Source organism: Anopheles marshallii, chromosome 3, assembly GCF_943734725.1.
Source record: "Anopheles marshallii chromosome 3, idAnoMarsDA_429_01, whole genome shotgun sequence".
In the NCBI taxonomy this organism is placed as follows: Eukaryota; Metazoa; Arthropoda; class Insecta; order Diptera; family Culicidae; genus Anopheles; species Anopheles marshallii.
This window is the reverse complement of record NC_071327.1, coordinates 13,229,535-13,370,996: the sequence shown is the minus strand read 5'-3', so window position 1 is coordinate 13,370,996 and position 141,462 is coordinate 13,229,535. Positions and strand designations below refer to the sequence as shown.

The following is a 141,462-nucleotide window of genomic DNA, read 5'->3' as shown; positions in this document are numbered from 1 at the left end:
GTATCTTCGACGTGAGTGCTTTTTGCTTGGTGATTTGATGAATTGAGCCTTTTTTTGAAGCAAGATTAAATTATTGATCTAATGTACATTAATGAATTGAAAGCATTACCCAATAGGGCTAGTAACAATTTAGATAACAGCTTTACATATGTTTGAAGCTATGAAATAATGGAACGCCATGGAAACTTTGAGATCTGAATTAGTTTGTCAGTTTCTTTGTAATACTAAATTAAGTTTTTGTTGTCGTATAGCCCGTTAAATGCAAACTATGTTCTGCATACATATAAAAAAAATACAAATATATTTTAAAAAAATGCCTAAAAGTATGCAATCTGCATATCATAATGTGACTATGTACATTCCAACACGAGCCTGTTGCAACATAATTATTCGAAACCCATTCAAAAGTAAACGAATGTTGCGGAATTTATTCCGTATGCTTTCATTCATGTTATTTTGATGGTTTAAAACATGCGTAATGACATAAATCGGAATGAATTCTACGACATTGTAATGACACAAGTGAATTCCGCAAATGATCATTTGTCGGATTGAATTTAGTAAAAAAAAACCCCTTATGTCATTCTTTCCAGTTGATTTGAAACTCATGCCCGTGTGTAAAGTATGCAATATGGAATAAAATTCGCTTCAGCGAATATTATCCAGTGACACGATAAACAATTTAACCTCATGTAAAATGCTTCGTTGCTTCACATCTACGGCTAAAAAAAATGAAAGCTTCCCTCTTCCTTGTCCACTCAGCAACAGACATTTCGTGCGTTAGCTTTCGAACGCATCCAAACCGATTGCACCATTGATACAAATTTAATTGATTTTCATTTTCGCTTTGACACATTCAAGTCACTGAAGCGCTCACTGGTATGGTTCAACAAATAATGGGTGGGGGGGGAAAACGACAAAACACCACCAATGGAGATGAAAACTCCAACAAAGTAGTATCATGCCGTGCACCGACAGGAAGCTACTTGACGTCCGAAATGGCTCCCAGCTCCCCCGGCCAGTTGCAATCCTGTGTTAATAATTAATTTGCGATTTTTTGACATCCCAGCACTGGCCGATACTGCACACCCCGCCACGTTTCGGGAAGTGGTTGCCCCACGCAAATGTCTGCCAAAAACCGAATACCACCGAAAACCGGAATAAGGGGTGTATTAATGTTTTATTGAGATTAATTGAATTCGCCCAGCTTGATTTGATTATGCAGTCGTTTGGTGGGGTGGGGGTGGGAGCGGGTGGTGTTGTGGACTGCCGGCGATGGTTTGATGGTTTGACGTTTTCTTCGGAGTACCACTGACACTTCGGCCGAAACCGTCAGCACCATTACCGATATTATTTCGCAACCGGTACGAATGAGAATCGGTCGACTAGCTGGCACGGCACGTCGAATGGTCGAATTTGTGCTGACTTGTCCATATTTGTGCAATACGGATCGGTCGGTTCATAGCGGAACGACCGGTACGGTTTCTGCCCGCTCTCAGCCGCATTGCAAACCAATGGTGACGAAGGATAGTGGTTGGATTTTAACTGTCACTTTCAATTTCTTGACAGCACGCTAGAATAATCGAGCGTCCGGCAGTAAAAAAGGGGTTTGGTACGAAACGTGGCATCAATTATTCCTGGAGCAGTGCAAAATTTCAACTGACAAAGCGTCGGGCTGGGGTGGAAATGTTGATGGGGAGGGGAGGGCTTTATTTATGTCAATCAGTGTTTTCCGACAACCCCCAGTCCGCCTTGTGAACGGTCCGGAAATGGAAGGTTTCTTCACTAAAATTTCCAACCAATTGTTGAAGTCAGTCAACCGTGCACGTTTTGATATTAATGTATTCGGACCATATGCTTCGCGGCTGTCTTGCTGGAGGTGAGATTGCAGATTGTGGCGATAAAATAAAACTGCAATGAACGCGGAGTCTACGTTGCAACGGGGATATTAAAATCGACAGCTTAGAGTGCAGGGTTACGTGGTACTCTCCCGGGGGGGAGAAGAACGAGCCGGACATTCGTATCCATTATTACATCTCACCCACGGTAGAATAGTCCGACCGATTATGAAAAGCTTGTTGCTCGAAAATTATTGAAAGCATAGACACCATTCGCTGTGTTCGGTGGGTTTTTGTTTCAAGCCAGCGCCGTTATCGTGTCACGTAGAATATTAATTGAATTTACCACGCCTAACGCACATGCCGGGAGCACTTGCACCCGGGCGGCCAACGCCGGTTAGTGGCGGGATACATTGTGTCGACCGTTGACAACCGGTGACATACACAAAGGGATCGACCACATTCGTCACTCGACACTGTTCGATTGGTTTCGTGTCGGCAATGCTTGCGAATACGCAGCCCCCTACGCGCGATGCACCCATCTGTTGTTCGGTGTGCTGCAAATAATTGAAATATCTATTTCGGTGCGCCACGGTTGATGCGCTACTGTCTGCGATTGTAGAAATAGCACCAATCGCAAAATAATAATAATAGAAAAAAAAATCGAACCACCGCTCGGTGGGAAATTGTTCAAGTCCCAGCATTCGCTATCCGATGTATCGATCGCGTTGCATGATCGTGGCATAGTTCTTTCCCCCTAGTCTACCACAATGTTGTTTCAATTTCCTTCGTTTGGATGCGTATCGCGCTATGAATAGCTGATGGTTTGGTCGCGGGTGTTGGTGCATGTCCATGACACACGCAGCTAGCTATGCATTTCCTATTTGTTTATGTTGATTAAATTATGATAACACAGACAAAGGTCCGGGAATTGTATGGTGTGTTTGCTGGATGCGTTGAGAACAGCATGTGTATCCTTCAGATATGTACAAATTTTCAATACTTTTACCAACTTTAAACAACTAACTTTGAAAATGTATTTGAAATGCTGCATCTGATATGTTCCACGTACGATAAACTATTCCATCTGGGGAAATCATCTCTACCGGGCCTACCACAATGCGATCCAAACCGGCGCGATCGGCGTACCGGTAGCAACCGTACGGGACTGTCCTTTCGTCCGGGGTCATCCCTAAAACACAAGTTCCCAAATCGATTAGACCACCAAAATGAAACGGCGTCACGATGTTCATTTGCGATACGGTGGTCTGTGAGTTTCTGATGATCCAACCCACACCCGCTTAGAGCGCTAGTCGAACGTGCTAGTAGTTGTCCCGGACATTAGTTTTTCCGGGCACCGACCGGCACGGGGTGGTGTCGCGCCACCGTTGGATGCCGAGACCCGATCGGTATCGTCGGACCTGCCCGCAAAGGTACGCAACACTAACGAACGAACTTTGAAGCAATAGCTGAATGGGATTTTCCCGACCAAACACAAAAAAACAGGGAACGTAAACTAAACGGACAAACTTAAATGGCGGTGGCGTATGCAATGAAGGACCTTGTGCATTGATTACCTTCCAGTGTTTTTTTTTTTTTGGTGCTCCTCTGATACCTTTTTCGCCAGTGCAGGCGGAATGCTTTGTTAAAGGTATGAGATATGAGCCGCATTTTAAGCGGATATTTGTTTGGTACAAAAAACTATCTGATGTTCCGCGTGTGTTCTTGGATATCCTGGGAAGATTTAATGTATCTCCCGTTGCTATATAAATTTCGATTCGTCTAATGGAGCTTATACGTTTTTTTGAAACTTTAATAGTACTTCTATGTAGCATAATAAATTGATGTTGCAAATGAAAGTCTTCTAATTGCTGGATACATAGCGAAGTATCAAATTACTGAAACAAATTCTTTAAATTTCGAAAAGGTTCGCAAACATTCCGCACCGTCTGAGAATGTTGATTGCTCTGCGGGATAAAAAGCGTTTTTTTTGTATTTATTTTGGCTTGGTTCTGGGGAAATTCTTGCTAGGAGATATTTCTCTGCTAGAAGCACCTGTGTGTGTGTTTTTTTTTTGCTTGTTCCTTAAACCGGGATACACCAATTCACCACCGAACGATTAAATTGAGCATTCCTTCGTTTCGTCTTCGAAAAAAACCGGTGCAGTCCCACAAACGTAATCCCATTAGCTAACTGATGCATTTGGAAAATTACTCACTTGTTGGATCTTGCCGCGATTTATCTTACACCACTCGCAGGGATGGAAGAAGTTAGTACCTGATTCAATTAGGGCAAGAACCTTCTTTACCGTGCTCTGCTTTTTTTTGCTCAGGTGCACATCCATCGGTTACTTCCAAAGTATCCAAGTGATCTTGGTAGCTTTTGTGGTAGGAGCTTAATTGATCTACGGATTAGCAGGAGAGGACATCTTTTATAGCTCCGGAGGACGTTCTTCTTACCGAACGGTCTTTAGCTCCACGAAGGAATCGTTTTTTTTTTATTTGGGGCGGAGTTCCCAAATGAGGTTTGAGAACCAATTTCCGATTGATAAATCTTCTCTGCCCATCCAAAGACCGGATGTGTCGATGCAGGAATCCTTTCTTCGCTATCTTTCCTTGGCGCGTGTGTTTGGGGTGTACGTATACTTCCTACCGGAAGGCGTCGTGATTACACCGTACAGATCATCATCGATCGGAAGCAGCAGACAAGTGTCTACAGTGTAAGCACCAAGGTGCACTCGCACACATAAATTGCGTCAACCGGAACCGCAACCCGTAACCCGGATCTTCATAAAGATTCGCATACGATAGCAAACGGAAGCCGGCCGACAATATTAATTTTATGGTATCCGTTTTAAGCGTTTTATCGGCCGATTTCTTGCCTACCGCATTGTCTTACCGCGCGCCGGTGTGTGGAAACCGGATCGGACGGGAAGAAAGTTCACATGTGATGAATCACTTTACCTTTCCACTCCGGTGATGGAAGCCACCGGAGTCATGGAGTCACTGCCACGGCAAGGTACGGCCCGCACCGACACCTGGTGGGGCTGATATTAAATTTAAATCCAATTGAGCGACGCACAATCCCCGTTCCGGTTTTTGGGGCATGCGGGTGCCCGAAGATTGATACGTTCAGGCACGGAGCAACCGCCATTTGCGCCCCCGGGATGAGCGAGCGTACACCTAGGCGCTACCGTATTTCATCTGAAATCGAGCGGAAGATTGTTGATTGGCATTGGGTTGATGTTGATGGCTTTGGGATTCACAGCCGGAACAGACACGATTGAAATGAACATTGTCGGATCGAATGAAATTGGTGTGCGGGCGAGATTGTAGGCCAGCAAAAATTATTGTTTCACAGGCTGAAAAACCCAATCGATTTTGGTGCGGGGAGGGAACAAAGCAAATTGCAATTTGGAAAATAGTTTTCAATAACGATTCAGCTTGGTAAGCTTATTTCAATTTGTGCTGGTAAGACCCAGTTGTGGTAGTCTACTGTGAGCTGTTTCATCTGAAGTCTGCCTGATTTTCTGCTCATTAACATCATTGAATTAATCACTTATAGTTTTATTTTAATACAAATAAGGACAAACTGAATGTATGCTAATTGTTGCTTAATTGTTGAACAAAAATCCGCTTTGTTAGTGGTTGATATTTATTCATCTTTTATTTAAATTTCACCAAAGCTTTCACCAAAAAAATCGTATAAAACAGACGGTTTTTAAATTTTGTCTTGCAATTAAATATTTAACAACCCCCTGCCAAACGACCCTGCCATTAAAATGACAAATTGTTTCGTTTTCCTTTCATCAGCCAGAAACTTGGTGGTGCACCATTGAGGGTGTGGTAAATATTTCCTCAAAGCAAAATAACATAAGCCACCGAACGGCATTGGACACAGCGTCCTAACATCTTGCAACTGACGGAGTGGTCGAACGTGATATCAAAGAAACTTCCGAACCATCCCACCACGCCCGTTACATTGATCATAAATCAGCTCTACCACCTACACCGAGCGCGTGTTAATATTGGAATTTCTCACCAATAGCATTCCACCGGCTTCGATAAAATCGACCCACTGTGGATGAGATTTTATTTTTGCCAACCCGTTCCTCGCGAGCGCTCCGAAGCAAAATGGCAATGCGCGTTGGGTGGAAAGTGTTGCGTTCGGGAGGCGTTGAGATGCACGGGGAAAAACGTCGTTAGGAAATATACATAAATTGTGTCACCAGCAGTGGTGTCCACTAACAGCCTTGGTATGGTTGTAACCATTTAACAGGACGACCGTAAGGGCCAACATGGTCGACATAATGCCGTGCAAAAGTGTGATTTGTTTCAAATGCAACTCCCGCTCTGATGATCGCGAGTGGCAAAAAAAAACCCAGCAGAGTGAAAAGCAAAATGGAGGACATTTACAAAAACGAAACCAGAAAAAAACCCCCAAACCAAACCACGATAACTCACATATTAAATTTTTCCAACACATGCGTGCGCCCGTACCGTGCTGATTTAATTTTGAAAGCAAAACGAACTGGCTGGTTTTGTACAGTGGCAAAATATAAACAGTGCTTATACCCACTCACAACGACACGCAAACCGATCATCCAATTTAGATGACGGAATCGGGTCCCCGAAATCGTGTGTGCGTCAGACGAGGCGAATTTTTTGACGCACTCAAAACCTCACCCACCTGCCCCGCAGGGTTAAAAGGATGGTACCGCAGGGCGGTTGAAGTGACCAGTGTTTTCACATGGAAAAACCCCCCTCCCTTCGGATTTAGTTCCACCGAACTGGTGGTGGTGGAGCAAAAAAAAACCGTTCATATAGAAACATAAACCTCTTCCATCGCTTCGGTCCGTCCGCCATCGGTATGAGTTTGATGAAGCTGACATGTGGCACACGCGAGTAAACAAATAACCATAGCACGTAGCATAGCAGCACACCGCTCCAACCTAGACCGGTGGAGGAAACCTTGTGGTGGACGGTTCTGGAATTCGGTGTGACCGAATAGAAGTAGTAGAGAAGGACAAGCTATTCGGGACTTTTTTTTTTGCCTCCCTGTATCTCTCTCTCTCCCTCCCTCTGTGCTGCACTGTTGGGTGTCAGTTTCATTTAAAATTCGCTTCTCCAAACTTATCCCCTTCGTGCCGAGGCAATCAGCAGAAACAGATGGTGACAACAGACACCCGTCCCCGGGATGAGATTGGAAAGGACACGAAGATGAAAAGGGTATGAGAAGGCAAAAAAAAAACATTTGCCAAATAAAATTGTAAACACAAACTATACGACCGATTCACAACTGCAATGCGAACTGCTCGTTGCGAAGCCATAAAACGGCCAAATAAACTTCCATCTCTCGCTGGAACATGGATGTTGTTCGTACCTTCCCGCCCGTTGAACGCATTTGTACGAACAGATAGTTTTCCGAATTCGTTCTTTTCTTTTTTTTGTTGTTATCTTTCTCATCCGTCATTCGGTTGGTTGTGTTGTGGGGGAAGTTGCTGTTTCGCAGCTTTTAGCCCAGCCTGCACTGCACTTGCCACCACCTAAGCAACCCTTACCGCGGCCGGGCGCGATGAATAGAAATGCAATTGCATACGAAAACAAGATCATGGCTTGACGATTTTGGCAAATTAATTAAATTTCACTATGAAGCTCGTGAAAAGTACATCCTCCACTATCAGATAACGATTGCTTTGGGGAGTTTCTTTTTTTTGTTGGCGCTGTGTCTGGAACGGGTTAATTTGTGAAAGGAATAACGAAACGAACCTAGGGGTGGAATAATTGTTGATTGAAATGTGAAGAAATAGTCTTTTTTTAGTAACATTCCCATGTACTTTTATTGTGTATTTTGTAAATGCTTTTGTGCTTGCAAAGCATGGTTTTTATGAAAATAAATTTGTAGCGATTAATTATGTTGCTTTTTTCGCTCGGCCCAATTTTTTCTATAATTTAAATGTTAGAATATTTGTTTTTCATCATCATTATCCAAAATTATAGAAGGGTGTATTTTATTAATTTTAAATTTTATTATCTCCAGACTAACCAAACCATTTTCCTCCCAAGAATGACCTTTTAGCTGCATTGCGCCTGAAAGTATACCATCATTATGAAAAGCATCACTTTTAACGTTCTGCCGTGCTTTAAAGGTAATTTTTTACAGTGTAAATTACTCGATACTGGTTTTTCTTTACTTTGCAATTACTTAAATATTTAAAACACCATCCAATGAACAAACATGAAATAATTGTTTTATACATGTTGTCAAAACTCACTTTTTTTACATTACCGCTTTGTTTGAATGATGCATTTATTTTTTTATTGTTTTGTTTTTCAAAGGGTCATGTCATTTTCCAGCCGTTTCGGATAGCCCCAAGGTCTGGCAAATCGCTTTGCTAGTAATCTTTATTTGCATCCCCGATTTGCATAATTGATCGCCATCGCATCGATTCGAGCACGTGGCACCGTTCGTCGATAGCCTTGAAATAAAACAAAAAAAAAAAATGGGGAAAATGTTGCGTTTTGTAGCGAATCAATCAACATGAGCGGTTCGCGAGCATATAAATCCATCAGCGCAAACAAAGTCGTACGGTTTCATCAGCTTCCGACACAAAGCAAACGGTAGCTTCGGCACATTTTAATGAGCAAAACATGACACTTTAAGCTGACGGCTGTCAGCGTTTTGTTTTGAATTATTGTGTTAAACCTGGCGGGAACTGTATAGGACAACGGGCTTACTGAGTCAGCCGTAAGCGGGAGTGGTTGTCAATCGTTTGGATCAAATTGAACTCGATGAAATATTGACCTTCATCGTGGTGAAACGTTCTTTCCGTTGATAACATCATTTTTCATTTTCATTTTCTTCTGCAAGTTTTATATATATACAGCGCGAAAAAACTCTCCATCAAATCGCTTTTCCTTTCATCGATCGGTTCTGGAACTGTCTCTGTCCGACGAAAGCAATAAGCGTATAAAAAATCGATTTAAATGCCGCTTCCGAGACGGATGAAAATGCGGCATCCACGCGAATGTTTACATTTTGTCAATGCAATAAATATTAATGATGTTGATGAACCCCGCAGATTGAACTGTCTGTACTGGCGCGGCATGATTTCGGGGACGGTCGGGAAATCATCACAATTGATCGAAGTCCGATAATAGCCGCCCAAACTGGCAGTCGATGTAACAAAAGTGAAAGCGGGAAAGTGTTTGTTTCCTTTTTTTCGGGCGCCATACAGACCGTTTTCCACGCGAGTATGCGATGGAAAATGGTGGAAAAATCTGTTGAGAGCTAATTAAAATTTTCCACTCCGATTAAAACGTTGCGACCGTTGTGCCGGTGGCCAGACAGCGCGGGACGTGACATCTGTTCTACCGAAAAAAAAAAACAAATAGACCCGACTGCTGCCGTGGAAAACTCGTCATCACATAGCGACCGAACCTTGGACGCGTATTTTGCGTAACGGTCGTTTCTCGTTCCAAAATTCTTCTATCAGATCACCGGAATATCATCAGCAGAAGTCGCTAAACGAAGCAGTGAACATTTCTTATTCCAACTTTCTTACTAGGCCGTACGTTTGCCACACCACGAAAACACGGAACCAAAACCATCAACACCGCCACCACGTCATACATTTCGATTCCCAACCGCTTCAAGTGCGGGGACCATGGGTTTTCACCGATGATTTATCACCACCATCGGTGTAACGACGTTGGACGTTGCGCGATACACTTGCGTGTGTAGTGGTCCTCCGGTGTCGACGGTGGTGACGCTGTGACGGAGTGCTTTATTTATCATTTCACCTCAACCACTGGATTTTCCGCTTCCTTCCGGCAGTCAGGGGGAAAGCGAATGTGGCCTTTCCAGCTGGGAGGCCGGAAGAGCGTAGGGCACAATAAATGGGAGATGGAAACAGATAAAGATAGATCGTTTGTAGCGACAGATCGTTTGCGCAATAAACCACACGCGCACAGACACACTCGCACACTGTCGTATGGCGTGCACGCGGAGGGTGCGTAAACAATTTATATTTTAATTACCTTTAAGAAGATTATTGCAGTGAAAAAAAACAAACAAACTAAAACGTTTCCCGTGTGATTCAGCGATGTTAGATTCAAATTTCAATTCCAGAGACTTGGTACTTGTTGGTGAGGTTTTTAAAAATCTCTATGGTGCTTGTGTCATTTTTAAACAAATATCATATCTTTGAGATGTTTTAAAGTATAAAATATTTTGCATTGCGAGCATCAATGAAAGGATTACTGGTAAATGAGGTTGGAACATAATTACTTATCATTATTTTAATGATTAAGGTAATGAAGACAACCGGAAAAGAGGATCGGTTGTCCTAAAATAAATTTATATAACACAGCTGTTATGCACAACACACTGATTTTATAAAGCCTGTCGTCAAGAAAAGCGCCCTGAAGTATGCAATCCGCAGGGCAAAACGCTTATATCTGAGCGATTTTAGTTGCGTAAGCCATGCCTACAATTGCATTATTAAAATCAAACTAATTATGCTTAAAACCCTGGTCTTTAATGGCATATATTGTACCTCCAATATATTTCATATATTCCACCATACAAAAATAATAGTTCCCCGTAATTCGTGCAACCCTCAATTTCTTACTGCTACGCACAAAAATCCCTTGTTCACTAGGATTTGACACTTACAGCAGATTATCATGCATCCCACTGTGCCCACTTTAACGCAACAGCTAACTCAAACAATGTGACCCGCCCCAGAACGTGACGCTACCTTCCTCAAGTGATAACAAAATCCTATCAAAAACAAATTCCCACCCTCACGCCAGATTCTTGCAAAACACACGGCGGACACGCTCTTGCCACTTGAAAATCACCAAATACGAAAGTAAAATATTGACTCTACCGGACATTTCCCGCGGCGCACATCCCACGCCAGTGTTTTGTTTTGTGTTTTTTAGCCGGACGCGTCGTAGCGCGAGGGAAAGGACGGATTTGCATTATCAACTTGAGGCAAACTTTCCAACAATCAAATCTCGTCCCCGTTCGACCCACCGCTTGCGAACGATTGTTCCGGACACCTGATTAGGAAAGTGTTTCGTTTCATCGTTTTTTCGTTCAGCTGTTGTTTACCACTGGTTCCGTCGCACTCACGCCCCAGTCCGGCAGTGCCTGTCAGCAGCCAGTGCTGGTGATGATGGAACGTCTCGTCCATGATGCCCTCGGGCAAATCGCTTTTCAATTCTAATAGCGATCCTAAACACACACACTGCGTAGCCAGACGACAAAGAGGTTCGGACTTTAAGAGGAAATGTCCTTTCCGGGGGACCCCTTAAAGCGAGAATTCCTGCTGATGGAGTGTGTTGTGTAGTGGGGATTGTTTTACCTTCCAAGTAGCAGTTGCCTCAAGAAGCGTGCTTGCATAATGAAATATCCAAACACTCACTGTCCCAAGGAAAAATGTGTTTTTTTTTAGTTCTCCACTCCAGTCTGTACTTCAAAAAACACCCTCTCGTTAACAGGGCACGATTCATGGTACGATAAACTACGGGCCCTCACCCTCACGCTTAGCGTTCGTCGAACGCCACCAAGAGATATGCGTACACGAGTGAAGAAAAACAATTGTCTCTAATTAAGCATGCTACACTAAGTTATGCTTTTCGTTGCAAGCTTATTGTCAAAAACCTTGCCCTCTGGAGAAGAATTATCACACACACACACACACAGACACAGTCGAATAAACTCAAAGGCATGCAAAAAATGCCGTTTGACTTCCGGACACGAGGTGGTGAAACTTCATCTAGGGTTAGGAGTCTGCCGTGTTTCTGTTTGCGTATACACAGTACGCAATGATAAAGTTCGGCCTGTAGACAAACAAAACAGAAACGGAGCGAAAAGGGCTCTCATTCAGCTCGGCAACCATCACACTCGCCATACTTGCAGCTTGTGAGCAGAACGTCCTCCATCACCGTATCATAACGCCCCTCTGCCGCCATGACCTCTTTTTCTTAGGGGCGAGCGTTTTTTTCCCTCCTTCTTATTTCGCCTATGTTTGCAACATATTCAAATACACATCCTCCAGTGGCGGTGTGTTGGATGTGGATGGAAGTTGCAAACATTCACCAACCCCCGCCCGGGGACACTCGCCGACGACTTTAATCAAGAGCATCATCATCAACATCTATCTCCCGGCACCGTTTAGATTTCCACCGCACCCGTGTGCCATTCCTTGCCCATCGCGTGTGACAGGTTTGGTCGTAGATATTGGCGGGGAGGTGGTGGCAAGAATTTTCAATTAATTTTCCAAACTTCCACACCCGCAGTCGCACCTCAGTCGGAAGGGGCACACATTCGCCACATAAATACAAGCGCATTCGCAAAGATTCGTCGGCATTTGTTCGGTGCAAACAAATATTTATTAATATTCTTTACGACTTGCCGGCACCGTACGCGACACAACCGAGACGCGTAGGGAGGGGGGGGAGGCCCGAAAAATTCGCCTCACATACCAACCTAAACCTATTTCCCACCTTCGCCCGCGCCAAGGTCGCTACGGCCCGGTGACGAACGTGTGTTTACCAAGCGCAATGCCAGATCACCCCAGCTGGGCGGACCTTCTTCAGCGAATTGTATGGGCTCGTGGCACTGGATCAACATAATTCACACAAAATTCCTTTCAGCTGGAGACGAGTGCGGTGCTATCTGGGTGCAAACACGCGAGAAAATAAGCACCAAACCTTCAGCGTCACTGCTGCTTGCAAAAATCATTTCATACGTAATGAAGAAGTTTGCTGCATTCCATACACAGGCACACAATAAAATGGGTCAAATGTGCAAATTCTTTAGCCAGCGTTGAAGTTGGTTTTTCATTTCATTTCACTATGAACTATGTTGTATGACAGTTTTTTTGTTAAATAAACAAAACTTCGTTCAATCATCATTTCCACCAAGTGTTTTACAAGACGCTACCTCATTGACCTAACACATTTAGGGCACTCCGTCACAATTTTCCACATCCCGTAACGATACCCAAAGAAAAAAAAATGCCACAAATGTCGGCGTCTAATAAATGTTGGTCGCGCAAAGGTCCTGGCAATTTCAAATCTATCACGCGCACGCAATTTGTCTCATGCAGCTGGACCAGCATCGAATCGTGCCGCACTAACTATCACCTAATTTTCACCAAGCCAAAACTTAATTTCTCTCCCGCCAAATTCCGTCCCCCTTGGGTAGGTAAAGCGAAGGTGCAATGATTACACACAGGGCCTGGCTAGAAACTCACGTTTCTTCGTGTGCATCCCGGGTGTACGGTTCAGCCGCAACGACACATTGTTGCACATTCCGCGTTCGACGGACCCCGGGAGGACACTCCAAACATGCTTCATAATTTCTCACTGTCACTCCGGAGACATCGCTATCGGTGGTGATCGCAATCGGTGCAACACACATGCAACATGCCGTCGTTCATCATATGGTCGCCGCCGGGACGCACGTAAGCTCGCACGAAGCTCCGAACTGTACGCTGATCACGGATGCTGCTCACCGTCAAACTACTGCGGTGGGAAAGATGGAAAACTGTGGAACCGTGCCGGGAAGAGGTCACCTGTGACTGAGTACCACTTGCCCGGCTGCTGCGGTGCCTGTGGCACCACTAGCTGTGCCGTTGGAAATCATAAATCTTTCTCGTTCGCTTCTGGCTGCTTTTCTTACGGACAGACGTTTTATTTGCGCGGGAAATGCGTCCACCGGTGTGGTGCTATTGCTTACAGGAGCAAGAATCCACCATGGGTTGACACGTTGTCATCAGCTCTAGTGATGATGTGTGTGTGTGTGGGTTCTGAGATGCGATACCAAGTGGTTTTTCTTCTATTTGTTTGCATAAGGTTTTACAATGGTTTCACCCGGTACAGCACGGACTATGTGTGAACAAGAAGCAATAGAACCACTGCCATACGGTGCTCAGTGACAGCAAAGTGCAAGATTCCTCAAGTGAAAATGATAACGTATCTTATTGTCGCCTTCTACCCATCGTACTTCGTCCCTCTTGCACCAAATTATGAACCGTGAGAAGTGTATAAAAGATAAATTATATAGTAAAAATCATACCGCTTCGTGTTTGAGATTTAAATTCACTGTTTGTTCGTCGCGTACGTGAGCCATCGTTCGTGTTCAGCAGAGAGTTGCATGCTGCAAACAAACAGGCGAAGAAGAAAAAAACATTGCATCTCCAGCTGGTTTTAATTCACCACAGCACCTTTTGCCAGCACAACAAAGCAAAGTGGGAACACTGGATTGAAGACTCTTCTGTTCGGTTCTACGTTCTACGAGGACGGTGCCGAGTGCATCTTTCTACTGGTGGTTTCTTGTTTGGTAAGCAGACACGTCAGATGCTTGATTGTGGCTGCAGATATCTCGAGGGTGTTTTTGTTTGGATTTGATTTAACTTAATGGTTTCATCTGGTGCTGCATCTGGCGTTGAATCTCTGCCAGCTAGAAAACCTTTTTGTAGGCTCGGTGAAGTTCAGTGCATCAATGGTAGTAGAGCATTTCATAAAAAAGCGCCTAAAGTTATGCAACCCGCATCGCAAGATCACACTGTAAGGCTATTCTGTCAAACGTTTCAATAGGTTGTTAACAGTAGCATCAATTTTTCACTGAAAACCAACCAGCTTTAATCACTTTAACATGTTCTTACTGCAAAACAGTGGAAAAATAACGACAAAACACTCCCATGACCTTAAACGCTGCTAAATCTGCCTCGCCTTTGGAGTGTGTGACAGGAACCTTGTCCGTCGTCTGTCGCCTGTCAGATTATGTAACATATGCACGATCCTCTCGTACACAGGCATCGGAACCTTCATCCCGTCCATTACCCCGCCCATCCGGTCCGGCGTTTCCTGCGATGGTGCTTATCATCTGCTTGGAGGTGATTAATCTTTCTGCTTTTGCGGCACTGAAAAACATAAAAATACCCCACCGGTTCCACCATCCGGCGAATCGGCTCAATCGCCCACCATCAAGCGACCGGATATTACATACGAGCACTCGTACAAAATCCCTTTTCCGATCGACCTACATCATCTATCCCACTTCTCGCTGGTGATGGAGGATGGCCACCAGCAATCCATCCGCTTACAGCCTTGATACACCCGTCCAGCATGCCGGACGGTGTCTTTTATTTCCGAACTCACTCATTAAAAGCAATTATCAACTTTTTCCATCGCACTTTTCCGACACTTTGCTTCGACGCGAACGAGCTGCTACAAAGGTTGTGTTGTTCTATTTATCTTGCTCGCTGCTTTACTGCTACTTTTACCGCACAAACCATCGCCGGTGCCGTGCACGAGGCGGACCATTTATTGAAAGCTATTTTAATCACGATGCCCCGTAATTGTGGGCAAGCGGCAAGGAAGATGGTGGTGTGTTATTTTATCTGTGTCACTGGTCGCACATTTACCGGTCGCTTTTAGGGCCCGCCGTGCGAAAGTGCACTAAACCCTCTATTTATGATTCCCTCATCTAGCGTTTTACATGCACGCGCCCATGCACACACACCAAATGGGACACAATTTAAGCTTATAAACCTGTTACGAATGCACCCAACCCCGACAAGGCCCATAAGCGATGGGGTCGCAGTCCAGTTCCAGGGACGATAAAGCACACCGAACTGCATCATGCCCCATCATCGGTTCCTTCGTCCTGATCGCATCCGGAGAGGATCGATTTGAGTTGCTTTTGGTGTTTTTTTGTTTACAACCTCAACTCCACAGCGCCATGATCATCGGGATGTAGGAAGCAAATAAATAAAGTGCAAAAAGGACTGACCAAAAAAAAAACACACCCCATTGCATTCGATTGACGGGGATGACATAGCCGCACGGGCAGAAGCGCACCCGATGAGACGCAGCTAGAGGCTGTTGTTGCTGTTTAACCATCGATTGGTTCTCTCAGCTCCTTTCACACGCTGTTCGTTACATATCGGGGCACGCAAACGTGCACTGCCGGTGCACCGAGAGGATAACGAGAAAATCGTCCATTCGTTGCCACCGGTTTTCATCCTTCCTAGTTTCGAGCTGATGCGTTCCTGATAAACCTTCAGGAACCCCCGTGGTGGGGTGGCGAAAAGGTACCTCGGCTTACCGCGGAGGCAGCAGTACCACCGCCAAGACCCCGATATGATGATAAATGGTGGTAATAATTGGAAAATAAATGAGCTTTCCATTATGCTGGCCTGCGGGAGCGGCAACAAATTGGAATTATCCAATTGGAAGTTAATTTCAACCTCTCGCGAAATGAAAAAAAAAAACCATTCCGAACCCCAACTAACAAGCAGAAGGATCTGGTTTGTACGTGGCATCGGAATGATTGGAACCATACTTTTGGGTAGCGGTATTTGTTGCCGCGTTCTGATCCGGCTGTTCGGCGTGTTTGTGTGTGACGAAAAAACAGAAGAGTTTAATGATTTCCTCTCAACTTCGAAAAACGGTCAATACATTTTAAAGAAATTTTCTACATTTGCTCATGGGGAAATTACAGTCAGCAAAAAAACCTGTGCATGTTAAACGTTTTAAAATGCTCCTTTTTTGCGAATTAATTCAGATCGAATTCCCAACCTACATTCCTGTTGCAACACCAGAGGAAAATATAATTATTTTAAATCCAGCACCCCTTGCTCGTCATCCACCCGGCTCAAAAACACCCCAGAAGAATCCATTCGGGTTGCACACGTAATGAACTCACCATTTCCCACTTGTGCCACTCACAGGTGCATTCCACTGTGTGTGCTTCTTTTTAAATGGTGGAGTGTATATGTTCATCCACGTTAATACACCTGATGGAGCGGTCGAGAGCTCAATCGCGTAACCGCGTCCCTTTTATACGCGGTGGTGAAACAAAAATTAACCCACCTCATGGGTAGGTATGTTTGAATTGTGATAGTTTTTCAATTAACCTACAATGCAGGTGGGTTCAAACGGGCTGCAAACCACCTTCCCATCAGCACCACCACCGCCACAACCACCGACGCTTCATCGAGGTTACGACAAATCACCGGAAATGAGTAAACGTCGGCCAAAGCAAGAAGGATCACTGATGAGGTTTTGTCTTTCCCTTGTTTTTTTTTTAGTAGATGAACTTGTTAGATCCACCTCGGTTGGCGCCACTGGCCGATGAAAGACGGAAGCATAATGAATTCTTTTATGTACCCAATAAGGGCCTCTGTCGGTCGAAGCGCCCCATTTCAGAGCCTTGCTGTTCGGTGCTTTTCCACCACTACTACAGATGCTTCGGGCCACGGGAGAGTAAAGAATCCGTCAAATGTGCACATAAAAAAGGGGCCAGCCAACCACCCGCTGATCTTAGCGCTGTTGCGGCACGGCACGGCATTCGTTGTTGCGCTTGGAAGCGCGCCCTAACCTAAGCGCCCTTGACGACGATAGCTTCCGTGAATGGGGAAACCGGGGGCCTTGCCGGAGAGCCGGTGTAGAAATAAAACGCTAGAAAACAATCCACGACGCACGAGGTGCTTCTTGAGCTGCTCGTAAATCATGGCCGCGCGTACCCGGTTCGGGGACGGGGAGCGTCGTAGTTAAGCCAAAGGTTCGTCGTCTACGATGTTGCCACGGCCGTTGTACAACAAGTAGCAGCGCACAACCAAGACAGAAGGGCAACCAGCAGCGAAGAGGCATAAAATAAAAGCACTACCGTCTGAAACAGCCTGCAAATGCCCTCTTCACTTGCGCATTGTTTTCCACGAGCTGGTTCGGGGGAGGGGGGTTGGAGAAAACTGCAATTCAAGTATTTTCCGCTTTTAAAGCTGCTTCATGCACTTGGGCGCTTGGTTTATTGAACAAGGTACTCTATTGCTGTGTTGCCTGTTTTGTAAGTTAGATTCTCCTTATTGCAGCATTCTTTCTCATCAATCGATCAATCCTGTGCGTAACAATCACAAACGGATTGCTGAGTTTTTAATCATTTCCATGAGCTACTGGGCGTCTCCATCGATCGTACACTTTCGAACCCCGGGACACATCCATTCCGTTCCGATCTGGTTGGAATACAAAGCACTTTTTATTTGCTTGTTGCATCTCAACACAGCACAGTGGATTAACACAATTTCATCCAGAAGCATTTACGTTTTCAATGTCCACCGTCTATTGCTCTATTGACGATGACGGCAAAGGGACATTCTTATAGGGTTTTTTTTGTTATTCCCTTGTTGTCGAACAGTACATCGGTGCACTTTCTTGCTGGTGCAACGGGGTTTTTTTCCCACGTTCACTAGTTTGTAAAACCGTCCCGAAGCACGGAACTCGAACCGTGTCCATTTGCCGTTGTCCACACACAACTACCTTCCATGGCAGCTTTTCGCCTTTAAGCTCGTTCTCTTCTGCTGTTCTGTGTGGATGTATTCCGATCCGATGCAATGCACTCACTTCCTGACATCCGTACATCGACCGCATAGAGAATTGCAATGAGCTTTGTAGATTGTTTTTTTTTTCTTTTTATCATCGTTTGCTTTGCTTATTTGTTTCCACACGGAAACGATCTGCAGCACAGATAAAGGAGTGGGACAGCGTGCAGTACGCCTAACCTATCTGGTTCAGCACTAACAACAAACCAGCTGATGATAATGCTGATGATGTTGTTGATGATGGTACAGAGATTCTCGCATTTTTTTCCCACTCTTTCTCTTTCTCCTCGGCAGAGTGTCGCTAATCCGGGTGTCTACCACCCATGCCAGCCCACGCTCTTTGGGTGAAGGTGCTGCATCGAACCTCGGCGCCTGGGTTGGGATCAGACTGAGCGATGCACTCTATAAATCCTCAAACCATGGGTGGAATATATTTCTTATGTTGTTTCTCGTGACACTCGACAATTTACGATAATTGCCAGCGAACGCGATAGCACCGCATCCCCAAGGTGGAAAGGTTGTGTAAGGAGACATGAATAGGAAATGGGTACTTATGCAGCCCGCGTTACCAGCGCGGGGCAGGTTGAGCGTGGGGGGGAAGGTGGAAAGTTGTTGGAATGCCAACCGAATGTCCTGTTGCTGATGTGAAAGAAGCAATAACAACACTACAATACACATTCCACAGCAAGCGCTCTGCCTGCCAAACACCGCCGCGTTACAATAATCCTTGCTTAATAAAGAATAAAAAAGCTTCCCCGGAGCAGGAAGCGACATACTTGTGAACAATATGAAAAAAAGGGACACTAAGGAAGTGTGTCCCACCAGGTACTTGAGCCACGATGTGTTTGTATGTGTGTGAGGAGGAAAAAACTAAAGCAAGGAAGGTCAGATTACGGTCAGGAAACCTAACAACAAACACACCGTGGCACGTCGCACGTACCATTCGATTAACCCCTCCACGATGGTCCGGCAGGCAACGCGACAACGTTGGCCAAACACGAAATATTGCCATCCATTTTACTCGAGTAACATTTTTATCATGTGGTACATAAATTTTCCTTCCTGTTGAAATTTCAAACCAACCCATTCGGTTGCCCGCGCCAGCCAGGAAAAGTTACAGCCGAAACCGTCGTGCGCTATCGGCGCCTTCCGTTCAGATACATGCGGTCCGTTCCGGTGCCCGCGTGGGCGAGATGAACAGCGTAAAACAAATGGGAAAGCGTGGACGAAATGGGTGAATATATTGACTATTCTTCATTCGCGCTAGCGGTCCGTCGCCGATGATAGGTTTCAATCGGCGAAGATGTCGAGAGTATTTAAAATATGATAGAATGTTGAGGTACATTTGCAGCTGATGGAAAGTATGTTACAAAAATATAATTTATTTATTAATTTTACTTATCCATGAACTCGACATTTTGCGTAGTGCAAAACCAATAATATAAAATGTGGAAAAATTATGATTAGGTGAGCAAATAAGTTTCAACAGTTTTCCAAGCAATTTTAGATTTATTTTTCATGTTTCACTAATGTAAACGCTTATGTCGTTGCTTGATATGTCACTCTCAGCATCGCGGCAGGAGTTTTGCCAAAAGAAACAGAACCGAGAACCTCTAGTGGTTCTTTGTAAAGAAATTTCGAACTGCGTTCGCAAAAAAAACAACTCTATATCTGAACCCTGAAGGAAGCTTGGACTCTAACTTTATATGTTCATATGAGCAAGAACTGAACTAGTTAGCTAAAAATAACCGTAATTCACTAATTTAACTAATTAATTTTCACTTAATTAATAAAAGAATTACACATACGACGTTTAAGTATTCGATCACATCGGTGAAACAGAATTTGTCGGTTTTCTCATATTGCGTCCTTTTTAAGTTTTGATAACAAGAATACATCAATACAAGTGGTAGTGTGTATTAGGCCTTCCTTTGCGAACTGTTGTAAGTTGATTTATGACGTTTTAAATATGTCAAAATTACGTCCATTCGTTTCAAAACGGCCGAAACTTACTTGCGGACCTCATTTTCAAATTTCCCAAAAACAAACCACAATTTTCAAATAACTCAAAAAGTACTTCAAACTGTATCTTCACATAATTGAAGAGTATACTGTGATAAAATTTATTTTAATACCCAAAAGCATTCCAGAAATAGTCAATTATTTAAAAGTGAACTTTCCGTATGTTTCGTAGCTGAACTCTATCGCTGAAGCTACAAATTTCCAGCGAAACGTGACTCTTGCCACTGCTTCGCAAGCTTATCCGGCTGGAACCGGGGGTCGAGGAATTGTGTAACCAAAGTGACCCAACCACAAGGATATTAACCGGGTTCGAAGAAAACACTCCAGTCCCACGCGAAACGGTGGGAAGCGAACTAGTTTTCCGGTAGAATTTTAAATTATTAACCACCCAACGCTGTCACCTACAGTGAATTCATCATATTTAAATGAATTCCGGCCCACCCTAGTTGCTGTACGACCTTCCCTTACATACATTTAAGCGCTGCATTGAACCGGGCCGCCCGTTCGGTTGTGTGCTGGTTGCACAGCAGGATTTTTTTTTGGCTCGGGATTTATTTTTTTTTTTTGCCATTCAACCGATCGGAAAAAGTTTCCGGTGATGCTTTTCTTTTGCCCTCGCCGCTCGCCTTCTTGGCACTGTGTTGCATTTAGCATGCTCGAGTGTTGAGTTGTGTTTTATGAGAATTCTACCCCACCCGACCGATGTTCGTTTTGGTCAACCCCGCTCATAATCATCCTGCTGAGAAGCGGTGAACCCTTTTGTGCAGGCAGAAGAATTTTCTGCCTGGTCGGGTAGCGCCTGCATGGCAAAGGCCAGTTGTCCATTATGTAAAACCACAATGGTGCGGCGGCGGTGTGCACTTTTGTGCACCGCATTGTCACGCAGGAAGCACGAAACTCGCCAACTTTGGATGTCACGGGGAAACAAAACATAATAACGTCACACGAGCAGTGTGCACAAAACCATCCCCAAACCAACGGTCGGCGCAAACGGCCGGTCGGTGGAATAGAGCAGTAAACTCGCAAATATGAAACCCGAGCTCCGGAAGAAAGTGTTTGAAAAGAAGGCGGACTTTTCCGTGGGTTTATTGTTTTTTTTTCTTCTGTTCTGTTATTTGGTCTATATTTTTATTTTCGCTCAACGCTGTATTGTTCCCGCATGGTGTATCAACACTGCGAAAGGAAATCATCTAAAATGGTAACGATGCACAGGGTTTTTTTTCGGGTCGGGGACACATCGCGCAAGGTACTTCCATTCACGGGCCCACACAGGATGGTCGGACAGGATGGGACAAAATGGAATATCCTTTTTCGGGATGCTTCCTGCACTCGACGACGTTCCTGCTATCCAGCAAGGGAGTGGAGCGTATCTGCAAGACCATTTCCCGCGTTTCACTTCCGGGTGGAGCACAATGGCGTACTCAACTTTCACCCTTGAAGAAGGAGCCCGTGTGTCGCCGCGCGAAGGGTAATAAGCTTTCCCCTTCTGTCCCCTCCCCTTTTGCTGGACACGTGGAAAACAGGTATTTATTTGTCTCGAGCAGTTTCACCCGATGCACATGTATGCAACAACAAACGGGGGATAAAAACGCTACGAGTTGCCATCCGGCAACAACAATCGTCTTTTTGGCATTAGAGTTTTCCACCCACCCAGCAGGTGATTTCGGTAGTTTTCTTTCTGGAAGCGGCGGCGAATCTCGAACCCAGCGAACCTCCTTTACTCCGGTCCCTCCCGTTACTGCAGCTTTACTTCTGGCTGGAAGTTTCCCTCCGGTGGGATTGCAGATATGGCCACCTTCGAGCTACTTTCCGAAGCTGCAATCTTAGCCAGTTCTTGCTCGGGTGGGGTTTGTTTTTTTGTTCGTTCGACGAACCAGACACAACCTGGCACAATGAAGTCCAAAAACATTGGAACCAACGTTCGGGTTTTGGTAATAAGGCTCGGATCTCGGCAGCTCAACCCAACACTTTCGCAGTGAAGTTGTGTGGGGTTTTTTTTTTTTTTTTTGTCGCCGCTCAGCGTTATTCTCCAAGGAGGAGGACCAGAAATTTATCGCTCTTTTGTGGTTGGTGGTTTTTACGGCCGCAGTATGGCGTTTTCGAACCAAAGCGACAAAACTCTGGCGCAGCACACGAAATTTCAGGCACTCCGTAATTTGCTGTTGGAGGGGTTTTTCTACGGGGGAGTTGGAAAACGTCGAGCAACCGTTCGGGGAAAACGGGAAAAACTACACCAAAGGAACAGATTTTCCGTTTAACTTTCCTTTGGCTACACGGAGCAACTTCTTCTTCCTCCATACACGCACATACACACACACATACGGCAACACCTGTCACCCGGTGCAGGTGTGACGATGCATACAGATGCATGTACAGTTTCCATTTTTCCCGAAAAGCTTTGCTCCAAGAAACCTCACAACAAAGGTGCTTTGCTGGCTGTCATTGAAACAAGTTTTTGTTGCGTAGAAGAAAAAAATATTTCCAGGATTTTAACGCAAACAACACACCGTTACTGAATGAAATGTTGTTGCACTTTGAAGGAAAAAAAATTACTTCCAAGTCCTTCGATGCGGTCACAAACTTACTTCCACCTGCAACAGATTGCGTTATGTCGCTCGTTACGCTCTAAACTTCTTACAATTATTGTCTCAACCATCATTAACGTTTTGCACTCCCCGACAGTGACCCTTTACCGTGTCCACCTTGCGGGTCACAAAAAGCGCCTTTTGCACACTGCTTTTAGCAAACAATTACTCAAAACATTAAACCAGGGCGTGAAAGTGTTAAACAACTCTTCCGGGAAATGGAACCTTCAGAGTGCAGGGTTTTTTGTGTGCCTTGGACCACCCTCTAAAACCGTGGAATAAAAAGTGCACCCACCCCCGAAACGGAACTTTCAACGACGAGCAGCTTGTTGTAAAGATTTGCACCATTCTAAACAACGCGCTGTTGAGAAAACCACGTTTATCCACCTCGTTGAACGTGTTGGAAAGTTTGGGTTAGTTTGTTTTACCCTTTTTTTGTGTTCCTTCAAATGTTCCCTTTTTTCCACAGATTTCATCGATGAAGCTGAAACAGCAACAGCTGGCCAGGCTGGCCGGAAGGACGAGGATCGGTCTATAAATATTTCCCAGAACCCCAACGAACGAGGAGGATGAAGTTTTTGGTTAGAATCAATTTCCCCCCTGTAATTTGGCTTCGAAGGAGATCCGTCCGGTAGTCTATGCGCAATGGTACCAACAATCGGATGGTTTCCTTTATTTTCCACCCAATCACCAACGGGAGCGTTAAGCTTGATGGAGACGCCCAGCTAGGCGTAAACGAACCATACAATCTGTCACCCAGTTAACGCTGAACTGGGCGCATGGAGAGAGGTTAAAAATTTGAAGATGAGAGTGATAAATTGGGATACGGAAAAGCAAAACAAAAATACCAACCGAGGGACACGAATGAGTTTTCCGAGGAACTTGTCAGTTGTTGCGATTACTTGGGAGATTTTCCACTTCAGTGTGTATAACAGGATAGAGCTAGATCTAGGTTTCAAATAACGTCCTTTTTATGTGTTATATATCTGGCTTAAAGATCAAAACTTTAAAATAATATTGTGCAATATTGCTAGAAGTAGCGTCACCGAGACTGTGAGCACCAATCCCAACAGCTCCTACCGACAGTAACCCCCTCTTGGAAGCTCGCGTTTGGAAGCCGCACTCCAACGGAGATGAATCAACAGGAAAAAGTTGTTATTTATTTACATCATTTCACGGTGTGTTTGTCACCCGACGTTGCAGTGAGAAGTTAAAGCTGGTATCGCTTACGCGCACTTTATCTTCCCGCTCAAATCAACCGTTTGTCGCCGCCGCCGCCGCTTGCCGGAAGCGGTTGCTCTTAACCGTCCCTTGAAAAACCGTGCTTCTTCCCAGTAAGCTTCTTGAGCCGGTTTCAGTGTCTCTTGCCAGCAGCAAGCACCAAGTAATGGTACATCTACCTTTCTCACCAAAACGAGCCCTTCATCGCCAGCTTCTTGACGGGTTGTACCCGTTGGCATGAAGACATTCGTCTTCATTTCGGGTGCCAAAACCGAAACAAACCACATGCTGCTGTGTTGGGCTGGAATTTAAAATCAACCTTCCCTGCATGCACTGCACGGCCAAGCGACCAACCGTAAGCTACCCACTGATGTTGCTGTGGTTGCTGAAGCAACTCACGTGAAGTGTAATGCCCTCAGGAGGACGAGGCAAGGGATGTGAAACGCGCCCATCTTGCGTACCGAAAGGCCCACTTGTGTGATGCTGGCCTGTTTTACAACAGCATGCGTGGTGACCTTTTTTTTTGCTTTACTCGTCCACATCGAGTACGTACTTTTCCCAGCGATGTGAAGCTGTTGGATGTGCTGTTAGATAAATATTTTGAATTTTTAATTACATTCCACTGTATCAGCTTACGAAAGGATGTGTGATACAGGTTTAATACGAAGTATGCTTTCTTTAACCCTACGATGCTACAGCTAACTTTAATGGAATATTTATTTTAAAGATGGCAGCTATAAGCACCTCCCTGTTGGCGTTTTTCTTATCACACGCTCGTGACTATTTTAGCAATAACTACACGGTGTCTTGTCTGTGCATGAACACCTTAATTTAACAAACGTAAACAGAAGTGATAAAAATATAAATAGCTTGGCGAACCTCACTTCACCCTTGCGCCGTCGAGCATTATCGAATGTAACAAGTAATAATTTACACCCGAGCCATTTACATCCCATTTAATGGTTGCATGGTTTACCAATACCTTCGCGCGGCAAGCTACACAGCTTGTACTACCTACCAGCACTAGCACTAAACATGAATCGCCTTTTTACGAACCCCGGCACCAACCATGTTTAATGTATCGTAAAAAAAAAACTACAACTTCTCGTTTCATTATTGTTGTCGTTGCCTAACCGCCCAGCATCGTAATGATGCTGGAAATATGAAGGCAAACCATAAAGAATGCCGAGGCTGAAGTTTATATTTATATCACGTTTCTGCCGCACTAGCAGGCAAAACTTTTGGCTTAGCGGTTAAATGGGCTGAAACGCTGTTTGACATACCTGACATAACTTGGGTTCATTAGTGTTAATCATGTTTATACTACCCGCGGCTTTTGTTTTATAGATTTTCGGTGGTTCGAAACAGGGCGGTGAGTGGTTTGGCATTCCGGTTTGGATTCAATTCATAGTTTGTCTGGCTTTTCCTATATAAAAACCAGAAATTACATAAAAATGTTACCTGTCACCCAAGGATAGGTCTTGGTTTACAACTTATGGCTTCTCTTGACAACATCCCAGTTTATAGCAAGGACGCACTTTGTTCAAAATGTGACATAAAATAAAGTAGTTACAAGATTTGTACCAAGCGGAGGTTGTTTTAAGCTGATATTATCATCAGTTTACGATGAATGAAAGCGTTCTTCGCAAAAATTGAAAAGGATAGAAAAACGCCTAAATGTATGCAATGGGTATAACAAAATTACGTTTTGGAAATATTTTTTGAGCTTTTTATCATTTAAATCAATATTCTTGATTTGTACAATACTTTTTAAGAATCGAATTGTATTTCAATCCACAAAAAAAAACTCATCCATTCCAATATTTAATCGGAAAGCTTCTTGAAAATCGTTCAACTAAATACACCAATTTTTCTTGTCTATCTTCAGGTTTGTACGGCCCACGGCAAGGAACGCTGTAAGTATCAATCAATAGAATGAAATAGTCGAAACACCTTCAAGAAAAACGATTTGGCTGCTATTTAATGGACGAATTAGGCTCGTTTTCTTCGTTGCATACCAATGAGCAACGGAAAAATCGAAGCAACGCTGCGACTCGAAACGGGGCCAAAACACTTGTACCGCAAAAAGAAAACATCTTCCGCGTAGAAACGGCGAAGATAAAGGAGAACCGAAGAAAGGTGTTTTTTTTTTATTTGGGTGGTGGGTTAGCTTTCGCGTGCCGATTGCAAATGGCACGTTTTCAATTAATATCCAATCGATACGATCGATGGTTGGCGAACCGGCTTCGGGCTGGCAAGAAACAAATACCCGTCGAGGAAATATCCATAGCAACCGTAGATTATAGCCGTCTGGCTTCTCGGCGTATGTATGTGCAGTAAGTGACCCGAAATAAAACATCAAACCTTGCCCCTTTAAGGAGCTTCCCGAGAAGGTACATCGTTTATGTGTGGCAAGCATAGGATTGCTCCACTGCAAAAGTCCTTCGGAAGACAAAAATCAATCGATATTCAAGAGGATTGTATCGTGGAAAGTTTATTCAGGGAATGTTCCGCCTATGTCAATGACCCACAGCACTGACCATGCTGGTAGGAAAAGGAACCTCTTCTCCTTAAGGACAATTTTTATTCAAGACACCGCATCCCAACTCTCCTCCACCGCAGCCCTACAAATGCAAACGGAAGCATCATTTCACTTCATAAGCCATAAGAAGTCGGGCCCAGCATAAGCATACGTCCGTATCGAACGAATTTTAAAGCCGTGGGGGAAAATCTGAATCGGAGCAGGAAATTAAATTTCTGCTATATCAATTCAGCTCGCACCCAGGACATTGCCTGGGCTACGTTCGACGAATCAAATGAAGCGATAGAGAAAAGCGCGCGCGAAGGGTGCCACAGTTATGGCAACGCATTCAATTCGACAAGGGTTTTCTTCCCTCCGGAGGGTTTAGATGATGGCCCACCCAGTCGGGAGGCGTGGAAAAATATTATTGCACAAAAATCGACCACCCTCCTCACTGCCTAGATCGGATTTTGTGTGTGTGTGTGTGTGTGTGCGGGAATGGTTAAAGCAGTCGCCTTTGGTGGGCTTATTAAAATGAACGGACGTGCCTTCGCTGTTTGTGTCCGATCCACCCTTCAGGGTGTAAGTTTCCTTTAAATTTGTAGCCCTCAAGCGAACCAGCCAACCTAATGGCAACTATGGGACTAACTTAGGGCTCATAATCGTTGCCTAAGATACTTTTTTTGTTAACTGGACTGGCGGTACTGGATAACAAATGGAACAGCTGCACGTGGGCAGAAGCGGAATGTTACGCTTCAAAGTCGAGAAACTAAATCCCATCCGAATGGAGGGAATTTACGAGCTGACAGAACACTTGGTCCCGTTGATTAGACGAATCCTTATCGAATCGAATTATTCAGTGGAAGGAAAACCACATCCGAGGGTAATTTATTTTAAAATTAGATTTATTCGATACGCTTCAATTGATTCCGTGAAGAAAATATTTTAGAAGAATATTTTTCACCCCAAAACACCCTCTGGAGATGATACCAATAAATTGCAACATAATCACCGTTTCTTCAGCTCCTTCCTTCCAAACAAAACAATAACCCCTTGGGTGGGGGGGGGGGGGTAAAAACACACAAACAGGAAACAACTTACATCAGATAAGCTGTGCTGACAAATAACACTTGCGGCCACACATTTCTTCGCGCACCCTTTTACGTTGGTTGGTGGCACCTTTTGATGTGAAAGCACCAAACACCAAATCAACAGACCGAAAACAAAAAAAATCACGCACACCTAAACGCTGCAAATGCTTATCCGCATACGATCCAGGTGAGTGTGTTGTTTTACAAAGCACCAACGACACAATTCAATCACACATTTAACCACCGCTTATCAAACATTCGACGACACTCGTGGCTGGTTGGGGTGTTGGAACATTTTTCATCCGGATTACATTAACATTTTTAGCAGAGCTAACCTTTTGTGCCAACTTTCCTGCACAAATCAACACACTTACACACGAATGCACACTGCTTGCAATAGAAAAAGAAACGGACCCTTCAAGATTGTAGGGAAATGCACACCTCGCGCTCACACCACACTGCACTGTTGTGCGATCAGATCAGCAAGACAGCTTTGATTAATTTCTGCTGGTTAACCACAACAAACGAGCCCGTGTGTGTGCTATGCACCCACCTTATGCTGTAGCGTCTAACGACCTGCGTTTATGCAACCTGCTCAAATCCCCCGCACGTATTTGCACTCGCTCCAGTGTGTACGTTTTGCTGGCTGCACTTTAATTACACCGGCACAACCGTTCTCGTTCTAAACGACCATCGCGTTTTGCCTTCCCTTGAAATGCACCGGGAGTTTTTAAACACAACAGCCCCGGACGCAACTGCTGGGTGCGACACACGTTTTCTTTCCTTTCACCAGCAACGAAACACTCGCTGCTAATGCACGCAATGTGGTGTGATGCTTCATTCACCAGGTGCGTATGTGCCCGGGCGTTTCGTCCGCGTTTGGGTAATTCAATTCGCTAACCCTTTTGAATGGAAAAGGAACTTTTCATCTTCAACTGCGACCAGAACGGCGGACGTTTTGCTTGTTACCGTTGGAGAATAATACACACGCGCGCGCGCTTATTTTGTGTATATCAGCCGTATGGGACGAATTTTCCGTACCGCGACCACACGACGGACTCGCGGCGGCGATAGTAAAATATGTGGCGACGCGCACGACCGGATACCCACTGCAAGACTGAAGAGAACGCGAGCGGAAGATTGATAATTTCGTCCGATTTTTCATCACCGCCGCGGTTCGGTTCGGTTTCGTCGTCCTGTCCGTTTGATGCTCGCACGAGTGAATTTTCCCCGCATTTAGTGTTTAGTCGTACACGGGAGGGCTAGGGGTTGGGGGCAGGGTTGGTGTGGTAGTGAGTGGCAATGTGAAGGCGCAAATCCGATGGACGCGCGCCAGCATCAGAAACGAGCGAGTGAGAGAGAAAGAGAGAGAGAGACCCTCGTAATTACGGGGTTTCGGAAGGCGGCTCTCTCTCTCTCTGGTTCCGGGTTTTTCTTTTTCCGGGAAAAACAAACGAGAGAGAGATCGAACGCCGTGGTGAGCAACCGCAAGCTCACTCACTCACCAACCAACCACTCACAAGGTGCACGAACGGAACGCACTTGCTCTGCCGTTTGCTTAAAGGTGGGCTTGTTGTCTGCTCGCAGGCTCACCTTTCCCTTTCGGGGGTTTTCCCGACCCATCCCGAACTGATATCTCTATATATATATATGTTATCGCGACGTGCAACTTGTCGTTCACTTTCTAGCAATTACTGTTGCACTTGGATTTTCTCCCACCTTCCCGACCGATTAACGTGATTTTTACGTACAGAACCGCACCAGGGAAAGGAAAATCCGGTCCTTTTTCCACCTCAGTAACGCAACGCGAACCATCCGGAACCGAACCGGCCGTCATCCGTACGGGTTAGAAATTTCCTCGACTCTGACCATTCGGTTCGTGTGTGGTGCCTTCGAAAGGCTGCACGGCGAAGGCTCGCTATGAAAGTATTTTCCACAAGGAGCACTCACTCTCCCCCGGAAAAGGATCACGTTAGTACTCTCTCTCGCTTTCTTGTCTTTAAAGTACGCACACTTATACACACCCATACACACACAAACCAATAACAGTGTGTTTTGTTGATGTTCAGGATACGTTTTTTTTCCAGCGCCCTCACCGTAGCACGGCCGTCAAAACGTCAAACGGTGGCCACCGCTGGAGGTATTGTTTTCCCGGCGGTGCGCGTGCGTGAAAATCGTGCCTTGCCGTAAATGTCACTTGGAGGGTTTTTGCTTTGCGTTTTCCCACTTTGCCGGGTGCACTCCAGTGCTCGACTGCTCGAATCCTTGCGCCAGCCGTGCTGCATTGGTGAGCCCACCTAACAAGCTTATTAATTCCACCGCGTAACGGTTGGGATGTGTGATAGTTTTTCCTTTTTTTCGCAATACAGAAATCAGAGGAATAAGTTCAAAAGGAGCAAAAATGGAAAAAAACAGAAAACTCCATTTTCTACTCACTCTCATCTGGTCAAAACTAAAGCCCGAAATAAAAAAAAATCAAATAACAAAGCTTCAAAACTCTGTGTACGAACATGCGGTGCAAAGTTTTTCCACCGTTGCTCGGTGTGAAGTTTTCCCTCCAAAGCTAAAACTCCCTGCGACGGTCCTTGCGCTGGGCGCCTTTTTTCGAGGCTAACCGATTGAAATGTCGACAAAGTAATCTCGCGTACAACACGCATCATTAAAAAGTAATTCATCACCGAATACTTCTCGGCCGCGAGCGAGCAATGCAGCAAGGGGTAAAATGACAAACTTTCCAACCCGGAAAACCCCCGGAACCGTGTTACGGGGCGTGTGATATTACACGCGGACTACGAAAGATGTGTGTGTGTGTGCTGTTTTTTTTTCTTCTTCATTCGCCCTTTTGCCAAACGTCATCGAAAGCCGCGCACATCCGGTGTGTGAGTGTGTGTGGTTTTCTTTACTGTTTTCCATTTTTTTTCTCATATTTGTTTGTCCCCCCACCGGTTTGCCTGTACCATAACCTCAAATGTGGCCTTTTGGAGTTTACTTCTTCGTTCTTGTTTCATTTCCCGCAACCACGCGCACACACACATTGCCTTTCTGTGCCGTTTTGGTGACACACAAATTTGCCATCGGCTTGGTGTAAAGTTCCATTTTTCCGAAGCTATGGCCAGAGGAAAACTTTAAATAAGATAACATAACTTCCACCTTTTGGAGATTTTTTTTCGCTGTGGGATGGTCTCGGACCTGTGATGGAAAAGGTTTGTCGAGAAATCGCTTCAAACCAGCTCCTAGTAAGAGGGACGAACGGGAGGACCTGCAGGTCCCAAAAAGAGCAAAACTCACCCATCGTACCAAAATCACCCAAAGAAGAAATCACTCGCCCTGATGGGCAAAGTTTGCGCGCCAGTACAATCCGTATCCGGGAAAAATCATCATCCAAAATCAGGTGGCAAAATGTGTTTGTGCTGCGTTTTTCCGATGAAAATTGATTGTACACGTGTTGTGTTGGCCAAATAAAAGCAAATCGTTCGCCCGATTCACGTGGATCTGTGCACCGGGGACCCGTTCCTTCTGTTGTTAAGCAATGCTGGAATAATTTATAAAGGTAGATGTCGATGTTTGCTAATTCAAATCGGTTCCTCGGTTCCATTTTTTTTTTTTTTTTTGCTACTCCTAACCCTATGGTTGATATTTTGCAATTCAAATTGATGCTCTGCTGTGGTATCGGGATATTTTTTCTGAATGAAAATTACATTTCACGAATTTAACAATCCCTTCAAAAGTCCTAAATTGAACCTAAAAAAAACAATCAAATTGGTTGGCTAATTTTTGCATCACTTCCGAATTTAATTGCTTGTCAATTGATGTTATTGCCCCAGGGGACTGATTCTGATTCGCTCTTCCCTACTCTGCTCCGATCGCTTGTTTTTACGCTTTAATGCAATCCGCACAATCCCAGCACGGTTGGCAGCGTGATGATGATGAGGATTGCATTTGGAAAATCCTTAAAATTAGCCCCCATAACCACCACCACCCTCCCCCCCTCCCCAACCACATGCATTTGTCTGGGTGATGCTATATTTACAAAACCAAAGGGTAACTATCGGCCTCACCACGAACAGTTTGTCAACCGCGCAAAACCGTCACAAATTTCTGCTCGTACTCCCAAACATGAATTCTCCATACCACCGTTCATGCCAGCCAGGTGACAGCTTGCTTTCACCCCAACCGAAGGGTGGACAAGCTGAGTCAAAAAACGATTGCTTCGATCCAGCCCGGACTGGTTTTGGTTTATATCCTTTCCCCCCCTTCTACCTCCCCCCCCCCCTTCCCTCCCTTCCCACCCATCCATTACGCACGACGCCATCAGGCGCCAACTGGACGGTGCCAACGATGCCAACCGCGTGAAACAATGGGCATGAAATTAAAATTCATTATAAATTAACAACCGTTTCTCCCTGTGGCGGACAAGCGGCCACCATCGGTGCGGCACTGTCTCTAAGTATTTATCCTTGTGGATTCAAAAATTAATCCACTCCAGTGATGCACTGTGCTTCTGGGTTTCGAACTGCATTCCGACTGGGAAGCCAATAAAGTCACTTACCAGTTCCGGTGCGTGTACGTGTTCGCGTCACGGATTGATCCTGATGTGCGTGAATGTGAAAGGTGCGCTCCTTAATGACAATTATTATTAATTTTATTTTATGCTCTCTATCTCTTTCGAAAAATTGGGAAACGGTAAAAAGGGCAGGCAACGCACTGGTCATCCCTGGGGCAGCACGAATTTGATTGAGCTGTGAATAATTTGTAACCATTTTGTTTATTGAAAGGCTAATTTGGTGTTGGGGGGTCTTAAATGCGTTGATCGAAACTGGGACTGCACAAAACATCAATAATCGCTGCTCTGACATACGCCTCTGAGAGATGGGCTCCTTATCATATCAGGATTAGAGATCTAACGTTTGAGAGTTTGAGAAGAATTTCCGGTCACCCCAATAATGGAAAACTGTATAAAATCCGCACTATTTCAGCAGGGATTTCGATGCGCCAGAATTCGAAGCATTATTTCACATTAGAAGACATCGCAGGGCCCAGTTCATTGAGTTTTCGACAAGAAAAGTCCAAATGAACATAACGCTATTCAGACGTTGTGGACCCAGACTGTCATGGAGTCATAGAACTGACATCACTTCTAAAAAGGAAATCCAATTAGGGAGTACATGAATTAGTTCTTCATGTAGGATATTCTGTACCCCATCCTCCAATATAGTTCAAAATTGTATTTTAAAGATACTTTAAAATCTGACAATATTTTAAGTTTAAGGTTGATGACTTAATAACAATCCCAGAGGATAACCCAACAATAATCTTCTTTATCGGCACACTAACCCCTAAAGATCTAGACCTGCCACTTCTAGCTTTCTTCGACTTTGTATACCCTCCTCAGGAGGATATAGTCAGTCATGCGTACAGAGGATTGGTCTGGATGGGATACTGGACCGGTCCTGTCGTATGAAGACCGGTGCCGCATTCTTACCCCGATTTCTACTCTCTTAAAACGCTACTCTCAAAGAACTAGTTTTTTTTCCCCAATCGAATATTTCATTGACTTGCGTGGACAGCACTTTACGAACACCCTCAATTTAGATGATGTACTGTACTGACCTTGTGCCACTGAACACCCTCACTTGCCTACCAAACCGCCATCAACCCATGTTCAATTATTTTTATTACATTTCCAAACGCAACCCAACTGTAGCCATCATCCAGCGGCCCCGGAGGCCAAAATTATCGTAACAGAATCAATTCTTCGCAACCGGTCGACTCTCATAACGATATTGGATAATTTATTTGCTATCATCTACGCCCAGCTCTGGCCCGGGGTAGGATCACGGAGGGCAGGGGTGAGCTCACGACGGAGGGTTATCCAATTTGGTGAGGAAATGTTATTAATTTCCACGAAAGTTTCAATAACTCCAAAAGGTGCGAAAGGTCGGACGGACTCGGCGTAAGGTGCGGTATGATAGCAACAGTTCAGTCGTAAGTGACGGAAGGATACCGCTACCGATAGGACCTTCAGTTGTCCACATGGCGCTTCAAATGTGACATACAAAAAGGGAAAAAAATCAAGGAAAATGAAGCCTTACATGGTCGATGAATTTTTAATTGCTATTGTTTCCTCCCGACACGGGCTTACATGTCATGAAAGGCTAGGTCTTGAGCCTTTTTTTCTCTAATATTCATTTCACGCGAGCGTATGATGTCGACGGTTGAAGGATAAGACCGATCGTTTTTCTGCGCTTCTGGGGTGTAGTTGAGTTACGAGTAAAACTCAATCGCCAACAGACCAGCTCAGTACTGGTCCGAGAACTTTTTTTTTATACACACAAAACCGGTTCCATCACGAACAGCCAAGAAGGCTTCCGTTGCGACGGTGCGTACGTTACGTATGTCGATAAAGGCCTTGCGCGCTACCTTTTCCTGGAAGCGCGTTTTTGGATGAAAGCATTTCATCCTCACGTCCACTACCAGAACCCTCTACAGGTTTGGTGGAGTTTGATGGTGTTTTGAATAATGCAACAGCAAGAGAACATGGAGGCAAAGGGAGAGAGAGTGCAGACAATAAAAAAAACTGCTGCAAGGATTTTGATACACCAACCCTACTCCTGCACCACTGTACAAGTGGTCGTCCTCCATAATCGATACGGATAGATACGGTTGCCCGGTTGCACCGGTCGGCGGTCGGTTAGAACTATGAAAGTTTTATCCGTACGCTGTCGCGCGCCATCATCACGGAGCCAGGATGTCGGTCTGTCATCATTCGTCCTGAGCGTATTCCGCCCGGTCCGTGTCGTGGGTCGGTAGGCTTTCCCGGTGACCGACCGAAGGGTTAGCAATGAAGAAAAAAAAAGCAACGGGGAACTTACATCGACTAACAACAACCCGGCCGAGAGGGTGGAAAAATCAGATTCATCCCACACAGGACGTACGGTGTGGCGCACTACAAAAGGATCCATCAACAAGCACCGAGTACAGGACATCGGTGAAGTATGATGCTTTTAGTTGGAAGGAAACGCCACTGAATGGGAAAGAAGGAGGAGAGAGAAAAAAAGGATCGTTTCCACCCTCCAGAATAAGCATCCAGAAAAGTCGAACCATTTTTCACCGACAGTTCCTGACATCCGCCACACACAGTTCATAATCTGGATGAATATTTTTACTTTCCTACACCGGCCGAGGTAGTCGTCGAGGGCCACCATCGTTCTGGTTGAAGGTTCGAGTTACTGCAACCAATAACAAAAAAAAAGCTTTCCTTCAGTCGAAGAGAAGAGAACACCTACCTGACCGGATGGGTACTAATGCTGTATACCCTTAACTAGCTGGAAAATCAAGCCTGCATATGACGAGCCTGCACCATCGCTGTTGGCAAAGGATCGGGAAGGAACATGTACGCCTACTATCTCTTCCCTTTTACCAACAAACCTAACACACAACAACGCGAAAAAGCAGAAAAGTCAATGATGCGCACGGCGAAGATCATTAACTCCCGGAAACCACCTTTTTTCCTCGGAACAATGATCCGAACACCGTCTCGTTACCGGAAGTGCGGTACCCGGAAAGTGGCCACCTGCTGGCAAAATTGAATCAATAAAATTTTCGTAACTTGTCACACACATTGCCGAGCGGCAGGATAAGTAGTGGAGTTTTGTGTCGTATACTGCGGCATTGCCCGAAGTAGTACGGTTGATTGGAGATGCTGTCTATGACAAAACACCCACCACCACCATCCAACCCAACCGATTCGATACACGATTGGTGGCGTTTGTAACGAGTAAGTGTTTCGCTAGTTTGACATCAAAAGTGGTAAAATAACGAGCCAGCAGAATGTGCGGAACATCATTGATAGGATGGTGGAGGGAGCAGACCAGAACACAAACCAACCGCCGGAGAAAAATTGTATTTCATCTGTTGACACATGCACATCGGGGTGGAAACGATCGAAGCATCGGGTGAACGATCAAATCAGCAAGACGATACAAAACTAACAGCACATAGCGTTGTGTACATGTAGCTACCAGAGCTCTCGAGGCGAATGTAATGCTGCGATTGTGATTCATAACGCAGGTGGAAAAGTGTCTTCGGAATGGTTTGTCAAACCACGTGTCTTTCGGTTCGGTGGTGCGGTTTCACGCCGCAGCATTCCGCAGATCCACCCAAGAAAAGAAACATCCATTGTGCTCCATTGCGTCGTTTGTTGCCCATCAATGGGGTGAACCCGGGGTGGGATGCAACTCAAACCACGGCACCGGCACATGTTCCTTGGGAAATGTGTCATCATCGTCGTCGTCTTCGTCGTCTGATAACAATAAATATTTGTATGACAGTTTTGCCGGGCTTCTACCTCGAGACGCACGCCGATACAGAAAGATAGACAGATAGACGATGGTGCTTTCCGCCGTAACGAATGCCAAACCATGGAAATGGTTTATAAAACACACTTGTTACGTTATGTTTTCCCGGAAATTGTGTAGCTTTTGCGCTTTGCATTCATCGATAGCATCTTTGCCCCGTGTGGAAGGATTGAATGTTTGAACGAACTTGTAAAAGTTGATCATTTCTCTAAGACAACAATTTAGTGTTTTGTGGTTTATTTAACATGATAATAAATGGTATATTAATGTCAAGAAGCCTTATCGGGAGACCACGCCAACTGGCAAGAATTTTAAGTAATGCAACCCAAAACAAAAATTATAGCCTTTATTTTACCTTTTTCGTGGAAGTTTCCATCAACTGTCACTCCATGTTGCCCTCGAAGTGTTTATATCTGTTGAGGTTTGCCCAAAATCGGTTCATTGCTTATGAATTTCGTTGGAAATAGTGATAAATTTTCCTCTAAATGGCAGAAAAGTCGTGAGAAAATCTTTCAAAACTGTTCTTTTTTTTTCAAACGCAAACGATACAGCTATTTATTTCTTGGGCTGCTTAGATCCTGGAAGTCTTTAAACAGCGCCATCTATTGGGATACATCTGTAATGTGATGCTCTTTATGATCTTTACTCCATCCACTAGTGCTGCTAGTTGCTGAGTTCCCCTAAAATGAACCCGTACAATGTACAAAATAATTATCACCTGCTTGTACTACCCTGAAGTCCTGTAAGTGTGCAAGCCTTTTCAGACTCTCCGCTGAATAAAACAATCTCTTCCAAACAGTAAATTAATATTCAAACAAATCGTACACCGTTGCTACAGTAGATGCGGCAGATTTGTTCAACATAAACAGCACTTCGCTGGCAACAAATCCCCGTTTTCCCAACTCACCCACCATTCACAAACACAAAAGGGTAAACAACAATGAAAGTGTTACAACACAAAGTGGCGGCACTATTTTTATTCGCACTCCATTCCACGGTTGTAGCCGGCGGGAGAAAACTCATACTTTACTCATCCATCCGCTACGGGTTGCCGTTTTGGGGGCTGACGGGAAAAACGGAAATGAATTGCAACATCCTTTCGGCCAGCTGAGCATCACCCCTAACTACCGCTACAACAACAACAAAAAGAAACAAGCGCGCCGAAAACAGACAAACCGAGCGGTTGGCAGAAGATGGCTAAAAGGCGTACACCGGACTGTAGCGCAGTACAATATTTCTCGAAATTAATCATAAACTAAGCTTCATTAATCCTGGCCCCGGCATTACGGTAGCCGCAGGCGGTAAAGTGCTTCCCCGTAGCTCGGGCTAACCGTTGGGAAGGTAATTTTTAGCTTCGGAAGATGGTGCTCTCAGCTTGAACCGAACCGGGTCTTCCGGGCTGGGGGTGAAGATGGCCACCGGGTGGGTGGTGTGCATTAAGCGGGCTTTTGCCGGTACACCATTGATTCACTCATTCATTTGGTGGCTTTCGACAGTTGTAAAAAGGTGTGCGAGATTGGGTGGTTAAGGCGCAAACACTGGTACATGCTACAGTGAAGCGCACGCTGTCTTTGTAAGACTCGACGGAGTGGTCGCCGCTCCCGAAGGGGGTTTGTTCCGAGTTACTAGAATACCCAGATGACAGCTATGTGGTGCGAAACATATAAGGTCTTCTTTATATATATCCACAATTGAGGACAACAAATTGCAACCATTGAAAGATATTAACGAATTAATGGAAGAAAATGCGCCTAAAGTTAGGCAATTTAGATCACATAAGCACATTTTTAACACATTTTTAATGGCTTATTTCATCCGCTTAGTAAGACACGTCACTTGGGTGGTAAATGTTAGATTGGAAGGAAAAACTGATTGCTTGTCGGATGGTTCCACACCCCTCACTACACTCTTCCCTCCACGTTGAGCGTTAACGCCCGCGGGGAAGGACACTCCAAGCTGTTGTACAGCGTTAGGATGAAACCGGAAAACAAAGACGAAAAGTGATGTTTTGATGGAGGGCATTCGGGCAACTGGGGAAAAGTGTGCCATGGCAAAATTGTAAACAATCAACCGTACACGCGTTTCCCTCACTTTCAGCAACCCAGGAAGAAGGGTCAGACTTCCTTGTTGCAGAAGTTTATTAAACACGATCGTCTGTTGAACGTGTGCTGGTTTTTTATCCTGCCTCGTACCATATTTTCTTAAAGATTGTTTGAAAGCCATGCTTCAACACGCGAGATGCTGTGCTGTTCCATCTTCAACGTATTACGCAAACACTTGTCCGACAGTGTGCAGCTTCCGGGCTTGCGGAGGCAAATCAATCCCAGCACACTGCCGGCAACCGATAGTCCTGACAGGGAAAAATGTGAAAAATTATGCTAAACAATAGCGAACGATTGCTGGCATTCTGTGCCCGACAGTTCGCGCAACGCTGGACCGAAAACAAATGAGCGAAATAGTTTCGTGCCATTGCCGTCATCCTTTCCGAGGTTGCTGTGGCGCGGTTCGAGTGCGCTTCTCGCTTGGTTGAATTATTGTCCACCAATTGCGGCGTTGTACTAAAGTTGTCGTAAGCAATTTTTCAAGCACAACCATCATCTGCCCTCGGTAAGTTCGCTTTTGCTTTAGTGTGTCATTATAAAAAAGGCAATAAAGTGAACGTTTGTCTAAGAACCTCATCAATTTGACACCGAAGCTAAGAAGCGATTGCAAAGTACCCGGTCCCGGTACCCATTATTGGCTATTTAGGTACCATTTTTTTTAACTCCATTCTCACTGTTCTCCCCCGTTTTGGTGGAGCATAAAATTTGTCGATCGTCTTTTGGGTTAGTTGGGTATTGTAGCCTTTTTTCCATTCGCTTTCTTTATTCTTTTTCGTACACTTTCCCAAACGACATGTCGTTTTAAGTTTGCCAATATGCGCTATCTAGCTTTCTTCTCGACTGTCTACTCGCCGCGGACACGTTTTTGGCAGAATTACTTGCTCGATTGTTTTGTTGCAATTTCTTTTCTCCCTTGTTTTCCCTTGCTACCCTCCACGACCCAACAAAGAAACAGAAAAAAAACCTCATGATTGGCCAAGTTTATAATTAACTTTATCGGCGGCGACAGATCGTTCGCTAAATGTTGTCAACCCTCCGATCGATCCGGGTGGGACCGGAAAGGTGTCGGGGCAAACGAGCGCTGCGGGTTTGATTTGGTTTGAACTCAGTTCGAATTCTCGTCCGCTTACGGATCGGATGCGTCGCATGGTTTCGGTGTGAACTTTCGCCGTACCGAGTGCCATACCATTTCGGGGGGTTTGCAACAATTTGACTAAATTGTCATCGATCGACAGCGTTTCGCGTGGTGCCGTGACTGGGATACTGTTGTTGGCGCGTGTGTACATTTTGTTGTAGAAAGCTTTTGCATCGTAAAAAAAAAGGTTACAGCCAACAGACATTGACTACATTACCCAATTAGACAAATACACCGTCAAAGCATACCAACACACACTCACGTACGGTAATTCACTTTTTGTATTGATTAAGTCACAGTCGTCGGTGAAATATTAGATTTGAAATCTTTCAAATCGTTATTCGTTTAACTACTTTAAGATTTTAAATTGTCTTATTTTTAATTTTTCTATGCTTTAAGAAAGTAAGAAGGAATGAAATATTACCCCTACAAGTCAACCGCTTAATTTGCTTAGCTCCTGAAAGTATGCAATCAGTATTTCAAATGTTTCTTAAAACGGATTTTGGGTTTATCAACCTGTCCGTTTGCCTAAAAATCCAATTAAGCAACGAAAAAGCAATATATTTGTATGGAAATATTGAATTTTTAATCTTTATATGTCACGACTTTTGCAGATGGACCGTGAAGTTTCATGCAATTTGGATTTAAGGTTCGTTCCCAGGGAATATTCTGGAATAACTTCGGATGAGTTTGTTACACAATGACCAAAAATATCGAGGCCAACGTCGATAGAACTATATAAATATCAACAAAAGCTAGGTTGAGAACGAACGCTGCAAGACAGAATGTAAGCAGATGCAACAGCATCAAGTTAAAACGAGACCAAAACGTACTAAAACACGTGATAACGAAAGTGCATTAGAGCGACGTGTGAATATTGTCGCCAGTGTGATAAAACAAATTTAATTCAATCGAATCAAACCGAAATGCCGAAAGGAACCGAAAAGAAAGCAAGCATCTGTTTTGTACGGTGTGAATGTGACGGGCGGTCTATTTTTACGCCATGCAATCTGTCGAGCGTCAGCATGTTTTCGGTGCGCTACGTTGTCGCTACGTAATTGGCTCGTGTAAGCCGCTAATGTAAAGCAGATGGTAATAGTGGTTTATAGCACGTTGTTGGAGCCTGGTAGCTGCTTACACTGCTTGGAAAGTATTTCAGCAATGAGCGTCCCATTATAAATCGTCCGTAATGTCACCAAGGTTATCTCACAGCACGGATCTCGCTGAGTTGGGTTCCATAAACAAGCATTTCTATACGCATTCCAGGGTATGGGCCACCTGGAAAAATTCGTACCGTGTCCAGCGTCCGTGGTGTCATAAAGTAGTCGCTGGTGTACCCCATTTTTTCGTGACTATTCACGGTAAATCCCTTTGCACATACCTTATGCCATGCCGAACGATAATTCGTACCGTCAGCCTTAACCTCACAGTCATTCACAGCCGGTGACACCGGTTTCGTGTGGCCACCGGCCGTGAGCGTGTGTGTGTGTGTGTGCCGCGAGTCGCGAAGGGCACCTGTTGCGATAAATTTTCATCGAGTCAGGTTCGCCATTTTCACCCAACCAGCATCTTCGGCTGGGTACGAATCGCTTCGATTTATTGCAAACGGACGGATGGACGTACGGGCTGGCAATGTCTCAAACGCTTATTTATGAGCAATTCGCAGCTGTCAGCCCGCTAACCGATCTCCGAACCGATCGTCAATCGAACCAATCACTCACCGCTATGGGAGGTGTTGCAGCTTTTGAGGTTAGTTAGTTAGTTACGGACCAATGGTATCCGGTTGGAATTGGAACAGGATGGCCAACCCGATGGCCGACCGATCAGAGAACTGCTTCTGTTCAAACCATTTCAACAAGTGATTGCTTCCGGTGGTACGAAGCCACCGTCCGGCTGGCCCACAAATTGAATTTACTAAATTGAATTGCTCCACCGAATGCTGCCCGAAGCTCCCCCGTTAAGGAACACGCCGCCCTTAACACACAGACCTCGCTCGCGAGAAGAGAATAAACTGGGCAAATTCTATGTAAATTTAATTCCACGCCAGTCGGTGGCTTCTCCTTCAACTGCAGCAAGCAGGAAAAACGATGCACGCCAAGATGCCTACTGCTTCTGTTTGCACACCAGCCAAACAAGCGTCTGCCGAAGGTACCGGACAACCCGGTGCGTCCAAGCGGTTTTGCACTATTGGGCACAAAATTACGGCAGCTTTGTACCGTGCCATTTTCCGTATTGGTGAAGCTCATTGTGCTGTTCTTATTATTCATTTTGAATCTTCATTTTTCTTGTCCAACGAGCCGATAATTGAATTGCAGCAAAACAATTTGTCTCGGTGTCGTCACCGTGCACTAGCTGCACTGCCCTGGACCGGTTGGTTCTGGCGAACCGTATTCACTGGCAATGGGTAGAAACGGTAGCGGGGCAAGTGCTACTTCATCAACTGCAGATGTTTGCTCCTTGAGCGATTGCATAGAAAGACGATGCAAACGACCCTAAAGCTGAGAGGCTGTTGTGCTTCAAGGAGTTCCTGGTTCTCTTGATCCTCATTATCAAAAGAAGCTTCGGGAAGTCTTGCGAAACAAAAGCACCCCAGGAAAGGGGACAATATCTTGCCAGCAAACTTATACTTTTCAGCGAGTGCTTCTTGTGTGACTCTTCTATTTGATGAGTTTTTGATGAAGATCTAAAAGCGGGAGGTAGTTTCTCCTCCACATCTCCTATCAAACAAACAGACTTTTCAGATATGTTTTTGTATGTTGATCGAAAAACAATTGAAAGTTAGATCTAACACGTCGCGTTGCACGTCACCCAAGTATAAAAGTCCCATATTTGGGTGACGGTCTTGAGCACTTACACAAAAAAATTTTAAGCAGCTGTCATAAAGAATCAATAGGACGAGCTTCTTATTGTAAAAGAGAAAGGAATGGCAAAACAAAACAGTGAATTTAAACCTCTATCATTATAAAAAATGATTGTCACTACGGATTATGCAGGAGACTTATGTTTGTGCCAAACAATCTTTGATAACCATTTCAAGAGAGTTATCTATTGTTTTCGTTGTAGTATTTAAATTGTTGAAATTTAAATATGTTAATTTCTTTTGTGCATTTTACATTTTTGACCTGTAAGAAGCCACACTGGGTGTCGAACGTGTGAAAAATCAAGTTTCTAGAAAATAAGACATTTCTGTCATGCGGTTTGCATACTTTCAGGCTTATTTGAACGAATCTGTTTGTGAAGCGTTGCAAGGCAGTTGTATACATTTTAATACTGGTTAGATAAAATAATATGCCAACGATTTTGAAGTAAATATTAATAAACTTTAACGTTCATCTCATAATCAACAGTCATGGTTTAAAATGAACCAAATTTTAATATCTTATTGCATAACATCATAACACTTACATCGAAGGCCACATCTAATAGCACTCCGGAACATTTCCAGCTGTTTCACCGGCATAAGCGAAGGTGGCCGTGCGAGGTAACAGCTGATCATGCTTGACAGGTGTCTTAATTAGTGCGACCAATGCCGCAACGCTTCGACCGATGGAGTCCGAAAGGGTTCTTTATGCAAAACCAACACCAAACTACGGAGTACGGAGACAACGTACTAAAATGTACACACGCTGATGTAATGTTGGGGAAAGATTTTACGATCGTACGGGGTGGAAAACAGTCGCAAAGATACACAGGGATTGGATTGAGAATAGTTTTATGGGTTTGCGTTGTAGATTTATGACGAATGAGGAACGTGGCAAACGTGATCTCGGGTTACGAAACAAGAATTCTGTGCTGGCAATCATCGAAGGAGAAGCAAACAAAACGCGGAGAACGATAAAACAAATCACAAATAATACATGTAACTAATTTAATATTATCTTTCGGATTGTTACGAAACATTGGGCTTGGAGAAAACATTATTTAGATTTATTTGATGTCATGATTATGTCGCATTTATTTCTTCATTTTGAAAGTATTTATTTAGTATAATATCAAATTGTTAACTGACAGTTGTGTGGCGTGTGCTGTTAAGCCTTCAAGATTGTATCAAATCCCTTAATCCTTGTGTAAAACCCTTGCGGCAGACAAATTAATTTGAAATCAATAAATAAATAAATAAATCTTTTTTCCTGGTCTTGTATTCACTAAAAGGATTGTCTATTTTTAACAATGTACTAAAGTTCTTCAGTCGTAATGTAATACGCTTTGTTTGTTTTTGTTTTTGATGTTTGAAATTTTTAAATATTTGTTAATGATGAATTTAACAAACCTTGTTATTATATGTTTACTATATACATTATTATATAAAATATACATAATTTTGATACATAACAGACTTTGCTGCCAAATTTTTGTGAAACTCAGTTCTAGTTTTCTTGTCCTATCTTCTTCGTAACGCACGCAACGAATCGTATACACCATTTATGCTATTTTTATGCGCATGTTGCACATTTACGCACTACCTGCAAAACTGCAACTGTCATCGATCCCGTCTGAAACATGTGCCTCAGTTTTTGGCATCTATTGTTGGTACCTCCATTCGAAACACAAAAAAAAACAACAAAAGTTCCCCCTAAATCCACCCCCCCATTTTTCAGACCGGATAAGGGGTGGCCGGGTGTCCAGCATTCGGAACCCACACGTCACAATTTCGGTGCCACATTTCATTTCGTCAGCGATTCTTGTGTCGCACTGCTCAAATACAGATTGTGTAAACACCGCGCGAGAAACAAGTACAAACAGAGCGGTGTATACGGGGCCATTTCGTGGCAGCCCTTCTTGACGCTAGGCCGCTAGCGAGCATGCTGATGATGGTGGTTGTGGTGGTGCGTTTGGTTGGTTGGAAGCGTGCCGCGTGCACGATCGCGCCGACCCGCGAAGCCTGATAATGCTGATAATTGTACCTTGGGAGCGGATGCGCTCACATACACATCCACGACGGGTGGTACGGTATTTGTGTTTACCCATTGGCTTTAGCAAACTAGCCGCAACTAGAGGTGGCCTCACGCGAGAGCACCAGATAAGATAAGCCACTCTCCGGGGATCGCCGGCATGTCGTTCGCGGGCTTGGGTCGAACTTGCAGTGATGGGTTTTTTTTCCCCCTCTTCGGAGGAACATGACGAAAATTCAAAAACGTATCCTCACCCCGGTTTCGACGGTGACGTATATGATGGACGGGACACGTGTGAAGGGTATTTGACGGCATCATAAAACGGTCTAGCAAATGCATGAAAATTAAATGCACCCTGGGAGTTTGGGGCGAAATTCCTTGGTGGATGGTGAAGAATTCTATGTTTGGAAGCATCACGGCGACCGTGCCATTTGTTTCCTACGGATCGGCATGGTCCATCCCAAGCGACACACACACACAACAACACACAGTGACACAGGCAGGCAGGGCAGGGACGCAAGCAACGGACGTGGACGGTGAGACAATCGCAACGGCCACACCGGGTCCGAAGGGGCCCGGGTGCAGGATGCCGGTGCGCATGATTTAAAAATAATTGCAAATTGAGCTGAAATTCTAAGGAAACAAGATGAACAACGGACGAGCACGCACGAACGCACAGTGAGATCGAGCGAAGGGGCGACCGCACGATAGACAAGAGTGAGCCACACAATACAGGAAGAGAAGCAACACCCAGGCTAGTGCGCATCTAATAGGGATGCATTCCACATGATACGGCGAGTGCACCACGAGGCAACACACAAGAATGTACAACATAATAAAACGGACACTGAGATAGAGGGGAAAACGCATTTTCCCGTAGGCATAGGAAAGGAACATGAGCTACAAATAAAATGGGGCTATTTGGAGGGGGGGGGGGGGGGAATGTTTTTACTCACCTTGTATTGTTAGAAGGATGCTCGAAACAGGGGTTTTTAGGACAAAACTAAAACAGTCTTTACATACATAAATCGTTCAAATCATAACTACATTACAGTAAGCCACATTTATGCCGGTGCAGTGATGGAGTGCAAGGAGCAACACAGAAGGATGCACACGCGGGCAGCTGTTGTACGGGGCACACTAAAAAAAACATACACACACACACACACAAAGACGATATGCAGATCGAAAGCCGTTTACAGACCATCTAATGCCGGGCGCGATCGTGATTAGTTCGGTTTATGATTTGCTATAAAGACAAATCCCAAAGGCAAGGTTAATCGTACGGTTACTTGCGAGCATAAACATACAGAGCACACAATACATTTACACACATACAAAATACATACACGTACACAAACATACACACACATATACAAAGATCAGTGGCGATACGTAGCATTTAGCATTGTACACATTTTATAACACCAAAGAGGCTCTTTTTTTGCTAACTTCTCTTTCCTACACTGGACAGCGGCTTAGTACGCACAAGTACACGCAAGCACACACACACTGATAAGGAGCTAGTTTTTGCAGGGTTCTTCCCAACACGGAACACTAGCCCAGAAGCAAAGCGAACGGTCCCGTTTGCAAATGTGAACTACAATAAGAGGGTGGTTTTAGCTCAACGCTCGCTTGGATGGGAATTCCGACAAATTCACCCCGCTGCACGTGGAGGGGGGGTTAGCGGTTTTGCTCTCCCATCTGCTTGATAATGTTTCGGCCGAAGAATATTCTACTACCGAGCACCAGATCGTTATTACAAACTTTGCTATTGCTCCGATCGTTTACCCAGAACCGTGCGAAGAAACCGTGATCTCGTGCGTTTTGTCCGATACACAGTTCAAGATCGAGGAAAAGGCGTCAAGAAATAAGCGTAAACGACGCGCGCGCGCGCATCCAATGTGTGTAGCGCCAACGTGAGAACTGAGCACCGGGCGCCTAACGCTCACGGTTGTCGATCGGTCTCGTCGGTACGCAGCAGAGCAAGGAGACAACGATGCTCGCATGCATGGTGGTGTTGGGTGATAATCGTGCCAGTGAAGGTTAGTATCAACAGCGGCCCGAAGAAGATGACACCGCGGCGGTTGTGGAATTAGGAAACATGCTTTTCCGCGTGGGACGTGTGAAGAAAACCATAGTTTAGCCACCCGCTCCCATCGGAACTTCCTGTTTCCGTTTCTTCTCTGTAGTTTTTTTTTAATGTTGTTTTGGTTTGTCACCAGCGAAGAATGTGCGAGCGGAGACATTGTGAGTCAGCGGTTTTCTAAACATTTCTTCTGCGCAACAGTTGGAGATGGTCGTAGTGCCCTCATCTGAATGGCGCTAGTGTTTAAAAACATGCACCCCATCACCACGAGCGCGGGCATGGGTTTTCCTTATCAAGTACAATGTTGCTCCCACTCTCTTCGTTTTTTTTTTTGTTGCACCACAACAGTTATGTACATGCACTTTCCAATGGATCGATGTTGATTCGAACGAATATGCTCGGTACGGATGGTTCTGTTGACAAAACAGTTGCGATGGAACGATAGTGTAAAGCACTCGTGCGGTACGTGATGAGGAGATGCTTTTTTAATCACAAGCAGCAGATAACGCTGACTATTTGGTGAGTGTTGAATACGAATGCATTGAAATATAACCTCAGTTGCTAAACTTTACGTCAAGTAGGCGGAGAAATAATATTCGAAGTCACTGAATGATTTATAGCATTGCTTCAATCATCAAGTCACCGAACTGCCAACTGATTGAAGTATCTGTATATAATGTTTATATTGAAGAATATTCACAGTCTTAACCCGCTGTAGGAGTTGAGCTCCGTCGTAAGATCCGGGAGGGATTTGCGATATTTTTTTAGGTTTTTTAAGTGGAGAAGTTTATTCGAACTTCACAAAACCCGAAGATATCTCAACATTAATGTTGTCGTCGGTGCTGACATTTGCCTCAACATTTCTGAAATTTTGGACGATTGGAACTGTCGCCTATCTACTGGTCATCGACGCAAGTACGTAAGAATGAGAATAAGAATATATAAGCCTTAATACTGATGCATTCTTAGAATATAGAAGGTACAACTGGTTATTGGTTAGATTTGTTACATTGTTATACCTAAGATTCAGAATAGGAATTAGTAATCGTTGGGCATTAATGCAATAACAATACAAACTTACGAAAATTCATTTAAATTACCACTCATGTTACATCAACATTGTCGTGTATATTGCTTAAATATATCTGCTATACATACTTACCAGGTGTGTAGTCAACAGATTCCAACAGCAAAGTCCTGCGGGTTATGATAAATATATCTCCATTGAAGATGCTCCACCTTCAAGCGAACTCCTACATCATCTTATGCCCATCTTATCACCTTCACCAGAAGCAGTCGAGCAAACGGCTTCCAACGTTCCTCCACCCTGCTCCTTGTGATCCAGCCGCTTTTCCCCATTCCTTCCCGCCCCCCAAAAAAAAACAAGGACGCATGTCAAATGTTTGAGGTTATAAATATAGGAGCCCGTTCTGCGTGCGTGTCACTGCGTGTCACATTGTGCTTGCGCTCACACAATAAATAGATTAAGATTAGGATGATGGAACAGCACATATTTTACTATTTCGGGCAAAGGCGCATCTTGGCGAACGGTTTCCTCTCGTGCAGACAGATGCAAGTAAGAAAAACACCACTCATCCTTATCCACCGCCCTACCAAGGATCTGTGCGCCCGCCGGTTGTGACACCGTGTGAAGGACTTGCGCTTCGGCAAAAAGGACCAACTTATGCGAATGATGCATGATCCACGCCACGTTTATTCATCCTCCCGAACAACAACGGCTCCCGATGCGCCGTGATGCGTTTCGTTTGAAAAATGTCTGCATTCGCACGCGGGGAAAAGTTTTTGAGTCGCGAGCGAATAAATCGTGCGGTTTGACGGGCTTTACGGGTGGACAGCCGCGGGGAACTGTACGACACATCATCGCTCGGGCGTGAAGAAGTTGTAATCTGAGATATTCATCGTTTGCCATTTTCTGCAAACGCTCCGTATTTCACTTACCACTTTCAACTCCACATCGTACACAGAACCGATTGACGACCCGGCTTGGTCGCCGCTTCCATTTTCACCACCCTTTTGTTCGTTCTACGGTTCCCATCGGGTGCCGGGATTTTCTAAAACGAATGTCACACCGAAAGCGAGAGTCGCATCTGCCAGCACGCGTAATAGGATTTGTCCCGGGTAGTGAGCAAGACATATTTTACATAGCAACACCTGTTCCTTGGCGCATTTGTGCACCGTTGACCGGACCCGACGGCATGTCTGTCATGCTTGCGACTGCATGCTGTTTTCCGCACTAAAATCACACACTGTGATGGGGCCTCGTGCTCGTCAATGCACGAATCAAATTCAATCAGCCACGGCACCACGCGGTCCCGTTGTCTGAAGGTAGGTAAACTGTACGATAAAGTGTAATCATCGATACACCCGGGAGCGTTGAGAAAACCGTCGTCAAAGTGTGGCTTAGTACCAACCGATAGAAAGGAAGGAAAATCCCAACTTAATTAATTAATTACAGAGTGATTGCGTCCCCTTTGGGTTCCACGCCATGGTTTCATGGGTGGTGAAGGAGGAACGGGGCAAGGGAGGGAGGATATGGATGAGTCCTGGCCAACCATGGCCGAAAGAATGGTTTAGACAGTGCAGATAAAAATCAGCACGGTTCTGTAACCGGCCGTTAAGCCGATGGAAAATTGAAACGAGCTGTGCTAGTCGTATTGGTCACACAATAAGGTCAACTTGTTCCGCATGTCTTTAACAATATGTTTCTGCACTACGTTACTAACGGTGAGCAAAAGTGATGAAATAATTAATCAATATTTTATTATGTAAAAATATAGCACAATCGACATTAAATGTAAAATGTACTGGAAAAATTTTGAGTTATTCTATTAATTAGTAAAAAATATTTAATACAGCATCTAAAACATTATCACTATGTTTTAAAGATATCAAACACAATATTAACAATTTTAAAACTTAATTCCACAATATTCGCAAATTTTACCATGTGCTGAAACGCCTTTCCACACCCTTGGTGTAGAGACAGTGTTAGATAATCCCATCCGTATGTAGTGGATTTGCAATAACACCACCAGCCGGTGGCCTTTTTATCGATTTGTCCACATGCTTTACCCCAGGCAAACAATTTGCCTTTCCCCGTATCGTCGCAAACCCCCCTCGAATCCCCTCGAATCAATCGATATAATCTTTTTAATAACACTTTCGATCTCTCCTTCGCCGTTGGACACTGTTGCTTACCTATGGTCCCGGAATTTATTAGTTTCGAAGCTAATGAGGATAAACGCTGACCGACAGGTACATTAAGGGCACTCTGCTGTGTGACTAATTTTATACCAAATTTCCACTTTAATGTGATGTAATTTTGTGATGCACTGTACGGGGTGCAGATTTAGGCGCCTGAAGGTATGCAAAATAGCCGTTATTTCGGTTTGACAGTTGATTCGTGATAAATTCGCGATCAACGGTGAAACTTTGTTGGCTAATTAATTTACCAAAGAAGCGGATTTAACTCTGGAAATCAATTCTTGATTTATCATGTTTACCGCCACCACAACCCGATTGTTGAAGCACGACCTATTGGCATGAAAATAAAGGCGATTAAGAAATCGAACGTGGTAAGAAATCCGTGTGGAGGGGGTGTGATTGGATAGGTAGGACATAGAATTTAATTAAAATCAATTAGCCAACCCCTCGGTCAACCCGATTTACGACGCATCCGTTTTCCGGTTCGGATGATTTCCGGTACTGGAGGGGGCGTTCGTACCATTCTGCTTATCGCTGTTCACGCGCTTGACGCAAGTTCTTTCTTCGATGACGTTCCGATCTGCGCTCTATTCTATTTGTAGAATTGTGCTTCCTGTTTGATTTTTTTCCCTTGATCACACTACTACATAAGCAAGATGCGCAGGGTGTACTCACCCTCCAAGGAACGTACCCCATACTGAGGTCGGCTAAGGTGAAGGACTACAAGGTGGAGCAGGGGCGGAGGGGGAGGAGGGGCTAAATTCCATTCTCCCGGTGCTGACCTAATTGGCACTCCAATCCATTTGCCATCGCACGGATGCGGTTGAGTGCAAAAAGTAATGGAAATCGAAGCCGTAACATAAAACATAATTCACCGAGATAAGAGATTGGCATTCGAATCAACAACAATCAAGCTGTCACCGTCGTCCTCCCGTCCAGTGTCCGTTGTGCTCACACTTGCTGCAAATGGTTTGGCGTACATTCGCATGTATGTGGACGCCAATCGATGCCAGATGATGTTCTGGTCTGCTTGGCACTGTGCTGTGATGCGATCGAAGATCACACCGGTATCCGGTTTGGTTGTGCTACGTCCGGCGCAGTGGATGAACGTAAAAGCCACCCCGTGGCCATATCCTTTCGGGGTGATTTTCAAAGTGATTTTCACTGTAAGAATGCTTTCATTCACCTTTGCAGGGATAGATAGTGAAGATAGACGGTCCCATATTTGCATTATGCTGATGAGCAAATCACAGTCAAAGTTTTTCAAACGAACCTCGCACACGGTTGGAAATATTGGAGAGCAAAAAAAAAACAACGAAATGGTGATAGCGTGTGGTAACATTAGCTCCCAGCCCAGCATTCGTTACAGGGACACCACTTATGGAGTGTTTTAACGATATCAAATTGTTATGTTTTCCAATAACACATGTACCTTTGGGGGTGGTTACCGCTTGCACGGCATGCAGTTGAACGGGGACGTCCGACGTTGGCTCTTCTGTCTCACGATGCGCTTATTGAGTAGTGAAAAGTTACTAGCAGCACCATCCGGTCCCGATCCCTTTTTTGTTTCCGTTCCGTGGAAACCGTTCACAGTGACAGACAGTTCCGAAGGGATGGCTGTGAAGGATGTATCAATAGTCAGCAAAACGTTGTCTGCTGGGGTTTTGTGCCGGGTGGGATGAAACGGGCGGGTGGTACGAAAACTCCGGATTGGAACTTGCCTTGCCTTGCTGCACTGGAAATGTAACGGATATGCTATCGTGCTTGTCGTAGTATTAAAAAAAAGGGAACCGAAACGAGGGACATCCTTGCCAAGGGTGAACATAAACCGAACCGAAGAGACTGCGGGACGGTTGCGGTTTGGTGAAACTCATTTTATGATATGAGATTGGATCGAATCATATTACCAGTCAGTCGCTCCTCCCCTGGCAGGGGTCTCTCTGGGAAATGTTCTTCTTCCACCCCCCGGATCGCACACACTACTGAAGTCAATGAAATGAGAAAGGTAAACAATTGAAGAAGCCAAAAGGTTCGAATGGCATCCGAAACAAGGGGCCCGGTATGTTTACGCAAGCGTTACCACAGACGGTGGAGTGATACAAATATGGTATGGATTTTTATTTGAATTGATTGGAAAAGACACCACAAGCGCACACCACCCCGTACTTACTTGGGAGGGCATGGAAACAATTGAGTGTACGCTTTTCTTTGGGTTTGCCGCAAAGTCGGGAAACTCCTACGCTTGATGCGTGTCGCATCAATCTGTTTAGTGTGGGTACGAATTCTCCAGAGAAGTACCACAGAGCGAGTAATTTTATTAAGGTGTCAAATAACAGTCTCGTTGAAAAAAGTATGTATCTTTTCGGATATGATAATACTTTCATATTAGTATTTTTTTTGTCACTGAATTCGGCTTTATTTCGCATATTGTTAATGCATTCTAAGATATTACGTCGCCTGACCGTATGCAATTATTTTTTAAAAACTATATTTTTAATTGTTTTTTTCCGTTTCATACAGCCTTGCACCTATTGGCTAACATTCGCCTATTTCCTTTTTATCTTATGGTTTATTACATTTATTAAACCCTAATTTTGAGTTGTTCAATTTTCATTACCTAGGTTTATACTTTTAGAAAATCACTAAAGTGTATTTATTACTCCTCTTGGCGATTGTTCAACGCAGCATTGAATCTTCAATAAACGCCGAAAGGTATGCAATATTTTGTCTAAAGACCAATTAAAAATTAAAGCATCATCAGCACCATGTTATATAAATTTGATTTCTTAAAAATGGTATTATAAATGATAAATGCATACTTTTAGGCGTTCGAAACAGCACACCGTCGATCTGTATTCTTCCCGAATACTTAAAGTTTCGCACCCGTTGCGCTGTACTATGTAGTTTTTAAGTTCAAAACTATCAACAAAGCGAAATTTAATAGCTACAACCCTTTCGCCTAATAAACCTGCAATCTAAGTAATTTAGTGACGACTTTCAGCACCGTTGAACGGAACGATTTAACACACGATTAAATTGGCAACTTAACGCAACTACTTCCTCTCGCGCAAAATTGATTTGACAGCTTTCCCAGAAGTCTAATCCCTTCGGCACACGGTACTACCATTTAATATGCTGCTGTAAAACCCCATGGTTATTAGAGTGCTTGTATTGTGTTCCGATTATGTCACGTGCTAAATGACACACGCGCGTCACGATGCGTGCTGAATACACGGCCGATGATGCGGATGCTCATGGTAACCGATCGTTTCTTAAGCAACCCAGACCTGCCTACATTTGTTCAAACGGAAACTTAATTAGAAACTGTTGATATCCAGCATATCGCTGGTATGCGTGCTTAGTGGGATTTGTTAGAAAATTCACCGAAAAACCTGCGCGTGGAAACGGGGGGGGGAAAACACCGGAAAACGATAAAACTAATCGCTAGAACACGCTTTCCCACACAACGCCTCAGTATCACTCCCCATGTCTGCTCTATGCTGCTGTTAAATAAGCCCCGTAGCATCAGCAGCAGCATGTAAATGAGCACTTTCGCCCATCCCCAGTCCACCCAGCGCTAGCAACCCTTCAGCCGGATTTGGAAACGGTGCGAATGCCGTTGTTGTACGTTACGCAACAGCTCACACAACAGCAACCGGCGTTCTAATTTCAACCACCACCGCACCACGCCAAAGAAAACGGATGACAGATTCAATCTGTCACAAATCCCCGAAGCTTACTGTAAGCTCGCGATGGCCCACCACCATCCGGACGGTGTATCATATTGCGCGTACATTGTTCTGCCGCCCTGGCGCGTTTTGGTACAGAAGGCATTGCGAGCGTTCGATCAAAATTAACATTGACGGTTTGGGCTGATAAATTCCACCGCTTGAAGAGGAAGCAACTGCACCACAGCGCTTCCGGGCCAAGCGTTGAAATCAAATATTAAATTGAGCAAACATTCAACCGATTCATTCCCCGTGAAAGACGACACCTTCAAAGGAGATTGGCGCAGTTGTAAGCGGGGCTCTGCTGCACGGTGGAATCTCAAGATCTCAGGCAGTCACTTAGTGAGACCACAAAGAACAGCACCTCGACAGAAGGAGCCCCTTCGAGAGAGACACCGGGATCCAATTCCGAGCCAACTAAATAGTGATACTTACCCTTGTAGCAAACAACAACAAAAAAAAACCGAGCGTACTTAAAGGTATCACGTAGTACGAAGCACTACTGCGTGCTACCAGGCAACGACAGACAATGACGTTTGGGAAAATGAGCCTGAAAGGAATTCATAAACAACCATAATTGAAGGCGCGTAGCAACATACCAACCGGCCACCAGATAAGACGTTTTGCTAACAAACGCACGGTGTGCAATGGGCTGTTTGCTAGCCGGAAGTGGGCGAAGGATGTGCAGGGTTGTGTCCCATAAATACACAATACCCAATAGTTCCGCCTAGTGTGGCAGTTCATTGTGTGAGGCGAAACGCCAAGGGGCACAAAGGCACGGAGGTGCGCTTTGGGAATTATTATCAGTTGGATGGGAGAAACTCGTCGGAAGGACACCCATTTGTGGAGCTGTCATTTCCACCCCGGTTTGTGCCGGCCTCGGTGGCATCGTGCAGCACCGTGCAGTGGTACGAGATTTAGCGCTTTAAGCGTAAAATGATGACGACAATCACGATTTACACGCAATTTGTGTGTGTTGTGAGATTTTCCTCCCGTGCGCGCTACGGGTACACATTCCAGATGGAATGTCCTTGACGTTCCAGGACACACTATCGCCCTCTAATTGTACCATTTACAGTAACAAAGCGGAATTCAGCTCCTGGAACCGCTCACGGTTTAATCGCTCTTTGTTGGGCTAAGAATTGTTTAAATTAAACAACACCATTATTAAACAGTGAACAACACATACACACATGATAAAAAAAACTCCCTCACATCAGACAATTGAGTGCAAGCGGCTTGAACGCGTGACACAATTTCGCTGAGAAGCCCCGAAATAGCTACCGGCACTAATCTGTTCGCCTTTCAATTACAGGTTAATTTGAGCGCACGGCAAAATGACACGGAATTTCCGTTCGCAAGCTCGTTCACAATCAATTCCACCGTTTGCTGTCGTCCCTTTCACGCTGTAGCATAGGAATCCTTGCATCGTGCATCCTCATACAAAGCTCGCGGGGGTTGATTAATTGCAACCATCATTACATTAATTCGTCAATATCCAATGTACTCCTCACCTGCAGCGCATACCCTGCAGATTGGATTGATTGGTCCCGATCGAATTCGAACAGCAATTAATTTAATGTGCATAGTACACCTGCATATGAACCCCACAACATCGTGCCCGCGCACACAAATGGGACCACGCGAGACACATCAATCAGTGTTGTTAAGCAGGGACAGGGACGCGCTAGGTTTTCGCCACCGAGCTCAGAAATCACTTTGCAAAACCCTGCACCAAACGCGCCAATTGAAAGGGAAAACTTTGTGTCACGTGAACAATTGACACCCCAGCATCCCTATTTTGTATCTTCGGCTTGCCAATGCTGCAAGGACTGGGCACTGGGATGGAACGATTGGGATGGAAATTAAATTCACCTCAGCGTTGGCAAATATTTGTTCAGCGTGAGCGAATGAATTTCTCGATATGCATGACAGCAAATTATACGGCACCGGTGCCAACTGTCCTACTGCTCCAGGGGAGTGTGCGTGTGTGCATAGTGCATTCATGCGATGCGCCATCGGAGGACTTACATGATGCACCTTAATCTTTGTGCTTGAACGTCTCACTCGTCCCATACGCATGTGTGTATGTGGTAATTGATCTTTGAGATCAGCTGTGTCCGCTTTTGACAAATGTCTTTACGGTAGATAAATTTATTATCTATATCATCTTCCAGTGTTCGTGTGCTGTTCGCCCTTCGATAGCGCACCCTGCCCTAAGGGGCGAAGGATTGTAGATGATGCAGTTATTGCAAAGATATAAGATACCAGCCGGGATCTTCTGAAGGCCAAGGGTCATGCATGTTGTTACTTACCCATGGCACACTTGTTGAAAAGCAACGGTCATTCATGATACTAAACCAGTTCATATAAAGGTCGTTTTGCAAAGCAAATTGCATACTTTTAGGAGCATTCTTATATGGACTGTCTCGATCGAGGGAAAAGCATTCACCATGGAAGCCATTCTTGTAACATTATCTTGCAGGTTTTTTATTAATTCCTAATTTAGTTCTAAAATTTATAGAAAACTGTCGCCTGGGCTACAAATGCTCAAGACGTACTCCTGATATGTCCTGTAATGAGACACATTTCGGAGCAACTTCTTCACCAAGGTCTTCGAAGTACTTATCCCCTCCTCCGATGCGGTACTCGATTATATTTAGGTGAAGCAAGTTCGCCTCAAACACAACCCCAAACAGTGTGGAATGGAAAAGGACTTGTTGGGGAAGATCCTTCAATAATTTAGGTCAAGTGAGATTCAAGTTGTGGTACTCTTCAAAGGTGATTGTCATTGTTGCAGCTCTCGAGCGATTCCTTTGATGCTGCCGAAATTAACTACAGCGAGATCGGGACTCTCGATAGATTCCCGTTTGACGTAAGTACCGTCTCTCCCATCCGGGCAGACATCGTGTACCGATTGGCACCAGGAGTAAAAGTAATTGGATTATTTGAGTCAAAGATTAATCGGAACAATTATCAAACAAATAGGCAGCTGGCAGTAACCGGGGCTGTGGGGTCAGGGTGGCGGAACGTTACTTCGATGCTACTAGGCGAAGCCTGCACCGGATCTGGAAGTGCGTTTGATTTATGACTCACCGACTCTCAGGACACGGTCCGGAAGTGGAAACTCATCTCGCCCCGAACGGGGCACTCATTCTAGCAACCTTCCCAACCACCATCGACCAGGACGTTTTGGGCCATATTTTCTTAAAAACAAAGCACTAAATCATTCTGTTATCTCACCACCGAACGCTCGGGTGAGTGTCTTGGGCCCGCGGACGGATACGGCAACCGTTGCGCTGTAACGTTACTATTATTGCTGGGGCATGAAAGCCAAAAAATCCACCACCACAGCATGACGATTGCGAGCGTCTTTTGTAATCATTGAAGCGAGAAATTCACCTGGTGGCGTATAACGATTAGGTATTCGCTGGGAAGCGAATCGTAAGCTACAGGCGAAGGCATTATATCTTTAAGCTGCTACAGTGTTTCAGTGCACTATAAAACATCGATTTAAATACGCTGGACAACAGGGATAAGCTACAACCGGTGTCTCCGGTGACAGCAGTCTTATCCTTTCATCTGATCTTCATCATTGTCCTTTGGCCGTCTGTGCTGTTTTACGCCGTGGCGGAAGTATAATTTATGTAAAGCACAGCAGATGAAACTGAAAGAGATCTCTCAAATTGCTTCTTGTTCGAGTAAACATCCCAGGGGCAGATAAATCTGTTCGGTGCGAGTATTTGACTTTCCGCTCGTGATTTTTTTTTCATTGTGAAGGTGCGGTACAGTAAATTCCGCGATGGTCGCTAGCTTACAGTGAAGGTTGCCATTGCCACAACTCCAAAGACGATCGGTATTGTTCATCTTGCTGTCGAGCAACACGCGTAGAGGGTGGAAAAGCGTAACAATAGGGCACACGGATGATAAGAAAAGGCGAAGCAGATTTTTCTTGTCGAGCTGCAAATGCACACCGTACTACTACCGTTCGAATATGGTTGCCAGTTGACACCAAAGTGCTACAGAGCATCTTACGCTTGTCCCGACTGTCCCACGGACGGGAGTGGCGCATTTGCTGAGGCATCATTTTTTTTTTTTGCACCTCCAAAGACGAAAGAACTCGTCCTGGACGGGGGTAAAGAAAATTGTACCAAATTTCCCCCGAGCGTTGAAACCCGAGTTTAAACAGAGTGAATACTATCGACAGGGCAAACAAAGCTTTCGGTTCGGTCTGCCAGCATAACGGACCATTTTTGTGTGTGTGTGTGTGTGTACACTCCTCAAACGCCAGCATTACTCCTTGTTCTTCCGGATACGATTGATGTTCGGCCGGTGGTTTGGGTGCTGTTGCTTCCACGGTAAACCAATGCTCAAAGAGCTACGCTACTGCAAGAATCCATGCACAATCGGTTCGGTCTTCAGTTTTTTTTTCTACTTCCCCACAAGAAATCTATCATACCTCGAGGCAGAAGAACGATTCAAAAGTAGGAGAAATTAAATAAAAAGTAATTTTCAATAAATATAATTTGATATCATCGCTTTGCTTTGTACCGAGCAGCAACGGTTTTGTGTGCATGTGACGCTGTGAAGTGAACATCGAACCATCGATACCGATAGAGATAGAGACCCGGTGGCCCGCAGAGAAAAACCAGTTGCTGGTGCAAAAGCTGCTGGTTGGTGACGGTTGGATGCATTACAGGGTTACTGATGGTGGTTTCTTAGCACACTTGCATCAAAGACGCCCAAAAGTATGCAATCGATTACAGAATCGCAAAAATTTCTACTACATTTTCACATGAAGTAAGGCAAAAAGTACAGTTTGTACTAAAAATTTGGAATTTTACTAGGACTAAAAATTAAAATATAAAACAAATAAATCTAAATTTAATTAAAAAAAATTACTCCCCACAAACACACCCTGCAATGGAACAAAGCTCAAACACCCGTACCCGCCGGCACCCCGAATGGCAAACGGGATCAATCTGGTAGAAAAGCATACAGAAGGTACAAACCCAAACCTTCGCATTGCCCTCTTTGTATTTGCTTTACCCACCCGTAGGGCACCCGGAACCGACGCTCTATTGACCAGCTTGAATTTAGCACCAAGAATGTATCAGATCGAACTTGTTACTCGCTTAACGTGCTCTATTTGTCTGCGCTGCAGTTAAGGAATAGTAATTTCCTTGGAAGGATTATCCTTCCATTCTTTGGCACCGGTAGTGGAACAAACGGGCGGGCAAACATGGAGGAAATAAATTAATTTTTGAAAGTGTTAATTAAAACCTTATTTTCCACGATCCACTACTGGGTGGAAGGGTTTCTTTTTTGTGCTTCCCTTCCATACAATGTCCAAACAAACACCGGCTTCTTTCCAATTTCGGACTTCTTAAATTTCTGTCTACTTAAGCACCACGCGTGAAAAACATTTTCTTAAATTAAAAACCTTCTTGTGTTTTTTTTTCTTATCCCACTCCGTACCATCCAAACCTCATTGCCAGGATATGCCAAGGAAGACTAGATTTATTGAATTGTTTGCTCTTTGCGTCTCTTTACATCCATTTACTTAAACGCCCGGGCTGCAGCACGGAAGTAAAATCTTCACTGCGCTTTTGTTGTACCGTGGCGGTACTCGTACTCGGTGCAATGAGTTTTATTCATTCCCAAATCTTACGCCATTTGTCAGACAATGCACAAATTAATTAGTCCACCTTTACCTGAGCACCAAAATGAAAAAAAAGGAAACGCATTTAAGGGGCTTTCACGTTTCTTCCACGACTCGGGGATCGGTTTGTGGATCAGCTCGATGCCATTTACTTAATTAATACGTTCCGAATGGGATGTGCTGCTGTATGCTCTAACGTTTCTTGTACGGAATTATGTAGAAAAATTCAACTACTTGGTAGAACATTTTGTATTACATTTGCTTCCGCCTGTTGGCTTTATTCGAACGAGAATTTCTAAGCGCGAAATCTTCATCCCCACTCCGTCCATTAGACTCCCGCCCTTCCCAACGCATTGCACCATCAGTTGATCGATTCTTCACTAATCCTTCCATAATACGACCCGGCAACAGAGTAACGGGGGGGGTGGGGGACCAAAAACAAACTATTCCAAACTTCGATACTTTACGAAAGGAAGGATTTATAGAAAACTTCCATTGGCCCCGGCTGTGTGATGCTTCCAGTCACCCATCAATGCACGAAGGCTGGTCCCGAGCCCCTGGCCCCAATCCACCACACCAATCACTTCCGGTTGATGGAAAAGTTTTAAGCCACACGGAACGGAAGTATGTCCGAAACTGTTGTAAATAAATTATTTTCCAATGAGGAATAAAATCTTTCCTCCGTTTTTTTTTTCGACCCTTGCGTTGTGTGCCCTTGTTTGTGCCCAGCCACACATGTGTGGGGCGCGGTTCGCTCCGTGCATTTCCACACTTTCTCCTAACCCTTCCGGGGCTGGGAAAAATGGGAGGTGCAAGAAGTTTTGATTCTTTCCAAAGTTCTTACACTCGACATTTCACGCTGGCAGCGCGGGCAAACTTCTTTGGTATTAGTGAAAACCTCTCCCCGGGATTGGTCTGCTCCATCGGTCGCACTCTCCTGTCCATTCTGTCCTTAACAATAGATCTAGCTTAGTTCGATGTGTAGCTGTGCGAGAAGGCCACACGAACCTTTTCGCTTGAGTAAAATAATTTAGATCAATAAATAAATGAGCAACTCTTACGTACTAGTTGTTGCTTTCCAACGTCTTCTTGTCCGCCACTGGTTGGAGAGTTTTCTTCTTTTTTTTTGAACCCCCTTACTTCCTGTCTAAGGCCGCCGGAACTGCCCATTGCCGAAGAAGAACGGCGGTACCTGTGGGTTCTGAGCTGCCAGACCAAAGTTTGTGCCCTGCGGCACACCAAACAGCGCCGGTTGCATGGGAAATGGTTGCAACGGATATTGACCACCCGGGAAACCAACCGATCCGGGAAAGCCTGGAAACATTCCTACCGCGGGATAGCCAACACTACCAACCGGTTGCTGGGAAGGAAAGCCCATCGTTGGGCGACCGGGTACGGTTGGAAACCTTCCCGGTCCCGCCGCGGGAAACGGATCCCGCTGGACAACAACGGAGGGTGGATTCACCGGATTGAACGTAATGGCGTTCGGGTTTGCCGTTACACTTTTATCCGCGGCCAGCCGGAAGTTGATGGCGATGTCGTTCGAAAGATCGTGCCCGGTTGTTGCGGGCGCATCGCCGACAGGTCTTTCCTGGTTTGCGTTGAACCGGTTTTCGAACCGGTTCGACACAATAATCCGCTTACGATCGTCCTGCTTAGGCCATTCGTCAGACACTGGTTGCCGTTGCGCGGTTACTTCCGATTCCTCTTCCGAGCTCGATTCGAGCAGTTCGCTGTTGCCACGGTTACGTTGAACGGTCATCTCGGGTGATCCTGCCACGAGACCCTCCAATGGGTTTGGTGCCGCTTCAAACGATTCCAGCCCTGACCACTGTTCGGAGAACTGTATGAGATACACATTACAACTCACTGTTACATCAGCAGAGCGAACTCCAACTCTAATGACTTGAAGGCACAATCAAAGAGCGTCGTTATTCTGCTTGGGCTAGTTTGTATGAAACAATTTACAATGATAGTACAGCTTAAAATAAATAATTATTGCTTATGCAATATGTACATTCGATCCAAAAGCAAACCACTCTGCCGGCATTATTCGCGAGCCTCATGCTTGTAAGTTTTATTTGTTACGTGGAGCTGTGTTGTGGTTAAGTAGTAAACATTGCAGCAGCAAACGAAAAATATTAAACCAAAAGTTGCAAAGAGATAGCAGAGAAGATATAAGGCATTTGAAGTTCTTAACAACTTTATTTACATCATTCAGTTGGTAAAGCTTAACTGGTTAGACTTATTAAAATCGAAATCGGGAAGAGCTAACAGCCGACAGTTCAACGCTGCGGTGGACGAATCTTTTGACAATTGCATTCCCATGTTACCAACAATCCGAGAAGTATCGTCGTATCAAACCCAACCCCCCCCAATCGACCGATCAGTGGCGCTTGCTCGAAACCGTAACGTATATGCTTCGCCATTTTCTACACCATATCCCTCCTCTCCAACACACTATTCCGTTGCTGCAAGATGCAGTTCGTTGCGTGATGTATTTTCAGCCGGCATCGAACTTGTCAACTGTCAACCGGAAGCTCACTCCTCACGCACTAGTTCTGGAGTTTGCGGGTGGAAGAAGTTAATAAAAAAAAGAAATGCAAGTAGTGAATTCACATCACGCATACCAGCACTATGCTTATGTACATGCTACTAGGAAGAGATATGAAACCGGTAGACTATGCAAGTTAATTGGAAACGAAGAAGGAAGATGTATGAACGAGAGAATACGAGATACGAATGATGGTCCATAGCGTTCGAATCACAGAGGTTTTGTTACAGGTTTAGGTTTAAAATTAAGCGAGATTGAGAGAATCGGGGGTAGTTTAAATAGTTTACAGAAGTATGGTACAGGAGTATCCAAAAATGATCCTTCGCATTGTCTGTTGCGATCCCATCCAATTGTCTATAGGAAGACTATAGCAGACATACGGCCACACCCGAAGGAACACCCGAGAGACGGTGGATTTGTGTTGCGGTTGTTATAATGGATCGGATGCTTACAGGGAAGATAGTAGATCAGTCCAAGAGTGAAGAAAGTATTAGGGCAAGCGTTTGCAACAGCAAGGTTGCAGAAGAGGATTATGCAGCGTCAGCAGCGGTTGTAGTAGTAGTTGGTTCCGCAGCTTCTACATCATCAGTCGCACTTTCCGTATTTACCTCCGGCTTGTCCACTGGTGCTTCGTTTCCATTCTCCTTCGCCTCATCGATGTCCACGTCGGACGTGTCGATCGTGTTCAGATTATCATCGTCTGCGGTCGTCTTCTCCTCATCACTCGACTCTAGCTCGGTATCCCGTTTCGGTGCATCAGTCGACGGTGCGTCTGGTTTCTTATCCGACTCACCATCCGCCCCATTACGATTGCCGACCTCAACGTCAGTTGGTGCTTTCGGGGTGGTAACCACCTCAGTGCTGTCGTCCGTGGGCTTCACGTCAATGACACGCACCTTGAAGATCGAGGTACCGAACTCCGTCTTCTTGGTGTAGTACGTATCATTAATCACAACCTTGTGTCCGTCGATGACCTACAAACAAATGGGAGGTTATTGCTTGACTTACTGAGCGAGGGATACGGAGATGCTTCAACAGGACCTACCTTCACAGTAGAGGTAGAGTTAGTAACGCCATCTTCCGACGAGTCGTCCGGAAGCTCCGCCGGCCAAACTCCTGGTCCGGATGGGACGAAATCACCACCATAGAACGGATTCCACGAACCCGAGAAACGATCTCGCACACGTTTCAGAAGATCTAAAAGATGCATTAGGGTACTTTGGAGTTCAGACAACGCCTTTCACAAGCCACTCACCATCCAGATATCCCGAAAGATGCCACGAGAACGGGTTGTACGATGGGAAGTACACGGGTCTGGTCGGAATCGGCGCGAAATCCCCCGTATCCACTACACCGTCGAAGCCTTCAAACGATGACGGATACCTGTTATAGTACGTCGGGCGGTGGTGCGCCAACGGCACGACGATATACTCAGCATCTTCCGATGTGTCCGATTCCTTCTCCTTCTCGTAGCTCGCTGCAAACCAAAAAGTTCAAAAGCATCGATCACAAGACACATCACAACCATTTATCGATCATCGCCAGCGTCTCAAGTTTATTGCGCACCAATTGGAAAAAACATGCTTCATCATTAACAGTTGTGCACGAAGGCACGACGATCAAGGTGAAATCGATTTGCAACGGGGGAGGCAAACAAAAAAAAAATCTCCACCTAAAACCACGATGGGCGGAGCAGGGCTTGTCGATGGCTTTTTTCGGTGAGCCAGCCACCCCGGACAAATGGTGCCGTTGGCTAACCCTTCTCCTTTTTTTTTGCACCACAGCTTGGCAACAGGGGAAGAATAATTGCAACCCTGCCCCGTGGCCACACTAATCGGCCATAATTGATGTGCTCAGAGAGCTAATGAAGATGTTGGTGCAGCAGTAGTAGCAGCCGCAGCAGCTGTTGTTATTCAAATAAATGGAAAATGATCATTATTCACCGAGGGCATGCAACTAGGCCGTTTCTTTCGACAAAGCACCATTTGAATGACACTCGTTCGAGTGTAGAAGAGTTCTCGAAACGAAAAATGACTAAACCTGGTCGAGACGAGGCTCTAAAATCTTCACCACATGACTCGCTAATTTCAAACACTTTCGTTCGCTGGATGATCATAACGAAAAACCGCGATAGAAAAAAAAAGCATGCAAACGAACATCCCCGCACGACAATGATCTGATGGATGAATCACTAAATGACAGAATCGCGTGTACTCCCAGCCACTTTGATGGCGTCTTTTTTTTTTTGTCAACCTTTTTGCGTGACGCGTAACAGCAGCCGGGAAGGCTTTTGTTTCATAATTGGTGCAATTTGGAACTATCCCTCGCATCGTGCCCGTATGAGGCGGTGTTTTTTTTTAAATTGCTAATAGGAAATTAGTGTCCACAAATGGAGAGAATATGAAACAAGTTGCTGAGTCGTTTCTGAACGTTGCAAATTTGCATTGATAAAGTTACAGCTGGAATTCATTCCGCCCCGACAGAAACAAGGGAAAGTTGCGTGTGGTTTCCATTTTGGCTAACAATTAGCGAAGCAATTTTCTACATTTAAAACCCCGTATGCGTTTGGTTATTCGTACACCATATCACCTTGGATGAATTTACGATCCTCTCCGTACCTTCAGTACTCCACTGGCTCTTCCCGTCCAAATTACCATAACGCTCGTTTCAAGAACTCATTCGAAAACAATTTCGATTGCTCTTCAAAACAGAAGTGAAACTGACGGATCAAGATCAAACTGTTCTCTGGTACAGCAGTTTCGAAAAACTCTTCGCACTTCGAAACATGTCTATCACGATCGTAAATTGTACATTGACTGCAGTGCCACTGTTGACATTGTTGTTAGCAACAGTTGCCTACGACGTGACTAGCGCTCTGTTCGATTGATAGACAAGTGTGCCCAACGTTGACCTACTCTCCACCGTACAGATCGTGTCTCTGCCTTCTTCATTCTGTAGTACTCAAACAGTAGTTGCACAAGCCGGTTTCGTGTCAAAAACAAGCCAATGACCTACTGGAACGCCAGCACTGAAAGCAAAACGGCTCGAGCCGATCTTACAAGAGCATTCGAGAGATCGGCCTGAGGTATAAACCCTTCTCCATCTGTGCAAAATGATGTGCCGAAAATGTATTGCTGGGTGTAAAAAGTTAACAAATTATCCATAATTGCGCATCACATTCAATGCACAATGCGTTACTTTCGTTACTTGGGCACTCACAATACAACTTCCCTACGCAACAATGGAAATCCATATGCTTTTGCTCATTGTTGGTTTATAGATGGAGTTGCACGTAAGCTAAATGCTTGATCTTTTTCACCTTCAAGAGCTCTTTCTCTCACAAAACTCTTCCTCAGTAACAGAAAAAAAGCAACATTCAACCCTTCTGTTTCCAATAGTTCCAAAAAACAGTCTCTCGGTACATGACCAGACATAAGCGAGCAACGTTAACTAGGAACTGGTTTTACAAATGTCACGTGCCACGGTTTACTGTGGTGCGGCGGCTTGGCAGCAATACTGCACCAATCATGCACTCGGCCGCTCGTTACCGACATTCGCCCGGTGTTAACACTCCACTCAGAGCATGCATCTTAAGTTCTGGAATTGTATTCAAAACACGCAACGAAATAAATCAACAACAATCTAATCGCCTTCCCCGTGTGAGTGCACCAAAGCACGCAGCTGCATATTTCGTGTGGGAGGTCCAGTAACACACATGCGGAATGCATGCCAACCCTCAATTGGGCAGGGAAATAGGTGAACAGTCTATTACATTCCTTGCGAAGATATGAATATAAAACAGTATGCTGTTAGCTCCTGACGCCCGTTTCACAACTGCATTCTAGCTCAGTAAATTACAATTTCCAAACAACTTTCTCATCCATTAGGCGCGCAAAAAAGCGAACTTTCTCCCTGCCCGGCTCGGGGGAAGAATGCAAGACACTTGACGTGCTTCTCATTCTCAGCTGGCACCTTTTCCACCTTCAACCGCGAAAGTATTTTAATTAGCCTCATCTCGATCGCCAAATCGTTCAAGTAGCTGCCGGCGAAAATTCCTGCCCGGCTTCGCGAACGGCAATTTATTCGGGTGCGGGGAGTGCGCGAAATACACTTGAAATGTTGTCTGTGTTTTGGTCTGTAGTCTGATGTGCTAAGGCACGTGGTTGGTATTATCATGTTTTGATTTCCATTTAATCATAGCTTCAAATCATCAACACGAAGCGCAAAATAATCTGGCACTTCTAGCTGAATAATAAAACACAACTACGCATTGGTGAGTTCCATTGAAAATAATTGCCTAATGTAGTGCACACGCGTTGTCCTATTTCACTGTTCCATTCTAACAAACTCCAGCAATTGCAGAGGTGACAGAGATAGTTGACCATTGAAATACGTTGATTTAACTTTTCGAATTCTACTTCCTAACAAGTTAAACATCAATAAGGTCTTTTGGGTTACACCCTTGCTGAATGCTTATTGTCTGTTTGTAGAGTCAACGTACTTGATGTGTTTGCGGAGCAAGGTCGTCCGAAGATTTGGACAAAACCCGGAAATGTGATTGAGTCGAGCACTCAATAATTCAGAACATGCGTAGTTCTATTAACATAATAATATTTTTCAACCTAAACTTGAATGACATCCATCGTCAGGTACTTGTTATTTCCAACGGATCAGCACAAAGCGGTTGAGTCGAGAATAGATTTTTCTCGTTTGAAGCGCAGGTCAAGAATTAATTTTTTCGGATAAGATACTGTTCGTGCTGCAGTAGCCACATGATATGCTATATGACTAGGTGTAGTCTCCAACATGCAACGGTATTCCTGAATCCAATACGAGCATGCCAAGCATCGCAAACGCATCAGTCAGGGTAGTCTCCGGACGCGAGCACCCTTCTTGGTATTCTTTGAACAACATCGCCCAACGTCAACGCGGCGTACTTTAACACTTAGTTTTTGGTTCAAGCTGTTGCCTCCAGTCTCCGAAACCTCTACGAAGATGAGCACTAAGTACTCCAGTAGGACGATGTTCCAGAACACAAGAACAAGTTGGTTTCAGCACGATTTAACCGAATTCTTGGACAAAACGTTGTGGACTTCCAGCTCCCAGATTTGAATCCTATCAACTTTTTATGTGGTTTGGTATGGTGTCGATTCCCAACGAATACAAAGTCATCAGTTCGGACCAGTTCAAGAAGGAAATTCTCAAATATCGGTCGAATTTCCCGGGCAAGTCGTGCGTGTCACTTGCTTCTGGATCGAGTAACGTATGCAGCTCATGAAGTATTACGAACTATTGGTATTCTTTTCATATAAGTTGTATAGGTTTTATATAAACATAGCTTGGAATAGTAAAAACCAGAAACAAACAAAGCTATCTTGCTTTTTTAATCGTTTTTTGAAAGTGTATTCGAATTTTTTTTTTCGAAACACCCTGTATATGATATGAAATCTTCAGAGTTTTCCGTTTAATAAATCTTTTAATTCGTGAAAATCATCCACATTTCAGTGGAAAAGAAAGAGCTGACGCAGCGTTCGCATGTAGCACCTCTAAACCACCTAGAGCTTCCAAGAAATTATCCAAAAATATTCCGTCAAAACGACACAGTCAACCGATTGGCGCGCACATTCGACTTGCATTCGACGCGCCGAACAAACCCCGGCTTTGAATCAGTGCCATGTTTTGCGCCACCGACACATACACACCAACGGCACGGCAAACTCATCCATCCGCGGTCAATGAAATTGCGGCGCATCTCGCATGATGAACAGCATTCGTTTGCATCCTCCCAACCCATCGTCTCATCACCAACGGACACTGTGATCTGCCCCTTGGTCGCTACAATGCAGCGTGTGAAAGGGTCCCAGTCCCGCACAGCACAAATGCCCAACAATCAACCGAAATTGTTAATAGAATTGTAGTACATATAGACACTTCCCGGCCAAAACCGGGTTGGGAAGTGCCAGCGAGGTGGAGGGACAATAATGCTTCCAAACCATCCAGAGATCCAATCTCCGCTCGAGTCATCTCGGAAGTGGAAAACCTAGCGACGTGAGATCAATTGCGGGAAGCAACGAGAGTTCTTACCGTGCCTCTCCATCTACAGTTCATCTGTGTCTGTGTGTGTTGGGCCCCTATAGAAGGAGGAGAACAACAAAAATCCGAAACATCATCAACCATCGCGGGAAATCAGCTCACTTACTCAGCAAGCCGGCGTGATGACGCAAATAACAGTTCTACACGCCAACACACGGTGCACAAGTCGCAAAGTGTTCAACATCTTCCCAAGGTCAAACCGTCCGGGCGCGGGTTTATTCCGTACCGAACCGGAAGATTGAGCGCCAATTTCGGAAGAAGGAAATAGGCAAATCTCCTCCGACAAAAAAAAACGATGAATGAAGCTCATTAAGCCAAATAAAACCTAACCAGCCAGATTTTTCCACCCGTCCGTGTCAGTTCGGTTGATGGTAAGCCGGTGTATAAATACCGCGCACGAAAGGTGTGTGCAATCATCGAAACCTTTTCAACACCCGCGGCACATATTGCTTTACATATGGTGGTGGATGGATTTTAATTAGCCTTCCAGCGGCTCATCAGCTTAATGTGCGCACGCTTCTGCACTGCTTTACGGAAATTATGCAATCATGCTAGAATGGAACAAACGATGGGGCTGTATAGAAAATGGCGTGTCAATTAAAAATCTGTGCAATATGCTAGAGTACATGGTTACTGTGTCTGGCCGGTAGGAAATAAGATTTGATCGTACGATCGTTCGTTGTACGATCAGCAGCTAACGCCGCGTCACAGGTTACGTTCGTGTCTGCTGTTGATTTAAACGCGAACATGTTAATACTGCGCCACAAAAAAGCACCAAGAACAGGTTCCAGGCAAGTCAACAACCCAAAAAAAATGGGTTTTTGGGAATGGTTGTGAACGATGTTCTTGTTTCGCAAAACTTGTTTCGTATCGGAACGCAACCAAGGGTGACGATATAGCGCGTTTCAACAACGTTCCTGGGCTCCATGTCATCTTTAGAGGCTTTCAAAGTCTCTAACTGTTTCAAAATGGAACTTAAATTGCGTCTCGGACAGAGAACACTGTGCATCTCATGCCCAACCGATTTTACAATTACAATTACATTCGTTTGCATGGGTGAAGCACTCGCACGCACGCACGAATAGTACACGCGATGCGGGTAGGGAAATTGACCTAACATCAGCATTTTCTTATCTCCCACCCAGCGGAGATACGTCATTGAATGATCGAATGTTTTTAAAGCGTTCTAAACGAACAAAGAAAAACACATTTGTTGGTTCTGTCTATTTTTTTCCCATCCCGGTGGAAAATTTTGCACCCAAAGAAAATTGATTTTTCATGTCCATCGATCGCTTTTGCCGTGAATGTCACTGGAAGCTTTTGCAACTCTCGCCATGCTCAACCCTGGCAGGCGAAGGGAGTTGTAACGCAACTCCAAACACAAACCAACTCCATCTCGTGCCGGTTTTGGTACGAGATTTAAAGTTCTCTGCACTGCCATATGGAAAGTGTCACGGTCGCACCATTTTTTTTTTTTCGCCACTTCACACCCAACCACAAGCGCTCCCTCGCTCACAACATACCTGGATAGGCGACGGTGGCGGTCACGGTCAAGGCAACCACCAGCAGCAAACTGGTCGTGAATCGTCGCATTCTTCTCGATTTGCACACAGGTAAGGGGCGCTTATTGGGGGTAGAATTTTCCAGAAATTTCCTTTGCACTCTGTCGTCGGGGATAGTGAACTTTTCTACGCGTCACCAATGGCCGGCACTGCACAACACTGCACTAAACACACGCCGGTAGATGAATTTGTACTGCGTTTGGAAAAAAGAAAACAAAACAAAGTGCACCTTCAGTACAGTGTTACTACGATTCGGGCGAAAATTCACAACTCCGTTCACTCGCACGGCCGCTTACTGCACAACAAAACGTCAAAACAATACCACCCTTTCGTTGGGCACAACCAAAAGAACAACAAAAAAAAAATGCGCGTGCCGGTGAGCAATCGTGAGCAAAGAGCAAAAATCTGCCGATCCGGTCAGCTGGCGGATGGAGATGAGTGCACGCGTACCTGCTGCTTGGGTATACCCGGTTGGTTATGGCTGTTTGTCCCCCCCACGAGACGCGTTCGTTACTCTCGGAGCACGTTCTCTCGACTGGTACGGTGGCCACCGTGCGCTCCACGTCTATATATGCGATCTTTTCCGGGTGGTTTCGTGCGGAGGGGTGAGTCAGACACACACTCGCCCTGTTGCCCGTTGTCGTTGTCATGGTGCGGTTCCGTTTCTACGCATTCACTGCTGCATCGAGCGTCCCGTTCGCGCCACAATCGGTCGCGGACGCTAAACAGTGTGCCACGGCCGGGTGCTCGTATGTGCCGTGTTGTGACGGGATGATGTTGTGACCCGAGTGGTGAAAGATAACAGTACCGAAATTTGGGGGTGATTTTTGTTATTGTTTTTTCGAGGAAATTTTAAACTGAAATTACAATATGAAAATTAGACAGTACTATAAATAACTATAGGATTGTTGCTTTAACTAGTTTAACAAGTTTTCTGCCTTCCTGTATAAATAGATCCTGCCTTTTGTGTCCCCAAATATCCAATAGTGCTCTACGATTAGTTCAAAAAATATATTGTGTTTAATATTGCTGATTCAGAAATCTTCTAATTGCTGATAATATTTCACAACTTTTCAATTGACAGGTATGTCTATTAAATATAAGGCTTTTTCAAATATATAAAACATATATTTTTAAACTCGTGTACATAAACTACTGAGCTAAGAAGTTATCAATCTTTTCAGATAAGTGTGTATATATTTCTTTAAAGAGAAATAGTGTGCGTAATATTAAAAATTTAGAACTTCTGGTTGTTTTTTTTATTGTATTCTTGCAACAAATATCAGGTCCCAAGAGTTCAAAATCAAACTTAATATCTTCTTGTTAGGATTGTTTTCTTATGGAGAGCACATTGTTATATTGTTGTATTTTTTCATCTCCTTTGCTAAAAAACAATGTCTAACTGAAGGACACAAATCAGCAACATGAGTTACTCCTCCACTACCATTAGCCCCGACAGTCTAAAGACAATGTATGCCCGGGCACCAAATATGACTTAAAATTCCACAGTTGTCGTTAAACGATGACTTCACTAAAGGGCATACCTACTGAAAGTTTGACATTTCCTGAGCTGTGAGGACAGCGGCTTGGAGACACCCAAGCGGCTGATTAAATATCAATTGATCATAAAAAATAGTAACCTGCGCTTACCTTCAACCATCCACGATATGGGGATGCCTTCCGCGAAAGGTATGATAAGTCCGACCATTTCCTTTACTCACTCGAAAAAGAATCTCCCCGGGTGATCTTCCTGATGCTAGGTGCCATCCTTAGAAGTCGATAAAGATAATTTCCCGTTGTTGGCACGTTCCGATTGAATCATTTATTGCCAATTCTGAAGCTCTAAGGCCAGCAGATACAGGCGAGTAGACGGCAAAACGTCAGAATTCTCTAACCACGAACCAAGCGCACGATTAGCACCTTTTCGCTGAGTGAAAAACATAACAAAACCATGTAGAGACGCAATTCTACAGCTTTACAGCGACGAAAGCGAACGACTTTCTCGGCCTCGGGCCATCCTATTCTAACCAGCAGCAGTAGGTCCGTACACCTGTAAACCGTCCATATGCCCATATGTCAACCCATCCGGTACGATCCAATTGACGCGTTTGGCATGCGATACCGTTTCGTGAGCCACCACGCACAACGCTCAACCCCATTGCCTGAAGCAGTTTGGTGTGTATGAAACAGGAGCGTCAACTTAAATCAAACCCTTCCACCCCCCGGCATAACCGGACACTCTTTCATAAGCCGGCAATAGAGGGGCGCAACACTAACCTATTAAAACCTTTACCGATTGATCGACTACAACTGATCGTGCGCCACTGATCGATTGGCGATGGAAATCGTTCGCCCATCTGCCCAGCGTACCCCTGGTCAAGGTCACTGCATACGGTGTGGCGTTTGAATTGGCAAGGGCGTTGCGGTTGTTTTCTGTTCTAATAGCTGGCCTCGCTGCACCAGCTAACAACCGTAGCGACATTTGGCATTCCGGGGTTGGTGGCAGTCGCAATGACTAGTCGCATTTGTGATGATCATCGGGCCGAAGACGGGTGGCAGATGGAACATGCTGCAACACACGCTACCTTAATGATGCGCTGACAGATATGAAAGACCTATCAGATTATAGTGTTCCGTGTTAGGTTTTTCTTGTTTAGCTGGTTTGTCTTGGTTTATTAATCGACGTATCATTTTAAGAATAGTTTGTAATATTTACTCATTTTTAATCAAGTGAGGAAATTTATTCCAGGTGAGGGCTTCCATTGAACTAGAAGAGAAGTGAAGAGAATATCATAGAACCGTCTGCAACTTTTAACAGCATTTTTATTGGTGAAGAAATTAGTATTGGTTGAATGCGAGTCAGATTGACAAATTTGAACGAATCTTTGGATGGAACCATTGACTCTGAGGCTCTATCTTGAAGGTTGATGAATATTTGAGAACTGTTAAATTTTCATGAATTCTCAAAGATTGATGAATCCTTCTAGATTATCAAATCCTCCAAGATCCTTCAAGATTCCTAAATCTCATTTCATTTTCATTTCAATTCAATCATTTTCTATGTTTGTAGCTTCTAAATAAAATAGAAGTAATTTCCACTATTCCACTTAATTTTAATTATTTAATTTAATTCTTTTGATTTTAATTTTTTCGTAATTTTATCCTTTTGGGAAGATAATTTCTGATTTGAATGAGTGCTCACTTAAGGTTCATATGAATGGCTCTTCTCAAAAGAATCATTAAGCCACTGCTCCGAGGATTCATGAGTCGTTTTGGGGAGTTAATTTCTGATTTGAATGAGTCCTCACCTAAGATTCATATATGGCTCTTCTCAAAAGAATCATTAAGCCACTGCTCCAAGAAGTCATGAATCGTTTTGGGGAGTTAATTTCTGATTTGAATGAGTCCTCTCTTAAGATTCATAAGAATGACTCTTCTCAAAAGAATCATTAAGCCACTTCTCCAAAGATTCATGAATCGTTTTGGGGAGTTAATTTCTGATTTAAATGAGTCCTCTCTTAAGATTCATATGAATGACTCTTCTCAAAAGAATCGTTAAGCCACTGCTCCGAGGATTCATGACTCGTTTTGGGGAGTTGATTCCTGATTTGAACGAGTCCTCACTTAAGATTCATATGAATGGCACTTCTCAAAAGAATCGTTAAGCCTCCAAGGATTCATGAATCGTTTTGGGAGTTAATTCCTGATTTGAACGATTCCTCACTTAAGATTCATACGAATGGCACTTATCAAAAGAATCGTTAAGCCACTGCTCCGAGGATTCATGAATCGTTTTGGATGTAAATTTCTGATTTGAATGAGTCCTCACTTAAGATTAATAAGAATGGCTCTTCTTAAAAGAATCATTAAGCCTCCAAGGATTCATGAATCGTTTTGGGAGTTAATTTCTGATTTAAATTAGTCCTCACTTAAGGTTCATATGAATGGCTTTCTCAAAAGAATCATTAAGCCACTGCTCCGAGGATTCATGAATCATTTGAGTGCGAATTCATGATTTTAATGATTCCACACAGAAAACTCACATGCATGACTCTTCTCAAACGATGCATTAAGCACAATACAAGAATAGATGCAAAGATGTAATGGTTCTAGCAAATGAAATCAAGTTCTAAAAAACCTGTAGACAACAAACATACACTAACGAACAAGCGATTTTCTTTCCAATATAGTATCTCTCCCTGCTTGATGGACTTGAATTGCAGCTCCACTATCGGTGTGCTTTCCGATGGTGCAATATGCAAGTACCCAAGTGACGGTTCTAGTTTTGTGGATTCAGCCGCAATCGTTACGCTTCGTTTGCTTTAATGTACAGCTTCGTGACATTTTTCAAATAGTTTGCCGAGAAAACAAAAGCAAATGAAGTCTTGCGGTGCTGTTCGGTAAGCTTGTTTCCTTTTTCGCTTTGTTCCAAGATAAGCTTCCACAGGCGAATACCGGCGACGTAATGTAAACGATCGGCACAGATGGTGTGGGCCTATGAGGTTACTCAGGGGCGCTAGATGGTTCCGTGATGAGTTATCATTGTACACAATAGCCAGGTTGTTCAATTTGCAGACACTATGCGAGCGGAGGTGAATATCTTGGTGACTAAAAGGTACATGAATTACTCATCAGTGGAACAGTGAAACTGTTCTTTTTACGCAGGCTGTAGCATCGCTTTGCATGCAGTACAAGAAGTCGTACTTGATCGTTCGCTTCTTCCTGGCAGAGAAGATAACAAACACTAAGAGCTTTTCCTCTGTAATACCATAATCAAATGATTCTCTTTAAATTGCATTAAAATCTTTACCCATATCTTCCCACAGATCAACGACAATTATTTATCTACAACAACCCTAACTTAGCGTCCATTATCTCTCTTCATCGTGATAATAGTCTTAATGGCGTGGATGCTACTTAAACCGAATCGGTCAAGGTAGTTATGCAATTTTTGATTGCCGTGAGTATTGTTCCACCAATTCCGAATGCACCAAATCGCCCTAATTGCGCACCGGTTCGCGATTAATCGGAATTAAGGCAAAAAAGAAGTGCGCAATTAAATCACGCTCCGCAAGATCGAATTGCTTCGTCGGGTTCTTCCCCGCGGTCCGTTACTCCGCTTCCCAACAAAACCCCCATCGATTTCCATTTCAAGTGCATCCAGCACCTTTTTTCTTTTAGGCACGTGTTGCCTGTCGGTCACTTGTGTCGCCGTGCTGATGATTTTGCACCGATGATTTATCTGCGCCGGTTGGTGTTGTGGGATGAGCTGCAGGACTTCATCCGGCCTGGTGGGCCTAACGCACGGGACAAGGTCTGTAATTGTTCGGCGAAGATGGTCACGTTTTCTTTTGCCTGCAATTGCAACTGGCCGGCCAGAACAATCGTAGTGCGGATGACTGATCCGGGCGCGATGTGTCTTCCCCCGGGTGGGCAGGGTGGTAACAGGTGCAAAATGAATCGTGAAGCCCGCACCGGCACAGGGTTAATCATTTTCGCCCGCACCCGACACGTTTTACTTTTCGATCGTGCACGATCTCGAGAATAATTCATCTGCAACCGGATTTCGCCGTCCAATGTGTGCATTGCTCGTGATTTGCAGGATTTTTGTGATGTTGTTGTTGAGGCACTCACCTCCCCCCCCATATCCAGCCCGGGGGGGGCTAGAAACAAGGTGGCCCCAAATAGTGTTGAAGAACCGGGGCCGGCTTTTCCAAAACATCTGGCTGCCGCGGGCCACATGGAGTGCGGTTCATTTGATGCACAATCGTTTACCCTCTTGCCCTTTTACGGTGTGCTTTCAACCAGGCCCCGATACTGGTTGGCCAACGTATCGAACCGATCTTCAACCGTGCGCTTTGCCAACAGCACAGCATCTTCACTCCAGATAGCCATCGACTAGAGGTCAAACAGACGGTTGGAGCCGCAAGCATCGAACGGTGGCGCTCCGTGTTGCTGCCGTTGCTACATCAAGACAAATATACCATTTTTTTTTTTTGCACCATTCCGTTTTGCCGACTTAAGAGGCATCATAATCACTTTCGATGGAACGCTTTGGAGCGGTGAGCTAATTGAGGCATGCTTCAGACGCACACCGTCGGATCTGCAGCGATTAGCGGGGTGGGATTTTTTTCTTTCTGGGAAGACGCATTAAGTCGTAACAAAAATAAACTGCTGACTGAACACACTTCTCTTGTGCTCTAAATTTCAGTTAAGTTAGCCCAACACAAAGTGTTATTGATAAATCATGCTTTATTAGCTTGTACCTCATCCACTAGGAGGTAAAAATTAAGTTTATAAAAAAGCTTTTATTCTTCATCGATCTACCACCATCTTAAGTACTGTTTAAAAGCTGCTCGTAAAGTAAGAGAAACTGAGTTGATTTTAATTCCAGCGGGATAAGCTGACACATTTTTTTCAACTGCGTTCTATGTGCGCCCTCTCATTCTCACCCGTTCCGAACGGCTATTGACATGGATAATATTATTCAAATTATTCATTTAGCACACTACACTCTACCGTTCGTCAGCCTGCGATGAAATATCACCGGGCAGGTTGTGCAAATAAGATCGTGTGTTGCGGCGCAACTGTGATGAAACATTCCGTGCTACATGCGAGGAACGTAGTTGTGCTGGTTGCTCATTATCAGCGCTACCCGAGTGGACGGGATTCTTTGTTGGGATTTACGTTGCTAGATGTGGATGGAGTTGCGCTCAGCGGTTCAACCGTAGCCGCAACCGCAAGCTGAGATACAGCACGACGTGCAGGAACAGAATCCAGATGCCAAGCCCCAGCACATCCGTCCAGTAGCGGTTGGGTTCCATGTGCAGCGCTTCCAGAATTTTGCTCGTCTTGCGATAGTAGCAGAAGATCTCCTCGCAGCCCAACTCCGTCCGGTTGTGACCGTACGTTGCCTGTACGAGCCCCTCGAACCCGTAGCGGAAGTAGCTCACCAGTGTGAGCGGCTTGAAGAAGTCAAACAGCTCGTTGTAGCGTATGAAGAACCCGGAGAACAGCAGGGCAGGAATAACCGATGCCGGCACAATGAATGGGCTGACCTCGATCGGGAACAGGCAACCAGCGATCAGACCGTACACCTGCGAAAGCCACCCAAACAATGCGCATATGCCCCAGAACATAAGGATGCGATCCGTTTCGTTCAGCTGACCGCTGAGGTAGTACATGATCAGCTGAAAGCCCGTCACACCGGCCAGCATCCACGGGAAGTCGGCCACCAGCTTGGAGAAATAGTACGCCGAGATGGAATAGTAGTTGCTTTTGTGCTCCCGCACAAAGACGGCCATCTCCATCGGGACTAGAACAAAGCAATCGCAGTTTATCACCGCCCGTTAGATCGAACGAGCTGCGCTGGTAGTACTTACACGTCAATATAACCGTCATAGCGTTGGCGAATATGATGAACATCAGGAACGCAATCAGCAGCGAGATATTCGAGAGCACCTTGGACGCATCGTCCCCAATGTTGTAGAACACGAACCCGATCGTAAACCCGAACAGAAGGTGGCCGAAAAAGCGCAACCCCATCAGCGATGGGTTGCGAACCGTGCCCAAGGTGGTGCGCCGGGTAAGTGTGGTAAATTGGTTCCACCAGCTAATCGGATACTGAGGACCGCGTCCCTCGACTAGAAATTCGCCCGATTCGAACTCTGGCTGGATACCTGCAAAGAGGAGCCGGGAGCCGTTTAACGGTACGTTCAAACAGTCCATGCTGCAACGTGAGTGTCACGCGATTGCCTACCTTTAGGCGACTTACCTAAATTCATGGCAGCAGTAATGGACTTTTCCGATTTTACGATCAGCTTCTCCACCTCGCTGCATTTTGTGTCATATTGTGCGGCTATTTTCAATACTTTAACGAAAGGATGAGATGAGATATTCATGGTAAGCGGAACAGAATAAAATTATAAATTAATATATTCCTACCGAAATCCGCTCGATTGTAGTACGGTGGACAGTTGAAGCCCGCCTCAGCGAACGCCACAATCAAATCATCCAACGATCCCTGGTACATGCAGCGTCCATCCACCACCACGTAGATGTCGTCAAACAGCTCCAACAGCTCCGAGCTCGGCTGATGGATCACGCTTATCACGCACCGTCCCTGGCGGGCGAGATTCTTCAAGTACGTGATCACCTGGTACGACGAAACACTGTCCAGCCCGCTGGTCGGTTCGTCGAAGAACATAATCTTCGGGTTCGAAACGAGCTCCAACCCGATCGAAAGCCGCTTCTTCTCCCCCCCGGACAGCAGCTGCGTTTGGTTGTGGGCGCACTTCTGCAGCCCCAGCAGCGCTATCACGTCGTTCACGATCTTGACCTTGTGCGCCAGGGACACCGCGCGCGCGAGCTTCAAATCGGCCGCGTAGTGCAAGTTTTCCCGCAGCGTAATGTTGGGTAGCAGCGTCACATCCTGTGCGGTGTACGCAACCAGCTGCCGATACCGCTGACGGTCGATGATTTCATTGTTGACTATGATATTCCCGCTAACGCCCTGCGTTCTGGAAAGAGGGAAGATGACACACCCGTCACGCAATGGGAGAGGCAGTGATGGCAGTTGGCGTACGCTTACTTGAAGCCACTGAGTACGTTCAACAGTGTCGATTTGCCGGCACCCGATGGGCCCAAGATGGCGGTTAGCCGCCCGGTTCTGAACGTGCCCGAAATGTTCTTCAGCAGCTGCTTCTGCTCCTTTCGCTGCCGGACTTGGTAAGTGATGTTTTGAAAGTGTAGATTAGCAACGGTCTGCATCAGCGGTATCGTTATCTCCACGCTGTTCTTATCTACATCCATTCTGGTGCATACAAGATAACTCTATTGCATGCTGCAACGAAAAAAAAACCGGAGATAGAGTAAGCGTCACACACTTTTTTTCTAGAGGCGGCACATATATCTAACACAATGCCTGCAAGAGATATTTTCGACCGATAACGTGCACTCGATACTGTACGTAGGGTAGAACCTTACTAGCTTATCTCCAGCAGGCAGAAGATCATCTACACAAAACACAGATATATTGCAACGCTAAAGTGCACCGGGCACTACCAGCTAGCTTCCAGTCTACACGGCACCTCAGTCTCAACTGAACTGATCCCCGCGTACATTCGTTCTGCCGGTAGGTTCGCGGGATCTGCGATTCACGTACGAATCTACCCACCCGGTAGCTACCCATTTTTCTATAAAATTTATTGAAAGTTTTCCGCAATCTCCACTGCACCACCAGGGTTTTGGCGGGGTTGCCGCTACTTTGACGTCACTTGGCAGGTTGATATTTAGCATACCTGCTTGCATCGAAGCGCTTTTCAGCGTCCCAAAACACCCCCATTGCTCAACCCCGCTCGCCCGCTGGGCGCAGTCTCTTTACCGCCCGTACGCACACCGCGACGCGACAAAACTGCACCGCCCGTCACCGGGATCGTCGGATCAAACCGGTCTACAGCGGGCCCGGAGCAGGGAGAACAATTACACACTGACAGTAAGCGCACATTTCTTCTTAGGAAGGGGTTTTTTTTTTTTGTTTTTGCTACCAACCCCAGCGCTGCGCCAGCCAGCGATCGTGAAGGGATAGTGCGCGAACCACCAATCACCGTGATTCACACATGGCATTGCCAACGAACCGATATACTTACCGTATATCTCCCGCGGGGGGTTGCTTTTTTATTTCCGCAGTACCTTCGAGAACGTGTTAATGCCACCGGTCGCACGTTGCAACGTTCTTGGAATTGGAAGCTAGGCTCATCCCGCCTGTATTTCGCACTCGAACGACGTTTGGATAGTTTGATAGCGAAGCGCAAACCACGCACACTTACCAGACTCGCTGACAGCGCATACCGCACGGTATGCTTATGAGCGGGCCGGGTCTTTCTGATAACGACGTTGCCCTAGATGCCGCGGAAAAATAACACTACATGGCCAACTGTAGCAAACGATGCTCACACACCGATAACGGCTCGCCAACTGGTGGAGGTCACCAGGCACTCGTTGCGTTTTAGGGGATGGCTGCAGCACCGCCCGGTAAAGCGACCTTCTACCGCACCACGAAAGCCTCTCGCTGAACTTTGGTGAGCTGCGGTACCGTATGTAAAATGTCGCTAAGAGAGACACGCAGTAGAAAGCCGACCGCTACAGGCATGGACGCGAAAAAGTACGCGCCTCGTTAGATTGAGCGCCGCGTGTCTAGACACTAATTGCAAGCGCAAATCTGAGCGAAACGGGCGAGTGTGTTACAAACCTAACCCGATGAAACCGACCGCTAGACAAGATCCACATTTTGCATGGAGATTGTCATAAAAAAAAAAATGATGAATATCATCGTTCCCTTGGTGACGCAAGCGCGATCGTACGAGATACGCGTAAAACGGTTAACAGGGAAGGAATAAAAACGAACGAGTGTTTTAAGTGAACGTTTTATATTGCTACATTTACTGGGGTATGGTTTTTTTTTTAGTGTTTTGTTTTATCTTACTAGCGATTCTATACTGCTGAGATATGCATGGGTTAATAAGCATCCCGCATTCCGGTTTGACTTCATATGTTTCTTTCTGTAACTCGCACTAACAATCCTTGAAATATTCAATGTCAAGCTACAGCACTTCACAAGGTAAAAAGGTGATTGTACTTCACCGGCAGCTCCGTCACCGGTTTCGACGCAGTCTTACTTTCAGGCTGACGTACAGCAGAATGTGAAGGACGGCTATCCACACCGATAAGCCGACCACATCGTACCAGTACCGGTCCTGTTCCATCTGCAGCATTTCCATCACCTTGCTCGTTTTCCGATAGTAGCAAAACATTTCGCTGCAGCCGAGCTGCGTCCGGTTCAGACCGTACGTGGCCTGCGCCAAACCTTCGAACCCGTACCGAAAGTAGCTGACGTACGTGAGCGGTTTGAACACGGCGAGCAGTTCGTTGTAGCGTATGAAGAACCCGGAAAACATTACCGCCGGTATGACCGAAGCCGGCACGACGAACGGGCTGACGTCGAGCGGGAACATACTGCCGGCGACCATGCCGTACATCTGTGCCAACCATCCAAACAGTACGCAGATCACCCAGTACAGCACCACACGCTCCGTTTCGTTCGGCTGCCCGGTCAGGTAGTACACGATCAGCTGGAAGCAGCTCACACCGGCCAGCATCAGCGGAAAGTCGGCAATCAGCTTCGAGCAGTAGTAGGCCGACACCGGATAGTAATTGCTCTTGTGCTCCCGCACAAAGACGGCCATCTCGAGCGGGACTGCAATCAAACAGAGGGGCCTGATTAATACGGATCAATCATTGCGATGCAGTCTACGGGCAGCGGTGCATTTGCATGCCCGTCTGGACGAGTTTCCCTTACACGTCAGCACCACGGTCATTGCGTTGGCGAACACGATAAACATGAGGAAGAGAATGAGGCAGGACACGTTAGATAACACTTTGGCACCGTCATCTCCCACGTTGTAGAACACGCTACCGATCGCGAGCCCGAACAGCAGATGGCCCAGCAGACGGAACCGCGTGAGGGTGATGTTCCGTACCGTGCACAGTGCTGTTCGGCGAACCAGAACCACAAACTGTCTCCACCAGGCGATGGGATATTGGGAGGTGGCTTTGCTCTCTGTCAGCAGATTGCTACCTTCCTGCACGTTGGTGGTATCTGAAGGAAATATGAAGAGGTAAGCGCATATTCATTAATTATCGATTGTTATCGCGCATGACGCACCAATTGCTTACCGTTTTCCAAGTATCCGTTGATGGCGGTATCAGCTCGTGCTATCAGCTTCTCCACACTGTCCAGATCGTCGGCTCTCTGAGACGCTATTTTTAACACTGCAATAAGATAAAAGCGCATCTCATTAACATTTCAAATCGCATCCGCCACGCCAACCGGTACGCACCAAAATCGGCTCGATTGTAATACGGAGGACAGCTGAATCCAACCTCCTCTAGCGTGGGTATTAGATCGTCTAACGATCCCTGATACATACACCTTCCGTCCACCACGATGTACACATCATCAAACAGCTCGAGCAACTCCGAACTCGGCTGATGTACCACGGTGGCGACACACCGACCCTGCCTGGCCAGATCTCTCATGTACGAGATCACCTGATAGGATGCGACACTATCCAGCCCGCTGGTCGGTTCATCGAAGAACATAATCTTCGGGTTCGACACCAGCTCCAGCCCGATCGAGAGTCGTTTCCGTTCACCTCCGGACAGTGTTCTCGCTTGACTGTGGGAACACTTCTGGAGCCCTAACAGCGCTACAATGTCGTTAACGATCTTCGTCTTGTGGATGTAGGAAACGTTCTTAGACAGCCTAAGATCCGCCACGTAGTGGAGCGTTTCACGGACGGTGAGATTCTGCAGCAAGGGTACATCCTGTTCGGTGTAGGCGACTAGTTGGCGATACTTCTGGCAATCGACCGTCTCATTGTTAATCAGTATTTTTCCACTAACTCCCTGTGTTCTAAAATGATAAGCAATGTTCCGTCAGTGGCCAGTTGTACAGCGACAAGTATGCTTACCTAAAACCACTGAGTATGTTCAACAGTGTCGATTTACCGGCCCCCGATGGTCCTAGAATTCCCGTCAGTCTACCAGACTTGAGCGTGCCGGAGATATTCCGCAGCAGGTGCTTCTGATTCACGGCGTACGACAAGTTCCGAAAGGTCAGGTTGGTTATAGTTTTCACAAGTGGTATAACCACTTCCACCGTTTCGTCCGAGCTCATGCTTTAGCGGCTGGAAAGAATAACAGAAGGTGAACGGGAGGTATTGAAACCCTACCCCTTGAATTGTTTGTAGTAAACACAAACCAACGCGCAAAGTAACGTGCAACACCCGAACTGGAGGCGAGGAACGTCGTATAAACATAAGCGCAGTTGTACGTTTTTATGAACCGGCAATGTTTGTAAACATTATGCATGATCCGGTGGTACAAACACCAGCGCAATGTGACGTCACCAGTGCGAGATCTGTCAAAATTCACCTGATCCACGCGATCATGCATGTGCTCGCGAGTGTTCACATTACTTTGCTCTCCCGCACTTCTCTCTCTCACTTTTCCATCTCTTTTTCGATTTAAGTTGTTTTTTTTTGTATTTCCTTTTCATATCTCGTCCGTACTCTTTGTCTCTCTTAGATGTGGAGATCTTTAATGGAGCTCATTAAATCACCGGCATGACGTCACGATACGATCGCATTAGCGATCTTGCAACCTAACCACCATCTGGTAGTTGGGCAGAACACTCTCCAGCAAAACGCGCAGCTGGACTTCCTGCCGTGGGTGTTCTTTTATGCAACTCACGCAATTCTCGTTTACTATTTCGATTTGCATCCAATTTGGACAACAAACTATCGGTGATCGAAGTGTGCACACGAAATCCAATGTTCACGTTCTCTGTCTGTTCTCGCGTTCTGACTGACAATTTACTGATGAACGCACCGCCAAATGTCACCGGGAGGCTAGACATCAGTTAACATCAGTAACAAAGATCAATTTATGCTCGTCGAACCTCAACGTTGATGGGGTCGAAGGGGTCAATGTGCGCGCTACCCATACTCACGCACGCACCCACACGAATGTGAGCCCGGCATGAGGAGATCACACAGAAACTTTGGCGCTCCAATATGATCACATGGGGAATCAGGTTTCTTTCAGTTGCGCACGCTGATCAACAACTTTAAGAACTAGAATTCATTTCCATTCACGAATCGCAAACACCAGACAACAACGAACTTGCTTTGTTTCTTCCACTTACTTCTGGAACGCAACCCTCCCCGCTCCGCGCAACTCCTGATATCGATCAACTCCTGCACGTTCCGAAAACCCCGATCGACACGATCGCGCGAGTGAACACCGCGGAGCGACTTGGCTGACTGAGCATAAATGCGTTCCTGTGCGCGGCTTTCGGCATCAGCTCGAAAATTCGAAACGCCCGTGCTCTCCAACCGCGGCGTTCAAAAACGCACGCGCTCATTTTTCTCTACGGCCATTTTCACACACACAAACAAGGGCGCGCTCTGGCCCCCGTACACATGTGGCCACAAACTCACACACGCGCGCACACAATTACAATACGGGGGCGCGCTGGGACGTCTGGGGAGAGATTTTCCACCGTTTCCCGCCGACCACCAAGAATCACATCGCCCGATGCCGAACAGGGCCGTCCGCATGGCACATGGGTGTGTTTGGTGTTATCCGCTCATTCTCTCCGGTTGTTTCTATTTCTTTATTTCGCTAAATAACGACGTTCTTCCCGAGCACGGATGGGGATTAGTTATTTGAGAATTCATCGAAGAAATTTAACCACACGCATGCCTTGCTGTCCGCTGCCGAAACGACCGAGAGTGAGTCATTCAACCAATGATCACTTATCGGTCCGCGGTTGTCTTATTTGAATAAAGATGTTTTGCTTTTTGTTGGGGTGGAGCGAGTGAGTTTGTTTGGTGAGCAGGAACGGACGGCGGAAGATTTATGTAAGGAGCTTACCAGTGGAAGTGGAATGTCAACTACCATGTGGAGTGTTTCGGAGTTAAGATGCGATGAAACCCGACTAGCTTCATACCACAAGACGATCCACGGCTCGCGGTAGAAACGACTGTTAAATGTTACCAAACGAATTGGATGGAATATCGCGAGCTCATGCATGCACTTGTTGGTAATCAAATTTAACATGCACCTTTTACAGCGCGTTTCGCTTCGTTCTCAGCGCTATTGAGGGTGTGAGGGTGGGAATTTGTTTAAAACAGCAATGTTGACTCTATTTACAATGCAAATACTACAGTGGAGTGTTATGCCATAGGCGTGCAAGATCATCACGTGTCCATTCACATGAAGCGAAGATTGTTTTGCGAGTGTAAAATGATTCCCGTTTATTGCATTATTCGTCCGGCAGTGCGGATGCCTCGTATACTTTTATAACATTGTTTTCCAAAGTGCTAAAACTTATTTGTAAACCTTAAAGCATAATTGTTCTTCGATTAAATAAATGCAACCTTATGATACATAAATGCCACCTGTGGTAAGAATAATAGATTTTCCGTTCCACAGATCTCAGCACGTGAGATGATCATCGGGTTCTCTTCAATCTCCAGGCGAGACTGGCATACAGCGCCACGTGCAGCAGAAAGATCCATACCAGCAACCCACAAACGTCCATCACGAACGTGTTTTCCAGCATGTCAAAGCTTTCCAGAAACTTGGGCACCTTGCTGAAGTAACAGAAGTCGCCCGAGCAGGGTAGATTCGGCCGATCGAACCCATAGATCGCTTGCATAGCTCCCTCGAAGCTGTACCGGAAGTAAGCGATGTACGTGAACGGAATGAGAAAATCGAACATTTCGCGGAAGCGCACGAAGAACCCGCAGAAGATGAGCATCGGAATGACGGAGCACGGCACACAGAAGACGCTCAGCTCCAGTGGTAACACACTGCCAGCCAACAGTCCCGTCATCTGCGCGACCCAGCTCGTGAAGATGCAAATAGTCCACAGCATGACGATGCGTTCGAGTTCCATCGGTTGGGAAGTTAAGTAGTAGGCACCGGCTAAAAACAACGATGGTCCTAGTATCTACAACAAGATAAGCAGCAGTTAGAACCAACGAAAACCACGAAACAAACCGTCAGGCACCCATTTACCAGAAATGGAAAGTCCGCTACCAACTTCGAGAAGTAATAGGCCTTGAGTGAGTACCAGTTGTTCATTCTTTCGCGGACGAATACGGATGTTTCCAGTGGAACTGTAAAATATAGAGGCACATTACTGAACAGTCAATCATTTGATCCCACATCCCACCACTCACATGTCATTACTAATGGCATCGAGTTGGCAAAGAACACAAATATGAGGAAAAAGAATAGACATGATGCATTACTGAGCACCTTGGAGCCATCGTTGCCAACATTGTAGAATACAACGGCGATCAGTAATCCAACGAATAGATGTGCCAGCAAGCGCATCTTGGTCAGCTGCAGATCACGAAACGTGCACAACATTGTGCGCCGGGTAAGGGTCACAAACTGTCCCCATTCTGAGGTTGGATACTGACGATCGGTTGCAGATCTCGAACTATCTCCCGCACTGTTAAGCGAGTCACCGTCTACGGCCGGTTTTAACATCGTATCCTTCTCATCGCAGTTCGATCCTTCGTTCGGAACCGCTTTCGCATCTGAGACACCAATCTCCTGCTGCTTGGCGCGTTCCCTTAGCTGCAGCAAGTTCCCTTCATGTTTGAGACTCGCAATTTCTAGTGCAAAATCAGCACGATTGTAGTAGTTTGGACAGTCAAACCCGCAGCCTTTAAACGTGTCCACCAGCTGTTCGAGCGGTCCCCGATACAAGCAGTGACCCTCGGACAGTACGTACAGATCATCGAACATTTGCAAGATGCTCGAACTAGGCTGATGTATGACACAGATCACACATCGACCACTCGCTGCCAGATCTTTCAGATGTGCCACCACCTGCATAGCGGCTATTATGTCCAGCCCACTCGTTGGCTCGTCGAAGAACATTATCTTCGGGTTCGAGATCAACTCCAACCCGATCGATAGGCGCTTCTTTTCGCCACCGGATATGTTGGCAACCGGATTGTTGGCGCACTTGGAGAGTCCGAGCAGCTTCAGCACGTCCACTACCATGCTGGATTTTTGCACCATCGTGATGTCGCTTGAGAGTTTCAAGTCAGCCGCAAACTCCAGGCTTTCAGTGACGGTAATGTTGCCCAACAGGCACACGTCCTGCGGTGTGTACGAAACCTCGCGACGATATTTCCGCCTATCAATCGGTGTACCGTTGAGGAGTATGTTACCCGACACATTGTTCGTCCTGAAATATACAACAGATTTGGTTTATTGTGAGTTAAAACGTGAAATGCAGTGGGTGTATGCTTACTTAAATCCACTGAGAATGTTTAGAAGCGTAGACTTTCCCGCCCCGGATGGGCCTAGTATGCCAGCTAGACGACCGGAACGGAACGCCCCCGATACGTGGCTCAATAGTTGTTTATCCTGACCATCCTTATGACGAACGTGGTAACAAACATCTTGGAACTCGAGTGTCGTTGATAGGGCAGCAACCGTTTTAGTATTCTCCACCACGATAGCTGTATCGGTACCCATGATACGGTGATTGTTGCTGCTAGTGGATGAGGCGGCTGTTGACGCAAACTCACCAGTTCATACTGTTAAAAACTGCGCAGTGGAAGATAATAAGTGAATTGCATTGTATCAAAGGTTTAATAGGGGCAAGACTAATAGTCCGTGAACTTTACATCTTTATCTCCAAATCACTACTCGACTATGGGTAATAATCCATCATTTTAAACCGGTTTTTATCAGGCCAATACTTAAACGTTGCATAAAAGTAAGTCTCTTTGCATTCCCCTTGGCTACATCAAGATCAACACAGCGCTACGACGATACGAGAGCAAAATTAAGTATGCGGAGTATGCTATATGGTCAGGGGTAGTCAATCAGGGGGATGGCTTGGGGATCGATTATCTTGCTGTATAATTTGCCTCACATGTTAACTTGCTACACAAATGGGATTCTATTTGATTAACTGAAAGTATGAACAAAAAGTCGTTTTTTGCATTTGCTGCTATAATAATCATTCCGTTTTCTATTAATCACCGTTAAACTATGTAACGTTTTATACAACTAATATGAGTTCGCAGTCACACAGAGTTTGAATCAAGGGAAATACGAAATCGCGCACAAAACACTAATAAACAGGTGGTCATCCAATACGTTAGGAAACCCGTTCTGCTTTCAATGCACCAGCGGTCCTTATCGTCTCCGAAATGATAACATTGAAACCATAAACTCCTTATCGAGCGATGTATCAAATCGACCGATCGACGGAACTTCAATCCCCGGTAGCATCATGCACATTGTATTTCCTGTTGTTTCCACTTTTTTCAAGCCAATCGCTACGACTAAATATAATCTACAAGGTGACCAATATTAGCGGCTAGCCTTAAGAAAAAGGCGCTTGAAAATAGACTCGAAAGGTTATGCTAATCGCTACTCCAGCCATCGTCAGCTGATAACATTTGGGCGTACGTAACGTTTTGTCCGATGAACCCGGACCTTTTTTTCGTCGTTTCGTCTACCGGCATTTCCTATCAAGGTCAACTTCGACAGCTTCTACCAAAAGCTAAGATTCTGCTGTGTCACTTGAACCACTTGCTTGCATAATAGTTAGAGTTCTGTGAAGAAGTTTTGAAGAAGTATCCTTCACAAAAGCTCTCGAATGGTTACAGCGTTCAATTGATTCCACTCTAAACTCCATAACAAACCGCCCGTCTTGAAGTTACTCGCGAAGGAATCAATTACGTTTCACACCCGGGGTCATAACGCGCCATTAAATTACACCACCATTTAGTTCTTTGTCGTGCGATCGTACAGACAATAGCACTTCACGGGAGTCACTCAATTTTTCTTATATCTTGCACTCGAAGCACGTCGTCAGTGTGCAGCAAATATTAATCACATTGCAACGTTAGACGAAAGCATCAAGCTCGATGACGGCTTACTTCTTACCTCGACGCGTGTTGCACTAGAACTGTGGCGTATGAATCAAACGCTGTCCGGATTGATAGAGCGATTTCCTTCAAGACACTACAATTACTCAAACATACCCGGCCCGTTTCCAAACATCTGTTTTCGCACACAGGCGTACGATCGCGCGTTAAGCAAGCTGGCTGATAAGCAGAGCGCGGCGTGAACGGTTCGCCGCAAATGTTTACGTAGGAATGTGGAGGACTTTGGCACAGGGCTGGGCTGGAAGTGCCGTTTGCTGGCGTCCGAATGTGTTTGATTGAATCCACACCGTGGTCGCTTTATCGACGGTCGGCGTAGAGCAAGATAGCACCAACCGTTCTGTGTATGGGTCCGAAACCCGACAGATGTCTACGTACGGATCTCTCATTCAATTAAGCTTCGTTGGTAATCATTTCTTTTTAAGGGCTTGTTCGTTAACTGGAGCAACAAAGAGGCCACTGCAAAGATTCACGTATATTCCATTGCGTTTCTTATTGTTTCGCTGGAACACTCTTACTTTTCCTTACAACTTGACCCTAAAACAACGGATCTTTCCATGCCACAAAGATCGCGATGCTGTCCTCTTTACCTCACCGACGCCAATAGAAATGGGAAGAGAAAGTCCAGTGCAACATGCACAACACGCACTTCAAAGCGAGTTGAGCTTGGAGAGGACAAAACTCTTGAGAGAAACTAGACGAATAGAGAGTTTGGTTTGGTTGCGTTGTGGTGGTGTAAACTCGTGAAATGTTGGAAGAAAATTTTACTTCTATAAATCATAATATGAGGTATTGTAACGCAGTAGATGAGAACTTAATCAAGTCATAATACTGACGATTACTTTATTTCATATTTATGTGATTTTTTTTATTAACAATCTAATTTCGCCAGTGGTCGACAACTTTTTTTAACGTTCAAACTCGCACAAAATTTTACTGACCACGGATGGCTAACGCCATGAATGGCATTCAAACAATAATATGTTCACACTATAGTAATTTTCAAAATTGTTTCCAAAAGCGTATGCATTTTGGTACCAAACCTAGACATAGTAGATCGTACCTACATCTCAGTTTATTTGTACGGTATAATTAGTTAATCCTTCCTCGTCGAGCTATTTCTGTTATTCTAAAATATAAAATCAAACGAGCGTCTGCTTAGCCTGTATTTATCACTTTATTGAAGTACATTACTGATTTAAACTGATCTCGATAAATTGTATTTGTATCACACAATAATGAGTACGCCCAAAAGTATGCAATTCTCATTTTTTATTAAAAAATTACGAATGAATTCTTTTATTTTGTGCACTTCTTCAAATCAAGTTATATTCTCTTCATTTAGCACGCAAAAGATCTAATAAATATTTATTAGCTACCAGTATGTTTGAATAGATTGATAACACTCAAAAAAGCAAGTGGAACACGGATCAAACAGAACTTTCAGTTTATCGTTCATACACTATTCAACTAATCACAGAAATGCTTAAGAGCTACTACCACCAAGATCTGCACCGCTATCGGTTCCATGCGCGAAGCACTTCGGGTTGTCGACCACTGCCCATTACCCACACAACAGTTCTTTACAAAATAACACTCAATTCTGCTTGAGCGATCTAATGCATTGCATGTTTTTTTTTTTTTAATCGAAACAAACACACCCACCGTATCACTTTATTCGTCGCAATCGCACCGTAAACCCGACGTATATAATCAACTGCATTATCAGCACCAATACCAGCGCTTTCGTAATACTCGTCCCGTACCCGTGCGCGTCGATATCGAACTGTTCCAGTATGGTGGACGGTTTCTTGTAGTAGCAGTACACCTGTCCGCACGGTATAGTGCCTCGTCCGTACCCGTACAGGGCCTGCATCGCACCGTGGAACTGATACCGAAAGAACGAAACCGTGCTGAGCGGTTGCAGCACCGAGATCATATCGCCGGCGTTTACAAAAAACCCCGAAAACAGAATCGGCACAATGCACGCATTCGCGACGAAGAAATTTTGCATCTTCACGTCGAAACAGATGCCCCCTATCAGACCCAAACTTTGACCGATCACCCCACCGACCGCGAACACCCCGAGCAGCATACCGAACCGTGCCCACTCCATCGGCTGTCCGGTAAGATAGTAGACGATCGCGAGCAAAAACGATGGACAAAACAGCTGCAGCGGAAGATCGTGGATGAGTTTGGCGAAGAAGTACGCTTCGCGGCTATACCAATTGTTGGCGATTTCTTTGATCGCGACCTTCACTTCGTCCGCATCTGGAAGTAGTACGAGCAGTTATAATGGAGGAACACGGACATGCTGTTGATGTACTCACAGTTCACTACCGACACCGCATTGGTGAAGTAGACGAAGGCAAACAGCTGGAAGAAGCAACCGACGTTGGCGAGCACTTTGGAGGCCTCGGAACCCGCGTTGTAGTGCACAGCTCCAAACACGAGACCCAGAGCAAGATGCATGCCGAGACGAATTTTCAGAAAGAACTCATCCCGGCCTGACGATAGCACCGACCGTTGGAGCAGCGTGTAAAGTTGATAGTAGCCTGCGGTTTGGTATCGAGCGATGCCTTTCCCGGGAGTCAGTTGAGCAGCGAGCGTCGTTGGGCTCGATGGAGCTCCCGCATTGATCTCGCGCATCTCCTCCTCCACCAGCTGGCACAGCATCCTGTGTGCTTCCGGTTGGTTGGCGGATATGGATTCCAGTGCGAAGTCGGCCGGGTTGTAGTATTCCGGACAGCGCAGCCCAACACGTGCGAACCTAACCAGCATGTTCTCCACCGGGCCCGTATATAGACATCGGCCCTGCCGCAGTAGGTACACATCGTCGAACAGCTGAAACAGGCTGGAAGCCGGCTGGTGTATCGTGCACACGATCGTCCGTCCGCTCATGGCCAGTGACTTCAGGTGCGAGATGACCTGCGTGGAGGATACACTGTCCAGCCCGCTGGTAGGTTCGTCGAGCAGCATGATCGGGGGGTTTGTGATCAATTCCACTGCCACCGCTAGTCGGCGCTGCTCTCCACCAGAGAGGTTCCTAACGACCGTGTTACAGGCATCGTGCAAACCTACCATCTCCAAGATGTCGTCAATTTTCGCTTGCTTCACCGACTTGAGCGCCCGCTGCGGCATCTTCATGTCGACCGCAAACTGCATCGTCTCTTGGACGGTAAGAAACATCAGCAACGGACACTCCTGCTCCACGTACACACTGCGGGGATCATTTTCCTCCACCGGCTCACCGTTGATGGTCACGGTTCCGATCATGCCGAACATCTGCGCACCGGACAGTACGTTCAGGAGGGAAGATTTACCCGCTCCGGACGGTCCCATCAGTGCGACCAGGCGACCATGTTGGAATCGACCAGAGATATTGCTCAGTATTTCCTTTTCTGGAATATAAAAATGCGCGTCTTTGGGTGTTCTCGATGGGTAAAAACTTCCTACCGGGTCTTACCATTCGTACGATAAACTACATTTCGGAACCGCAACGTCGACGGCACAAAGTCTTGAAGGGGAGTAGACATACGCTTCAGCTCTATCTCCTCGCTGCCGGCCATCGTAACTGCGTGACGCACAATGCAACACTGCCCGATCACGTCCCTGGTACGACGCTGCAACGGCGACCGCACTGCTGCTACTAAACTAATCAGTCATACAAAGCAGCACTAATACTTCGCGCCATAACGACGCTTCGCCGACGTACAAGTGCACGAGACCTTGAGCGGAAAATTGCAACTCCCAGGCACCTCGCCACTGACGCGAGACCCTGCTAGCCAAATCGAATGCTATGCACACGAATGCGTTTCCCATTCATAGAATATCGCATTGGGAACGCTGCGCTATGATGTGAAGTAAATATTGTTTTTTTTTACCACCAACCTAACCCCACTAACCGCTCACTAACAGTCAAGCGATCGTTACGTCATCGTTGGAGGAGATTGTACTGGTCATGGGGCACTGGTAACGCATAGACCTGTGATGTGATCGCGAACGAAGCGTCATAGTCTCTGGTCGACAATTAACTTGGCATGTCGATAGCGCCGGTCAACCGCGTGTGTGCTGGGGATTTTTCTCCATTCTCCAGTTTTTTTTTTTTGCCGTATGCGATTCCAAGAATCTTTATTAAATCATTGTCCCACGTGACTACAGCACCTTGAGCGAATGTTCTAATCGATGCTATGAGGTTAAGGTTGATGGTTGAAAAGGTAAAATGTGCTCCTATTCCTCCAATAACCTTTCGGATCTATAAACCAAGAAAAAAGGTGCACCATTTCTGTTGTTTAGTTTTGTTTTTCCCCCAATCCTCACATTATTTGTATATTTTCAACCGTAAGCGCAAAACAATGTACAGAATGATTTGAAACGCGGCAATAAATCCCAACAGTACGTACACATTTTCCCAGTACCCATCCTGCCGGGTGTCCATGAACTTGAGGAACTTGCTCGGCTTGTTGTAGTAGCAGATGTCCTTCGAGCAGGGAAACGCCGCCCGGTTGCCGCCGTAAATTGCCTGCAGCGAGCCTTGCAGGCTGTACCGGAAGAACGAAGCGTACGCGACGTAGCTGAGATACTCGTGCATTTCGTACGATTTGACGAAAAAGCCGCAAAACAGTAGCGAGGGAATGCTGAAGCAGGGCACGAAGAACGTTGCCATCTGTATGTCAAATGCGGCACCGGACAGCAGGCCCACCGTTTGGGCGTAGATGCCGAGCAGCAGCAGGATCAGGCAGAGCTTACCGAACCGTTCCCACTCCAGCGGTTGTCCGGTGAGGTAGTAAGCGATCGTGAGGAACAGCGACGGGCATAGGATCTGCAGTGGTAGATCGGCGACTATTTTTGACAAATAGTACGCCTCGAGCGAATACCAATTGTTGAGCCGCTCCCGTATGAACACTTTGGTTTCGAGTGGAACTGAAGAAGGAAGAAGTGAACATTAATCATTGCATGAGAATATCAAGAACGCAACCATAACCTAACTCACAAGTTATAACGCACGGCATAGAATTGCCGAAGAATATGAATAGCTGAAAGAAGAACAAACAGGCACCATTCACCATGACCAGGGCACCGTCTTGACCGGAGTTATAGAACACCGCCCCGAGCAGCACTCCAACCAATACGTGGGCAATAACACGAAGTTGAGCAAAGAACTGTGAAGATCGCGGTAGTAAACATACGAATCAGCCCACCTGTTTTGCATATTCATATCGTCCGCCAAAACGTCAAATACGAAATCGAAAAAATTAAAAAACCACATGAAAAGAAACTCACAAAATCTCTCGAAGTCACACGCAACGACCTTCGCAACAGCACATAAAACTGCTTCCAACGCGAAATGTGATAACGCCCGCTGGATGTCGGTTTGGTGTGCTCTCGCCCGGTATCTTCATCCGCCCAACACTCGTTGCGACCGTCGTCCTTGAGGCTGTTTTCCTGTCGCGATTGCTTCCGGTCGGTGGCGATTCTGCTGTAGCGCTGCACCAGCTGTTCCAGCTCGCGCAGTGGCTTGCACGCCACCTCCAACGCTGCAAGATGGGAAGCGATAAGCGATAGCGCCGGCCGAATGGCAAAACATCAACAGCCAAGTTTACCGAAGTCGGCCCGGTTGTAGAACTTCGGACAATGGAAGCCACCTTCCGCGAACGTACCGACCATCCCGTCCAGCGGACCGTTGTAGATGCACATCCCACCGGACAGGAGGTACAGGTCGTCGAACAGCTGGAACAAACTGGACGACGGTTGATGGATGACGCAGGCCACGGTACGGCCCTCGCTGGCGACCGTTTTGACGTAGCTCAGCAGCTCCATGGCGGACACACTGTCCAGCCCGCTCGTCGGTTCGTCCAGTAGAATTATTGGCGGATTGCTCACCAACTCGATGCCGATCGAAAGGCGCTTCTTCTCGCCGCCGGACAGTTTCTTCACCAGCGTGCGCATACCATTGTCGAGACCCAGGATGTGCAAGATATCGTTCACCTTCTTCTTGCGCACCATTTCGGATTTGTTGGGCAGCTTCAGTTCCGCCGCGTAGTTCATCGTTTCCAGCACTGTTAGGTGCTCGATCAGGTTGAAGTCCTGCTGGATGTAGACGCATTGCTGACGGTACTTGCCTCTATCCAGCATCAATCCATTCACTTCAATCGTGCCTATAAAACCCGTTTGTCTGCAATAGCATGGTTTAAAGTAGTTAACGTTGTGGTAGAATAATTCCGCTCAATTTCAATCTCGGAATACCTCAACCCGGACAGAATACCTAACAGCGAAGACTTCCCTGCACCGGACGGGCCCAGTATTGCCACCAACCGACCAGGTTGAAACTTTCCCGACACATTCTTGATGATATCCTTCGGACGTCCACCATTTAGATCCTTGCGGCGATAACAGATGTGCCGGAAGGTCAACGCTAGCCTCTGCCCCAACAATATGGCATCCTCAACGTTGAGTGCCACTGCGTCGACACTCTCATCCGTCATAGTTCACACCGCGCACAGTGTATTGAAAGCGTTCTGAGCACTGTCCCCCCACTAACGTCTCGATTGATGCTACCGTAACGATCGAGCGAAACTCGTTCTTAACATAACAAACGCTGATCGATCAAGGTTTCGTGCGACGTATGCAGATTAGCGTTTATTAGCATTTTATTCGTGGCACGCCACGACGCTTTTCTCCGACAGCTTACTACTTATATATTTCCCACATACTTCACAATGAACTACTATAATACTATTCGTACGATCACGATCGCGCGTTTGAAGCACTGACGGGCCACCACCATTCGCTCTCGACGCTCTAACGCAACTGTGCGAAAATCAACCTCACCGGTCGCTCGGCGTTGGTCGGCCCTTCACGAGAACCGCACACCCCAAGGCTTAACCGCCATTCGTGGTGAGTGGATTTGTGTTCAGCTTCAGCCACCTCCGAACGGAGGCTCGGCTACCCTTTCGTGCGCGCTATTATCAGACAACCTGTTTTCCTTCGATGCATGAAGGCGTGTGAGCGTGGGGGGGGGGGGGGGGGGGCATTATTGATTTAATCAATATCGTTTCTACATGGTGTAATCGTTTACGGAGCATAATTTCAACGACCAGGCACGTTACGAAACCTAGAAAACGTACGGTTTATCACTCTCTCATCTTGCTGGCTTCAGCATCACGGTAGTTTTCGTGATTTAGATTCGCACAATATAGCAATAGTAGCCAAGCCATGCGAATTAGAACACACGGAGAGCAATTTTGTTTCGCTGTTTGCACTCTACAGGGGACACTTATAATAATCAAGTGCTATGAGAATGATTCAATTAGTATCGCTCCTGTACTTACAGTTCTGATTATTATCGCTTGGAAATTCAAACACACTATACAAGCAACCCAATGTTAAGATTATCTAAATCTCATTAGCATCCGATTGCATGCGATTGTTTGTCCACAGCGGGGATTGAAATGCTAGGCACCTAATATATCATGTCAAGTTCGTCTCAGCACAATAATTAAGTACGCGTTCTAGTATTACTTTTTTCGGGCAGCCCGATGGCATGATGGTAGCTGCGCCGGTCTTCACACGAACGAACCGGACCAAAATCCCATCCGGACCAATCCCCCGTATGTAGGACTGTGACTATCCTTCGTTTAGCTTCGAGTAAATAAAGTTACCAGAAATGGGAAGGCCTAGAAATGGAAAGCCAGAAATGGAAGGCCTCTCTAGACCTCTTGAGGTTGTTGTTGCCGATAAAGAAGAAGATATTATTATTTTCCTTTATTACTGTATATCATTACACAAGAGTACGTGTTAGCATCATAACGAGATTACAAGATGATACTTTCTGACTTTGGTTGTTCTAAGATTTTTAGAGGACATTTTACTGAAATGGAATATCGAAACGGAAAATGAACCACTGGTCAGATCTTCAACATGTTCAACAGTTCTTGGAGAAGAAGGTTGAACAACAGTTCCACTCTTTCTACATCTTTATTTACTTCAAGGTCGCATACGATAGCATCTTCTTCTGTATCGGTGTCACAACCTTAAGAAGTCTTGATAATATTTACCCGGACTCGGAGAGTCACCGAATGACAATGACCAACTGACAGTGGATGGAAAACTCTGAGGATCCTTAGCTACCAACAAGGATCTGTGCCAAGGTGTTGGGTTGACTTGTGTACTCTTGAACCTAGCGCTAAAGAAGGCCATCTGCGAATCTGAGGTGGAAACTTCGAAGACCATGTTCTATTAATCTATCCAGATCTTGGCATACGCTGACGACATAGACATCATTAGTTTCCGGCACTCCTACTTAGCAGATGTCTTAGGGGCGACCATAGCCAGCTCCTTTTAGGTCGACGAAGGAGATGTGGTAGGCCCAAACTGAGAAGGAGTGAGGGCGTTGAAAGGATGGAATATTGGATTTTCAACAGCAACGTCTCCTGCCCACAGAATCATAGGGTTCAATATAGTGTTGTGATTAATAAATCTTTTGCGAAGAGTCATTCATATGAATCTTTAAAGAGGAGTCATTGAAATCATGAGTCGACTCTCTAAGGATTCATGAATTCTCAAGACTCTCAAGATTCATGAATACTCAGAGAATCTTTGTAATAGAGATTCAGATTCATTCATTCAGTTCAAAGATTCATTCAGATTCATGAATCTGAATCTGAATTACCCAACACTAGTTCAATACATCATTCTTAACTATATGGTTTCTTTCACTTTGTCATTTAACCAGTGTACTTCAAACAATTCGTAGTAGAACTGTATTTACTAGCGGTACAAACCCTATTTACATACATATCACAAGATTACTTCCAACAATGTATAGAACAACTTACGCCCTAAGAAGCAAGAAAGCGAGCCATGCTTTGTGAATTCTTTTTTGGATTACTTTCGCACCATGCGAATAAGTGGCGCCGGTAAGGCGGGTTGAGTGTAGTGTACTCGCGCATCCTGTGAAACTCCTCATCTGACGGTACGAGGACAGGTTTTCTCCGTTGCTTAAATGCTAACGCTGCGACAAGCCTGATCCCAAGCGCTTATATTTGCACCGTGATTGAAAAAAAAAAACCGAAACGCTCCGGTGGCGTGCTACCATCTACGTAAAATTTGTATTTTCCCCCATTGCGTACTGCGCTTCCATCCCACCCTTTTTCGAATGCCCTGTGTGTGTTTGTGTGTTTGTGGCCCCTGAAGCAGCACATAATGCGACGGAATGTAGGGTTGAGCGAAGCATAAGATCTGTGTGAGAGATAGTCGGATCGCTGACTAGCTGGGAAGTTGTTGCAGTTAGATTTTGTTCTTCATCCGGTACTGCATCACGTAGAACGCCGCTACCCTAAAGACGAAAAATATCACGCTAAGCGCTATCACAGCCTCGACAAAGTCCGCGTCGAGCATGTCGACCTCCTTCAGGAACTTCTTTGGCAACACGAAGTGACAGTACGTCTCGTCACAGTCCATGCGGTCCCGGTCGTAACCGAAGATGGCCATGGCTGCGCCCTGCAGGGCGTACTTAAGGAACGAGATGTGAAACAACCAGTGCATTACCGGGTGCGCATCCGTCAGGTGAATGAAGAACCCGGAGAATATCAGGAACGGACAGATGAAGAAGGGTCCAAATATTGCACCATTCTGTGTAGATGGTTGGAGCAGTTGAAAAGAAAACATTTGCATTAGATTAGAAGTCGATCGTTGGACTGATGGAGTCTCACCTTCACGTCGAATAGTGATGCGACCAGCAGACCGAGTCCTTGCGCTACCCAAGCCACCATCAGACAGATCAACGTAAACAGCCCCACCCGGAAGGCTTCCGGTGGTTGTCCAGTCATGTAGTACGTGATGAGTATGTACGTGACGGTACAGAGCAGCTGGATTGGAATGTCAGCCACCGTCATGGCGATGTAGTAAGCCCGCAACGAGTACCAGCGGTTGAAATGTTCCCGTGTGATGATCGGCAACTCGAGTGGAACTGTGTGTGTTGCGGGAAATACAAACATAAAGTGAGTTATCGCAAAGGTAACGCTTGTACTTGTATCACCATCACTTACAGGCCATAGTCATCGAGCTGAATGCAGTAAACATCAGAAACATGATCGAGAAGAACACGTAGTTGTAGTTGTTGAAGATCTGTGCGGCCTGATTGCCAATGCCAAAGTACAGCATACCGATCAGCGGCGCTATGAGACAGTGGATGGCGAACCGCATCGTCATGAGCGACCGATCCCGGCTCAGTATGAGAAAGGTGCGCAGCAGCAGTAACGAAAATTGCCTGCAAAAGCTGGTCGTGTATATCTCGTCCCGTCCGCACCAACGTTCCGGGTTGAATGAAAGCTTCTTGGCGAGTTTCTTTGGTTTGGCTAGCACGGGCGATACTGGCCGCTGGTTGCTATCGTGCTCGGGAAACAGTGGCATCTCCAGCAGCACCATCGGTCCATCCGGTGACGATTCCTTGATCGGCATCAGTTTGCTCTCGAACGATGGGGAAAATGGTTCCGGATTGCGGTAGAAGTTGCTCTGACCGTTCATCATCTTTTCGACTAGATTATCGTTCAGTCGACCATAGTCGTGCGTTGCTATCTCCAACACTGAAATTTAGAAACAAGAATAACTTAAATAAAAAGTGCGTTGTGATGAATGAGACAAATCGCTTGAACTGAACTTCAACGCGTTATGCAGATTGCATACTATCTAGGCTGAATATCGTTTTGTGCTCCTTAAAAGTATGCAATCTGCAATATTTTTAACCAAAACTAAAGCAGTTGGAGACACTAATTAATCTGATTATGAATCTATCAGCTGCTTGATAATTGCATTTATCAAAGCTGCGAAATAGAATGGTAAATTAAAAAAAAGTATTAGTTCAGTGCTACCTAAGCGTTAGAAACGTGGAAGTTTCCTCCGCGAAGCTTTCGGAGCTTTTAATGTGTTAGATTTTCAACGGCCAGTAAAAATAATGTTCCAAATGAATTGTAATAGCTAAAATAAATAATCTGGAAATTTTTAAACTTGAAATAATTGTAAATGATGGAATCAACACCATCATCACAACAAATCATTTGGTAAAAAATAGTGTTAGATAACAAAAATTAAACCATTCCTCAAGGTTTTGTTTCATAACTATCTACCCTTGCTCAAGCTACCTTGGGCATCGGAAATGACTATCCAAAAAATCATGCCTACATTCTGCTAGTAACGTTCGACTATCAATAACTCGCTTATCTTTCGATTCTACCTTGAACGTTCCAGAGCATGCGAGCATTATCTGGTCTGTAATATTGGGCAGCTATCACTAAAGTTTAGCTATTTAGCAACCTCAGCGTGACGAAATTGAAGAGGGTCCCATCGAGTGTGGTGACTCAAAATTACTATTACTACTAAAGGATAAACAGGGGTAACGATATAGCGAAGAACAAAATGAAGCACATTTTGTTCTGGGGTGTGATTGACCCGTTTAAGAACAAGACACATTTCTGTTTGCACTTCCAACTCGAAACCCCCATCGCACGGTCAACTTTGTTACACTTACAGTAATCGGAGGGATTGTAATGTTCCGGGCAGACGATGTCGAGCTCTTTCAGGAACGACACAATGTTACCAGTGCCGCCGGTGTAGATGCATTCCCCTTCTGCGACCGCGTACAGATGGTCGAACATGTTGAACAGCAACGCGGACGGTTGATGGATCGTGCAGATGATCGTGCGGCCTTCGCGGGCCAGCTGCTTCAACAGTGCCACGCACTGTGTCGAGGTGGAGCTGTCCAAGCCGCTCGTCGGCTCGTCGAAAAACATTACCGGCGGATTGTTCACAATTTCCAGCGCAATGGCCAGACGCTTTTTCTGACCTCCGGACAACTTTCCCGTGCGCGTTTTCTTCGCGTCGTACAGCCCGATGGCACGGAGAATTTCATTCATCTGAAAAACACAAAAAATTAACACCGGACACACGTTGCGCTCAAACCATCCCGAGGAACGGTTCAAAAGCGTTCTTCCGCATTACTTACGCGAATCTTCTTGCTGGCTGGGCTGAGTTCCGCACCGATTTTGAGATTGGCGGAAAAGTGCATCGCCTCCAGCACGGTCAAATGTGGCTGCAGATCATGGTCCTGCATGATGTAGGCGGAAAGCCGTCGAAACCGTTTCAAATCTCGCACCTGCTTGTTGACAAGAATGTCACCGGTGAAACCACCCTCACTGAAGTATTCGGGGGGGGGGGGGGGAAAATTAAGAGAAAAAAAAAACAAAACATAAGAAACACATTATTGGCTGAGAGGCTCGAGTCAACATTACTCCCGCGGTGATTATGATGTTGTCGGAATGTTTGCCCGGGTGGAGTTGGGAGGTTGAAGAGTATGTGGTAACGATAAGCATAAGTCGGTAAACACCCAATATGTGGACGGTGCCGCGGTGATACCCTTCTCAAACACCGACGAAATGCTCGACTTCACGTCCCAAAAGTCGTTCGTTTATGACGCCACGCCAAGTACACAAGGAAATCACCGACCCTAGCCCATTGCGTTGGCTGCCATGGGTGCCATGTTGTTCCAGCGCTCACGCACGGGTGACTCATCGGACATGCGGCAAACAGCAACTGGCAGCTGGCAGCGATCTCCTTTGTTCCACGACCTTTACATACAAAGAGTCTAGCGTTGCGGTATATCCGACCGCGACTCAAATGTTTAATTCCAGCTAAGGTTCCATATCGCGATGCACTCCAACGTTGGGGATTGTCGAACGAGGACCCAAGTACCGTCCAGGAGTGCAATACTGCTGCGTGTCCGATTAGCCACCGTTTCAAGTGTCAATCAACTCCGGTTCATCGATCATCACTAATGACCATTTTGCTGCTGTTGGTTGCCCATTTTTTCCACTCCTCCACACTTTTAGCTGCCCGCAGATTAGGCGAGCTTCGTCTACCGGCGTAAACGCGCACTGACTAACAATAGCGCAATGTGGGTTGCAAAGTACCAGCTTTTTATGCTTCTTTGTGTGTTAGCAGAAACCCAACGTCCAACGTGATCCATCGATTGTACTGGTGGCACTTATTTACTTCCTGCTGCGTCTACTAAAGCCTTCTGTTGAGAATTGATCTAGGGTGACTCCTCTACTGATCTTTAGTATTTTTTGCACACATAAAGCGAAAGGAGAGTCGTTGATGGATAACCTTTCTGCTTGGTTGAATTGTCTCGCTGAGCTGCTTCGTTTATTATTGCAAAGATGATATGTTTACTGTAGCAACGTGAGTGAGGACAGGGAAGGGCAACACTTGTACACGGCATTGATGCAATCACCCTTACCATATACTGGATATTGTGGAAACGACATTAAACGTTGTCGAAGCACCCGTTCCTGCTATTTAATGCAAATAAAACACACACACACAGAGAGTCACACTTACGTAAAGCCCGCCAAAATATCCAGCAGGGTGCTTTTGCCCGCACCGGACGGTCCCATGATGGCGGTTAGCTCCCCGGCCCGGAACTCACCGCTGATATCTTTCAGTATGTCCCGACCTGCGAAGATAGATAGATTACGGCAGATAAGACACTATGGCATCAGGTGTGTGAATGACGGTGTAAACGCTTAACTGTACGATGTGCGGTGTTGGCGATTGATAGTGTTCGATGTCGAAACAACAGCTCCACAAACAAAAAAAAACATGAAACAGGAAGAGAGCTCATTTAATCGTTGCGTCATTGTGGGCATTAAAACATGGATTTAATAATAGTTGAAGAAAGTCTCGCCTAAGATGTTCAAGGTTAACAGATGACTTGGAAGAACTATCCGAAAAAGGTGGGAAAATGGATGAGACGTTGAATGTGCGTCTTTCTTTCGCTTAAAACTCGACTCGAAACAATGTGCGCTTATCGATTGATCAACGACAAGCCATTCTCATTAAAAAACTAACAATTTCTCAGCCAAGTTTGGAAGAAGCGTATGATGTACGTAACGTGCATTTGCCGATAATTAAGGTGTGTGTTCTACGCCTTGTCTAGAATATGCCCGCACGGGAAATATCAACGCAACAAAGGACTGTTTGCTGAGCGCTGAACTGACCTGTGGCGCATCTCTCCATCCTCTTGAACGTGCTACTGTTGCCCTGTTGAGATTGCACCCGCTCGTTGCCCGGAGAGTATCCCAAGCGCCCGGAGACAATCACCAAACCAGCAGTGGAACCGGTTTAGCGTTCGCAACCCCCCTGTCAAGTCAACGGGTTTGCCAGTGCAATAACTAGGCCAGCATTTCGAAGTCTCATCCCGTGGAGATTATTCCACACCCTGGATCAGCTGCTTGGCGTTTTAGAATTGCCCTCGCGGGATAATGTTACCGCTGGCCCCCGGACTATCCAGAGCCAGTTCCAGCGGGACATCTCACTCTGGTGAGTGGTGAGCGTACATAAAAAAAAAACAGGTTTTCAGGCTAGAGATTGAGCTTCGGTTCTACTCAGATTTCCAACTGGCAACCGAACGTGCCGCGGAGCGGTGAAACTCCGATCAATAACTCAGGTTTCCGTTCAGTGAGTTTTTTTTCTGTATCTCTTCTAAATCTAAACGTTGCGTGTCGGAACCGGTTTCAGCACATCCAGCACAACATTGTACATTGGACGACGGGTGGAATGGAGGGTGTTCTCTCAAAGTGCATCTCAACCCAACCGGTTGGACCCAACGGAAGGATCCAAGTAGCCGTAAATTCTAGACCGACGCTAAAAGTTATGATTTGCAAAGGCATCCTCATCATCTGCATCATCGCCACCGTCTAACCTCGTGATCCTCGTGATCCACCAATTGAGCTCAATTAAAACAATCGAACCCCGCTACTGGCCTACGGCAAATGGTTGTGCCGGTGTGGGATCCAGCGAGAAGATTCCACTCCATCTTCCCAGCCAAACAAGTCAACCCGCTAACTCGCGCAAAGATTATCATACGCTGCAGCGGGCCTGGGAACGTGTCCTGTCCGCAATGTGTCGCTCCGTATCACGCCACGCCGGGTGAATATATTTGCGTACGAAAAGGTAGCATCGAAATTCACCTTGCCCGGGACATTACTGGTCGATCGGACAATGGAACACTACCAAAAGGGTTGTAATCTGCCACCTGTCAGATGTCGCGCAGCGTTCGAACGTAACCCAATTTCACTGAGCTTTGTCGATTTGCTGACCTTCAAAACATTTCACACTCGCGCGCCGACGTGTTCCCGCGGGTTTGGAGCGTCATTGAATGTTAATACATTTTCCACCCGTGACGAACGTATCCACCTAAATACCTAACCTAACGCAATTCGGTAAGCATTAAGCACGCAACGGTTGCCTTTCGTTCGAAAACCCAGGGCAACCGATGCCTGTGTGCGTCGTTATTTTGTTCTGCCATTTGTGCGATATCCATTCGTAAACAATTAGGGGTGAGAATTGAGTTTAAATCGCGTTGAGGTGTGCTAAATATAATCTCGAAACATGCATTTTTTGTTGGTTTAATGCATTTTTTTTTTGATAATCATTGCCGAAGAAACAAACACAAAATCGAAACAAGTGTGCAATTCTCGCCGCACGATTCGAAGTGGTAACCTATATTCGCAAAATATATTTACAATGCGCCTTGTACGTAATCGCATCGAAATCTCCGATCGCAACGCAGTTGCAAACCCGTTGCGCGTGCTCATGTTCGCGCAGAAATGCAAAATATTTTATTTAAAATGCAACCCGAAGCGTTCGTTTCGACGCGCTTCATTGCGCAGCGAGCGATACTGTCGCGATCCCATCCGGCCCGTTTAGGCATCGATGTTGCACACTGTGGTGCAGTGGGTTTTTGCGATCAGCTCGGGAAGCAGTCAAGGGAGTGTCTAACGAGTCTACCGAGTGTCTGAAAAATAAATTTGGGGATAGAATCTGTAGCTTTCTAACCGCCGCATAGCAAATAAGCAAAACTAATGTGACGGTAGTGCTTATCGGGACTCATCGAATTGAAAAACCGTTTGCCACTAACAAGCGATCAAACCTCAAGTCCGCAAACATATCGCGCTGAATCGAGGAAAGAAAACATATCCACTTAATCCACTCTGTGACTAAGAAAACCTACCAAGTGAGGAAGTCAAACAATCCCTTCCCACCTCGCACCTCGCACACCGGAAAGGCTTGAACTCGGTTGTTTTTGATTATCAACTCTATGTGTGTGTGTGTGTGTGTGTTTGAGGGGTAAATTCACTCGGGGTAGACTGGTGTTACATTGAGAAAAGGCGCAGAGCATTGATAAGTAAAGGAACGTCCAAGTGCGAACGTAGCGACCGCACCTACAGTGCGTGGCATAGTTGTAGTATTGCTAATTTAATTACAAGAATATGAAGGCGTTTTTTTTTTAAATTGTATTATCTTCCAAATTGCGACCATTGTGTGTTATGATTTAAGCGAAAAGAGGTTTATAGATTGATGGTATTAAATATTTCTGTCGACTTCTGTTAGTCACATTGCTACCATTTTTTAATTAGTTTATTAATAATTAAAATGTATAAAACACAAAACTCCAACGTTTTCGACCCTGTTGATGTATTTATTTAATTTATTTCTAAATATTTTACTGAAACATATTTGCAAAAATCCAATTTCTACAAAAAAAAAGTTCCAATAATTGAAGGGTGTCCCACATTAAATTGCATCACGGTTGAAACGCTGTAGAAAATCAACTAACTGATCGATCGATCTTATTCGAACTTTCAAGCAATAAAAAATAGCCCTTAATTAAGCTTTTTGCACATTCATTTCATTCGACTACAACCTCACTCCTCGGGTACTTTACAACATCTCACTGCAGTTGTTTTGTACTTAAACCATGTTAAACCGTTTTTCATGTCTGCTTAAGGTTTGACCTCCTTTAGATGTTTCTATAGGGTCTGCCTTCATTATAGCCCGGTATTTCTCGATGGACCTTAGTTCCCGTGCGTTGGGAATGTTCTTGTTCTTAGGCACAAAAGTAATCCCGTTGGCTTTATACTACTCTAGGAAAACCTTGAATAGTGAAACGTAACGAACTAGACCAGGCCCGAACATCGAAAGGCCCTTGTATTGCGACTTTCCTTCAGGTGTATGTGAGCCCTACTCTTTTTGGAACGCCTGACCAAGATCACTTATCAAATAATGAATTTCTTTACAAACTTTGAAGGATTTTGTAACTTTAAACATTCAGGACATCAACTTTGTTCTTTGCGGTGACGAACAGGGAACATTGAGGCTGCGTAAACACCTTGTGCTGAGACGATTTTACAGATGCTTACACCAACTCTGTTCGCTCTTTTCGCGTGTTCCTTTAAGGAAGATGCCATTTATTCCAACTTTCGGAAAAAATTGCAACGATCAAAGACATTGCAAACAATACCTTGTTATGTTTCAACGTGTTCCAACCGTGAAGCAATTGTATGTCAGACACGCTTTAAACCATTTAATCTTGTCTTGACTTTATATCAGTATTTATCAATATTTTATGGATGGAATTATGGATTGCTACAAGCGCAATACTCTGTTGAAGTTTCTTGAAAGTAGCTCACCGTCGTCTGTCAGTGTGTTATTCTAGTCTTTATTGATAGACGCATTAATGCTTTTACAGCAACTTCGAGCAGTCATAACACACATGAGAGAATCGTTTAAAAGATGACTGAATCCATTGTATTTATAGCGATAGCACACACTGTACATGGTAAGATCAACAACGGCCCACTTGCCGACGGGATGATACGTAGCAACGAAATACGCACGACCATCATGGCACACGCTCCGCGCGAAGGCCTTTGTCTTTTATGTGATTCGTTCTAGCCGTTGAGTGTTTATTTATAAGGCGCGGCAGGAAGATGTCTGGAACGGGGTCAAAGCTGACAAACTGCAAGTATGATTACGCGTGGCGCGAATCTTCTCGACGGTTGACGACAACGCTCGAAACAAAAGGCAAGATGCCGGAAGATCCGGAGAGGACACTTGTGCGTCGAAATCAACTCAAACTCCTGCGGGTCACGTTGATATTGTGGTAGATACCGGCTAAGGACGCGGTATCACCATTGTGCAGCTGGTGCTGCCTTTGGCATTTGCGCTCAAAGTGTGCACAGTGCATCAGTATGGGTGTCCGGGCGCGTTGCATCGTAATCGTCGTCGATCAGAAGCCGCACCCAATCCGCTGACAGTGCGCGGACCCCTTTGTTTCGCTCGATCCGACATCGTCCAGCGCTTGTGGCGCTCCAGTTCTGAACTTTGTCTCGCTCCGATCGCGATCTCCAACGGAACCGGTTGGGACCGGTTCGGGCCACGCGTGAATCTGCATAGGCGAATGCATCTCGCACAAGGGCACGCGGTTTCCGACGAGCGCGTCAACGATTTCAGGCCAAAGACACGCTGACAAAGGCGAGCAAACGGGACCGGGGAGCAGTAAAAGAAAAAAACGCAACAAAAAAATGTAAACATAGATCAATTTGCAGCATTCTCCAACGTTAGTCTGTGGGCGCGTGAGATGAGCGCGTGCGGCGTGCCGTTGTCACGCACACTGCCACACCCGTTCGGGATGGCAGACATGTTTTCTGCCGATACACGCGTCCCGGCGTAGCAACGGATCAGCAAGCAACAGTACACACGCGGTCGAAAATAATCTCGCAGCGAAGGTTATCTGAAGTTCGTTCAACCCGTGCAAAATCCCGAATAGAAGCGGTGGAGACGGGGCCGCGTCCCCGACACACAAAAACACTCGCGCCAACCACGCGCTCCATACAAATTGGGTTCGATGCGATGTGGCGATCGATGGTGATCGTGCAATGATTGGAAGAACGCGCCGACCGTGCGTTCTGTGTGTGTGCGCTTTGCTTAGCACACACAGATGACATAATATTAAAGCAGGCTGGAACTCGACGCGCACGACTGGAGCGTGCGTGGCAAGTGGAGGCTTGGAACTGCTGAATTCAAACTAACCGCCAAAATAGATACCGCCAAGATGGCGCTTACATTCAGATACTCGTTTGCTTGTACATTTTACTTTGGGAATTGATTTGTATATTTTACGAAATAGAAAGTAAACTACAACCAATTCTGAAGTAAAATTCTTCACATAAATACTTATAATAAGCTCCTAATATGGTGTCTGAAACCATCTAAATGAGAAGTCATCTCTTCGTTTATCAATATATTATTTCTTTATGGAAATATCGCAGCCTAACTGGCTCTGACAGGGGTGAATGAAATTAGACAGAAATTAACACTAGAACTACCAGATCAGTCATTTTGGCTGGAACGCTTAATTTTCATCTCTTTCACCTTTTGGTTAATAGTTTATGCATCGGATTTACATATCTTTTCCGTAGTATGAACTCAATAAACTTATTCAAAGATAGTCCCGATCTTCGATTATTTTGCGTTAAATGATCATTAATGAAAAACGCTTAAATCGCTTGGTAGTGAATGTTAGTTAAATTATTAAATTAAATTAATTTATAGAATTCTAAGCGATACAATCATTTTTGTTTTTAGTTTTTGAACATAGAACAGTGACACTTGAGTAATCAATTCTGTAAATTTCAAATTCAAACCTTCATCGCCAACCGTCCCGCAAATTACCGACCAGCTCGTGTGCGTGATCTTTTCATTCAAAACGGCTGAATCTGGTAACGAGCGGCTGCGTATGTTCTTCTTCAAACACCACGAAGAAAGCACCGTGACGAAGAAGATTCATGAGACGCTTCGTTTCGGTCGTGCCTCATGAATTTAAAAAAAAAATGGTCTCATAAAAAAAAACGACCCCAAAATCATACACCGTACGCACAGAAAGTGGGAAGAATCATCTGCGAAAAGCATAATCGCGAAGGCGAACGGAGCCCGGTAACACAGAGCAGAAGATCGGTAGCGCGGTACCGAACTAGCCTGGCCGAGTAGGCATAGATGAAGCGGATGAGCGGAAGAAAAGCAGACATTTCGAACCTGCCAAAACCCACTTGACAACGCCACCGCCCGTGAATGAAGGCACATTAACAGGGGAAGGAGCAAACATTTCGGCTGGTTCGGATGATTCGAACCGTTCCCTCTTGTGCTCGTACTTTATACCTCTCCCACCGTAACGTAGATATTGCTGCATGGGTTTTGTTTTAACACATTGCGGGCCCGAATCGGCGAATGAATCGGACATTCATTAGCATCCATTTAGTATGGAAACCTTCGATCGACTAACGACACCCTGTTTGCAGAAAGAAGAACCCCGGGGGCCATCCACACACGGTACGACATTGACCGGCGCCTATTACCTTGATCGGTTCTGTCTTGGCACTGCTTTGTTGTGGTCGGTTTCATCCAACACCTTCGAATGGTGAATGATCCACACAGTCGTACAAATGTGTTCCGTGCAAATAAAAAGGGAAAATTAATCGAAAGTGCAATATTACACGCCCGAGAGAGAAAAAAAAAACGCCACCCTCATTAAACCACAGCAATTTCCAACCGTGGCGGGTCCAACTAACGCTTCCTCGTTGCGATCTGGCGTATGCCAAAATGGATCGTTTTACGTTCGGGTTTGTTTTTGGTTAAAAATAATTCCTCCGCCCCCGGTTGGTGTGGAATGGACACATGTTGACGATAATTTTGCTACCCGCATGTTTGGTTTTTCCTTTTAGTGTAAAAGACACACACACACACACACACATATGTTGCGTGATAAGCGAATCACTCTTGAGCGTACTGCTTAAGCGCGAACAACGGGCAGATGTGGTTGGAATGGGCACAGCGGGATTTTGATGTCGCAAAACGTCAAAGTGATCAAAATTGTTGTGACTAGTGTTGTGATTAATAATTTTTTTTTTTTGAGAAGAATCATCCCTTTTGAATCAGAAGTCAACCCTCAAAAGATTCATCTCCTCAAGCTCATAAGGAGTGGAGGTCATAAATCTGGAATGAAGCTCATGAAGTTTAAAAGAATTGAATAAATCTTTGAAATAGAGATTCAGTTTCATTTACTCAGAATCACCCAGTATTGGGGTAGATCACGGTCTAAGCCAGTTTTTTTGTATGCGTTTTGACGTTTCCAGGCTTATCCGCTTACAGCTCGCCATACAAATGGCAAGCCAAGTTAAGCCTAGGAAAGAAGGATTAGATTGGTTTCTCAATGAAAGTACCCAAGTACCCAAAACCCAAACTCGACAAATGTCAAAACAAAGAATTTTGCTAGCTGGTCTGAGCCAGGTTAGGCTAAGTTTCCCGTGTGCGAAAAAGGTAAACACATTTTTTTCAACGAAAAGAACTGAAAAAGGATTATTTTAATAATCAGACTTGTATATTATTTCAAATACATTGAAATTAAAATCAAATTGCTAAACTTAAATAGATTTTTCTCAAATTTTAGTTTCACAAAAATGATCCCTTGTGTCATTCTTTATGTCAAAATGCTATGTCCTTTACGAATCTGTACAGAATGATACAGCCCGGTACCTGGATTATTTGACAGATACAGGCTTAAAGCTTAAGCTTTCTAACTTTTGGGATGATCTACCCCATTAGTTGCTACTATTTTCTCCATTTGAGGAAAATTCAAACCCGAACTACTTTGAAGCTAGAAGACCTGTCCACAGAAGCTGTACTTTCGACAACATCATTAAACCAGACATTAAAACACGTGCCACCACCGTCACTTTCCTTTTCGTTTTCCTCCCCGGCCAAATGTGCATGTTACTAAGCCACAAATTTCTTCCCCCCCCCCCCCCCCTTTGGTTGGAACTTTCGCTTCATCTCGCACACCTTGCCAGCTGCCGGTTCGTGTTTGCCAACTGTAAGGCACTTGGACGTCCGCCAAGCCACTCATCGCGAGGCCTTGGATAAGACGATCAGTGGTGAATTAAAATCGAAACGAACGGTTCCGATCCGTCACCTGCGGCGCTGTCAGGCCCACTGCCGATAAGTAAAGCTGTCAGCCACTCATCTTATCAATCGCGCCAAACTGCTCCACATAAAACAAAAAAACAAAAGTCAGAAAATACTGTACACACGGCGAAACACAAGCTGTTAGCAGCAGAATTGTTTGTACCGATGTTGTACAACAGCTGTGACACTACTCGCGCGCTATCGGGCCCCGAAAAACGCGATGAATCCGTCCCCGCAATAGGTGATAAGATGGCAGCACCTGGTGCACCCGAGGAGTATCTTACCTTTGCGAAATATTCCATTGCGTACCGAGTACGACAGGTTCTTGAAGCTGACGGTGACCGGTTTGAAGAGCCGTGCCGCAATCAGCGACGGTGCGGCAATCTCCTGTTCCACGGCAGGAACCGCTGGTATATGCAGCGGTTCCAGCTTCACTGCACCGATCCGGCGACTACCGACACCGGTGGAGGACGCACCAACGGCATCCTCCGGGGTGCTCATTTCATACGATTCGTCGGCCATTTTGGGCGATGTTTGTGGCCAACAATAAGATCACTTGCTGTTTCTTTAACACCTTCTTGGATGAGCTTCTAATAGCTAGTATCTACGGGGACACCAATCGCAATCGCGTTCTTCACACCCAGCTCAGCCTCTGCGCTCAGGAACGCTCATGCCAGGCACACATGTTGCCAATGGGAACGGTGGCAATTTCTGCTAAAAATACGTTCTGCAAGACACCACACAAACGGGTACATCACTCGCGTTTGCTCACACCGCACACGAAATCGAAATCGAGCTTCCGGTGACAGTGGGATCATCCAACTGGTAGCTCTTGATACCGAACTGCACCATTACAACGAACCCTGCGCACATTTACATCGGGCACTCTCACGCCAGGGGCAATAATTTAAAAAAAAAAACTTCACCAAATAATAAAGCACAGCGCGAAACGCATCGCGGTTTACGTTGCAGTGTAGTTGTATCGCGTGCACTTTTATTCTGCCAACCACGCTCGATACCGGGACGACCGTTGACCAACAAAGAAAAGCCTCCTCACCACCCACCGGTGGTCGATAGGCGACGTTTCTTTTTCTCAACCCCCGTCACCGCCTGCAGTTACCCAAAATCAAACAAAACGGAATCCGTATCACAACAACACACACGGCGTTCCTCGGCAGCCCCGCGCTTTGTTGCGCTCACGAGGGCTAGGTCGGTGGCTTCACCCCGATCGCTTGGTGCAGCTGCACCTAAACACCGCCACGGAACAACGACCGACCGACCGTACGACCGAAGTCGAAGTTTTGTTATGCGAGATAAGCTGGTTGGTAATGCACACTGCGGCAGCTTTCGAAACGGTTGAGCAGTGCACGCATCCGCGTTCGCTCGCCTCTCGGAGAATACTAAGCGGCTCAGCTGATCCGCGAAGCGCAACAAAGCTCGATGGGCATCGGTGGCGGCATTCGCATGATGGGACGTGACCGTACCGGTGGATGGTTAAACAGTTGCTGGTCGGTTTAGAAGGTTTCCATTTGGGAAGGTTATGTTAGCAACATCCTTATCACGCTACTGTTGGGTAGGAAAAATTGTTTAAAAATAATTATTTTATTAATAAGGCATGCACAAATCAATTAAATTTGGTTGTGTTTGATAAAGATAAGATAAATGATTAACTCAAAACTTTAAAAATGTTTTACCATGAAATTATTCCAGTGCAGTTCAGTATTCTAAATAGCCTCCTTGAAACGATGCGCTCTTTAGATACGTTTTAGTGTTTTACAGTTTTGCTTTTTATATGCGATTCCGGTTTCATTTTTACACATAGTGCACGATTTATTTCCATACTCGTGCGCAACCTTGTCCGGTGTGCATCAACAAGCGGTTTTGTGCGAACGCGTGTGCGTGAGAGGATTTCATTTTTCCTTCTTTCACACGCTATTCACCATTCCCTTCTGCACTGCATTCACGTAAAACCCAGCAAAGGAACACTGGGTAGCTTTTGCAGACAACCTTCACCACCGGACGGCCAACACCTTGACCAGACCGATCTTTGCATGTGCTCTTCCCGAAACCATCAAAGAAAACTCCACAATTGACATTGAACGATAGTGCCGAAAGCAGGAAACAGCCAGCGTGCAGTGTTCCCATCGGTATGGAACGGCCAGAATGGACGATTATGCTGACCCTTGGCCGCAACACATAGCGGTGCGCGTTGATAAGAGCGTATCGTTTTTAGCAAACATTGGCTTCGGGGCGGAGCGGCTGACCCATTATTGTAACAGCAATCGGTACACTTGCACCTACAAAGTACTTATCACAACCGCAGCGAGTGCCCTCGGGGTCTCGTCGAGAGGGCATTCGGTTGTGGTTATCTTTCAGCTGTCCTGCACAAAGCGGCGGAACTGTGGGGAAGATGTGTTCCACTTCTACGACAAATCAGCTGAGATGAAGAATTACAGAATGTATCGGCAAAACAAAAGCAGACGAACATTGTGACGTTTATCAGCAGATGTATAGACGAATTAGAACGAGGACTCGAGATTAGAGTTGGGAAAGTTGGTATAGAATTTGCGCAAACGGCTTCGTTCGTTGAAAAGAACTGAACGAACGGTACAGCTCTTTAGTTCTTTCGTCTCTCATTAAAACAATGTGTCTTACATCCTTTATTTCGATAGTATATTTCTCTGCTCACCAGTTCCAGGTTGCTCACCTACCTGCGTTACGGGTCGTTCAATCTACGTTACAAGCTGTTCAACCGTTACACGCAACCGTTACGCGTGCGTTACAAGCCGATCAGCTTGCAGTACAAGCCGTTCAACGTGCATCCTTCTAGCTGTAAAGCTTCGCTTAATTACTTTTACATTGAAAGCATAACTCAACCGACCTTATACAGCAAGGTTCAACGTCGGGAATCATCGCGAACCGCAGTAACATAATGTGACGAACAAAGTTCGTTCGCTCACCTAAAAGAACTGATCGCAACTTGACAGGTTTTGGTCATGCGACCCAACTCTACTCGAGATCATTTCTCTAGCCCACCCTAATGCAACGGAGTAGCTAACCTTTGGAATCAAATTTTAATCCCGAACAAGGTTATCATCATTCAAATTCATTAACCAAACACTTGAGTAACTCCCCGCAAAAAGGCAGCACCAAGTCGAAAAGGGCTTCGAATTCACACTCGCCGCGCTGATAACGACATCCCATTGATACGGTGTTTGTGTTCTTCCACAGATGTCAGTGATTGTGTGGAGGTCTTCAATTTACGTCATACCGATTCTGTACCGAGGGCGTAACAATGTTGTCCATCTCGGAATTGTTTTGCGATTCAAACATGTGTTGGGCAACCCCACCTGGTCGTACTTGAATGCATTAATTTCACTCTTCAGCATGAGGTGAACAAACTTCCCCTTGCCAGTCGAATCCATTCCAATCGTCACCAGCACGTGGTTAAGCCTTAACCGGTACCGGCAGCTGTTCCCAATTCGCGAATGTCCTCAAACTGGGGTGCTCACACCATCGATAAGCTTCCCGATTATGGCCATTGTAATGGTGGTCCGCTGAAACAAATAACCTTTTTCTTTCTTTTCCCCGAGCCCGGCAACTTATCACCGCCATCGAATTTCCCGCGTTGTCTTCTAACTCGTGCTGCCCTGCACCCTTCGGAGCTGCTTAATAGTTGGGCGAACAATAGCATCCGGACCACACTGACACCGGTTCTTAAGCGATTAGGCTAAGCTTATCTGCCCACTCGTCGAACTTTGCGAATCCATCCACCGATGGGTCCTCCCATTGTTGGGTGCAAATCAATCATGTACTTCAGCGACACATTAGCCCCAGTTTCCTGTGGGAGAGTAACGCCAACAAGCCGAAACCGAAGCCGTCAAGATGATGTGCTTTGTGCTATTGTCGATTTCCATTTTCTTTATTGCAAAATAATCAACATCTTCGACGGACAAATTATTGCTATTATGTACAATCTCAAAAGCAGATAGAAAGTTTGATATGGTGCGTATGTGTGTTTTTACTTTTATGTCACGTTCTAATCTTCATATCTTATTCGAAGCTTAATACATTCCATCTTCATCCTGCCTTCGTTTTCTATCCTATTAACTAACTTTGAAGATTCTTGGCCAATGGTTGTTCATATCAGTAACGTTGTCCGTTCCGGTATGCTTACACGATCACGCAGACAAAGTATAAAACCGTATGCGTAACACTATTCCTATAAAATTCGCAACTATTCTTCATACATTGTATAGTATACAAACAAACAGAAAGCCACTGCTTGTGCATTTGATCACAGATATCGATTGCTAAATTGCAAAATACACCACCTCACCCATGGACACATTCCCGTTTCGCTGTAATGTGCGTTTTCATTTGCAGATTCTTGGGATATTGTTTGCCTAATTGGTTTGTCTTACTCTTACTCCGCACTGTGTTAGGGCTTACATTTTCTTTTTGTAAGAAAATGGATAGTTTGCAAGATTCTAGGTCACCGCAACCATACCATAGGTGCTTAACATACTGCTGTTGGCTAAGAGACGGCAACAATAAAATAAAATAGTTAAAAAAAACAGACAACGAACTTAATTCTACGTCAGGCTCTCAAAGGCCCTGCACGTTCACCGCTTGTTAAGCTTATACCACAGCACAAACACGGTGCTAATGTACATCGTAATAATGATCAGCATTATCAGCACAAAGTTCGACTGCATATCCACATGCTCGATGTCCATGTCCTTCTGAAACAGGACGGGGTTCTTAAAGTGACAGTAGATCTGCGTTTCCGGACAGTGCAGATCTTCCCGGTTCATGCCGTACACCGAGTTCAGCAAACCGTGGAAGCTCGCCCGATAGTAGCTGATGTGCCACATCCATTTGAACAGTGGCGTTATGTCGGCGTACCGCCCACAGAACCCAAACACGGAGAACAGCACCGCCAAGATTGGTCCGATGAACACGGCAAGCTAAAAAATAATACAAAAAAGCAAGAGCAACGCGTTAGTGCTACGGTAATGTGATCTGATAGCGTTGAGGGTTGAAAAATAAATCGGAAAGTAGCGCCATCTAGTGGTGGATGTCGAGTTGAGCTGTTGCATGCACAAGACACTTGTACGCGAGCTGCATACAAGCAGGGGTTGAGGGTTGAACTGGATGTTGTGTCAATCGGAAACGTGTTTTGATTTGTTTGTGTATATTTTCCGATTTATTATTTGGTTTAATCGGATGAGCTGAAAATCGTTGTTGGTGGCAGATTTATAAAGAATCATATTTGATTACGTATTTTTAATACGAAGCAACATCGGAAAGTCAATCCCTTTCAGAGCAAAAGAGAGTTTTAACTTGAGTTTTCAGACATTTTCTATGCATTTTTTTTTGTTCTTTTACAAAATTAAACTTGTTACGTGTATTAAAAAGGCTTGATCAATCTTGATAGTTAACCATTTATCGCTATAGCTACAGTATAATGTCGTTTTTTCGGGCGACTGCTTTGTACGTATAGAAGATTAAGATGACAGCTCAACGTTAAAATTATTCAATGTTTTTTTGATATTGCAAGTTATTGCTTATTAACAATATGGAACATTTTCCAGGGAGCTTAACTAGATAAACTCTTTATAGAAAACACTCAAGTTCCTAGGTTACCAGGTGTCGTTTGTTAACTCACAGATAATCCACCCGCCGGTTAATCATGTAGGGGATAATTAACGTTCGCCAATATATTTGCATTCCTACTATTATCAATTATATACTGAGTGTTTTTTACTGTTATCAATTATATTGAACAAACATTTGCTGTTCAACTTGTGAAAGTAGTTCACAAAAAATATGTTGGAAGATGATTAAAACCGTATTATAAATGCAGAAACACGCGTTTAGTAATGCTACTCAACAACAGATGGCGCCACTCAAAACCACCACCACAACTGATCTCTGGGCAATCTGGGTATGAGTTGGTCGTATTTGTTGTTTATGATTTTGCCGAATGTAAGCATTTAAATCGATAATGACTTAGGAAAAAAATTCAGAGGTAAATATCTTTTCATGGCTTGTTTACTTGAGGATCCAACTGTCGAGTGAAATCAAAAAAGGACTTGAAATAAAAAAAAACATGACTAAATAGTACCATTAAAAGCAGCGTTAAAAAATTAAAGCCAAAATTGTTACATCTTACCTTCACGGACAGTGTTGCACCAACGAAGAAACCCCACGACTGCGCACAGATCGAACCGACCACGCAGAACAGCGCGAATATGCAGAAGCGCTCGAAGTTCACATAGTTGCCCGTCAAATGGAAGCTGATCACGACGTAGATCAGGGAGCAAAAGATCTACGAAAAACCGACGAAGCCAAGCACAAAACAAAACAAACATGAAACAACAATTTATCACTTTGCGACCAAAACTGCCCGTCATGGCGCGTGGTCGTCCACCGTCAGCGATTCATTCACCTTCAAAAACAAAAACTCCATCCAAACTACACGCTCAAGTGGTGTCGATTGAATGGGTGCCGAAGATGAAGATCGTAACGTAACGGTTCCTTAAGGGGCGTTTGTTGCTGATGCCGCAACACTTTCTCCCGAACGGACACGGTTCACTTACCTGGACCGGGATTTCAAGCAGCAACACGGACAGGAAGTAAGGACCCAGCTTGTACCAGCGATTGAAGTGCTCTCTCGTCAGTGATTCCATCTCGATTTGAACTGATGGTGGAAAAGGAGCGGAATGAAAAGAAATTTTATGTTGAGCTCCGTTTGTAGGCTGAACGAAAAACTGCATACTTACACGAAAGCACAACGGCCATCTTGCCGGTATACACCAACATCAGCATGGATCCGTAAAGGTACACATAGTTCGCCAGCACCTGGTTCGCATTGGGTCCAACGCCGATGTAAATATAGCCGAACAGTGTTGCCACCGTGGCATGGGCGAAGATTCGGCAGAATAAAAGGAACTAAGCAAAAGGAAAATAGAACGCATCGGTAAGAAATGTCCACTCATTCACGGTCTCATTTGTTTCCGCCGTGGACTTATTTGCCTTGGGCCACCTTTTTGCAAGGTGCTTCGCACTTGAACTACATTCGCACATCCACTAGTGGTGCAAATGTAAGTGTTCCTTGTTCTTAGCGGCATTTGCAGGTGCTTTCTAACACTATTAAAAATCGATCATTACTAAATCCAACCAGTAAACACTACGGTCTCGCTGGTCGATTGATTAGTATACACTGCCTTGCATAACTATATGGGCAATTGTTTTTCTTTTTTTTTTCAAATTAAATCCCTGTTTAACTGTTTAAAAGATAGATAAAAACAATATTAGAATAACATGTTTGAAATTCTATTTTTATATTTGCATGAATTATTGCAAAAATAATAATTTTGAACATGGACACAAAAATATTTGTATAACCTTAAATAATGAGATTAAAATTCTGAAAGGCTTATTCAAACAAGTATTAACTAAAAAATGTTTGGTTTCAACTAACCAAGTTTTTAACTAAATCAATGTTATGCCTAAAAAGTTTACTTAAAATGTTAATAAGTAGTTCATAAGAATCTCAAATATTTTTTGTTAACATTTTGATTTTTAATATTATTCTTAAATTATTTCTAAAATGATTCACTTATTTTCCTTTTAAAAATACCAATCAAATGATGTATATATGTCGTGAGCAAATATGTTGAAATGAATGCCCGAGCCTCACCAACTTGCAAAAATAGAAATGTAAAGGCAGGCAGAAACGGCTCAAACACCATTACAATGATTATTTAGAAGAAGCAAAAAAATTTATTCCATTTTGGGCATTGATTTTATCTATCTCTTCTATCAATCTCTTAAGGATTATAAGTAAATTTCGAGAAACAGTTGCATTCGTATAGTTAAGTTAAGCAGTGTGCCAGAGGTACAACTAATACAAGCGACTAATTATCTACACGCCATTATGACCGTTTAGCGATAAAGTTATTCAACGTGTGAGCTTCGGTTACTCGGAATCTTTTAGTTATTCATGGCCTGTGCACAACTAAACACGCACCGGACGGACTTTACAATCACTAATTCACCATTCGATAGGTAGAATTGGAATTGGAGCTCCGTGTTAATTGCAGATTGTCAATAAGTTAACTGACAACCGGGCGCTACTACGCCAAACTGTGGGAAAGCAAATGCATGTAGAATTGTGGGAAGAGGCTCAACTATTCCACGCCGCAAACAGCTTCCTATACTCATTTTTTTAAATTCTATTTAATGCTAATAAACAGCGTTTCGCAACTCAGAATCTTCTCACCGGACACGCATCCTTCTGTTCTCACCCATTCAACAAAAAGTCCCACAACTTGGACAGCTACGGCCGTACGGTTCTGATGCGAAATACTTACATAATTCCTTCTTGTCATCAGCAAATTCCGGTAGAAGAGCAACAGGAACTGCATCACCAGCGAGGCGGGTTTCGTTTTCGAAAAGATGTCCTCCTCTTCGTACGATGAATTATCCATTGCTTCGCTCTGCTTCTGCAACTTGCACAGCTCTTCCGCTTTGCCACCGATCGTAAAGGTTTCCATCATTTTTACTGCAAACGTGAGCGTGAGCAAAATTGGTATAAACAGAAAGGTCAGTTCTAATCGGTGAATGGCAGTGACGTAAGCAGGGGCACTCGAAACCTAACCTAATTTTGACAGATGTACCCCGGATACACTGAAGCCATGCACCGCTGCACGACAATGGTGTATCAATTCAACGGCCAAACCGGTGCCTTAATTAAGCAAAAGGTACAAATTAGCACAATAATCTGCTTTGTCCGATCAAACATACTGAACAAACTGAACAAAAAAAAATACTCCCCAACAGTGAAGCAGGTTTCTGTTTGTGAAAGCTGTTTTAAAAGAATCAGCAAAATGGCATATTGGCAAAAGGTGAAGAAGCCGTTTTCGTCATGGACTGCTTGGGCATGGTGGGCATTCAGGAATGGAAAAAAAAAGAAAACTATTTTTGGAAAAAAAACAAATTCGCCATCGTCTGTCTTTCGGTGGCCTGGGTACACAACCGCATTCCAAAATACTCCGTTTGTTATGATTCTCGCCAACGAAAGAACTCACAACTGTAGTAGATACAAAAATAACTTCCTTTATGTTAGAAACATAAACACGCTTATGCATTTATTTGCATGTTCATCAGTGAAATGGACGAGAAGTTCTCTGTCTGTGATCAGAAGCAACCTCAGCAGGTGATCTTCAGACGTCCATCTGCACCTAACCAGTTGGGAGCGTCTAGAGCGACCGCGCAGAAAAACGAAACACTAACAAAATTAGCACCAACGTACTGCGTCGTAACGTGTTCTTGATACCAAACGTAGTTAGAACTGACGGAAGGTTAACATTTTATTTGTTGTCACAAAACCAATGTCATTGTGTCACCCCATCATCGCTTAATAAATTAGTAAACCTTTTAAGGTGCTTGTATGCTTAACCAATTACTAAGGGTGACATTTGGTGGAAATGAAGACTTTACGGGACACGTTGTGTGTTTTGTTGCTCTTGCTTTGCCGCCGAGTTTCGTCCACATCCGTCTAAGCTGACTCAATCGAAACCACACGCCATTGTTTTTTGGCTAAGCCTTAACCATTCTTTTGTCTCACAACCCTTCGCTGAAGATGTGCTCACCGTCTCGGTGTACTTCGTACACGTAAAACTAACGCAACATTGTGGAATTGAGAACCAATATTGATTCGGCTCATGTCATGCCAGAACGGACGCACGTGAAAATATTCCGTGTGAAATGTCACACCAGGAAAGTCATCAGCGTTGGGACAAATAAGTCGCCAGGCAGGGGATATTGGTGTGCATTAATTACGCGCTAATGAATGGGAAATTTAAATTCGCCCCCCCCACCCCCCTGTACCGATCCGACCTCGCCTCGTATGATGGGCCAAAGGTTCGCGTTTACGCACTGCAAACACAACAATCGAGAATCACCGGCAGCAACTATCCACACGGAGACACACAAGAGCTGTTTTAGGGTGATACTGCCCGATACTGCCGAAGAGGGGTGTTGCCTGTATGTGCAATTTGTGGCACTGTTTACCGATACCGGTTAGCAGTGTGCGCCGTGCTGCATGCCGCACAAATTGCACCAACGTTCCGATCTGAGATGGTAAGGGTGGTCCACGATCTTCTGAGTGCGCTCAGTTCAATGCATGTTCTGAAGGTTCGTCCTCGAGCAAAGCACTTCTAAGGGTTGGCCATGAGGGGAGCGTCGGGATGATGCAACTTAGTTGGGCTCCCTCGACCACATGTTGGCCGTAATTCGCGAACATGTGCAACTCATATTGCACGCAGGAGCAAGAACCGATCAAAGTGGCGGAGGTCACCCACCCCGAACGGTGGGACCAAAAATAGGCGCGAGGAGTCTGAGGCAGTGGGGTCCCCTTCCGGGCGGTCGGGGCTGTAGACGAAACAATCTTCTTCAGGCTCTTTGCTTACCGTCGTTATCGCCGTACGTCGAATCCAGTTCGATGCAGCGACTGCTGATTTCGTAATATTTCTTCAGAGCAGCCTTGATCACCTTGCCGACATCGGCCCCATACTCGCCGACCGCAATCTCCATCACTGCGTGAGACCCAAGAAGGGAGGAAAAAAATCGATCATTAGAAGGACTACTGCTCAGTTGTACAATGCAACACCCCCCCCCCGAAAGGGCAAAACTTACTAAAATCGGCCGGGTTGTGGTAGCTGGGACAGTGGTAGCCAAGATCGCCGAGAAACGGTAGCATCTCTTTCGTCGGTCCTTGGTAGAAGCAGTGCCCCTGGACCACCGTGTACAGCTGATCAAACATCTCGAACAGCAGCGCACTGGGCGTGTGGATCGTGCAGACGATCGTTCGCCCATCCTGTGCGAGCCGCTTCAGCAGCGAGATGCACTGCGTACAGGACGAGCTGTCCAGTCCCGTCGTCGGCTCGTCCAGAAACAGTATCGGCGGATTGCTGATCATCTCCAGCGCGATCGCTAGCCGTTTCTTTTGCCCGCCGGACAGCCCCATTGTCGGTGTGTTGCCCTTCTGCTCCAACCCGAGCATGAAGAGAATTTTCTCGATCAGCTTGCGCTTCTCGTCCATTCCGATGCCAAAGCCGAGCTTCAGATGGGTGGCACAGGTCATCGCCTCCGTCACTGTTAACCAGGGTCGTAGTGCATCGTGCTGCTGGATGTAGCAGGACAGCTTCCGGAAGCTTTCCGAGTTGTGCGATCGGCTTTTCCCGTTCACCTGCACTATACCGCCCACACCCGCAGACCTGTGGGGAAGATAGGAACAGAACGGAGCAGCACGGGTTAAACCCCTACCAGAGCAACTTGGTGACCGGTTGTTGTACGCGATGACCTACACATAACCTGCCATGATGTTTAGCAGCGTACTTTTGCCAGCTCCCGACGGGCCCATAATTGCTGTCAGCTCACCCGATTTAAACGATCCATTAAGTCCGTGAAGAATTTCTTTCGTTTCTGCAAACAGAGAAGAGCATTGACGGATGAGTATTGTATTACGTTCGAGCCGGACATTCCAGACGCGCTTCCCCCCTCCTGGATAGTGCACATCGGAGTGATCTCACCGGTTTTAGCGGTGCCCAATTTACGTCACACCTGTCAGAGAGGTGTCCGAAAATGTGCTGCGAAGTTGGATATAAACACGTGTCGGCATTAACTTTATCATCGTTCAAGGTCGATCGAACGAAATGATTTCGAAGTTCAAAATCGAGCCACTTCATGCTGGGGTACAAAAGGATCTCCCTGCCCTGAGGATAGAGTCAATTCAAAAGCCACATCGATCATTCAACGATCTTCATCAGCGAAGAACTCCATCTATGCCGTTGACTCGGCAAGACAAAACCCGTTTGGTGCGCTCTTTGCTGAGATATCTTTAGCTAAAGATAAATTCAAACTGTCGCCGGGCATGGGTAAGGGATTTTGGGATTAAAAATACAACCATTGAGTATTGTCCCACATTTTCTGGACATTGAACTTGGTTCCAAACTTGTGCACAAAAATCCCTTTACTCAGCGCCGGAAAAAAACAAGTTATTTCTCTGGAATTGGGCATCCCTTTGCAAGCTAAGAACAGGTTTTCATCCACCACCGAGACTCAACGTAAGGCTTCGTTGGGCAGCTCTTTCGAGTATCTGTTCTGCTTGTGAAATTTAAGTTACAAGCAACAGCTATTCGAAGGCGATAACCAAGAGGTTAGCAACAGAAGAAGAATTCTCCAACGGTTTACAACCAAGGCATTTCAGCTTCATGGAATCGTTTGCTTCTTGTTCCGGGTTCCACCGTAGACCAATCCGCACGGCAGCAGTCCTGAGCAGTGCGATGATTTGCTAACCACACGCTCTCATACAGCAGGAAGCTTAGCGTGCATTACGCAACTCAAATACCTCAGGGCTTCAGACGAAATGGACTGGACCCTTGGACAAACGATGTGGTCAACCAGTTTGCTTCTCGCGTATCTGAACGCAATCGATACTTTTCTCCGTACCGATCGAAGCAGGCGGAAGAAAACTTGCCTTGATCTCGATGGGAATGACAAACCCAAACTGAGCAACCCGCGCTACTAGCATTAGAAAGTGAAATTTACTTCCCTAGTACGGTTTTCCACTCTCTCTCTCTGTCGAGATTCATGAAGCAAAAAAGGGAAAAGATAAACGCATCTGCATGCTGTTGCACCACTGCACAAGCGGCCATGCAACTCTACCTTATGGTGAACCTTTCTTCCGTGCAGCGTGACATTAAGTGCTGCGAAGGGAGGGAAGAAAACGAGTTCGCTTCAACGCTCCGGCAATCCGTACAGTTTCATCACATGTTTTCTCCATTCCATGCCAACCCGTCAACGCTTCGAGACGTCTTGAGAAGCGCTCAAGGATTCTCGGACAGCCATGAACGGCTACGCACCCCGTCAGACACGCGGAGGTCATTTCTCTCGTCGATTAATTGAACTTCAATTGAACTCTGCATGGATGGGTGAGAATTTCTCACAAAAGATGCCGCACAGCACGCCCGTCCGTTGTCGCCAAGCAGCGTCTTGGGCGGTGAATGTCTTCATTTGTCTGGTTAAATATTGGAACAGTGTGAGTGCTTCTTGTTCTGCCGAAAGCCGCGAATCGCAACCAGTCTCGTAGAAATCCTGCATTACATCTAGTTTCTAGCCGTCACATAGCGATTAGCTATGTTCGGCATACATGGAACGGTGAATGTATGTGACGATGGGAAGGATCGGTTTGGGGTGCGAAGAAGGAATCGTCCATTCAACGATCGATGCCAAGGTTAAGCGTGAGATGCACGAACGAACCGAGTGCTTGATTGGGCTTGCCTAGAAACACTTGTCGTTAAGAAACCCAACGGGCGAACGCTACAGTAGATGGGCTCCCCTAACGTCTAATCCAATCCATTGGCTTTAGGCTGGAATTTGTTTGAAATATGTGCCCACCATAAAACATTTTATTGGGCGATAAATCTTCCAACCTACCAGCAACCAGCCAGTGGTTCCCACCGCTAATAAAAATACAATTTATCGAACTAAGGATTGAACGATCGAGTGAGAAAACGATTCGAAACTGATTTAACGGTCGTTTTGGCAATATTATTTTTAAATGAAATTTTAAAACGCATTCGCCAAAACCACCTGCAAACGCAACGGAACGTTACTATTGTTCAAGGTTTCTCAAGTTCACCGCACGCCATCAGCAAACGCATCATCTTCCCACCTCCATTGGGTGTATCTCACTCCGTGTGCACACCTAGGGGAGGGGGGTGTGAGTTTATATTTCAAGATCATTGACACCTTCCAAGCTCGCGAGCAGCCTGATACCTACTGAGTTACAGCAAGGTGCGTGAGGAATGCAAAACAAAACGCGCCATTGATAAACCTTCAGTTACGGATAGCTCATGACTTATGGCGGATAATCACCTTTATTACCTCATCTAGCGCACGCGACGAGAAAAGCTTGCACATCGCTGTACGCGCTGAACAGTAACTCTTGATCAAACGAGTGGAATGCACGCGCCTGAAATCGAAGATGCTCCTCTGCCCCCTCGTAGTGGTTCTACTACTTTCGCAGGTGCGTGCCACTGACATTGGTGAAAAATCACATTTTTAGGTCAGGGGCCCGCAACACCGTTTGACCGTTTGCAAATTATTACCAAATGCACCATCCAATTCAATAGCCGTAATAAATTATGACCGGAGGCCGGGAACGGTTTCGATCGCCTAGCCTCACCACGGGAGGAAAGCTGTTCGATTTGGAAACTCTTCCCAAAAACCGCAAATTTATAACGTTTTGATGATTATGTTCAATTCTCCTAGGCGACACACGACCCCGAAAGTGGACGAATATTGCAAAAGAGTTGCAAATTTGCATACCATTCGCGCGGTCGGCTGGTGGGTTTTTGGTCCAATAGTTGTCCAAGTTCTATTAATGGTATCCCGTTCGAACCGGTTACCAAACGTGCCAAATGTTAATTGGGTTTCAATTCGCCCAATACTCAAAAGTTCATTCATTAGTAGCAGTGTGAGTGGTGGTGCAGTCAGGACTGGGCCCATAACAACCCCACACTCTCGGTGGACAACAGTTGAAAGGTAGAGGCGATGGACCGCTTTTGCAAATCATTCCAAGTATGTTGAGAAACACCTCTGCTCGGAAGCGATCGATTAGTTATACTTCCCTACAACACGTTATGCAACAGTACGGATCTCGACCAATCCTAATCAGCACCATAATTAGCATCAAGGTGTGATTATTTCTTCGGCGCGAATTGGTAGTCATTCCGCAATGGCTTGACTTTAAATATCAGCAAAAGCAATGTGCATTCTCGATCACTCTCACTGATTTCACTACAGTAGAATGGGTTTGCCTTTTCCATGCACTATCCACATAAACCGGGGCCAAGTACCATCGCTTGCCTCTTCACGAACCAGGCCCGTCATGCCGAATGCACCCGTAAGCGAGGGACGCACTAAACGCATGCTCTGTAATTATTGATCGTTATGCGCACCGGCAACATTGAAGCAGTTGCTTTGGAGATCCACGCAATCATCAGCTGCCCTTCGCCGTGCCCGGGGGAAAGAATCAGAAAGCCCGCGGGATAGAAAGAGAAAGAAGAATGAACAAATATCGTTGGCGCTGTGCTGGTTACAGTTTTCCACCACTGCACACCAAACCCACTCTAACACGCTCTAATGATCGTCCATCGGCGAGGCAATTCACCTCGAATCGTTTATACTCCGTGGTCGAAGGCGCCAGCAGTACACTCCTGCACGGCGGTGTACACTATGTGCTCACATCCGTTCTGGTTGCACCACTGGACCACCTTGAATCAGTGGCATTTTTTTATCTATCGGAGACTAGAGAGAAGGAGAGAAGGAAAACAAGACACGAGGCCACTTTTCCTTCCACGCGGGCGTTTAGACATGTGTTCTTGTAAACCTTCGCCCGTTTGCAGTAGTAAGACTTACAACATATTCTATACCTCCGGTGGGTTGGATTAAGTTACCTGCATCATGTTACGTGCGGATCTCATTAGAATGAGATCTCACCACAGGCCGCACTAGAATACGGCCGGTTTGCTAACCGACATATCCACCTTGACACCTGGCGCTATCATTAATCCGGTGTGCATCGGAAGTAGGGCGCCCTTGTACGTAATAGTTCCTTGTCATCTTGATGGATCAGCTGCATAACTTAAAATAGCTCAAAATTAGGTCTAATGGTGGATGTTGATTCAAGTTGTCTAAAGATGTCTGAAGAACCTTGTACACCGAGAGCGTTATGGGAGTTACTACATTACTAAGCATACAGACCCTTGATTAGTACATCATTCCACTCTTCAACCAAGATGACGCAGTGGGGAACTGAGACTCCGCAAAATCCTTGGTGAACGGTGGAAATCCCTGCATAGACAGTCAACCACCGTCTCAAGAGGAAATTCTATGCGGGAACCACAGTATCTCGAGCTCCGATCTATTGATCACGAGGGACTTCACGATCACGTGTGGAATGTGCACGTTACAACGGAAACCCGATTTGCCACGACGGATTTAAACGAAGATCCTCCATAAATATGCGACATCCAGCATGTTAATAGATCATCATCAACTTATCAACGCCACCAGGCTCTGACATTACGATCCGGTCGGGCTTCACCTTATCGAACCAGTAAAACATTCATTTGAAAGTAATGTTTAAACAAACGGAATCATTTGAATATTCCCAACCCACCGTTGCCACCAAACACGTCCCTCGAGAGCGAACGGTGTAAATGAACTGCACGACTTCAATGCAATCGCGTAAAGTTAATGTAATGCCGCTGATTGTAAAATTTATTGATTCTATTTCATCTCCACGCGGCCAGTTGGCGGCTGTGTACTCGCAATCTCTGGTAGCACCGTTCGTGACCGGTTATGATGATGTTGTTGCTTCTGAACCGGTGGGGAACTACAACGCTTTACCGTGCTAATGACTGGTGGAAACGTCATAATGCCCGTTGCTAAATGCACACTTAGTATTTATTTTATTCCCCATCCGAGGCAGATCAAGCCCCCCGCAACGCCGCACGAAAGTCCAGACATTCATCATTTAAAACACTTTTATCCGCACAAACGGAAATCGTAAGCTTTAACTCGGCTTGATAATCGTAATTAGAGGATATGCTTCGCTGGGCCCGCAGCAAAGCGGTGATTTTCGAATGGCAAACCATTTGGAGTGTTAAATAATGCATGAACGGCATGTGCAGCTTTTAAAAGTCCGACCCTATCGGGGATGGATTTTCCACCGTGTCTCCTTGGTGGTGATTGTATCTAGCGAACCGTTTTTGTTTTTCTCTTGGCGCTATCGCCATTAAATTGCCCAACTGAAGCCATTGTTCAGACGCTAGGCGAGTGGTTTCAATCGAAGCTATCAAACGTCTTTTCCGATTGTTTCTCACGAACACTCGTAAATTGGAATTCGAAAGGTATCTCTTTAACTTGACGTAGAAGAGCAAGGTTCCCAACTGTCTGAACGGACGCAAATTAAGATTAACGTGATACAAACTGGTTTAAAACGGGCGGGAATCCAACTCGCGATTTACCGAGCGTCTTCGAAAACTTCGAATGAAAGATACAGGTTTGGCGGGACTTGCCATAATGATCACCCGTCTACATCCCTATTGGCCAAGCTCACTAACGGTTGGGTGTCGAAAAATACACAGTTGACCGTGAGAAGTGTCTCCGACTCAGCAAAAACTCGTGGCAAAACGCCAAAACACACTCTGAACCCGTCATCGCTACAATGCCCCGGCACTGATCCCGATCAGCACTACTTACCGAACTTCGCTTTGGATATGTTGAAGCGCTTTACGTCGTAGCGAATGTCGCGGAACACGAGGTCCACCGGGGGGCGCTTCGGGAAGTGATAGTCCTGCTTCTCGAGCAGCCCGTTGTGGTACATCGTGTTGTTATTGCCACCCTCCTGGCTGTCGTTCAGCTCGATCGAATCATCGATCGACGAGCTTTCACCGTTGGCCGGACAGCAGCTGAAGCTGGACGTTGTGGTCGTGATAGCCAGTGCCGTCGCAGCCATGGCTGCGGTCGGATTGCTGACGTTGTTGGTGGCCGCAGGACGATTACCTTCGGTGCGAATTTCACTCTTCTGGGAGTTCATTTTCGTTGCATGCGCGTGGTGCGTGTTGTTCTCACTGCACACACCAACTTCACTTTCACGGATTTGGTTGGTTTTACTGTTTGCTGTCGTTCGTTTCCCTCCCAAAACGAATGCTGTTATAAAGGCGGATGTGTGTTGCTAATCTCACACATCTATCAAGCACTTGCGCAATTCTAACTCACTTTTGCCATTTAACTTTGTGACTGCTAAAGATGAAATAAATATTTTATCAAAACTTTTTATAATAACAAAAAAACTACGATTAAACTTTCTGAATTTTGCTGCCAAGCAAAAAAGTTCACCAGCTACTTCCACCTGATGTGTTCTTTCCGTACTAAATCCATCTGACCCACATTCAACGTACGGAGCGTACGAATCCGGCGCTTTCCCCGTGTACGATTCTAATCTTACCAACATTACCGCACCATTTATTTACAAACAATTATCACACGAATTGGAAACAACGCTCCAACCAACGCCAAAGGTAAAAGATGAAAGCCTCCAAAAGAGCGACCCCTTATCGGGGGAAGGTCCGTGTGCGCACTGTTTGCCCACAGCTGTCCGCCGATGGTTCGGTTCGGCCGGATCGGTTTCGGCACGTTGCAACGTGGACGGCTGTAATGCGATTGCACGTGCGATGGTACTGCGCTAGTAAAGCAGCTTTCCACGAAACCAACGAAATCAGAATGAAGCTGAAACAATTCTGAAACCGTTTCTCCCTCCCCCCACCCACTCCTCCCCCCCTCCCATTTCACTACACGGATCAACGCACATCTCGTGCGATCTCGTTTGAATACAATTGACCATCCGGCAATTTGTGGCCGATAAAAAAAACGGCGCACGTAAATCGTGGATTAATTCGCGCTCTAATCTCACTCTCGATCGCGATCGCGGTACGTCAATGAGTGGACTGTTGGAACACAAACATGTTCATTGTACTATTTTACTATCGTGCGTATGTTGCTCTCGTTGATCAAAGCGAGCTGATTAAGATTACTCCGTTGTTCCGTTTTTTTTTTTTTTGCAGCACCGATTCAGAACACAAAATCCACACCAAACAAGGAAGTATGGAATGTAAACCACAGCAACTAACACCGAACGTAAATGCTGCTTCTTTTCCTTTCCCTGCCTCAAACACACCAACGAAATATGATACTCATCGCAGCTAATAATGTTTGCTAAGCGATCGACCTTGCTATCGGCATCTTAAACGGGGAAGTAAAGCGCTCGTTACTCGCATTTTGTGCCGGTAACATCTTTTGAATATTGTGCGCGAAGGGGACGGACCAGTGGGAGGTTTAAAATATTCATCGCGACAGATCTATTACTCATAGTTCATCACCGACACGCGATCGACCTTTTCGCACCAGAAAGTGGAGGAGTCAACGCGGGCAAGCTAATTACAGGCTGTTGGTAGGTGTTACGACAATAATGATTGAATTGTAGTGCCAGCTGATACGGTCCAATCTCTTCTGATGAATCATGTGTAACCCATGAAGGAGGGTTTTCCATCTGTAGCCAGTTGTTCTCTCGAATGATCAACTGAGTCGCTTAACGTTGTGGTGTTTTCCTGGGACAGGATTGCCATGGTTTCATGATCATGATGGAGAATCCATCTGCTGACTGATGGATACTGGAGGGTGTCCCACATCGAATTGCATCAGGGAAGAAACACATTGTCGTATTTTCCTTTAAATTCTCAGTAAAAGTAGTTTACAAGATATTGTTTGCAATGTTTTCTGACTGATGCCATTTTTTAGAAACTTGGAAAGAATGGCTTTACCCTAGAAACGACGTGGAACATGTGGAAAATAGACTCTCAGCCAGACGCTGGCGAAGCGTCATTGTCTCTGCATGGAATCGGGGCTCTTGTTCTTCACCACCAAGAGCAAATTAGATGTCCAGAGTAATGAGGTTAACAGAACCCTACAAAGTTTGCCAAGAAATACATGATTTAGGAAGCGATTTGCTCAGGTTTCGTCAGAATGTCTCCAGATGTCCTTTGTATATACAACCCGAGGACCTTGTGATCTTCTGGCCTAATCTAGTATTGTGCCACTATTCTTTTTTTTCCTGGAGTGATACGAGACCAAGTTGATCGCATTCCTACCCAAGGACATGAACCCCCCAAAATGCACTGGAACTAAGGTATATCGCAAGTAGCCACTTTGCTTTTTGAATAGCATACTTTGCCGGTCTTGAAATGCATTTCGTATCCTATGAATTATTTTCTCCCGCTCAAAATGTAAATCCGCTGGCTCGATATGATTTTCGCGTCGATTGCTTTAGCTTTTTCACTGGGAACCCTGCAATTTCAACCCTGCAGTAAAGCAGGCCCTGCGGGAACATCTCAAGGAGGTCAAATCTAAAGCAGACGAGAAGAAAAAGTCAGTTTAAGCAGAGACTCAGTCAGATGATACTAAGTCAGAATGCAGCCAGAATGTTCTACAAAACCTCATAAGTGGCGTTAAACGCAAGGTGCGAACATACGATTATGGTACAGGACATAAACGAAATAAAGTCGCCTAAAGCTTACTTAAGGGATGTATTTCATTGCCCCAAAGTTTGGAAAGGACCGATAAACGAGGTATTTTTCTACAGCGCTACAAAATCGTGATGCAATTTGATGTAGGATTGGACCATTTACACTCCACCGTCGAATACTCGAAGCATGCAACGCTCTCGCCATAACCTTAAAATGTCACTCATGTCGACTACCATTGTAGTGCAGTTACAATCAATCACGAATCGCTAAACTGACCGAGCGTTTGCTTTCACCGTGTGTTGGCCCACTTCTCATAACCTCAGGCAAACAAATTGTGTGTTTTTTTGTTGCAAAATTTCTAACATTCACCAATGATTGGCAAGTGTCTCGAACACTCAAGCTGCAGGGCGCACACGGACGAGATACAGACGAAGGCGGCCTCCTGGAACCGGCGTCCATCATTACGCAGCAATGCAAGCGATTGCACAATTACACGATTCAATTGGCTGCCATTAGTCAAACGCAACCTATTAACCAAATTTTCTGACTGTGCCACGCGCCACCCCACTACCCTTGGCGGGAAGCTCCCCACGATACTGGTCAAAGTCGCCACCATTTTGATAATGATTCACTTTCAACCGTGATGAAGCGTTCGGGGAATAGGAGAGAGGAAACCCGGAACAGAATGGTCGTGGACGGCGGTTGTGCTTGAATCGGCTGTTCGGTTCTTATCTTCGTGCCGAAGCAGCTGACAACAACATTCCTACTTCTCCACACGCTCGCATCGGATCGTCCGGATGTGTGACTGTATGCGAGCTTGTGTGAGCTGGGCATACACACGCATGATCTACCCGACCTAATCACGGTTCCATTCGCTGATCGCATTACTGAACCGCTTGCAAGCAACCGGCCAGTGGTGGTTGATCGCCGTCTGCGGGTGAAGCATGGTTCTAATGTGACAAATACCGATATCCAACCTTCATCCATCAAGCGGCCGTTTCGAATACCTTCCGACATTAGCAAAAACGTGGCGTTGATAGCGTTGACAGCCCGTTTCGCATTTGCATTCGTAAAAACGGCCACACCAGGGTTGGAAGGTAAAGTTCACCTTTAAGTATCAGCACGACTTCGAACTATAGCTATCGATCGCTATGCAGTGACGTTGATGAAAGATCGCCACGTGGCACTTTCTGGCTCATCACCAGATCATGCCAAAGCAGGACCAAGCGGGTGGAGGGAGTGCTAGAACTCATTAATCTTCCACCGTTCGATAATGGGTTAAATCGATCGTGTTTTTCTCGCAGTCTTCGCTACCTTTACACCTCGGCACCATTTTGTTTTTCCTGTGGACACACAGCGACACTCTACGGGCCGACCGATCGTGAAGCGTTTGCATGTCATGCTAGAGGTTAGCTACCCGGCCGCGTCAATACACTTCCTCGCGCGAACTGCGCCGCCAATGACAGAAACGGAAATTAAAGCCTCAGTGCGGCACACTGACGCGGTGAATTATTACGGCCCAGCTCCCCCCACACTCCCACCCGATGGCGGGGGCCCCACAGAGCGAATGGGGTAATCTGCGCCACACAATCTTTCTGGAGGATGCACGTCGGTGCAAGTGCGTGTATGGCATACTAAATCCACGCCCGCCCCGTGACGCTCCTATCCGTGAGTCAGAGCGCAACTTTGGAGCAGATCGCTACGACTTCCAATACAGCGACCTTTGAATGTACGCTCAAGGATAGCCTCCAAACGAACGCTCCAGCACAGTGGCGTACGTTAGAATAATGCTTAGACGTACCGTGCGCAACCCCGGGGTCATAAAAGAACGAATCTTTTTCGGACGCACCAGAGACGGCCGCTGACTCCCGATGGGCATTAAAAAATAATGTTCATCATCCTTGAGGCGGGTGCTGCCGTGCGCATACCTCTGGTCTGGGCCTTTTTTTTTCTCGCCCCCCGCAGGGTTCTTGTTTTTGTGCTTCTCCTCTCATCAGTCTTCGATAGGGGTCGAAGTCGGCAGTTTAGAACAATTTAATTACACCTTGATGGGGGATGGAAACGAATGCGCCTTAATTCTACGCGTTACGATCAATTCTGTGGAGCTCGCAGCGCGGGATTAATGTTTCGGCCACAAACACCTGTCATGTTGGGGAAATAAGCTTAGTGCTTTTGCTATTCTTGTGCCTTGTATTCTTCCCGAACATCTGCCAAGAAAGGCAAGAATCGCAAAACAAGGGGGGTGAAATACGACACGTTTCATCCGCACAACCACAAGCACAGTCAATTCAGTGTCATGGTCAACGGAATGATAAGGTCTTGGAAGAACGCACACGTTACTGATGTCTACTTCGTTGGAACTCTGCCATGGCGGAGATCTTTGGCGGCAAAAGAGTTCACAAAGTGCGCACACGTTCCGTGCGATGTTGGAGCACATCATAACAAAAACCGCCCACCGATACGCTGTCCGGCCACACAGCTCATCGCCCGCGTACTCAATGACGCGCTGTTTTCCTGGTGCACCACACGGTCGATTGCATCGGTGCATCAGTGCAGCATTGGCGGAATGTTTATGTTCTCCTTCACGTGTGCAGCGGAGGGTTCTCCCAACAACAACCCGCAGCGATGGCTTTCCACACCCCAAAACGAACCCGTTTGCCATGGCATCGACATCGTCGCTGACTTCAACCTACTGCTGTGCTCAAGGGGTGTCTCGGAGCGCATGGGTGTGTTGGTGTGTTCACCGCATCCGTAGGTGGTGAGCGAATTGTGATGCAAGAATTTCGGAAAATCGCACAGTACGAAACGCATACCAATTCAACATTACCAGAGCAGAAATGCAGTCTGTCTGGAGACGGTATTTCCCTCAAAGAATTCGTCGGTCCCACCAAGGGCGCGTTGCGTATTGACTTTAGGGAGTAGCAGCCACATCGTATGTCAAAGTTTAATCGCACCCCGGAAAAGATTTAATGTTTGGTTGTTTTTTTGCTGGTGTGCTCTGCGTTCTAGTTTCGGTTTTCTACTGCAGTTGCGTGAGTTGTGCAACATTTGTACCCTTCAACTTCAAATTCACTCATTCCAAACCTCGCTTCTTTTTACGCAACCAGAACAACGACGAAAACAACCTCGATTCGATTCGTCGCCTCGTCACTCGGCATGGATTGATCGTAGCCGCGTTATCGTGTTTCGGTTGCTGCCGAGTTCGTCTTATCGCAGGCAGAGGCGTCGCGTAGGAAATGTAAACACAGCCGAAAACCATGCACCCTTCCGGTGCTGTCCCTTGCGCTGCAGTGTGCGAAGGGTTTTTATTGCAGCACGGAAGCGCATACAAATAGTGCCCGGGGGGGTGCAATTTGCCATTCTGCCGTCGTGGCGATGCTCGATCAGCTTTGTTCGCGGCTATCGTGGACGGGCAGGATTTCATCATAACGCTTGCGCCCAATGACGCACATGTTTCTGCAACAACGGTACCCCGCTTTCGTGATCGTCATTTTGTACGGTTTAGAAAAGGCCAAACGCATTTAAAATCGGCATTTTTCCATAAATAGCAAAACAGATGTAAAGCGTTCACGTGGGTCTTGTCGTCCATTTCTCCAACCGCTCATTAGCGTAAAACATGGTCCATTCTATTAACTGACCGTTTCGGTTCCCGCTTACATGTTTTGCTCACACACTAAGGCACACGCCGTCACAAAACCTCCGCCGCGGAACGGAAAATATCGAAAATCGATCAAAAAGCACGAGAACGTCGCGGCTAAACAAACAATTCAATTCCGGTCAGTGCTTTCGCTCGGTCAAACGTGCTCCTAAAGGCACTGGCACTTTTCCTGCCACTCACCGCACACCGTCACGGGGCGCTCTTTCTCTCGCTGCCAACAAAACCACAAACAACTGTCACTTTAATCGATCGAGAACAAAATAAGCACCAAAACATGCAACCATCTACACAGAACCGCCAGCATCCACTGCACACTGCTAGTATGAACAAACTATCCCATGCACACACACACACACACCTTCGTCGTACAATTTCCCCCAAAACAACACTTGTTGGCACACGGCGCGATCTACGTACAACTGGTCAGGAAGGAAACGCACAGCACCGCCTGCTTGGACTTCAAGCGCGGTCGCGGTTCGAAGAAAACTGAACCAGCGATTACGAACGGCGGGTATATACCAAGTAGCCATTTTTACCCCGCAACTACCAGCTGCACTGCGTTTCGCACCGTTTGGGTCCACAAACTGAGCGGCGCTTGGTAACCCCTGTAACAAAATTCAGCCCGATAAGCATTGAGCGGCGTCCGTCAAGACAGCCCGTTGGAAGCTTTTAACGGGCAAGCATGGACAAAGGCTCCCGTAGCATTGGCGAGTTTATTGGGGTCAATAGACCTGATCGATTCTGCCAAATAATTTTTTCGTCTAATTTTGAAATTTTCCCAAAAATACTTTTCACTTCAATATTAAAAACATTAATTTTGGTAAAACTTTTATTTTTATTTTTTAAATTTTATACATGGAAATATACTAAATTATTGTACAACTACTCAAAAAGTATCTGCATAATAACTTATTATATTCTCCTATACTAGAATTCTACTAATTTAGTATCCGGATACTATTTGAGTTGATGTACACTAATTTAGTATGTTCCCTTATACAGGGAATCTACTAATTTAGTAACCAAATACTAGTTTAGTGTTCGAATACTATTTTATTGCCCGTATACTACATTAATGGATGTGTACTAACTTAGTATCTGCATAGTAATTTAGGATTCGTATGCTAATTTAAATTTAAATCCTAATACTATTTTACGGTCTTGTGATAAATAAAACACAACTTCAATTAATGCACTGGAAAATGTGCATTAAATAACATAAAATCTCAAATCATCCGAAGACAGCTGTGGTGCAAGAGCAACCGTTGCGCGAGAGCGCTACCATCGCCGCTGCCGCGAGAGAATGAACATTGAGAGAATGTGGGACAGGCACCCGTACGGCCCCTACCCCGTTCCTTTCGCACCCCCTCGATGGGCCGGACAATCCTGCTGTCCGGCCGATTATCCGGCCCAAAAACGGACGATCATTCGCTTCGTGCCAACTTCGGATTGTTGGTTTTTGTTTCGTGCCAGCTTCGGCAATTTCTCGCACACGCTCGCTTCGCACAACGCGACTGGGGGTGGTCAAAATAGCTACACGGAAATTCATGAGTTAAACTTTTCTTTATTGTTGGCTATAAATGGCTTTTGCCATATTGTCATGCAGGCTTTCGATGCTTATAATGGAACTGTTCAATCACTTAGGATAATGTGGCAAACAGACAGTGGATCATTGTATTCAGCTGTGGATTTTTAACGAACCTTACGTTAACATTTGATTTTCAACAAACAATAAACGTAATAATTAGTTTAAATATTCACTTAATTATCTTTTCCTTCTCCCATTTGAATGTTGAACCACCTCGTTGCAATTTAAACAACAAACAAACAATAGATCGGAACACTGTAAAGCCACGGGGCCACGAGCGATGAGGATTCCCTCAAAACTCTAAACATTGAGTGACTTGAGTTTTGAGGGAAACCTGGCTCATCTACAAAAGTCTCAAAAATTTTTGAGACTTTTTTGACAGATTCGGCCAGTCAGCAGCTCAAAATGTAAACAAAACCTGTTGTATCTGCCGATGGTATGGCGAAAGAATAATGGTTTATTTTTTTATACAAGTACACTTTTTGCGTACTATTATGAATGTAACTACATTCTGAAAGTGTTTTATGCGTAATTATGATTGTACAAGCACAAGGTTTTGGCATACGGTATGATGTTTTTATGTCTCCGCAACGTACTTTTTGGAACAATGTGTGACAAAAGTTGTGGACATGTTTTATAATTGAATTTATACTTTTCAACTGCAATATGATTCATCGATTAATCTCCTGTAATTAAGAAACTGATGATTTAGTTTTTAATTAACAAACCACAATTTTTTTGACCATATTTTCCATAAAATTGAAACAAAAATACAGTAGAAACAAGAAATAAAAATACATGAAAAACATTTTACTCGTCACACACTGTGTGTTGTCGACGTCAAATCCAGTAGGGTCGTCACTGAACTGAAATTGAGGGAAACCTCAAGAGGCAACGGAGACTTTGGTTTTGAGTGACTTTTTGAGGTAAATGAGTGACTGAGGCGGTTTGAGACGCAGTCTCAACGCTCGTGGCCCCGCAGCTTAACGATAAAAGTTTTATTGAATTTGAGAAAAAGCTTAAATGTGTTCCAATATTATTGCTAATTAGTTGATCTAAGAAAAATAAATCATTTGATGGTTTGCGATCGCGTTGATGCGCCATATGTGAAGTAGTTGTTGTATGTTTACCATTGCGTTGTAGTGCTATAAAGGTTCGAAGTGCTAATAGAGCTTCTTCTATTGATGCTATAAATAATTTAATATAATATGGTATCGTATGATATAACATAGTAAATATAATTCTATTTTTACTTAAAGTCTTCACTTTATAAGCAATACAATCCCAAAAAACTGTAGTGAGATAAACCGTGCGAAAAACAACCCCTTATCCCAAGTGAGTTCCACACACGCACCGAACGAAATCTGTGCATAGCGAATGTGGTTTAAAGCATGTGCTTGTGGCGCTTTACGTTTCTTACTTTCAAAATTTAAAACAAAGTCTAAAAGACAATAAGGCCACCACCGTCGGGCTGCATATCATCCATATACTTGCGACGGTGGTTCAGCTCCAATAACTTCACAGGCGAGTGTACTCCAAAATAAACTCCCCAAAAAAAAAAAAGCACCAACCACCGGACGGCAGAGTCGTACGAAATTATGGCTGTGTTTTTTTTTTCGTCTCATGCTGCATTGTACGGGAAGGTCGTTTGCCGCCCTTTAGATCGGTGGCAAGATAAGATACTTTCTCATCATTCTTTTCCTTTCAATGCCAGCAAACCAAACATTTACGCTGCAACGAAATTCCAAATCAGTGCGAAGATCATCCGCAATAGTTGTGGAGAACAGTTCAGTGGCTTTGTTTACCAAACATCGTGCGTCTCCTTCGCCGGATCATCGACTCGCTTGCCTCGTTTGCCAACCCCTGCCAACCCTTTATCTGGCCTCAGTCACCAACCCCAAACCGAAGTTGCCGTTTTTTTCCGCTTTCGCAACTTGACACATGACATGCGTTCGTTTCCTGCGTGCGAGAACCGTCCAGACTTCGGTAAGGGTTGCAGAGTGCATCGGTGCCTCATCATGTAAGGCGAAGATTGTGCAACTGCCGCTGCAATTGCGCCCCGACGTTGTGATGCTGTGACTGCTGCTGCCAGATGATAAGCCTCCCATGACAGTGGCAGCGAAGATTGTTTGCCGCACGAAGCCGGGGAATCTCTCTCCAGTTCATGGTCAGTGGAACGATTGAAGGGCGCGTGCGGTCAAAACCCCTTTTCGCAAAAGAGGTGCACTATCAGGAGTCTAAATGGGAAAAAAAGGGGAATCGACTGCACCACCGGGATGGGATGGGAAATGTGACCCTGTTGTGCAGGAGTTTGATTAATTAAAGTTAGGGCAAAACATCAAGTAGACTCGATCAACTATCGATCTTGCGGCTATCGATGGTCCAAGGAGCAGGCTCGTGTGCATCGGTGATTGATGAACAATACTGAGTCACTGAGCAAACAAGTGACTTCCCCCGGGTTGACCTGAGCTTACTAATAGGATAAATATCACTTCCACCCGTCCACCGTAAAGTTCCCCAGCGTGCAAGTCTAGCGGACAACAATTGCCCCCGGAGAAGGTCTCTGTCACGAGCGGTGACCCATTTTTTTTTTGTGCCGGCGGGTTCTTTCCACGTTCCAGGGACAGCATCACTAGAACCGGGTGCTAAGTGTGTCACCGGTTGGAGGCGAACACCAACAAAGCGCACACCTCAACGTAGCGGATCGAGACGACCTCAGGCCGGTGACGTGTGAGTTACCTTCAATTCTAAACTAGCCGATAGATTGTCCGTACCACGCTCGGCGCTATCTACCATGCCATTAGGATCGTTTTGGAGCCTCTACAATGTTGGCAGCAACGCAACTGGGCGTGAATGAAACACCAACAATTGCAAAATCAATGTCCAAATTTGCCAGACCCCCCCCCCCCACCCCCCATAATACAGGTGCACGAGATAAGGTTGTGTCGTTGCGGGGTTCGGGGCAATGCACCTGGTAGACTATTATCAATCGGTGCCGTGACCGATACCGTGCCTCCAGGCTGCATTTTCGCGCTGCACTGGCATTTCCTATTGCAAATCTGTGATAAGACCTGCCGACCGTCGCTAAGATACGGTTGCCGACGTCAAAGACGCGCGATTTCCCTATCAAGATCACACACGCGTGCACACACTTCTGAAAAAGGGGGTAGGTATCTTGAAAGCGGCCAAGTTACTAAGGTCGATAAAATTTAAAAAAAGTGTGCCTTGAACCCAGTTTTTCGGGTGCTCCAATTCTTATCAATCAAGGTCACTGACACAGCGGAACCTACGTAGTGGTAAAGGTGTGAAATAAATCACTAACACGGTTTTACCGTATCTGATGAATTTGCTGATAGCTTTAGCTCAAGGTTTAAGGTCACCAGAAATTGTACGGAAACATTAAAATCTAGTTTCGGCAATGTCGCCAGTACGTATCTAATCACACCGCTAATAAGCGGTTATTAGGCCGACTGTTTAATCAAACAGATTGGAGTTGTGAGTGTCCCAAGAGCTAATTAATCGATTTTTAATGGCGGAGTGAATGTTTTTCGTCAGTCCGAGACCACCATCAAGGCTTGGTAATTAGTGGAGCTAAAATGTGAAATTACTCCCTGGGAGGTATTCAACGATGGACGCGGAATGAACCAATTCGTATCGACGTTACAATTGATTTTAGTTGGCGTGTGGTTTGGCAATGTGTACATGCTTATCTACCAAGTTCTGCGCGAATGACAGTGCATTCTAACACATACAGTCGGGTGAAAATGCGTTGAATCACGCATCTACTCACACGAATTGCTCACTCATTTAGCTTATTATTATTAATTTTGTAAACGTTTTAAAATTAGAAACCTTAGGTGTAAGTGTAGATGTATATATCTTAAGAACTGTCAGTTTTGACAGCAATATGAACTGTCAAAGAACGACGTGAAAATAAAGGCAGAACCATTTGAAACTTAAACCGGAGAACATCTTCAGCCTTCAGTAAGTTGATTTTAGAGCTTGTTACAATTTATTTATTTATGTTACAGTAAGATAAGAAACCTTCCCTTGCAACTATATTTAGATGGTTGAGAAGCCTATTGGAAGCTTCTCGTCAGCTTCCTCCATTGATATAAGATGCTGCGCCATGTGACAATCCTTTTTCGAAACAGACACACACCGACTCACCACCGACTAGGGGAAACAATCGGTCACGGCATAATCGTGATATCTCGCAGCACAAAAGAATGACTACCGATTCGCTGCGTTTAACCTCCCCATTAGCAGCAATTAGTGTGTCACAGTGCACCGCGCCATGGTGCCGCATTAGTGCTGCAACGAAAGCGATCCACATGGATGCCACGAGCAAAAACCCGCGCTACCGAGCGTGACATGATCATGATGAACTTATCACATTTGCCGTTAGTTGGTGGCTATGTCATTGTTTCTCAGGCCGACAGGTCCGTAGGCGGAAAGAGTCTCATTTTACATACTGGGCGTTCGAACTTTTACGTAGCGCATATCTTAATGAGGTATGACAGCCTGCCAACCTTGCTATAATACACCGTGTCCTTTTAAGATTAGCGTCAAACTGGTATTGGCAAGATTGAACGAAATTCGGCGGTGCGAAAACATTTCAAGATCATTTTGCAAAGCTAGAAATAATCAAAAATACCTGATTGAGATTGATTTGTTGTTATGATTGCAGTGATAGCAAATTATCTGATTAAATTATCTGCTTCTCCGACATCCGGCCTTTCAACTTTCATTAATTCCAACTGACTATGGAATAAAAACGGAATATTGGACCGAATATCAGCTAGACAGACGTTTATAGCCGATTTTCAGAACTAAATAGTAAAAATATGCAAAATAAATTATTACATAGTAAAGGGAGAGGAAGTGTGGAAGATCAAGCGAAGGAGAGAAACTCGCAACGAGCTAAACTATGCTGAAAAATTAATTTAATAAAACATGTCAAATTTTGTCCATAACAACGTCTACTATGCGGGAAGTTACAATTTGTAGCCCCTTTAGGTTATGCAAACCCGCACTACATGACACACGTGTGCTTTTAGTCGAAACCGTGGGCTTTCGTTAAATCGGACAGGGGTTTTCAGTCACGTTTTGTGTCCTAATGTCAACACGTGGAATAAATTTCCTAATATTGTGTTTGGTGAATCTTCTGCGAAAAGTCGTTAATTGAGAAGTCATTCAAATCATGAATCGACTCTTAAAAGTTTTATGAATCCCCAGAGCAGTGGACCTTGGAGGCCTACAGTAGAATGATAGTCGGGCCCATTTTTGGCATCTGATGAATCGTGATGATGAAGGGGAGGAGACGAACATGACGAAATAGCAAATATTGGCTGATATGTGAATCTTAGATTACAAGAAACAGAATCTTTAATTATTTTAATCATTATTTGTGCGAACATGTAGAACATTAAATTAAACGAAGAGGAAACGATGAAGACTATTCTCATCTTATAGTGATTTAATTAAAAACGAATCTTTGTCAGTACATTGTAAGAACATTGCGGCCAATTCATTCCGACACACGTACTCATACTCAAGTGGTTCTAAAACGAAGCGAAGTACACGTTTTACCAAACCGTTCAATATAATTACTTGATTACAGTGTGCTAACTGTCGACGTGCATACATCATTAAATATTCCAACATTGTACCGAGCGCGGTGAGAAATAGTACGCTAATCGATAATTGCAGCGAAGACACGGCAGTACCGATCACCATTTCCGAATGTCAGGCCTGGCGTGAACGAACATGCTTAAATATACACCCACGAAACCGATGATTAGACGGGTCAATCAACGGGCACGTGACGGAGATTGACCGAGGCGAATAAATAAACAACAAACACGATAAGCCGCAGCAGCAGATAAGTTGTTTAAAAAAAAGAGGCTTTAACATTTTTTATTGACTATCAAATGACTAATTTGTAGCTATACTATCTACGGGATGTTTCATAATTTCTTATCCACTACACCATCGCGAAATCTGCAAAACAAAATGGCGTCCGTTGTTTGTTCCACATCTACCACAATCTAAATATACCTATAGCACGTTGGTTTCATACAAAATAGACAAACACTCACACACACACATACACACACACACACATACAAACTCTCCAGGGTATAATATATATACAGTTGAAATGCACTGCGATATGTCTTATCGTGGCGCAGCGATGGCGCATTCCGTTGCAACGCGATTAGCCTTGATTGGAACGAATGTTTTGTTTTTTTTGGCAAACCCTGTTTTGGGAGTCCCTACACAGCTGGTGAACGAACGGGTAACGTCTGGTAATGGAAAATCACATCCTTTTGTTTGCAGGTCATCACACTCAATGCTACCAAGTGTCCCTAGCGTGACGCAGTGGTAGTGTTTACCGCACTGACATCACCTTCCATCGGAGACAGAAGTAGCAAAAGACGCGTACCAAAATCAACGTGCCGCAGAGAGCGTACACATCCTTCCAGAATTGATCGCCCTCCATGGAAATCTCCGACAGGAACTTAGCAGGATATCTGCACGAGAAAAAAAAACCGTAGTTTATG

At 45.3% G+C, this 141,462-nt stretch overlaps 8 protein-coding genes across 8 annotated transcripts in view; all 8 read right to left on the bottom strand.

Annotated features, from left to right (window-relative positions):
• Nucleotides 1-60,014: 60,014 nt before the first annotated feature.
• On the bottom strand, nt 60,015-69,107 carry LOC128714387 (uncharacterized). Its single transcript, XM_053809262.1, has 5 exons — nt 69,038-69,107; nt 62,677-62,898; nt 62,467-62,618; nt 62,030-62,395; nt 60,015-60,710 (listed from the first exon to the last, which is right to left on the bottom strand). Exons 1-5 carry the CDS (start codon nt 69,105-69,107, stop codon nt 60,015-60,017), a joined length of 1,506 nt encoding a protein of 501 aa, XP_053665237.1.
• Nucleotides 69,108-75,789: 6,682 nt separating this feature from the next.
• LOC128715944 (ATP-binding cassette sub-family G member 4-like) lies at nt 75,790-77,887 on the bottom strand. The gene is made up of 5 exons (XM_053810867.1): nt 77,667-77,887; nt 77,021-77,595; nt 76,851-76,946; nt 76,459-76,755; nt 75,790-76,391 (listed from the first exon to the last, which is right to left on the bottom strand). The coding sequence occupies exons 1-5, from the start codon at nt 77,885-77,887 to the stop codon at nt 75,790-75,792; spliced, it is 1,791 nt and encodes a 596-aa protein (XP_053666842.1).
• A 1,841-nt stretch (nt 77,888-79,728) lies between these two features.
• Nucleotides 79,729-81,812, bottom strand: LOC128715945 (ATP-binding cassette sub-family G member 4-like). The gene is made up of 5 exons (XM_053810868.1): nt 81,607-81,812; nt 80,974-81,548; nt 80,810-80,905; nt 80,433-80,732; nt 79,729-80,330 (listed from the first exon to the last, which is right to left on the bottom strand). Exons 1-5 carry the CDS (start codon nt 81,810-81,812, stop codon nt 79,729-79,731), a joined length of 1,779 nt encoding a protein of 592 aa, XP_053666843.1.
• Nucleotides 81,813-84,152: 2,340 nt separating this feature from the next.
• LOC128715941 (ATP-binding cassette sub-family G member 1-like) lies at nt 84,153-86,203 on the bottom strand. The gene is made up of 4 exons (XM_053810865.1): nt 85,977-86,203; nt 84,886-85,910; nt 84,722-84,822; nt 84,153-84,653 (listed from the first exon to the last, which is right to left on the bottom strand). The coding sequence occupies exons 1-4, from the start codon at nt 86,201-86,203 to the stop codon at nt 84,153-84,155; spliced, it is 1,854 nt and encodes a 617-aa protein (XP_053666840.1).
• Nucleotides 86,204-89,296: 3,093 nt separating this feature from the next.
• On the bottom strand, nt 89,297-91,449 carry LOC128710979 (ATP-binding cassette sub-family G member 4-like). The gene is made up of 4 exons (XM_053805846.1): nt 91,296-91,449; nt 91,094-91,201; nt 89,958-91,028; nt 89,297-89,898 (listed from the first exon to the last, which is right to left on the bottom strand). Exons 1-4 carry the CDS (start codon nt 91,447-91,449, stop codon nt 89,297-89,299), a joined length of 1,935 nt encoding a protein of 644 aa, XP_053661821.1.
• A 499-nt stretch (nt 91,450-91,948) lies between these two features.
• Nucleotides 91,949-94,112, bottom strand: LOC128713315 (ATP-binding cassette sub-family G member 4-like). The gene is made up of 5 exons (XM_053808176.1): nt 93,874-94,112; nt 93,231-93,802; nt 92,911-93,164; nt 92,621-92,789; nt 91,949-92,550 (listed from the first exon to the last, which is right to left on the bottom strand). The coding sequence occupies exons 1-5, from the start codon at nt 94,110-94,112 to the stop codon at nt 91,949-91,951; spliced, it is 1,836 nt and encodes a 611-aa protein (XP_053664151.1).
• A 2,803-nt stretch (nt 94,113-96,915) lies between these two features.
• LOC128710976 (ABC transporter G family member 2-like) lies at nt 96,916-126,967 on the bottom strand. Its single transcript, XM_053805841.1, has 16 exons — nt 126,829-126,967; nt 120,864-120,981; nt 120,193-120,773; nt 119,967-120,092; nt 117,867-118,057; nt 116,274-116,442; nt 116,091-116,191; nt 115,664-115,819; nt 114,133-114,455; nt 109,770-109,981; nt 101,023-101,137; nt 99,629-99,818; nt 99,155-99,539; nt 97,677-98,213; nt 97,341-97,597; nt 96,916-97,260 (listed from the first exon to the last, which is right to left on the bottom strand). Exons 1-16 carry the CDS (start codon nt 126,950-126,952, stop codon nt 96,916-96,918), a joined length of 3,930 nt encoding a protein of 1,309 aa, XP_053661816.1. The 5' UTR covers nt 126,953-126,967.
• A 14,323-nt stretch (nt 126,968-141,290) lies between these two features.
• LOC128714691 (ATP-binding cassette subfamily G member 4-like) overlaps nt 141,291-141,462 on the bottom strand; it is a 7,214-nt gene continuing 7,042 nt past the window's right edge. Inside the window, exon 8 of the mRNA XM_053809566.1 lies at nt 141,291-141,432. Within this exon, the coding sequence (XP_053665541.1) occupies nt 141,291-141,432 (142 nt within the window). The remainder of the gene's footprint in view (nt 141,433-141,462) is intronic.

Excerpts from the sequence above, each read along its gene's own strand:
- LOC128713315 (XM_053808176.1), bottom strand. The coding sequence starts at position 94,112 with ATGACGGATGAGAGTGTCGACGCAGTGGCACTCAACGTTGAGGATGCC. Across the intron at positions 93,165-93,230 it reads CTACAACCGGGCCGACTTCG|CGTTGGAGGTGGCGTGCAAG; the intron begins GTAAACTTGGCT and ends CCCATCTTGCAG. Across the intron at positions 92,790-92,910 it reads GTGTGACTTCGAGAGATTTT|TTCTTTGCTCAACTTCGTGT; the intron begins GTGAGTTTCTTT and ends CGATCTTCACAG.
- LOC128714387 (XM_053809262.1), bottom strand. The coding sequence starts at position 69,107 with ATGCGACGATTCACGACCAGTTTGCTGCTGGTGGTTGCCTTGACCGTG. Across the intron at positions 62,619-62,676 it reads TCTTTCGGGATATCTGGATG|ATCTTCTGAAACGTGTGCGA; the intron begins GTGAGTGGCTTG and ends TGCATCTTTTAG. Across the intron at positions 60,711-62,029 it reads CACCAGTGGACAAGCCGGAG|TTCTCCGAACAGTGGTCAGG; the intron begins GTAAATACGGAA and ends TATCTCATACAG.
- LOC128715944 (XM_053810867.1), bottom strand. The coding sequence starts at position 77,887 with ATGGATGTAGATAAGAACAGCGTGGAGATAACGATACCGCTGATGCAG. Across the intron at positions 77,596-77,666 it reads AACGTACTCAGTGGCTTCAA|AACGCAGGGCGTTAGCGGGA; the intron begins GTAAGCGTACGC and ends CCCTCTTTCCAG. Across the intron at positions 76,756-76,850 it reads TACTGCTGCCATGAATTTAG|GTATCCAGCCAGAGTTCGAA; the intron begins GTAAGTCGCCTA and ends TCCTCTTTGCAG.
- LOC128710976 (XM_053805841.1), bottom strand. The coding sequence starts at position 126,952 with ATGTACCACAACGGGCTGCTCGAGAAGCAGGACTATCACTTCCCGAAG. Across the intron at positions 116,192-116,273 it reads GATGGCCGTTGTGCTTTCGT|TTCAAATCGAGATGGAATCA; the intron begins GTAAGTATGCAG and ends TTCCACCATCAG. Across the intron at positions 98,214-99,154 it reads TTACAATCCCTCCGATTACT|TGTTGGAGATAGCAACGCAC; the intron begins GTAAGTGTAACA and ends TCTAAATTTCAG.
- LOC128715945 (XM_053810868.1), bottom strand. The coding sequence starts at position 81,812 with ATGAGCTCGGACGAAACGGTGGAAGTGGTTATACCACTTGTGAAAACT. Across the intron at positions 81,549-81,606 it reads AACATACTCAGTGGTTTTAG|AACACAGGGAGTTAGTGGAA; the intron begins GTAAGCATACTT and ends TTATCATTTTAG. Across the intron at positions 80,733-80,809 it reads CAACGGATACTTGGAAAACG|ATACCACCAACGTGCAGGAA; the intron begins GTAAGCAATTGG and ends TATTTCCTTCAG.
- LOC128715941 (XM_053810865.1), bottom strand. The coding sequence starts at position 86,203 with ATGGGTACCGATACAGCTATCGTGGTGGAGAATACTAAAACGGTTGCT. Across the intron at positions 84,823-84,885 it reads GATGCCATTAGTAATGACAT|TTCCACTGGAAACATCCGTA; the intron begins GTGAGTGGTGGG and ends TATATTTTACAG. Across the intron at positions 84,654-84,721 it reads TAGCGGACTTTCCATTTCTG|ATACTAGGACCATCGTTGTT; the intron begins GTAAATGGGTGC and ends ATCTTGTTGTAG.
- LOC128710979 (XM_053805846.1), bottom strand. The coding sequence starts at position 91,449 with ATGGGAAACGCATTCGTGTGCATAGCATTCGATTTGGCTAGCAGGGTC. Across the intron at positions 91,202-91,295 it reads CGAAGTATTAGTGCTGCTTT|TTACGATGGCCGGCAGCGAG; the intron begins GTATGACTGATT and ends TGCGTCACGCAG. Across the intron at positions 91,029-91,093 it reads TGTAGTTTATCGTACGAATG|AAAAGGAAATACTGAGCAAT; the intron begins GTAAGACCCGGT and ends TTTATATTCCAG.